This window comes from Suillus subalutaceus (genome assembly GCF_016647625.1).
Source record: "Suillus subalutaceus strain FC151 chromosome Unknown DFJ58scaffold_83, whole genome shotgun sequence".
NCBI classification, from domain to species: domain Eukaryota; kingdom Fungi; phylum Basidiomycota; class Agaricomycetes; order Boletales; family Suillaceae; genus Suillus; species Suillus subalutaceus.
Window position 1 is genome coordinate 1 of NW_024540332.1, and position 128,534 is coordinate 128,534.

A 128,534-nucleotide genomic window follows, 5' to 3' on the forward strand; every position below is an offset into this window, starting at 1 on the left:
ACATTACTTTCACCCATTTACTGATTTTCTGTCGACTAGGATTGGACATGGGGAACCCTGACTACATTGCAAACCCATTAGATTTGATGAAGAAGCTGGGCTAGAACAGGGTACGACATCCAAAAAGGCACTGATTGTAGGTGATAAGTATGACAGCATTGTGCCTTTGACAAACACATTGCAGGAAGGGATGGCTGCCAAACCAGTGATGTGCAGAGATGGAACTTCAGAAACTCTACCCATGGGGCCAGTGCCCAAGATTTCCACACATGTGTGTATGGCATAATAAGAACAACAACACATACTTTGAGCTTCACACAGATGCACATCAGCGTGTGGGCAACAGCTATTGTGAGCTCTCATTGCTCCATCGAAACTGAACATCTAACCCCAATATGTCTAGGCTGCTGGAAGGGCCACCACATTGATGCCTCCAATGTAATTACACTTCGCGGATGACAAGAAATTGAAGATGCCATCATCAGTTACACGACCTGCATCCAAACGCACCTATTTCAGCATTTGGTGCAATTTACCATCAGCGTCAAGAAGAACAGATTGCAGTGGCACTGCAATGCACAGGTTCCGCAGGTGCCGCCTCCAGCTTCCCCAGCCTAACACACGTGGCCTCACGCACATCCTCCAGGTCTCCTGGGTCACGGATTTTCATCCTGGACACTACTACTATCCCTAATTGCCACAAGCCCAATTCCGTGGTGGGGTTTGGCTATGCCTGTACACCTTACTATCCAGCTCCTCCTATGCAAGGACATTGCTCAAGGCTTCGGAGGACCTCCACTTCCTGGACCACCTGGCAAAACCACCTTCAGCCTTCATCATCTCTAGTGTGACCATGTCTCACAACATCGTTTATCAGAATTCTGCATCAAGTATAACCTCTCTGCCAGAAATCAAGCCAAACTTTCAGCACTTGAGTACATGCCTGGAAATGAGCTATCAAGGCATTCAAAGAAAAGGAATGGCGTGATTTTGGAAATTCGCCACAGCTTGGTTGGCAAGCATTCCTCACTACACATAGGAAATTTTGTAAGGCCATCAAATCGGGCACTTGGGTGCCATAATTCCGAACAATAAGTCTGTACTTTGCACAATAGATTTTTCTTGGACAATATTGTGGCTGTTTTTTTTGTTCACAATAGTCTCGAATGTATTACAAGAACCATTCATTCATGTACACTACACCATGACACCACTCTCAATCACGCTACAATATAACCTGCATTCTTGAACCATCCATATGCTTTTTTCTGCTGTGATACAACTCATCGCTTCCATGAGAGCAAAAACAGGGTCGGGATGTTGACGCAACTTATCTGCATGATGGTGAATGAAAGCTTTCACTGTAAACAGTGGATCAAATACGGAATCTAGATCAAATACACTGACCGAGGCATACATGCACTAAACGATTCCTCAATTGGAGTCAGATCTGGTGAATATGGTGGAAGGAAGAGCATCACACAACCTAAGGAGATGTCAGTAAAGTAACGAGAAAGTGATATGAAATCTAACCAGCGCTTTTGACAAGTTCAATGAGAACTTCATTATGATGTATGCAGCAGTTGTCGGGGACCAGTACAGACTGTTCTGCAGGAAATGGGTTCATGTGGGGAAGCTGGAAATCAATGCAGAGATCCCCAAGATCTGATGATGTGTCAAGAGCAGAAACCTACCACTTCTTCTGCAACAAAATCATAAAACTGCTCTGCATCATATGAACCCTCTATGACTCGAGTGGCAATATAACCATCCACAGTCATAGCAGCACATAGTGAGTACCAGTCCCCTTGAACAAAGATGTCAGTCAGCGTGGCTCGTTCTCCTCTTGCTGCCTGTCCATAAAGTTGTGCATAGGTACGTTCATTCTTGCTTGTTTCATCAAGGACAACAAACTCGGAGCCATCACCAATGAAGTGATTTTGAAGGCTGTCCTTGAATTCCTGTCGACAAGCTTCATCATGTTCGATAGCAAGCTTTTGTAGACCTTTTTGTGTCAGACCAGCTTGTTTGAGATTGCGAGAGAGCGCAGAAGGACTGAAAATGATATCATGCTCGAATGCAAGCCATGTGCATACTTCATCAAGGTACAAGTCTGATTCCTCTGCAAAAAGGTCTTGAATAGCTGTCAAGAGTGCCCGTGTAATGGTACAAGTGCGTCCAGTGAGTAGTGAAGGAGGCTTCTCAACAGCGCCATGTTCTTTGAATATCCATCGCCAGCAAAAACAGCTTCTCCATGAGACACTGAGAGCTTCACAGATATCTTCCAACCCCATCCGTGATCCCACAGATGAAGTGCACATTCTTTCAGGTCTTTGCTGATTTTCCGGTTGACCATGGTTGTGAAACTGACAATACTAATGAGATTTCTAGCTCTGTTGGCGTCAAAGGGCACAGTTTCCTTTTTGGTCAGACCCACGTGAAAAATTTGACCAGTGCCATTACTTTTGCAAACTGCTGTAAACAAATAGTTCAACATGGTGAAATTCGAGTGGTCAAATCAGAAAAGGAAATTCCCCGTCTTCATCCTCTGGAATATCGTGCTGGATTTGTAATTCATTTGTGTGTGCAGACTCCTACCCAGCCACCCGTGGGGAGAAGTCCTCTCATCCTAGAGCCACAATACAAATAAAACCATACATTAGTCATCATACTATAGCCAAAATTTTGGAGGACAACTCCCCACAAGCGACTGGCAAAACTTGTTGTGGCGCGAAAGTTGAACACTGTTTGTCTCACCTAAAAAATTCAGACCTAAGTATGAGTCAGCAACGAGCTCCTGCCTCCCGCCCCGCTGCTCCCATATATGGTATCTTAATCTATCTCGACAATCTAACCTTAGGCCATACTCATCTGTGTCCCTCTCGATATCCAGCAACTTACGACTAATGGCTGAATCCTTATGTTTCCTTGGCTCCCTCCCCGGCCACAAGGGATGGGTTACTGCAATTGCCACCTCTTTGGAGAACCCAGACATGGGGAGTAGTGCTGCCGTGGTCCGGTCCTGAACCATGGTTCGAACCGGACTTTTGGTCCGGTTCCCCTGTGGTTTGGTCCATGGTCCAGGTGTCAGCCAGAACCGGACCATAGTACGGTTCTCGGTTCTGGCATTGGGCGAACAGTGTCCTGCATGATTTTGGAATCATGCATGGACATGACTACTAGGTATCCCCCTAAAAGACAAAGTCTGTTAGCTTAGTCCTCAGACTAGTCAACCCATACCTTGGTATCAAACCTTGGTCCAATAGTTTCAGTTTTCCCTCAGTGATTCATGAATCCACCATGTTTTGAAGAAAAGTCATATGTGAGATGGGAATCACATAATGACCTAGTTGATATGAGAAGCAAAAATGAAGGTTAAGGTATTGCCTTTCATTTGGCTTATTCACTTTGGCTAGAGAAACCCATAGAGAAAAGTTCAAAGCCTAACAAAAACCTATCTAAAAAGCCCGCGTATTGTGTACTATTATTTGTTCCATTATTTCTGAGTTGTTTTCTCTAGTGTTTCTTTACTTTACTTTTCTATTAGGATGCTCTGACTAATCAGATGCTTCATAAAATTGTACCTACAGGGTATGATGTCATAATGATGTCATAGGACTTCACCTACACTCCTGCAGGTATTTTGGTTGAAAGATATGATATCATAGTGATGTCATAATGATGTCATGTTCCATGGAATTTGCTAGAACATTCCAATGACTCATAATGACTCATAGTGACTCATAGTGACTCAGAATGATGTCATTATCCCACCATGAATATTCTGGAATGTTCTTTTGCACCTGCTAGAACATTCTGCTCCAGTTTTTGGAATATTCTTCTCACATTCTGAAGTCATTACATCACCTTTTTACTTACATAATATTCCCACACAAAATGTATATAAGGAGAGCCCATTCTCCCCCAAAAAAAATAGATCTCCCACTTGTTGCATTCAAGAACTCCCACTTGAGCAAATTGAACTCTCACCTAAGAAGCTTCAGTCTGAACAAATTGCTGCTTACAAAGCCCATTTCCTTTGTAAGAACTGTCCAGGCAAGTGCAGGGAAAGTGTTTCCCTTGAGATTACGTAAGTTTCTCGCGATAGAAACCCAGTTTTGTGAGACCAGTGTTCTCACCACGTAGTGTTTACTGACCAACATGAGCTTTGGTCACCGTTGTTATTTGTGAGACCAGCGTTCTCACCAGGTATTTGTATACTGACCAACACGAGCTTTGGTCATTGTTGTATTTGTCATTGTTTTTTTTTATTTGTCATTGTTGTTATTTGTGAGACCAGCGTTCTCACCAGGTATTTGTATATTGACCAACACAAGCTTTGGTCCACGTAGTCACATTTGAGACCAGCTTCTCAACAGTTAACCGTATATTCAGGAAACCAGTTCAAGTGTCTAGACGGTATATCCTAGACAATCCCATAGTTTCAATCAGAGATAATAAAGCTCCGGCTAAGTTAATCTGACTGATTGGTTTAGCGAGCCTCCCAAGAACTCACACGTTATCTACCACGAAAGAAGAAAAGTCGTAGACCGTGTTAATCGAGGACTGGCAAGAAGTCTTATCCAGTGTAATTGTGGTGTCATTACATTCTTACACGTTTTCATATAAGACCCTCGGTTATTAAGACAACGGTTCGACTTCGGTTTGGACAGGTCCCGAACCGTTCCGAACCCCAAACCGATGGTATGTGCTGCCACTGCTGTGACTGCTGCGGCAACTGCCACAACCACTGCTGTGCTGCTCCCAAATAGTGAGTGCGCATCAATTACACTTACTGCTAGTCACTGGAACCTTCCAATCCTTGTCCTGCAAACGAACCATGGCCAAGTCGAGCATGCACCTACTCCTTATTATTATAATCACTCACGGTCAGATGGTATCATCACAAGTACTTCAGTCTCTCAATCCAATGACTGAGTTATCCTTTCACTTCTAGTCAGAGCCTCTCTTCATTTGAGCCTTCCTGTTTCTGCCTCCCATGGCAACTTCTTCCAAACCAACAGATGAAAGTTCGCATCCATATCACACACTCCCAAATCACCAGGACTTGGACTGGATGATATCTGATGCGAAGTTCACTGCTGATACTAGAACTGATTTCTACGACTGCAGTCTGACAAGTCACAGATATGCCCTTGTCGGAGTGGCATGCTCAATTATCTTCAGCTGCTCATGCATCGTTGCAGGCATTGGGTATATAAACAGTAGGGCATTTTCTCTGTGTCCTCATCACATCTTGCTCATTATCGCATCATGCAGTCAACTCAGACTAAAAACTCTCCCTTGAAGGAGTTCGCGCATCCCGTCCTATGTGACATTCAGTCCACCACAATTGCGCCCTCTCAGAGCATTGCTTATTATTTACCCGGCTTACCAAGTACTGGTGAACTGTACACCAGCATCCCCGACACTTTTGATTTTCACAAACAGGTACGAGAATTGTTATTTCTACCTGCCATGCAAGCCGAACACACAGGCACTGCAGGTCCCTGGCTTCCACTTCACTGACCCTGGCCCTGCTGTGAAATGCACAACCTGACTAGGCACTTGTCAAGGTACTAAGCCAGTATATGTCTAAGCTCTGCCTATGCTGCTATACCTGCAAACAATAAAGCAAGAATGTTCGACCCGAGGGAAAAGCTACTAAGGACAACTCAAGATCGAAAGACCTGAAAGAGCGCTAAAGTGCGGGAATAGCGCGTCGCAAGATAGAGCGCTAATCCGCAGGAAAGAGCAGAAGTCAAGAAAGCGGACACTGAGTCAAAGGAGGGTAATGGATAGCGAGTGTGATCAAAGGTATTGATTGCAAGGGTAAGGAAAGTCAAATAGGGGCCATAGAGCGCAACTAAAGGGTGACTTCTTCTAAGTAAAACCTAAGGGAAAGGAAATACAGTCGAAGGGAAGTAATGTCGAAGTAGTCACCATAGGCTTCTTATACTAGTAAACTATACCATCTCGGACTCGGAAGGGATAGGATATACATGTAATAAGACTGTAGCACTTTTTACAAACTCGAGGCAAGGCAAATTACATACCAATGAGGTAGGATGGACCATGGGTGGATTCCGACATTTTGGGTGATTCCTAGAGCGCGAGAACAGCGCGCTGGACTAGCGCTAGGCACGGGAACAAGCGCTAGATAGAGCGGACAAGCGCTAGGTAGAGCGGACATGCACTAATGCTCCTATAGACACATTGCTGGTAGTTCTGATAGCGCTATAAGCGCGGGAATACCATTGGATAAGTCGTGGGAGCATGAATAGCGCTGCGGGAATGTGCGCGCATAGTGCGGGAAAGTGCGGAATAGCGTTGGACAAGGGTTATGGCTGAGATAAGTGAAGACTGCTGATAGGGGAGTAGTGAATGATATGAGGGATAACTTTGGTCCACCTATTGAAGGCTTATGCAGGTATACATGCCTAGCGCCAATATGATTGTCACACCGCACAATATGATTTGGAAGACGACACCAACGACATTAATGGCAACATGCACTATGTGCCTCACGATCTGCTATACGCACCACGGCCCATGCCCACTAACTTCAATAGCATACTTGGACACCATGACTGTGCCACTCGGATCCCTTGGCAAGTCCGACCGATTTCCGTTTATACCCTAGCTTTGAAGGAGACAGGCCTGCGAGCCACTCTCCCTGCGCCATTTACCTTCTACAAATCGAGAGAATGTGTCGAGGCGGAAAGTATCATACCGAACACGATCCACCAAAAGCTTGTCGATATTCATGGCATGCCAATGTATCCGCCGCCTTTCTTTAACATGCCTGATACTCGACTGTACGCTCAATTCATCAGCAACTTCTGCCAGCACAAGGACGCTATCACACACAGTTACTACTTAAAGTCCCTCGACATCCATGCTTTCCTGATGACCTGGACCTATTGAGCTCTTGAAACAGCTTCATGAACACCTTGAAAGGTACATGGACATGTTCCCGGAACCATTTCCTATGGTCATAATTCGGAACAGCGAGACACGCAATTGACCCCCTGCTACTTTGCAGTGCATGCATTGTGTGTCTGACCTAGACACGTATGGAGGTCCAGCGAAGCCTTCAGAGAAACAGCCCTCTGCGTGGCATGCTCACCCTAGCATCCAGAAAGTTGTGATTTCTCTTTGGGTGATGGTTGCAGCATGTGCTGGATGGGCCGCACTCGTCATGTATATCTGATGTTGGACTAGTTACTCAATGTCACGTAGATCTACTATGTCATTTTTTGTTGCGCTTGAAAAATTTTCGGTTCAGTTCACATTTGGACCACAAAAAAACCGAACCAGACCGTTGAGAATGGTTCTTGATGGTCCGGTTCAAGGTTCGACGATTTTGCAGAACCGGACCACGGTTCGGTTTATCGGTTCTCGTCCAGGGCCCTCTGAACCGGACCGAACCGGACCACGGCAGCACTAGTGGGGAGTGGTCCTCCAAAATTTTGGCTATAGTATGATGACTAATGTATGGTTTTATTTGTATTGTGGCTCTAGGATGAGAGGACTTCTCCCCACGGGTGGCTGGGTAGGAGTCTGTCGTGTGTGTAGTGGTTGGTTCTGAGTATGAAATTTGAATATCATCCAAACTGGGATTTCGCTTGCGTAGGCTTCGGTGCGCCCTGCCAAAACATTCGAGTGAAACAGGTAAATGGGCGTTTTGCAACCTACAAGCAATGTATTCAGTAAGCGGTTCTTGGATACACGACAGATTTTCACGGTATCATGGTATACGTTATCCTTCGAAATATCTTGCTGGATTTTAATGTGCTATATACAATACTTGCTTGTGCCATGATCATGTTCGAGCGGTGTATCCGTGACTGTACTTGCGTGCCACGAGCAAGGCAAGAAGTGGTGAAGAGCACTACGTATATACGACAAAGCCCGAAAGACCTTGACTAACCTATGGTGTTGTGTAGCTAGTACTCCACTCCTACACCTAGGTCCCTGTCTGCAATGCTATCTGTTGCTCTTGTTGCTCTTCCCACCACAAGGGACCATTCTGATTTTCTATGATATAGTCATAAACCTGCGACCAGTCCCGACAAACATGTGTCACGTCCTCTGTGCCTGTCATGACAAGTGGATCGAGAGTAATATCAGCATAGCAAAGAATGCCTTGCCGCAATATATTCATGCAATGACCACTGTGCCCGTTAGGCCCAAAAATGAGGGCTAGCCGGACCATTTGCAGGCAGTGAATTTGGTGAAACATGGATATCCCAAATAGCCGCCCTGGCACAATTTGTGAATGGTGAATGCCTGACACACGATATAGTGATGATTATAATACCATCTGGTCCCAGACGTACAAATCCGTGACCGTGTGGAAAATGATCAAGCGATTTCCATTCCGACCAGGCCCTCTCGCCTACTATACCATAATGGTCCAAATGGTCCGAATCGTTGAATTTCAATGCAACAGTGTCCAGGCGGAGGGGTAATTCTGTTGGATAATCCTCGCCAATATAAGCTGCGTTGAATATGGGTGAAATTGAACTACTATGGCCGCCAGTGCCAGTGAAAATGACGACATACAGTACTGCCTATCATCAAGCGACGCAGGTTGCAAGCGCAACATAGTAAGAATGTTCAATAAAATGCTGATGATCAAAGCACTAGGCCAAAATATCCGCAGAATTTCTGAGGTTCGACGTGTGAAGCTGTTAAGCATTGCTGGATGCGACCTGCGACCTGAGAAGAAGTTTTGGTCACTTGTTTACTGACAAGAACGAATAATCTCGAGGGAGATATAGCTGACGAGTGCATCAAACTAAGTGGCACCTTGCTTTGCTTTATTGTGTGCGTTTTGAAATTTGACCATACATCGATCAGATCAAGGGAGAGATGTGCTTGCCCAGATCGGAGCCGGACCGTCATCTGCATACACCGTACACACGGTACCACCCTAGTTCGTCCGACACCCGAATAAGTAACTGGATATTCCATGACAAACAGATATGTCAATGACAATTGCATTGTGTCAGGGGACTCGGAAGTAGGGGGTAGCTGGGGCTTGATGGTAACTTTGCAGACTAGGGAAACAGCAATGTTGGCATTGGCGGCGATTTCTCGGGCAAGTACAGCACATCGAGGTTTTATTGTGAACTTAACAAGATATAGGACAGAGGTATGTTGAGAAAACGTTTGCAGGCGCGATAGAGTGACCTACAGATTCTATTCGTGAGACAATATACATGCGTGCCACGTTTTCGAGCCACAATGCAATGGAACGGACCACATCGTTCTGGTGTAAGAGGCATTTCGAGCCATAATTCTGGCGCGAAATTGGAACCGTCCATAGACTGAAAGTCTGTGTCCGGACGAAAAAGAATGGGAACTTCCAGCCTGTAACCTGAGTAGTAAGTATCTGAAGGCTAGTGGTGCCTGGCATTCGATAACGCACATCCCGCTGGTCTCCGACATATCTGAGGGCTCCCACACCGTAGTAACACGATAAGACATTTCAGCCTTCTCCACAACAGACAGGCCTCCTCGCCTGCTATCGCAAGGCATAAAACAGAAGAGGGGAGGTATCTCGTCACCTGGTCGACTACCGTGAGTAATTTCGAAACTGAATTCGCATGATCTAGGCGCAGAGCCATTCAAACTCGAGTCACTGGGAAGTTGTGGTACCCTAAACATGTCGCAAAAACAGAAAGTGGGTCAAGGAGAGGTAAGATAAGAATAACGGCAGAGAACGATAAGAATATATGCTTGTATTTCGAAGTTTTAGATCCCTGAGCAGATTCGTCGTCTAGATCCTCCTCTATAGAGACGTAACACCTTCGATCTACAATAGCAACAGTTATTGAGTTCACGTGTATGACCCCATCGAATTAGACTTACAGATATGTTCAGCCGACCGTTTTGTAAGCAGTTAAGAATAACTTTGCCTTCGACCTTGTCATGATCTCCGAAGACTGGACAAGAGACCATTCCACCAAGCCCGACCTGCTTGACCGTTTTAATAGAGGGGCTATATAGTTGCATATTTAGAAATAATGAGCTGTGCGTACCAGTCAATGACCGATCCCCTGGTTCACACGACTGGACTTGTGACACTCACCGGAAGCTGGATACGTGACAGTGTGAATGAAGACGACTGTCGAGCCCCGTGGCCTGCACGAAGCTCGATGACAGTGGCAATGCACCAGGGTCGAGGCGAAGGCGGGGCTTGACTAGTCTGACTCTGAGTGGCAACGTCATCCAAGCATGTGACGTCCAAGTGATCTGCACAGAAGCTGGAAGATAAGCTATTGTATTACCTATTCTACTTGTCAAATTTGAGTTCGCAAAGAGCATCAGTTGAACGGCGCACCTGAGCGATCATAGCAGGGGAACGAAAGGAGACACTGTTTAGAAATAAATTATTATGACAGGTTGACAATATACCTAAGTTACACTGACAGTTAAAGTGCTGACGCGCACCGAGGTGGGGTTTGACGGCCGGCATAGGAAAGTGTGGAGGATGACATTAGTACAGATGTTGAGGAGATGTTGAGGAGAGCTTGTCATCGTATGAGTGGTGTTTAACCAAGTCTGACTGAGGCCTGACATGACAAGACTGGGGCTTGACTTGAGTACAGAAACTGCATCGGACTTGACAAGGTGAGGTCGAGACTTGAGACAATACTTCACACAGCGTCTAAAAACTGACATTAAATTAATGATTAGAGGCAATACAAGACAAACACAAGATGCACACTACATTACCGAATAGCACGAACGAGGACATGCACTGTAAATATGATTAGAAGCGAATACAACAAGTACTCCAGGGCCTGTACGCAGATGGACATTCATGAGTGTGATCACTAACGAGGATTCAAGTGTTTGGAATTCACTTCGAGCGACATAAGATGGTGTTTGAACATGATCGATGATCTGTAGTAGTACCCCAGAATTTGTGATAGTGCCACGTCGATTTAAATTTTCACCCCGGGTGCAAGTGCAACGAAGTCCCACTGCCTACCATGGATGAGGCTGTGATGCTGACTAACGAGCACGGCTGGTCCTTGCTTCCATACAAATCAGCCCAAGATCCACTTAGAACGAATATACAATGGGTTGAACGACTCTGATCAGGTCCCATAGGTGAATCATTTTGATCTATAGCGATACACAATTTGCTGCCAATCGGGGATCGGTGCTTCCCCGCGCCGCTACGATTTCTTATTCAAGGTTCCGCGGGATCTTGCGACTCGCCGTTTCTAGGCCACAAAACACTGTGCTAAGGGTACATACATTGATCTGCAAAGCAAGCGCAGGTAACAGCGCTATGAGTTAAAGCCTACTTTTTATCAAGCACTGATACACTACCCTATTTCTAGCAAGTCGAAAGCTGCATATTGCATCAATTTAACACGTCAAATCTGTGACACAACTGCTTGCACTCACCCAACGCAGGACTTGAGAACACTTGCTCAAATTCAAGTCTACAACCTTCGCAGGCCACCTCGATGGTAACAGTCATTTTCTCACCACAGGAGAACCGTGTTGGCATCAGTGATTGCCATCCATCTTCGAAGTCCAGCAGCTGTTCCTTCTCTTTCTCAGATAAAAATGCGACAGTGCCCATTAGTGCGATTCGTTGGGGTCGCGAGTTCCAGCTGAGGCTCTTCATGGATTTTGTGGGAGTGGTGACATTCCAAATTTGAATCTGGGTGAGGGAGCCAGATGAGGTGTAGGTCTTGTTGGCCGCAAGGCCATCTTCGGGAGTGGGAACAACACTGTCGATATAGCAAGATTTGAATTTCGACTTGTCTAGGTTCCATTGGAAGAACATTGAATCCTGGAGACGACATAAATGACCGGGTGACTTCAGGTGGAGATCCACTTACGTCGTCGCTCAATATGACGTGTGAGCCCGAAGTATACACTTGGTCAGGCAAAGCCTTGTTTACCCGTACGATTTTGCGTGGAAAGTACATCATAGGTCCTGCTTTCCAATCTGAAAAAGTGCACATGATAGCTGAACATGCGTACCTTTTCTTCCGAGCTCTTCAGAGAATTCCAGACCTGGAAACTGGCTTGGCTGCCGCAAACCATGGGCATTATGCTGGTCCGAAATGCTGGCAGAGGTGACGTACAACGCGCATGCACAAGCTACTGTTAGGACAGAGAGTCCGAGCTTAGCCCAAGTGGACCATTTGGATGCAGGATCTGCTTTGCGGGGCTCAGAGATGAAGTCTTTGCTGGGGAGGAGAATTGCGTCTTCTTCATAGTCTTCAAGTTGATATTCCAGATCATGCATTTGGAGAGGTGAGCGTGGCACTGTGGAGGTCTGTCGCGTATCTAAGAACGGCTTATTGAATATATTGCTTGTCGGTGGCAAAGTGCCCATTTACCTGTTTCACTCGAATGTTTGGTAAGGCGCACCGAAACCCACGCAAGCGAAATTCCAGTTTGGATGGTTCATACGTCAGAGCGTTGTTTTTGTCCAACTATGACTCGTTGGAAACACAAGACGATCAACGAGTACAACACACACGAATGAATTACAAATCCAGCACGATGTTTCAGTGGATGAAGCATACGAAGACAGGAAATTACTCCAGCGAGTCGCATAATGACCGGGATGGACATTGCTACAAGGGAGGATCAGCTATTACTCACCCGGATGAAGTACTGCCAGGTAGTCCAGCGATTGCTGACGGTAAAATCATATGCCCCGGTGTGCGAACAATTAAAGATGTCAGTGACGAGATCATATGATTATGCGGACTCACCAGACAGTTAGATAAAAAGCCATTAACCAAATGATACAATGGTGCAGAGACACTCACATGTAAAACAGGAATTGAGGCAGACACGTCGCTGTTCAGGAGGATACATGCAACTTACGGTATGTCGGAGTTCCTCGCTTCGCTCACCTGGATTTGGAAATTTTGGAGTACTGGGTGACTATCTGCAGGCTGAAATATTGCGGAATAAAATAAGATAGAATCAAAAAACCATTTAAGAAAGTCGTGCCGCGATGCTGCTGTTCATTTGCGTCGAATTTGCAAAACAATATTTTTTACAGCCATTTGCAGAACACTAGGCCAAAAAAATTTCACTACATACACAGCGGTATAACGCGTAAGGCCGCACGCGGCAGAGCCCGCTACGGTCGCTTTTTGCCGAGCCATGACGTGCATCGATTCGATTGTAACTGCTACAGATACAAATATCGTAGAAATCAACGAGACCAACCCAACGTGCCACAAATATAAGTACAAGACGAGTCGTAATCCACACGAGCCGTATGGCGTTATTGTTGGAATCCGAGAGATCCGAGTCGAAGAAGACCGAAGGATCCGAGATAGGAGCAGGGGGAGAATGAGAGGTACGAGCGCACGCCAAAATGTGACAGGACGAGCGACGGAGTGACGTCAGCTCGAGTCCTGCAATTTCTTATGTTTCTCTTTTATATATGTCAGCAAATGACTCACTTAGTATAAAAGTGCCAGTGGTAGCGCACGAGCATCTCAGTTCCTTCCAAGTGACTGAGATGTGAGTTAGAACCGTCACCTATATATATCAAAGCTAATGCTACATAGTGTACTTGTCTTATAGCGTTTAGCGCGTCCCTACTTCACTGCACATTTATTATTTGCGCGTTCCGTGGCTTGCGCGCTGCGCGTTTTCGTCAATCCAGAGTGGGCGCATTTTAATCAAGAGGTTCCGCATTCCCGCACTGCGCGTTTTCGCCAATCCAGAGCTGGCACATTTTCATTGGACTCAAAACTCAACTTGAAGTTGCCGCCATGATAATTATGATCTCTACTTTCCTTCAAGCAATTTGAGACTCGGACCACTGCAGTATCGTATTTGTACTGGTACAAACATGAGTAAAACCTAACATGACTACTAGTAAGACTATGGTGAAGGAGGCTCAGGCTCGAAAACCAGTTTCTCTACTAGGAAGCTGCAAGTCTCAGAAACAAATTGTTCAGGCGTGCTTGCATGCCACTCCCTGATCAAGAATCTTGAACATGAGGTCTTTGCATCCTTCACTGACGCGTCCAAACTGCAGTTCCTTGAAGTGTTTGATGGTGTCATCGTACGGCTGTGGATTCCTACCATCAAGAAGAAAACAGCCCATACCATTCCACCAAATTGTGTGCCAGTCCTCAGTTGCAACCAGTTGGGTCTTGACACTCATTTGAGTGCATCAAGATCTTCGGTTCCTCCGCAGCTATGATCTGGCGGTGACTATCAAGTGCAGCCTGAACATAAACTACATTCAAAAAACTTTGTTGCCCATCAACTCCCGGTGGGCATGAGTGAGCTTGGTAATTGGGGTTTCTGCCAGTTGCTAGAAAGCATATGGCAAGATGGAGTGGATGTGGTATTTGATGGTGAGGTTGATTAACTTAGCTGGGTGGAAATGGTAGTGTGCGGAAGATATGCAGGAAATAACGAATTCGCGTGCATGGGAGCATTGATACATGTCACAGAAACGTAGAAATTTCGAGAGTTCATCAATGCTATGTGATCCGGTACACATTCTACCATGACAAACAGTTCAGTTACTGACTAAAAACATAAAATATCAACATACCTTCCAAACGTGAATTCAAGAAACAACTCAAACGTCTCCCGAGATATTCCGTTATGGTGAATGGGTTTATCATCACACATCCCATCTACTTCTGGTTGCCTAGAATTCTCCATGGTAGAAAACATATCATGAAAGACATTGGAAGACACGGATAAGATTGAACTGCAGAGTTTGTATAGTGTATTCTCTACCTGTCAATGGAAAGTTTCGAAATTAGTACAATAATTTGATAGATGAAACTCACCTGGAAGATGTGGCCAGACACATTAAAGTAATAGATTGGGTGTCGAGTTGGTACAACAAACTCTGTCAACATATTAGCAGGAAGTTGAAATTAGACGAAGGCAGTCAAACTATAGTTTGACTGCCTATGTTTGTGACCTGCTGACCATGTTTCTCATGGGTTTGATACATTGTCATTCAATTCATTGTACACTACTCTATGATTCTATTGAATGATTCATTCTAAATCTCGTTTCCGCAGTGATCGTGATGCCTATACCACCACAGGCGTTTCCGCCATTTCCATCTCGCATGCCAACTCAAGCTCCATGGTCAGCAAATTTTCTTACTGCTCATGATACATTGTCAGATATCTACCGACGTGCCTATCATATTCTGCATCAAGAAGACGCCGACCCCCTTCAACTTACATTTCTCTTAGAGGCTGTATCTGGAGACACTATACCCCTGCTTCAAGCCCTTGCAAATGACCTGCAGGGACATGAGATGCATGATTGGCTGACTTGTGCAGCAACCTCGCTAGGAGATCTCTCTGTTCAACTGTCGTCGTTTCGACACAATACTCGAAATTCATAAGTCATATTATCTCATTTTGAATGATTGTTGACTATGTGTGAATCACAGAATGGACACCAACGTTGCGTTTCCAGAACCAGTATCATTGCTGCATACAGGTCGTCCAGGTTGTCCGAAAAAATTCATCAACATTGCGTTCCTTTCCAAAGTGGTCTCGAATTCACATCAAATTAGACTTACAGAACTTGCCAAAATACTAGGAGTCCACAGAAACACGCTGTGACTCTATATGAAGCACCATGGAGTTGAAAGAAAGTACTCCGATCTTACCAATACTGATCTTGATCTCCTCATCAAGGAGTTCAAGAAAAAGCGACCCAATTCTGGTATACAGTACATTGTTGGGTATCTTCACAGACATGGTCTCCAGGTGCAACATCGACAAGTAGTACAGTCACTTCGCAGGGTTGATGGCTTAGGCCAAGTCTTGCGGGATTGACAGGTCAAACATCAACGGAAATACCATGTGAAGCGCTCCAATGTGTTATGGCATGTAGATGGCCACCATAAGTTAATTCGATGGGGGATCGTGATTCACGGATTTATTGACGGGTTTGGTAGAACGGTGCGATGTGTTTTTTTAACGCATTTGCATTGATTACTGATGCTAATTATATGTCTATTAGATAACGGGACTGAGAGCAAGTAACAACAATCGCTCCAGCACAGTTTTGGAACTGTTCATTCACACAATGCAAAACTTCGGAACACCTTCTCATGTGCGGGGAGATCGTGGAGGAGAGAACCTCGATGTTGCAATGTATATGATAATGTGAAATGGACCATGTTGTGCATCCTTCATGTGGGGATCGTGAGTCATAATGTGTTTGTTCTGCAGCTTTATGTTAGGTACTAATTCTGAACAAGGTCTACACGGAATTCGCGGATTGAGTGTTTATGGGTTGAAGTTGGCACGCAGTTTGCTAGGAGATGGAGAGCGTTTTTCACTCGACTTGAAAACCATCACAGGCTCAACCCTCACAGCCCTAGTCATATCTGGTTGCTCCAGACTCTGTTCCTCGATGAAATTAATTAATCAAGATTGTTCGGATTTCCGGGCAGAATGGAACTGTCATCCAATATGTGGTCCTGATATAAATGATAAGAGCCCTAAGGTAAATGCGTTGTTTTACATTTATGTGACCCTGACAAATTATCTCATTGTGACCCAGGATTTACATTTTTTAGGTCAAATGCAGTTTGGCGTGTATCGAGATGACTGCGAAGGGGTCCACCCTGACGTGATTGAAGAATACTACGGGGTACATGGCCCTACTATGACTCGACGACAACATCAGAGTGGAGCGGGGCATCCAATTGACGAAGAAGAAAGTGATAATGAAGAGGAGCCTCTAAATATGGTACAGGCTATCAATAATCAACAACGACACCAAATCCACCACAAAGCTATCAGCGTTCCATCGCAAATCAATCCTTTCACCAATGACGAAACACGCTGGCAATTCTCTGCCACCCTTATCGAAGTCATAGCCAAGGATATAACACCATGCGACTGCAGGCTAGCAGCAAATGAGTGGGAAGGTGACGAGTATCCGATCTTCGAGGCTATCCCTGTTGGCCAACAAGGGTTGAAAGAATTACATGTGTCTCTCGCTGAACTGAGCTGGTTCAACCAGGGCGAGGCTATGGTGTCAGGCATTACTAGTGTTGTCATACTTTTTAGCAGCTGGGCAAGAGTAACTTAAACTCATGAGAGTTGTAGTAGTTATTACTCTTGAAATACTTACTTGGACAATCCGTCAACCAGAAGGCGGGCAGAATGTCATAAGTTTCAAACTGTAAATATAAACCGCACTATCTAGTACCTTTTGACCATCCTCTTCAGGTCCGAGTCGTTTCTGTCTCTTGTCTCCTCTTCCGTGTGAACTCTTTCTCCACCTTCTCCTACTAGTGCTATTGCTCTGCATGGATTCCAAGAGCAACACTATGAATCAGGAGCACTTCTGTAGAGGTTCAAAATCTGACAGTCAAGTGTGCGACTGCAAGGAATTCTTTGCTTGGTCGCAGGATGAAGGCCACTGTGTGGAGTGTGGTCACAGTCGCAGCAAACACCCTCGCAAGGCATCGACTTGGAGTGGAAAACCACTGGAAGTTCAAGAGGATGAACAGCCTCACCAACTTGGAAATACCTCAGCTGTCATCAAGAATATTTTTGACTGAATCGCTAGCGGTGGCAAAAGCGTCAATGAAAAGTTGTCCACCACCAAGCGACTCACTGAAGCCGGCGTACCACCCACCAATGCCCGAGAGGAAGCCTTATCAACTCTTTTCTTCCACCCGACTTGCTAGTTACAGTAAACTGGCTAAGGGCCCAGTGTTGTTGGCTGGCTTGCGAAAGGTACAGGATCATCGGCTAGTGCATGAAGATTAGTTTACACGAATACTGAAGTTGCTTCTAGGATCGCAAGGATACTATGAGTGGCTCACTGCAACCTAGTAAAATTGGAAGCCAAGCACGCAGGAGCACTACGTCTAACCTTTCCATGACCGGAGCTAACACTTTTCGTGTTGCATCAATTGCTCTATTGACTTGTGGTGTCGATGTTAGTCAAAGACAATCAATAGTCTACTAAACCCACTGATTCATAGCATTTTCCAGAGAAACGGTCTCATCAGAGCACCTAAGGCCCCAAGCAAGAATGGCCGAAATGAAATACAGGCTATGAAGAACTGGGGTTGTTACCTTGACCGGCCTGAGCAATTTATCATTGATAGTGGATGGTCCTATCACAAGATCACCAGCCAGTTACAAAGCTGGTTTCCTAAGGTATTCAATTATCTGGATATCCGAGTTGAGAAGCGACCATCAGCGCCATCACGATCATCAGCACAGCCAACACAAGAAGAGAAGCCTATTTGGCGACTCCTTAACAAGAGTGGACAGACATTAACGGTTGTCAATGTTGCATTTCCGACCGGGACTGACCTAGTGAAACACAAGGGCCGAGATAAAGCAAGTGTCAGTGAGTGTCACCTGTGGTTTGGTGTGTTCCTGTTTCTTTCTCGTACTACTCACTGCATGTTGCCCTAACAATTCCATCAGTCACATGGAACCGGATTCCCGACGACATCTACGAATCTTGGAACACTCAACCTGTCATAGATGGTTCAGATTCCGAACACGATGATTGCAGCGATGTGCTTTTGTCTGACATGGACAGTCTCAATGATTCATTTATCTCCAAGTCAGACAATGAGCTTGCAAGTTCTTTGATGGAAGTGGAGTTGACTGATGCTGAAGTCAAGGATCCCAAAGGCAAAGGCAAAATGAAGGTTGTATTGCCAAAGAGAACTAACAGTGAGTTTGCGGTGTTGGCCTTGATGCATGTACTCATCTGTTCCAACAGTGAAACGAACTCACACAGTTCCTGTCCCCTGCCAGTGATCAATTGCCATCGGAGGTTCAGAGAGCAATTCGAAAGAAAAGTAAAGTTAAACAGGGTAGAGTTTTTCCTTCCGTTATGTTTTTTTATTATTATTCAATCCTTTACTACATACTCAACAGAATCAGCTAATGATGTCCAAGCTGCCATTCCCTTGTTTTGACAGAATCTGGACCATCGACAGGCTCTCAGCCATTTCCGTTGACTCAACCTGCTCAATCCAATAGCCTCAGTGAGTTTTTCATTCGTGCTACTTGTTCAAAATTTAACCTGTGCTGTTGTTGCCAGAAACGGCGTCGTTCCATAGCAGTCGACTCGGAGTGCAAGCTGGTACCACCATCCGATTCCTGAAGTCGAAGAGTGCATTATCGTCTGCACCTGAATTTGTGTCAGTCAGCGAGGCGGATGTCTTGTGGTGCAGTCGACCACACGTTGACAATCCTTTTACACTGGAGCATATCAATCCCTGGGACTCTCACTATTCCATGAAGCCTGCTAACCTCCAGCTCATGTGAGGAGGGTCGGTTACCATTTCCCACACAATGTTTGACAAGTGACTGGGTCTAGTATTTTTTGATGACAGGCATGCTAATTTGGTACTAGTTTTTGTCATTTCTCATGTGTTGCAGTACATACCACTATCTCATCCTCATCCTCATCTCATTCCATACTTATACCTTGCATCCTCGTGATGCCTCACCTAATGATGTCTTGCAGGAGTCATGTACATGATTTACTTCACACTCTTTGAATGCAAACATTGACGACTAAGTATGAAGGACGCGTTGTCTCACTCATTTTGTGGGTGTATCAAAACAGTATGTATTTGAAGAAAAAAAACTATGATACTGCATGAGCCACTAAGTTAGCTCCGCACAACTTGAATGACTCGGTTAGTAGAGACTTGAACAAGCAAATGCGCCAGCTCTGAATTGGCAAAAACGCGCAGTGCGGGAATGCGGAACCTCTTGATTAAAACATGCCCACTCTGGATTGACGAAAATGCACAGCGCACAAGCTGCGGAATGTGCAAATAATAAATGTGCAGATATAATGCCATAGAGCCGTGAGACGGAGGTGAGCGCTACAACAAGATGGAGGCCAATGCTACAAATACAAAAGTTGAGTCGCAGTTAGTCCATTTTCTCTTTCTCTTTTCCCTTCCCTCCCTTATTCTTCTGTCCATTCGTGTGCTTGTTTTTTTTGGCAGAGCTGATGCTGACGTCGAATGTAGAGAACCCTGCAATGGCAGAGTCGTCTTTCGACATGTCAATGGACGTCATGGAAAGGATTGGGATCATGCGTTCTTCGACGGGTTCATCAGAAAGATGCAGGACTTTTATGGCTTGTATGCCGAGCTGGAAAGTCTGAAAGGGTCTGTTAGTGACCGATTTGACCGACACTGTTTGGTACGCATGCCGGTCGGCTGGCCATTCTGCACCATGTTGTATATGTGAGTGTCACAGACGGCGAGAACGAGCATTCTGGACCTTCATTTTGAGTAAGTCTCGTGCATAGGGATGAGTTTGCTGTTCTCTGTTGAGTCATAGATGTGTAGCTGCTTAAGCTTGTTCTGTCACAGCTGAAAATACGACCCACGGTAGTCAGGTAGGATCCTCAGGTCGTATAGTGCTCCTGGAATGACTTTTATAGAGTGAGCGGATTATGTGCAGGAGTGTGAGGCTGACAAATACCTTTATCTGGAGCAGGTGTCGGAATGTTCACGTTGGTGCTCGAGGTTGCTATCGAGTTCGTCGATGCTGCTATGCTCTGCTGCCCTACCATACTGTCTTCGATGTTCTTTCAGTTTCGTTTGTCGAGGAGTGGCATCTTGGTTGGTGTTAACGCCTTCTGGTTTCTGTGGGAGATGTTAAGTGCCAGTGCAAGTGGAATTCATTTTTTTTCCTTACCTCATAGATGCGTTGCGAAGTCAGCATGATAAGGTCCACGTATTGGAGGTCGCTGGCACTTTTAGTGATGCATGCATTTATTTTCGAACCCTGTTGAGTTTATTAGTTGTTGTATGGTGTTCTGTTTGGAACTGACCGTTGCCGCTCTCTTGCTTTCCTCGCTGACCCAGTCCTCAATCGACGTCAACTGATTCTCCCATATATCTGTCAGATTTGGGGAGCATAGTGTCAGTTTGGAAATTGCCCATTTCCATTTGACTGTGTCTGAATTGCTTAGCGGTATGTTCTCATTTTGAAGGTCAGATCGCATTCATAAGTCAACAAGACACAGACTCACTTTCTTGGTGAAGTGCGTGCCTTTCGCGGAATGCTTTGTGCCACATGTCGAAGTCGTGATTTGTCCAATGATGTTCGTCCTGAATGGGCGACCATCCTTGGTGTTGACATAGGACCAGCTGGTCCCGCTGTAATTGTCTTGAATGGTCATGGTCCAATCAATTCCAAAATCTGCTTTGCCCAAGCCATCCTTCCCAAGGCTCGTAATGGTGTCAGCAACATGGTCATATATACCGTTGGCAACACGCTGTGAGAAGCACTTGACCTCGACATCAGGTGAGGACATAGTGGTGGATCGAGTGATGGAATTAGGGGCCCAACGCACATTGAACCTTTCTTTAAATAAGCGGAGTTAAGGTATGACGCACAGTAGGATGCATGGTTGACAAATGCTCATGTTGTCGCTGACAAATGACAATTTTGTCAGCAGTCAGCCAATTTTTGAGCCGTCAGGATGCTCTGTGTCATTTGGTATGCTGTTGTGGGTACAACAACTCTGCTAAGGTGCAATGCAGAGCAAATGAAAGAAATATCAATAATGCTCTAAGCTCTAGGTGGGAGATAGAGCTATACTCTCTCTAAGTGTTGGTCGAAGTGTGATGCAAATTGTTCAACCCGGTGTGAAAAACACAACCTGACTAGGCACTTGTAAAGGTACTTAGCCAGTATATGTCTAAGCTCTGCCTATGCTGCTATACTTGCAAACAATAAAGCAAGAATGTTCGACCCAAGGGAAAAGCTACTAAGGACAACTTAAGATAGAAAGACCCGAAAGTGCGCTATAGTGCGGGAAAGTGCGTCGCAAGATACAGCGCTAGTGCGCAGGAAAGTATGTCGCAACTATAGAGTGCTATGGCATGAGAAAAGCGGAAGTGCGGGTTGGTAGATGGTCGCTATCGCGTCAGTAGTGGAGCACTAATGCGTCACAAGATAGAGCGCTAATGCATGGGAAAGTGCGGAAGTCAAGAAAGCGGACACTGAGTGAAAGGAAGGTGCTGGATAGTGAGTGAGATCAAGGGTATTGATTGCAAGGGTGAGGAAAGTCAAGGTAAACCAATAGGGGCTATAGAGCGCAACTAAAGGGTGACTACTTCTAAGTAAAACCTAAGGGAAGGAAATACAGTTGAAGGGAAGTAATGTACAAAGTAGTCACCATAGGCTTCTTATACTAGTAAACTATACCATCTCGGACTCGGAAGGGATAGGATATACATGTAATAAGACTGTAGCACTTTTTACAAACTCGAGGCAAGGCAAATTACATACCAATGAGGTAGGATGGACAATGGATGGATTCCGACATTTCGGGTGATTCCTAGAGCGCGAGAACAACGCGCTGGACTAGCACTAGGCGCGGGAACAAGCGCTAGGTAGAGCGGACATGCACTAATGCTCCTATAGACACATTGGTGGTAGTTCTGATAGCGCTATAAGCGCGGGAATAGCGTCGGATAAGTCGCGGGAGCATGAATAGTGCTGTGGGAATGTGCGCACATAGTGCGGGAAAGTGCGGAATAGCGTCGGACAAGGGTTATGGCTGAGACAAGTGAAGACTGCTGATAGGGGAGTAGTGAATAATATGAGGGATAACTTTGGTCCACCTATTGAAGGCTTATGCAGGTATACATGCCTAGCGCCAATATGATTGTCACACTGTGGAAGCAGATGGCAGCAGAGAAATGATCCAAGACACGCTGAATGAGCGCCTAAGGGAGCGCCTAAGCACGGGAAAGCGCCGGAGCGCACAAAGTGCTGGGGAAGTGGCTCTCAATGCAAGATAAAGTCTATATGAAGTGGGATATGATTGTTGCTCTAAAGTGCGGCTCTATACTGGTGCTCAGTGGTACTCGATGGGTGGTAGTTGGTGTCTAAAAGGTAGTGTAGTAATGCCTCCTCAGCTCAACACAAAATGAACCACAGTGAGGTAAAGTGCTATGTAATAGCTACTAGGCCATGAGAAATGGTGCCATACAATGTAGGTAATAATGAAAGGTACATGAAATAGCAAAAATAGCGAACTAATGCGTACCTGTGGGCTGGATGGACAGTGGATGGATGCTCCTGGATGATGGGCGACGCAGGGCGCTTAAGCGCAAGAAAGCGTGCAAGGCGCGCGCGCGGGAACACTGTGGCTGGTGCGGGAAAGTAGCGCGTGCCTAGCGGCTAGCGCGGGAAAGTGGGGCGCTCTATAGGGAATGACTAGGGATGATGTTGTGCAGTGATGGGATGAGCCTGGTAATGGCTTGGTGACACAAGGCGTGATATAGGCCATATGTGGCTGTAGGGGCACGAGCCTCTACACCGTGGAGGTGGTTGAGGCACCTCAGTCATCATCTCATTGTCTTCAATACTGACTGAGTTAGTCAGTTTCCTCTTCTTTCGACGAGGTGGTTGTTGGTTTGACCCGGCTTGGGTGCCTGCTAAAGCAAGATTGTCGAGGTCGAGGATGATCTGTTGAACTCTGTTTAGTTCATGCACTCGGTCTTGTTTGGTACATGCCAATGTTTTATCCTGTGTCACTAGCTGATTCAGTGCTGGTAATTGTTGCTGTGCTAGTTCTCGTTGTTCGTGGTTGCATGCGGCCATTCAATTAACATCTTTAGGTTTAATATGTCTAATCGAAGGATTTCATGGTGAATGTCTTGGGATGGGTGAGACAGATTTTGCTGTAGTTGAATGGACATAGGATGAATAGGCTTTGAAGGGAAGTCGCATGTGATACCATCACATATGGTTTCTCAGCTCCTCTGCACCATTTCGAGCCAAGATCAATGATAACTTTCTCCAATGTCTGTCCCTGTGACTTATGTGCAGTGATCACGAAACCTGGAAGAATGGGAACCTGTGTGCGTGTAATCCGGCACATCTTTTCGAATTTGGATGCATAAATCTTAGTTCCATGGAGTCTTCAATGATAGGTATGTCGTGCGGATGCAGATTTGGTAGCGCTTCATCTGACAACTGATTGATTTCTACAATACAGGACCTCAGTACACGTTGTTTTTTGTCGTTAACTGTGTATCTCACTTTCTTCAGTATTCTGGTACTACCATTCACGATTCCACCTTTGACGTCAAAATTTGGGGACACAAGGACTGGCATTCCGATGACTAGCGGGATCTTTCCTAGCTGCATGTTTGTTTTTCCCGAGTTCAAATGCTGTAGTTTGTTAATTAGGTCATCGTTGTGCAGTCGTTTTCCTCCATGCTTATCTGTACAATGGTACCAATGAAGGGTGCATCCTGTTCTTCGTGCAAATGCTGTCGTTATTCTAATGTTCAGTTCATCTTTGCTTTCATTATCACAGACGATGATCGGTGCATCTTTCCAATCGCAATTATCTGTATCTCTTGCGTTGGAGCTAATTACTCTTGTTTGCAGATGTTAAGACCGTACTCAAGTAGTATCGGATCCGAAGGGCTTCGGCCTCAGCTCGTGCGCTGTGCCCCTTTCCCGAGTCTTGCCCCTTATTTCAGAGAGCTAAAGTATCGCGTCTAGTGAGACGGATAAGTATCGTAACTGGATAAGTATTGCAACGGATCCAGTTAAGACTTCCGAATATCGAACATATAGAGTAACGGCTAATCCGGATCGGATCCGGACTAGAAACTAACTGGGTGAGGACTGTCCAAAGACAGAGGCGGATATGTAGACTATAGGAATCTATCCTAAGTCTCGGAATAGATAAGAGTAGCGTACTCAAGTCCGACGGATAACGGAGGGACTTAGAGTCCAGACGGAATGAGTACAATCTAAGATGATATTCGAACTGATCTACTACAGCGCATATACAAAGGTTTATATACTACGGATAGCTAACGGAATGATCAATAAGCAAAGGTGCGAGGCTATGTACAAAAGTATAAGCAAAGTCTAAGTGGAGCGTATTGGTAAGTCAGATGGATCACGAATCATGAACCGGGAATGAAGTACAAGTAAAAGCGGATTCGTAAGTGTAGCGGATCAGTAAGCAAAGCGGAAGTAAAGGATAACCGGTATACCGGTGTACAGGAATACCGAAAGGAGATGAACGATAGTTAGAGTTATATGAACAGGAAATGAAATAAGAATCAAAGCGGATCTGTGGACCGGACGACGGATATGTTCATCGGATCTGGATCGGATCTGAGATCCGGATCATCGGATCTGTAACCGGATATATGGTATATGACAGCAGAAGATGATAATTGTCTAGCATACATTTCCCTTGGCACAGGCGTGCAAGGGATTCGACAAACTGTTCGTTTTCTGCACCTGATTGACGCATTATTTTCATCAGCAGTACTACAGTGTTTGTCGATAGCCAGAGCAGTCTGCTGAAGATGCTTTTCTGTCCCTGTGTTGTTGCACAAAGTCTGAGGTCAAGGTGGGCATACAATCGTTTTCCACTTACAGGCAAGAGCTGAGCGAAATCTCCTGTGAAGATGATATTTATTCCCCCAAACAGTGCAGTATTACCTTTGGCGTCGACTAAAGTGTCGTGAATCTTACTGAGAAAATCGCAGCTTATCATGGATACTTCGTCGATGAATAAGTAGTCAATACCTTCCCACATTGCAGTGAGGTCTCATTTTGTCTTAGTATTTGCTGATGATGTATGTCTTTGATTTAACAGGAGAGATGCGTGTAGAGTCATGCCTGAGATGTTCCGTGCGGCCACTCCCATGTATGAGGCAAGCCTGAATCGTCGTCCTTGGTTCTGTTTGACGAAGAAATCTTTCAGAGTATTGATAACTCTCAATTTTCCGGTTCCAGCAGGGCCTCCAATAAACATTCTCAGAGGTTCAGGCTTGTTCACTCGACTGTGTTCTGCTATTATTCTGAATGCCCTTGATTGTTCATCGTTTAGCGACCATTCTTGGGCGACTTGTTCAATATTTACATCACGGAATTCATCAATTGGATGGGTATGGCTCTGGATATTTGGAGCAAGGCTCTTGCGTGTTTCTGTCAGTCTCATATGTAGTGTCTCAATCGTTGTTGACGGTCCATTGCAATTGATGGGTAAGTGTGATTTTGAGGCATCTTGCGCTGCCTGGTTTTGTTTCCATTTTGTCTGTCTTTTCTCATAGCAATCTCGCCATTCCTTCTCTTGCTCCATATTTTGAATCATTTCTTCGGATATCTGACTGCTGTTTTCACACAGGTCTGTACTAGCATTCACAGGATTTGACACATGCGAGAGACTGTCAAAGAACTGGCACGAGTCCGTATGTTGAAGGCAGCAGATCAGGTCGTTGTTAATTGTGGCTTGGTGTATTGAATGGCAGGAGTCCATTGACTCTAGATGAGTGAGTATATCTTCATCAGTATTGTCTGTGAATATCTCATCTTCATTAAAACCACTGAGTGTAGTTCGATATTTCAGTCAAGATTCCTGCCAGTGTGTGTCAAAGTCGATGGTTCGCGAAATGATCATCCCAGCTGTCTTTACATTCGTGCAATATTTGCATATTGTTCAATATGGAAACAACCTTCTCATCACATGTACATCTGAATGTCTCAAAGCTTTCAGTCCATGATTGCAATGTCTGTTTAAGATCAGTTACAGACCTCCAGGGTTTAAAAAGAATGAGCATCAGACGACAGTACTTGGGATAGATGGACTCTTGGTCTCTGTGAGGCATCTTTGGACCCATTGAAACAGGTACGAGTTGATTCTCCCATCGTCTCACTCACTGAAAATGTGGTGTGCGATTCATAATGTCCACCCTGTAGTTCTGCAAAGGGCTGTGTTTTGGCTGAAGAATGAAGAATTTCCTCTGCTGAAAGAGACAGGTGTGGTTCATTCACTTCCATGTCTTCTAAATCTTCTAATTCATCAGCGTCGTTTTCTAGTATGGTATTGTCAGCGAGCTCGTCTTTGTCATCAACATCATCATCACAGTATGATTCATTGTCATCTGTACTCTCAGTTGTCATTTTCTTATTTTTGTTTTTCCTGCTCTTCTTCACTTTGTCCACCTGAGCTACGAAGTCCCTATACACTTATGTTGTTGAACTTTTCGTCTTGATGCAAGTAGTCCATAAGCTGCACAGCTTTGGGTACATGATTTCCAAACTTGTCACTGCTGATTCTGATTTCGTCGTTTTGAAGCTGTTCGACATAGACACCGTCGTCATCAAGGGTTCCTTCAACTGGCCTATCCTCCAATTCCTCATCATGCCCATCTAAATTTCCTTTGGTATCATCATCATAATTGTGAGTGGTCCTCAATGCAGTGTCATCAGTCATTGACATTCAATTACACTCAGGACTTGGACTACACTTTTCGACAAAGGATTCAAAGTTTGTCCAATATAAGCCACGGTACTCTGGGCTCGTGAAGTGGTCTTCAAAATCCATCAAGTACGAACCTGTCACGAATTCCGAACACAAATCACTATTCTTTCTTGAACATTCGTGAGACCTCTAAAGACAACTCGTAAGACAACCAGTTAAGCGCCCGTCACAAGCGCCTGTCGTTAGCGCTCAGTCAGCGGCTGTACCTATGACATTCACAAACCCTAACCCGAACTTATCCTTTACATTTCCGAACTTCTCTATTCCATTAGCGCCTACTACCGTTATCTCCGACATCCCCTGATTTTGACTTCCTTACTCAAGCGATCAAGTCACGTGACTCTAGAAACCCCGAGAACCCTTGCACAGCTATTACACGTTTCATGACATCATAGGAGTATTTATATTTAGATCATCGTACGATTCCCTTTTCTATTTAATGATTGGTTAGTTAGTTCATTCTCAGATTCAGTCTCCGCTTCAATGTATGTATATAGGTAGCTCGTGTAGTCAGTAGTTCTTTAGTTCAAACCTCTTTTGTATTAGCTCACTGCTAGCAATCCTAAGACGTCCCTGCTCATTATACTCTTTTCTTGTTGTGATAACCTTGTTTGAGTCCTAGTCTCTGCCCCTGCGTTAATTCGTTAAAGGGTTGTGACAACACACTTGCTGTGCAGACAGCTCTTGATGAGAAATCATCGAGTGAGCACATTTTTGCAGCATCTTTTTAGGTCGTAAGGTACAATTATCATCGTTCAGATCATACACTTCTAATTTGTGGACTGCTGTTTCCATTGCAGCCAAGCAACGTGAGTTTTCAACTGCGACTTCGTGATGTAGTCAGTAATATAATACAGTATCGCTTTCGCAGCCGGCCCTGAACCGATGAACTTTATATCCATATTGCAACCTCATAGCTTCCAATATGCTCGCATTAAAATGATTGACTAGACTGTCCAAACACTTTAAGGTAATCTCTCCTGTATCTGGATCAGTCAGGCTTATTGGATGTATGTTTTTCTCGTCTAGATCAAAACAACATTCCTTCAGTTCTGGTGGGCCCCTCCAGTATTTCCAGCACATTTTTGAATGCCTGTGAATTCGGCATTTTTTGGCCAGGAAATGTGCATCTTTCTTTCACATTGTGTCTAACAAATCATCCTCAGGTGTTCTGAAAATTCACTCCTCGAGTCGAACACGGATGAAAGGTTTGATTTCGGTATTGATACATCTTCCTCCAGGGAGTTCAGGGATGCACATTGAGATGGTATCCTCTAGGTATTAAGAAAACATTCTTTAAAGGTCTGTTCCTCACTTTGTAATATTCGAATCCTTGATCTCATTGGGATTGAGACCACCTTTGAGCCATATCAGCATATGACAGTGCAGCGTCCCTCTGCCTTGAGCTTCGACGCATCCATAATATGTGCTGACAGCGCCGAGTATGCCTTCATGAAGGTCTGTGCCTTTACCTTTGAATCGCAAAAGACATTTGATGAACGCTCTCATGTAGGTATTGAAAAACTTCGCTGCAACGGCCGGATTTTGGGCTACAAGAATAGACTGATCAGTGAAATTTTGGTACTTCCTCTGGTAGAAGATTATCGACATCTATTTCAGCACCAGCAAGGAATTTAACAAGTGGATTATATACATCTGCAGGATTGATGGTGACATAGAAACTCGGCAACCCTTGCTTGCACATCAAACCACAGGATTTCATTCCACATATTCCTTCTTGTGTGCACAGATCCTGGTACTTGTGAAGTTATGACTTGTACTTCTTTCATCAAACGCAACACACATCAGCTCATCTTCATTATTTGCAGAAACTGTGTCTCCTTGAGCTACACGTTCCATCACACAGTGAACAGCCCAAGGTGAAACAGCAGCAAGGTTAGTAGCCATGGTTGGAAAGGAGTCCCGTTTCACTTTTAAGGATGTATGTATTAAAATCTTATGCCACTGTAAAATGTTAAATGCCATGAACAGAAATGAATAATGTTCTTGAAAACGATGATCTGTGAGGTTAACAAGATGTTTGATATGTCTCTTGATTAACAAGGGTTCAGTACGCAGGTGGTCCTCAAATCCTCCCAGTCCATATGGAAACAATGTAGGATAAATCATCGGAAAGAGGTCCGGATCAAAAAACTCGTTAATGGGCTCAGGATATGATGCACTGCTGCAGCACGCAATTCATTTGCAGATGCATCTCCATCAACATCGGTAACTACAACATTCTCGAAATTGATTTGCAGTTCAGCAGCGTGCAATGAATCATCATGATCGCTCACGTCAGACGAATCCTCTAATTGCACTGCCTCGCTTCCATCATATTTTGACATCAAGGAATCATGCACATCATTGGGAAGAACATGATCAACATGAAAGGGCATCAACATTTTTTCATCCATAGAATTCAGCACATCAAAATTGATAATGATGTCCTTATACAGGTGGTTGTGTTTTTGTTAACCAAACTAACGCAGCTCGAACTTTCTCTCTGCGAGCTATCAAAGGCTTGGCCTTTTCTTCAAGCCATGCATGAGATGGAGGACATGATCCTACAAAAATGACGCAGATCGGAGTAATAATATCAGCCACTGATGGAGGTAAGACATTCGCGATACCTTGTGGGCGCTGAGGATATACAATTATATGGCCCTTGATCCCACGCTGATTGGTGGAAAGTTGCAGGTCCTGGTTTTTCTTCCTTCAACTGAACGATCCAGCACTTTACATGACAACGAGCAATCATTGCTTCCTCAACGACCGTCAAATCTTTCAATTTGTCAGGTACGTCTCCCAACAAAGTTCAATTCGCGAGACTCAACACCGGACATTTGCTCTTCTTGAGCTTTCTATCGCAGACATTACATAAAGACAGCTGGAAGTCGTCTGCACTGATTTGTTTCACACCGGATGGATCAAGCATCAAATCACAAAGTGGACCATTGGAATTTGCAAATGGCAGTGGAGGAAGAGGACAGTCCCAGTTGAAATAATCATTCGTCATATGCTGATCTTTTTGACGGTCAGGTCTGTGCAAAAGAGAAGAATTGGGAAGGTTCACTACAGACGTTATTGTCCGTTCAGAACACAAAACACTTTCAGCACAAGACGCACAGGTAAATGTGGCCAACCTTTCTGAAGAAGTCTCGTCCCTGAACATCAGCACCAGACAACGCTTCAATTGTGAGGACAGAATCTGAGGCCATTCATGACAAAGCCGACGACGATGATTTTTGCGATCATGTAGTCACGCTTGGGACTGAATTTGTACAGACAATTTTGACTTCGCTTTCCGCAGTGTTTTGATATGATTTTTTAATGTGCAGCGAAGCTGTCCCGTTTTTGAGCCAACTTTAAAACTGACATCATTGGCTTTCAACAGGCGTTCTAAAGGTCATTGTTTCGTTGTTTTCAATATAGAAGTCAAAAAGGCTGTCCTTACCGAAAGCACAGCCTGATTATCATCATAAGACACATCAATACCTTGACACACAGATTCGCTGTAGAGACTCGCGTTTCTGTGGGCTCATATGGGCTCATTTTACGAATTCTGGCAACTGGCCTTTACTGCACGACTCGCACCATCATCCGTATGCGACTTCTATCATGGTTCTGGTCATTCCACACACCACGCGCAGCTTTCCCGCGAAACGCGCCATAGGCGCGCTACTTTCCCACACAACGCGCAGCATTCCCGCGCGCGCTTAGCGCGTTTCTCTCACACTTGTCGCCCTACTCCATACGCAACTTCTGCTATGTCTCCAGTCATTGCGCATACAATGCACAGCTCTCCTGCAAAACGCGCCAGAGGCGCAACACTTTCTCACTGCTTAAGCGCACTCCATTGCGCATCATCCAGGAGCATCCTATCCATCATCCAACCAGTTCCTAGGTGTGTCCCTTTTCGTTGTCAGACCATATTTAGCCTATTACACTTTGTATTTCAGTTATGCACCCTTACTTTACATCACTTTACCTCACTTACATACTTAGAGCACTCCCTATTCAGCTCTGAGCCCTGGGAGAGCGCTTAGGTAGAACTTACATACTTTCATGTTCGTTTTACACCAGAGCTTCCTACCACATCTTTCTACCACCATGTACTTGGCAGTTAGTTCCATGCAATGCATGCGTCCGTCGTCGTCTTAAGGCCCTAGCATCAGTCTAAAGCTAGTGGCAGTATCAGTATCCATCTATATCCGCGCTTTTCACCATATTATCGTCTCTCTACACTTGTGCACTGCTTGCACTACCATCCCAGTTCTCTGCGCATTTTCGCCTTTCGCACTTTTGCCTTCCCACGCTTCGTGCATTTTCGCCTTTCGCACTTTTGCCTTCCTGCGCTTCGCGCATTTTTCGCATTTCACTTTCCCGCGCGCGCCTTGAGCGCGTTTCTCGCGCTTACATCGCCTTTTTGTCGCCTTTGATCAGGGTTGATCAGCATCATTTCAGTGGATCCTTGCTTTCTTTGCTTCCCTTAAGGGTCGAACATATCGCACAGCATATCAAGACCCAACATAGAGAGTGTTTGCTTGTCATCTGACTTGCAGTCACCTTTGTTGTGTTACCCACATCGCATCCATTGAATATTTGCGATGAAGGAGATCCACATAAACTTGTACCTACATATTGAGATATAGCTTGTCATAGATCTTCCATAGATATGTTCAAGGGTACTTGAAGGCCATGAGCGACTGCCAATTCCCTCAAAGGTACTATTGATAATTTTTCATAGCCACCAAAAAAATTATCTACAGTAACATTAGAAGAACCCACTTGGGTAGCTGAAACTTTTGTTCGGTCTCTAACAACAGAAGACAACAGAGAGCAGATATTATCTACAAACAGTCACTCAGACATATGAAGATGATAATTAACACCAATACACGTACCTTCAGGCTGGAAATTCCAACTATGATCACCAGAAAGTCGACCGACATCCGTTTCTGAAGGCCATTGGAACTGAGAACTGTCGTACTTTGCATTGACAGACGCAAGCCAATCACGACCGAGCTCAACATTGCATCCACTCAGATAGATGGGTCGAAAAGTCTGTCAGGAATTGTGCCATCCGTCCACAGTAGGAATACAAACCGGCCCAAGAGCAGACTCTATGGCCACTCCGTGATGATTGGAGACAGTTTGTGGTACATTGCAATCGTGCAGAAAAGACAATGACGCGGTCAAATCGAGACTCACATCATCGACGCGAATAACAGCAGGGATGTCAGTGAAAGATCTGATGACTTTATAAGAAGATATAGACATAAGTATTAAGTAGTCAAAAACTAGGAAATCAGATCAATGTGTGCAGGCAGAATAATTGGGAACGAGCGTTCAGAATCATGCGAAACAAAAACCTCAAACAGACATCAGTCACATGACAAACATGTTTAGGGCCAGATCATTGCATTTTTACACCAAAAGTGAAAAGATGAGGTTTTTTAGAGGATGACACTGGCAAAACTCACTATTGCCATAGTGGGAATTTTAACTTCTACTCTCTGATCAGATATGTAGGGTATGCTAGTCATCGTCGCGAACTGGGCTCATGGGTGCAATAGGAAAAACAGCAAGAAATTCATGTCCATTGAGAAGCTCACCCAAGCACCATTGACCTGTTTTCTTGTACTGTTCCAACACCGCTAAAGGCTCAGTGTGGTCAACATAAAACTTGGTGAACACAGATGATATAGCTCCATTGTCGCAGCTGTCTTGGAAGAGCGAACCCCTCAGTTGAGCGGCCTTTAGATAGCTAATGGGGGAAGATGCCAGAATGCCCTTTGCATGTTGACGGATGAAGTCCAATTCAATGTCCTTGATATTAGCAGCTTCATGATTTTAGTCATAACATTTGAATATAATGAGGGTGATAACTCACCAGCATATTTCACCAAAGCATTGCAAGCAGCAGGGTGAGATGAGATGAGACCAACGATGTTAACGCGGGAGAATAAGGCATGGCACTTCAGAGTTTGCAAGAGGTGGGTTGTGATGTAACACTGACGGACTGCTTCATCGACGACAAGCTGTGTCACCCAGCCAACTTAATGAAATCAAAAGGTGAGCTTTGCAATAAATTGAGATAGCTACCTTTATTTTCACCATAGTCCCAGACCGTGGCAAATGCGTGTCCATAAAGTTGAGGACACTCACTCTCAAGTGGATCAACTTGGATGTAGCAGCTTACCAAAACACTACTCTCCAGGTGAGACAAACATTGGGATCGTAGTCTTGCACCATTCATCTTGACCTGTTTCCCTGTGTAAATGATTCAGCCATGGCCAATGATCAACATCTCGACTACTGACCAGCTACAGTAAATTTGGAAATTGTAGCTGCCTGATTGCCCCAAATACCATAGTTAGAACTGAACATATTGGCGCACAATTTCAGTGTATTGTCGGAGACTTTGCTGCCCAACGTCATCTTATAAGAGAAAGAGGCTTTGGACGGAGAAGTGGGACAGGGGAGGACAAGGCCTCTTGTTGGGGGAGTTACAGGTGTCATCATCGACTGTGACATTATTGGAGAAGATGTGCAATTATATAATTCATACCAACACATATATATTATCAAGCATGGTCTGTGCGCTTGGAACCCAACAGCAAGATTGACTCATAAAAAATAGCAACCATTGTTTGTCCTGATGAACAGTGTGCTGCAGGCGTATGGACATGTAAATATTATGGTGTAATACTGTGAAAAAAACTATAAGAACTGCTTGATACACGAGCTTAAAGCCCATCCTCACAAGCCCATCCTCACTTACTATGTCAAGTACCCCTCTGAGTTGGTCTGGCACAGGCAATATTCACAACCAGCATCAGTATCCTCATCACTATCCACAGCTGCCAGCACATCATCAGCAACCTTTCACACAACATTATCTGCAAATGCTGCACATACCACAGCACTATCTGCCACCTTTGCAGCATTAGTATTATCCCCCACACTTCATTCACACTGGCCAGCCTCCATACCAGCAGTATCTTCCAATGCAACCAGCAAGGAAGTTCCAGCTCCAGAGTATACTCCAATGCAATCGGATCCAACCCCAGAACTGTCCCAGGCATCATCAAAAGCCCCAGCATCATCCCAGGTATCAGTGAGACTGCAACAAAATCCTGAACTGTGCCCTGGAGTTTTTAGTTTCAACATTGACATTATTATGGGTGACATGAAGCATGGATTTCATGGTGAGACTGACATGCCTTGGGATGACTTCAAAAGTCGCATTCTTGCATACCTCAATGCTCCTGAAGAAGTCCAGCTTGTGTATAAGTTTGTAGGTAATAACAGTAATGTTACAGTTACTGTATGCCCCTATTTTCTTTCTCTTTTACTTGCTTGTATTACATCACGTGCCACATGATGCTACCGCTAGACTTATCTCTTTCTTGTCTTATCTTCAATTCATTGTATTACATCATGATCACTATCAAGCCATCGCTAGGTGATCTATTCTTGCTATCTCTGACTCATTTACGTTCTCACACCTACCCTGAAGCAGTTGTTGTTTGCTATATAAACTCGCTCTGTACACTGTAAGTCTTTACTTTAATCTTACTAGGTTTTACCTGGAACTTCCTTCACTTAAGACCACCAATCTTAAGTCATCTGAACTCAATTCAAGTCAAGGACACTCTCCTTGACCTGTCTTACAGAACCGACCCATTGTATACGCAAGGGTCCTGAACCGACCTTAGCCGAATACTCTTATCAAGTAGCTATACGTCAGAACTATCCTAGTTCGTAACAGATTGTGGACAACAACAGGTGTTTCCTGTGAGCCTCACTAATCTCATCATGGAGCTTGTCTAGATACATATCACAGCTGCAGGACAAACAGCCATGCATGTACTTTTGTTATGTCAGAATTTGTGCACAAAGAGATTGAATATGGACGCACCTCAATATCTTCCAAGTCCATCATCCAAGTTCTACCACTATGATTACCACTCTGGCTTTCTTTATTTGGCCTCCCAGTCAATTTGTAGCATTGCGCAATTTTTTCTATTGTCAATTTGCTTGCACTAGTGTATGCCATGATTTTGGACATGTCAAGGAGCGGTAGCATTCAGATGATAATCTCACATAGTTCTTGCAATGATTTGTGACCTTTCATAGTAGGGTAAGAGAGACACTCAATAAATGTTTGACTGGAGAAAAAAGTGTTGTTATAGATGTTGACTCTGAGGGCAGGTGACCACCAACTTCACCGAATCACTTAGTTTGTTTTGCTGGTCATCTGCATTCGATTTTTCTGATCAGTTTTGTTGCTTGGACCATGTCAATAGCTTGCTTCGTTGTTGAGATAAAAATCAATCTTTGTAGGACTACTTTTTGGAAATAAATGCACATTTTTTTTGGGGAATTACCGCCGGCCTCTACCATTATGCAAATTGCTGTAATGGGATCTGGGTGGATTTTGTTTTTAGTGTCCAAAAATCACTCATTTTGGGTACACTTGCACAATGTTTCATTTTGGGAAGGCTCCACAGTGTCAATTTTAAAATTTTGAATTGGTAGGTTTATTGAGAATATGCTAATACTTGTTCTCTGTAAGTAGTTAAGACTGTTGTCCCTTGACAGTTATGCCAAAAGGCAGTGATAATCAAAGCTCAAGCTTGATTATCGTGGACAGTATTTATGTTGATTATGGGAACTCAGGTAAGCAACGAGCTTACATTCTCCAGCTGTTCCGAATGAAATATGTGTTGAGTTGTGAGCTCTGAAGTGCATTGTGCTTTACCCATCGATTGTGCATTATGGATCAGGTGATAGTACACACTACAAACCAGCCCAACTTGAAGATCGATATACAATTTGCTGCCAATCGGGGATTGGTGCTTCCCAGTGCCGCTACGATTTCTTATTCGAATTCAAGGTTCCGTCGAATCTTGCGACTGGCCATTTCCAGGCCACAAAATACTGTGCTAAGGGTACATTGATCTGCAAAGCAAGCGCAGGTAACAGCACTATAAGTTAAAGCCTACTTTTTATCAAGCACTGATACACTACCCTATTTCTAGCAAGTCGAAAGCTGCACATTGCATCAATTTAACACGTCAAATCTGTGACACAACTGCTTGCACTCACCCAACGCAGGACTTGAGAACACTTGCTCAAATTCAAGTCTACAACCTTCGCAGGCCACCTCGATGGTAACAGTCATTTTCTCACCACAGGAGAACCGTGTTGGCATCAGTGATTGCCATCCATCTTCTAAGCCCAGCAGCTCTTCCTTCTCTTTCTCAGGAAAAAATGCGACAGTGCCCATTAGTGCGATTCGTTGGGGTCGCGAGTTCCAGCTGAGGCTCTTCATGGATTTTGTGGGAGTGGTGACATTCCAAATTTGAATCTGGGTGAGGGAGCCAGATGAGGTGTAGGTCTTGTTGGCCGCAAGGCCATCTTCGGGAGTGGGAACAAGACTGTCGATATAGCAAGATTTGAATTTCGACTTGCGTAGGTGCCATTGGAAGAACATTGAATCCTGGAGACGACATAAATGACCGGGTGACTTCAGGTGGAGATCCACTTACGTCGTCGCTCAATATGACGTGTGAGCCCGAAGTATACACTTGGTCAGGTAAAGCCTTGTTTACCCGTATGATTTTCCCCGGAAAGTACGTCACAGGTCCTGCTTTCCAACCTGAAAAAGTGCTCATGATAGCTGAACATGCGTACCTTTTCTTCCGAGCTCTTCAGAGAATTCCAGACCTGGAAACTGGCTTGGCTGCCGCAAACCATGGGCATTATGCTGCCCAGAAATGCTGGTAGAGGTAACATACAACGCGCATGCACAAGCTACTGTTAGGACAGAGAGTCCGAGCTTAGCCCAAGTGAACCATTTGGATGCAGGATCTGCTTTGCGGGGCTCAGAGATGAACTTGAAGTCTCCGCTGGGGAGGAGAATTGCTTCTTCTCCATAGTCTTCAAGTTGATATTCCAGATCGTGCATGTGGAGAGGTGAATGTGATACTACGAAGGTCTGTTGTATATCTAAGACCGGCTTATTGAATATATCAGTGCTTATCGGTGGTAAAGTGCCCATTTACCTGTTTCACTCGAATGTTTGGTAAGGCGCACCGAAACCCACGCAAACGAAATTCCGGTTTGGATGGTATTGAAACTTCATACGTCAGAACTTTGTTTTTGTCCAACCATGACTTATTGGAAACACAAGACGAGCAACGAGTACAACACACACGAATGAATTACAAATCCGGCACGATGTTTCAGAGGATGGAGCATACGAAGACAGGAAATTACTCCAGCGAGTCACATAACGACCGGGATGGACATTGCTACAAAGGACGACCAGCTATTTGCAACGATACAAAAAAATACTCACCCGGATGAAGTACTGCTAGGTAGTCCAGCGATTGCTGACAGTAAAATCACATGCCCTGTGCGAACAATTACAGATATCAGTGACGAGATCATATGCGGACTTACCAGACAGTCAGATAAAAGCCAGACACGTCGCTGTTCAGGATGGGATACATGCAACTTACGGTATGTTGGAGTTCCTCGCTTCGCTCACCTGGATTTGGAGTACTGACGGTAGAGCTATTAGCAACATTACAAAAAAGTACTCACCTGGATGTAGTCTGGCGAATGCTGATAGTAAAATCATTTTCCCTGTGGGAACGATGAAGTTAGTGACGAGATGATCATATGCGGAGTCGCCAGGTGGTCGAGTAAAAAACCATCAACCAGATGCACCACATGGTCCACACCCTGGTAGGAGTATCCATACACCTTGGCCATAGTAACAGTATTGTTGTTGATACTCAGTGGAGATTGCCAAATGCTTCCTTTACTGATACGTAGCTGGGGAGCGCTAGTATGGTTCACCAGTTCCCTTCGGATTGCTTAGGTTCCTTCAGCCCACATATCAGGCAGAGATCTCACTGTTCCCCGTCCTTGGATCATTTCCAGGCCTTCCTTCCATCAAATTGTCCGTCAAGTTTCAACTACTTCTCTCGTGAGAAAAACGGTCCCACAGAGTCCCACAGGCGCCTGTGACGCTTTGGCGAAGGTACGTTGACTTGTAAGCAGGAACCGTCTTCCGCGTGGCTCGTCACGCCGCAAGGGCCCCCCTGGCACCGCGTGCCGTTTTGGAATGACTGCGAGTCTTCCTTTGTGTTTGCACTTCGGACGAGTCGGACCTCCCCATTCGTGTCTCCCCCTCCCTCCCTGTTGATTTGAAGTTCATTCCGTGTTTGTTGTGGTTTCGTTTGGTTAATTATCGTTGAGTTGTGCTGTTGTCATCGACATTGTCAATGTTTTTACCCCCAAGAATGGCGCCGCGGCGAATAGGAACGATTACTTTTCAATCTTCTTAAAATTCGAGTAGGAGGCAGTACTTTCAAGATTGTATCTAATCACCGCATCAAGCACCTGCCAGTATCTCCGATTGCTTCACGTTCCCGATGTCATAACTTTCAACGGGAATGCGTTGAGAACGTCACTTTTTGACTGCACGACAAATGTATACCCACACTGATGAAGCACAGGTTGTTGGCGCACTAACCTGTCGATTTAAAAGGATGAATGGGCACTTCTCCCCAGCCCTTCAGTCTTATCCTCATGGCCACTTCCGTCGTACCGCAGGATGATTTCCTGATGGCAGTATGGAGCATTCAAGTGATGAATGTAAGTGTCTGTCTGAACCAAAGCAGCGTTGATCCCAACTGAGAGATTACTCTCAGTATACCGATGGTCTGTCCTCTCGTTCTATGAAACAGGGAATTTCTGACGAACACATCGTAGTCGCGGTTACTGCTCTTTGGGTGAGTTTCCCCTTGGATTTTCAGCACAACTCCTTTCACTTCTCAGGTGAAAGGTTTATGATTTATTGTTACGATTCCAGCAGGAGGTGATGGCACTGTTTATGCTCGCAGTTATTGATCTCATCCCCCTTTTTCATAGGCAACATTTCTCGCCCAAGCCAACAAGAATGTTGCAAAATTTCTGTACATCGGAGCCCGCTATATGCCGTTGTTGATAGCTGTTCCTGGCCTCATCTGTGAGCATATATCCATCCTCTATGATATTTTTAGTCTCACTCGGGTCCCAGTTGACCAAGTCTCCCACATGGGGAACGTTGTGCGTGCGCGACCCTGACGTCATATACGTGTTTCTCACTGTTTCCATAGGACTGTCAGAGTATAGGTGATCTTGCAACAGGCAGGGCTTCAGCTATAACTGATCTTAAAGTTGTGCTGACAACTATTATATCTAGCCTTCGGTATGATAGCAGCATTCTGCGCAGAATGTTTGTGACTTCTGTCACTAGATTCACTTGCACTTTCTCACCGTTCGTTAGCTATCTTCGTACTCCGAACCTGCGCTATGTGGGAGGTGAAACACCTTCTACGTCAGGTTATGTTCGTCATCGTAGCTGTATGTATCCTTTATCAAATCTCCTGCTAAGTTACTCAGGGAACCGGTGACAATAGGGTATAACAGTTACTGGGCTAATCATGTTTACCTTTGTCCCGGGGCAGTACGTGTTTGTACCTGATGTTCCGACATGCAAAACATTGCAAGTTGCAAAAGAGCAACGGTTATTGGTGGCGTTCCTAGCGCTCCTGACGTTAGAACTTAGTATGAAGAACTTTTTACATAGTTTCCTCCGGAGCTCTGACTTCCATCCTCAGTCCTTGTTATTTTTACTGCTATAAGGGCCGTAAAGAATTACAGATCAACATCAAGACCACTTCTTACACTTCTCCTCACGCACCATATGTTCTACTATGGTTGTGGATTTCGTGCGTGTACTCTACTTCTATGACAGCGCAATAAACTCTTTTCTTCTAGTCTTCAGCATTATCAATGTCCTGTGTGTGGCGCTGTTCGAAGTCAGTTTGATCTCTTTGCCGCCAGGCTTCACACAAGCTGACATCCTGCTTATATGCATAGTACGAATATGCCGCAGTCCTCTTCAAGTACGCGACGACCTCCAAGTGCTCATCGTAAATGCTAATTTCATTGCAATCAACAGCCCCCAAATAATGATGCATGCGATCTTGACAACACGTATGCACTACCGGCTCTGGGAGTCCGAGGATGCTCGAAGGAGTTATCGGTCAGAGCAGTACCCTATGCCGTCGCTATTCTGGCAACCCCCAGAAGAGACTGCGACGTCTTAGTCAGGTTCATGCTACAGGTGACTTTCGCTGGAAAGTGATCTACAGTACTTAACACTAGTGTCGTGCACATATACCGCCTGGAGTATGATTGAGCCTCCTGGTGGCCCTTCATCTGACCATCCGTAATTGATCGAGGATGTCACAAATTTTTGGATGACCGTTTTAGATTCGCTATCACCTACCAGGTTTGGAGCAGCGATGTTAACGTCCGCGTCCGAGTCGCTCCTCATCCATCTGCAGTGCTCATCTGTGATGAGCCTCCGTCAAGACTGCATCTGACACTGTCTCATATTCCTCTCCTGATCCAGATGATTGTCTGCTAACGAACCCCATTCATAATCAGCAACGCTTATATTCATACCCACCATCTTGTCCTCATCAGGAGTTCAGCTAATTTCAAGTACTGACAGTTGATATACAATGTCTGCGACTCTAGATCTGTGTGACAAGTCATGCATAGGAGGTTGTAGACGACAGCCCGAAGCGTGCTGCAAACTAAGACTCGTGCTACTCACAAGGTTACCAAGTCTATGATCTGAAAGGAGGTAGCAAGAATCGTAGAATCGCACACTGAATACTGTCTACAGTACTAACTAGTAGTAGGACTGTAGTCAAGTATGATGATGAATCACGTGCGCATGATTGAAGGTTGAAACACTGTTCACGCGTCACCCAAGTTGATACTAGTATACGCATCTTCAGAATCACTACGGGCTATATGGCGCATATCAATGATAGTGTCGTGAACAGCAATGAACTTTTTCACCACGACGACGATCCTAGAGCTTACCCATTCCCATGCGGACGATTTGCTGGTAAACGGCTCGACACTGTCTCAAATGGCTTGAGGCGGTGGGCAACACAAGCCCACCTTGCAAGAAGATCCTGGGTCAGGACTGTGTACAGTAATTACGGCTGACACTGATAATAAATTCAGTATCCTGCCTACATAAAGGCCAATAAACGATACGAAGAATTACTCCTTCAAACTCCTGAAGCCTACCCCTTCCCCTTTGGAGAGCATAAAGACAAAAGACTCGATGAAGTACCGGAAGACCGCATCTGGTGGGGTATTCATCCTTTACGGTCTGGTAATGTCTGGGTGAGTTGATCGGTGATCGGCACTGGCACGCGCTTCAATCACTCTGAATTGTAGCACCAAAACCTGGCGGAGGCAAATCGTCTTTACTTGGACAAGGTATACGACCAGAAGTCACCAGGTTCAGTCACAATATGGTTTGGAAAGCGGTATAAGGGATATAGGCTCGATGATGCATACAAGCGTCCTGGTTTCATCAAATTCTGTCTGAAACCAGAGCAAAACAAATGCCAGTGGGTGAGTCGGAAGTTCCCCAGCTGCACCTAGCACTTGATGTTCACTTTTCCCAGTATTATCAGTTCAAAGACCTAGTTCAGAGGTACAGGATACATCTCCAGACCCACCGACGGCCACACCACCCCAGAGCACCTGCGCACGTGGAAAACCCCACAGGGCAACTTCTTGGAAAACGGGACGATGGCCGCGGGTCTGTGGAGCCGGATGATGACTATGAGCGCGATGGCTTTGTAGTCGATGATGACGAGGAAATCTACCAAGAGGATGGTAGTGATTTTGAACCAGCCAATAACACCAATGATCCCGCAGTGGATGTCGACAGTGACAGGCATGACGAAGAAGAGCACGCTAACTCTGACTCTGCAAAAACCAGTGACGCAGACCGATCTGTCGCACAGGCAGAAAGGCTCTCACCCTCCCACGCGAGTGCAGACATCTCTCAAGCATCGGGCTCAGATCCAGATGACAATATACCTCTGGATGAATTGCGCAACAAGACTATAATAAAGCGCTTGTCTGATGGAATAAAAACAAAGGACACGTCCTAGAACAACCGTCGAAGAATTTGCCATTCGAGCTCGGGAGAGGAAACTGATACCACTGAGCAGCCCCCACCAAAACGCCTCAGACGCAAGTCCGAACATGAAGGTGCCGATAGTCTTTCTGAATGTTTTAAACACTGATAGGACTTCACTTAGTCCATAGGTCTGCACAAACCGATTCCCACTCTGATGTAGAGTCCGCTGCACTAGATGAGCCTGAGACCTCTCATCACCAACAACTCTCTCAATCTCTCAGTGCTTTGTCGTTGTCTCAAGAATCCGCTGGAAGCCCAGACAATGATGATGAACTCCCACACGCACCTCGTAAGTCTCTGCGACTTCAAGGGACGTCTGTACGACGCGATGACGACTTGGACACACCAGAGTATGATACTCGTATGAATACACCTTCACGCCTGGGAAGACGCTATCGTGCATTGATTCAGTCAGATGTTGAGGAGTGAGGATTTCAGCGATCCTCGATACATATGGACCTTCAGAACAAATGTAGTTGTAGTTGTGGTGAGCCTAAATTGATATGGAAGCAATTTGAAAACTGTGGACCGTACCCTACCGTACCTTTCATCCTGATCTAATCGGTGATCATGATCATGCATATGATCATGATGACTCTCGGTTTCAAAATACGACTTCGATCAAACCATCTAGATCTAAGCATCGAGATGTCGAGAATCTAGATCATCGATGACCTAGCCGATTACTGATCCTTAAAGTGGGTCCACCCAGAGACTGCCACGTCTCGTACACATTCGCTCTGACCGAATACACATTGTGACGACGTGTAGACCCAGAAAAGTGAGCTGTACTCACAGTGATCATCTGATTGTGCGATCTAAATCTAGCGGCGAATGCCAGACTGGAGGTATTCAGCATTCTCAGCAATCAGGCATGAAGAACGTCGAATTATGACGTATGCTTCGGAGACTAGTATGCAACTTACTTGGAAACGACCTGCATTGATATTTCAGGACACCTTGGCTCAAGACTATTAATCAAAGACGCGCAATGCCAGGCTCGGTTTGGTTGTCAACCTGGTTCAGATTACCAGGTCGGGAACATAATCAAACAGGATAAAGGATGTTCAGTCCTAGTGACAGGTGTTCTCATTCCTCCAAAGTGTTGAATTAATTGAAATGGAACTTTGAGAGGGAAGAAGCGCTGGATGCTGATAAATGAAGATAAAGTACATGTCCGGCTAGCTGACCTGCTTATAACAACCGAGGTAATATGGCTGACTCGGGTCGTAAACACTGATTGGCGAAAGGAAATCTCCAAGACTGAAGGTACGAATATAAGTCGGAGCCGTGGGTATCATACGGAGGCGAACTGGGTGGTCACGAGGTGCCTGACAAGGGAGCAGATGAATTTTTGTTTGCTCTCGCGCTAGGAGTATTAATGTACATGTCGTTTAATAATCTGGAGGGCATCATACGCGGGGAATACTATTATTTGTGTTATCGACCGAGGAAATTGGGTGTTATATTAAATCTTGTGCAAATTAATGTCATGAAAGATCAATGTGCGATGTCGAGTGCCGGCTTCGGCAGTCAAGCTCTTGACGACAAAATGCCTGCTGGGGCCAGCCTATCAGTTCATGATGACTTTGGACATCATGAGTGTTGCACGCGGAAGTATGAACTTCATGTGGTCAGCTGCCAGCGACATAACAGAGATCGGAAGTCGTTTTGTCAGACCTGAAACAGAACACAATAAGTTCCGCGGAGAGGAAATTGATTTCATGATAAATTGTATTCGAGGCCAAGGCCGTTAGTTCAAACGTGTATTTGAATGGATTGATACCTGGAAAAATGGCTAGTCACCTAGGCTGTCAAAACAAGAAAATATAGATATATTCACCATGTTATCGGAAAGTGATGTTCGCAAGCTATGGGCCAAGCGATGAAGGACTCGGAAATGTCAGCTAAACGATGGTGCTCATCTTGGACTGATTTATCAAGTTCTTGTTCTTGAGAGATCCGACGTGACACATCTGAGACCTCACATGATCATGTAATTAGTCCTGGATAGTGAAGGAGGCAGCAAGTGACAACTACTGTATACTTACCTGAGGCTGCCATGTATCACTGTATACATATTGGGTGTGCAATGAGCTACATCGTGGGTCCATTGCCAGTGTCTAATCTTTTCATTTCCGTAATTTCTCGGGATCGTCGCCATTATCTTCATATGTCCTCCAAGTTCGAATCATCAATCATGGTACTGTAGAAGGGGTAACTGATACTCACTATACCCTGCTTGATTTGTCGATAAATTCTCCAGGATCATGGAGCAAATCAGCTTGCTCAAAATTTAGAGCAAAGAGTTGGATCCGTTTTCAAACTCCGTGCAGCTCGGGCAGCGGCGTATCAGTTGAATCCCTGACTCTCAACCTCAATTCAACACATACACTGGCAGGCGTCACGGGATCATCATGTCAAGGTCCTACGCCACATTTTTCCTGCTAGCTGACTTTATTTTGTGGGAAGCGTCTCCCTATATAAACCCGACATACATCCAATAGTAAGGATTCCCGAGTTTCCGCCGCCAGCGTTTGCATTGCACCGGTTTGCAAGTACTTCTCTGGCACCGCTAACGGTCGCGTAATACAAGGCCGCACAGGAATCTATAGCATTTATTGTTCACGTTCATTTGTCACTGCAGTGCACACTGCTTCACCTTTATCAAGGTCAGGAGGTCGCTTTATCGATATTATCACCTGTTCACATCGTCCTTGCATCCTCTAAGCACCGGCGGCCAGCATGAGCGACATCTATGATGACATGCCACCCCTAGTTGACTCGAACCCCAACATGCCGCAGCCACGTATACCCCCTCCAGTAGATGCGGCATTCATGGCAGGTCATACACCCGCACAAAATGGATTCATTGGCCAGGGGTGGAATGCGCCCCCGCCGCAAAATGGATTCACAGGCCAGGGGTGGAATGCTCCACCCCCGCAAAATGCATTCCCTGGCCAGGGGTGGAATGCCCCACTCCCGGAAAACGCATTCGCTGGCCAGGGGTGGAATGCGCCCATGCCTCAACCGTACCCTCCATTCCAGCCAGCAGCTCAAGAAGAATGGGCGAGGTGGGCTCAATACTGGCAAGCTCAGGTTGCGCCAGCACCGCCATCTGTGCCAAGTCCTTATGTACCACACCAGCCCATGAATCCTGAGACCGCTCAACATGGTCTCCCTAGGCGAAGTAATAGCTTTTCTGCGCCTGGTCCTTCCAACACACAGCAACAAGCCGCGGCGTGGAATGTGTGGGGACCATTGATGTTCCCTAACCACGCGAGACCTCCCATTCAAACATTCCCAAGCACAAGTTCACACACCCCCGCATCCGCAGTCTCCACGACACGGTCATTACCGGCTGCATATGTGCCTCCAGATTGGCCAGGAGAGCGTCCAAAAAGCTGGAGACGCGGCTTCAAATTCAAGTCGGGTATTTCATCCCTACTATTCCGAAGCAAGACTGTATCAAGAACACCCGATCGTAAGTTGTGCTTTGATTCTCGACTTTACGGAGCGATGCTGATATAGCAGCAGCATCCACCGATAGCGCCCGGCTCAACCTCGCTCCTGTCCTGCAATACGACAGAGCTCTAATCCTCGATCTCCGTCGTAGCCAACACTTGCTTATGATTCCAGCGCTGGGGCGCCCAGTAGTCGCAAATGACTTGATGAAACCGAGTACAAACCCACCGACGTTGTTCATGCGTCTCTATCACACGCGCTTACCGTGGTACATCGATGTCGTGCCGATGGGCAGTGGCTCCTATGTCACGCTGGGAGACTTGTTCATGACTATATGTCAATTCCTCGCTGGACCGATACGCAATGAGGATTACTACAATGACGAGCTAGATATCGAGGACAAGGAACAGCTTAGGCTGGCGTGGGAGTCGCGTTGTAACAACAAGAAAGAACGGATGGAGGGGGTGAAGCGGGTTGATTTTTTGCGAGAGAAGTACATGTTTCTGGGGTTGACTCGCGGCAAGAACGGTATGTGGCAGCTGCGTACAGGAAAGGGGGACCCGTAGAGATGGAGAGTTATACGATGATTGTCTAGTGCGGGTCTGCCGTGGTTCTAAATTCTGGCGGGCCGCGCTGATTCCATTCCACCGTTGGCGATCATATTCTTCCTTAAAGTTATTCTTCCTGCTTTGTACTGTTTTCACAGTCCGCCCAGCGGAGTCTAGAATACCCTATCAGCGTTTCCTACTCTTAGCCTGCTCGCGTTCCTGACACTGTGTGCGTGCCCGTCACCATACACAGTGGAGACATCGCGCTAGTTCAAAGGCCGGACCATCGTGTGCCTCCACTGGGTATTGAGTCAGAACATTGCTGTAACAGCGTTGAAGATGACAAGGTCCAGATATCGGATTACCTCGGCAAAAGTCATGGTCAATTGATGATCAATTGACCGTGACTTTTACCATGACTGTACCATCAAGCTTGTTACCATCATGGTAGTAGATTCTAGGCCCGTGAGTCGCGACTAGCCTGACTTATACTACGGAGGACTTGAGAAACGAGTCTACTAAGTATAGATTCCCCGACTCGTGATCATATCAATTATGCTTAATCGATTTTCCACGCAGGCTCTTGGCACGTTCCATATGCAACGTAGTCATGCGTCTTTTGGCACAACATTTACGTGAAATACGCAATTTGTCTCCAACGGGCCTATTCAAGTTGTGCTGGGGGGATCTCTCATGCCATATATAAACCGAGGAAGCATCATCCATGGAGACCGCAGGCGCCCGTGGTTGGCTCTTACTTTCCTTTCACGATGTCGGTCGAGCAGGGTGAACTGCGCAAAGACAAGGAAAGCGAAAGTTTCGGTGTACAAGCTGAGACTCGGGACATATTCACTGAGGATTCGTTGGACCCTGTATATCAGGCCAAAGCCAGGATCCTCAATGATGCGTTGCAGGAGATCGGAATGGGAAAGTATCAGGTGAGTGACTCGTAGTCGACGCATTCGTTTGTTAATAGGAGAGAAGTGGTACTTGTTCCTGGTAGCTGGATTTGGCTGGCTGTCGTGAGTTAGGAAATGAACATGGTCGTTGATGTTCTGCTAAACTTCGTCGTGTAGCGATAACCTTTGGCCGGTATGTGCGTTCTTCGTGTCTCGGGTACTCATTTGTTTAATATCTTCATAGATTGTCACTGGTTTGATATTGACGCCAGTAGTGAACGAGTTTAACGTACTAGGTCCATGGCTAAAACTCGCTCAAAACATCGGATTGTTAGTGGGAGCTGCGTTTTGGAGCATTTCTTCAGATGTTTGGGGTCGGAGGTATGATTTATCTGAACACTTTCACGTTATCGTGCTGTCTTGACGGGTTGCGCGTAGATGGGCCTTCAACATCACTCTGGGCATGACTGGTGTGTTCGCCATTGCGGCTGGGGGATCTATGAACTACGTTGCGCTCTGTTCCCTGACCGCGGTGTGGTCAGTAGGCGTAGGTGGCAATTTGCCTGTCGACTCTGCTGTCTTCTTAGGTAAGGAAGAGGATTTGCATTCGGTTTTAATGATATTGATGCGTCTTGTAGAATTTGTCCCCGCTTCTCACCAATATCTATTGACGGTACTCTCTGTCTGGTGGGCCTTTGGGCAACTGTTGGGTAGTCTGGTCGGAAATTCACTTGATTGATACTTACGGTGCATACTAACTTGCTTTAGGTTGCATGGCCCCTTATTTCCGATTACTCTTGTCCCACCACCGTCCCCCCTTCTCCCTGTCCAAGATCCTCAAATGAAGGGTGGCGATATTTCTTGTTCACTATGGGTGGGCTCATGATGTTCCTCTGGGTAATCCGCTTTTTCGCTTTCAACCTATACGAGAGTCCAAAATACCTCATGGGACGAGGTCGAGACGAGCAGGCAGTCGAAGTCGTCCACAAAGTTGCAGCCTACAATGGAACAACAAGCAACCTTACCCTCGAAGACCTCAAGAGGGCTGAAAAACTGGCTGACGCTGCCGTCGACGATGGCGTTCATATGGACACATCTGCTTTGGCTGCTGTGCGGAGGAAGATGGGAATATTTAGTAATAACCATGTTAAATCGTTATTTGCCACTCGAAAGATGGCTTGGTCGACCACTATTTTGATCATTATTTGGGGTAAGTCTGCATTACGAGATGGCTCGAGTATCGACTAATGTTTTTTGTGTTCCCTCAGCTTTGATCGGCCTCGCGTTTCCGCTGTAGGTTTGTTCAATTTTTTCGTGGACATCCTTACTCAGACTTGCTCAGGTACAACGGCTTCGTGACATACTTGTGAGTGGTTCAAGATATGACTAGCTCCTCACCAACTCCTTACTAGCTTGGCCACCCGTGGGGCAAATTTTGGCGACAGTTCCACATATATCACGTATCGCAACGTACGCCCGTTTACTTTCTGCCGTTTGCTGGACTCACATCCTATATAGCAAGTCATACTAAGCGTGATAGGCGTTCCCGGAGCATTAATGGCAGGTTACTTTGTCGAGCTTCCGTACCTCGGTAGGCGAGGCACCTTGGCGATTTTCACCGGTAAGACCCTCAGGATAAGTTACGCGCTTCAGCTGATTCAATCTGTCGTCAAGTATTGACAGGTGTATTCATACTGGCATCCACTACCGCACGCACATCCAATGCGCTCCTTGGCTGGAATTGTGCTTATAGCTACACGAGCAACGTCATGTATGGTGTCTTATATGCCATTTCACCCGAATTGTTTCCTACCAAAGATCGTGGAACTGGTAACGCGCTCGTGGCCACTGCAAACAGAATATTTGGCATCATGGTAAGTCCATTTGTCGTTGACCGTACCTGTGTGCGCTTTGCTACCCTCTAATTTACCACACAGGCTCCGGTCATTGCTCTGTACTCTAACCTCACGACAGCTGTGCCAATCTGGATTTCAGGAGCCATATTCATCGTCGCTGGTTTTATTGCTCTTTTGCTACCATTTGAACCCCGTGGTCACGCATCTTTGTAGCTAATCAATTATACACGGCTGGGCGGACGCCTTCATGATATTGCACCATCGTCAATAACCTTGTAAAAAACTGTAAATGGAGCATGGAGCACATAAGTGCGTCGTATTGTTCATTATAGGTAGAACGGAATCCCATATACAACTGGTGCTGCCCCGGTGAGATATTTGAGTTTGCATGCCTCTCGGGCTTTTGCAATTGCGGTAACTGCTGACACACCCTGCCCCCCTCCACGAGTCGGAGTCAATCTCAACGAGTCAAAAACTGCTTGTGAGAACTTGTCGATATCGCGGTCAGTTACATCCCAAAGATTCGCCACTAGTAGAGGGCTGTGCACGATGAATGTTGAGCAGGGAGTGTAGATAAAACAAGCTTGCGACGTACCATCCAGCAATCATGTAATTGAACGGGGTGCCTACTCTGTCAAAATCACCCATCTCCTTCAATGACCCACTGGAACACCCCCACAACATCGTCGCTGCACAGCGCGGCAAATGACGGATTTTGTGTGACCGCACGTATTGTTCTCCTCCACCGTGCCCGAAATACCTAAAAGTCATCAAGGTCTGATGCAGCAATTAGTCAAGAGTCACTCACACAACCAGATCTTTCCGCGCAAGAGCATCTAAGAATTGCTGTTCGCTTGGCGGACGTCCAATGACTCCCTCCCAGCCTACACTCCGCATCTGCTCAAGCCATGGTTTGAATCGCCCCTCAGTCCCTTTCAAGTCTCCGCTAGGGTTAAGCACGAAGAACGTCTTGCGTGGATCTACGAATGTCCTATCAACAACACCCCCTGATCGGTTCTTGGCAGACGCAAGTCGAACCCGATCAAGCAAGAATGAAACGTTCGGGATGCGGCTCACGCTCTGGCCCCTCAAGACTGGTATCGACTCCCAAGGAACGCCCTGTACATTGTGGTCCAGGACGAGGAACATGTGGGGGTCGTCTACCGAAGTTGGATTCACCTTCCCTCGCTTGTTCTTGAAAGTGGTATGCTCCTCCAGCGCACAGCGAAGATCCACTGTTACTTGATCTACGTCTATATCTGCGATGGCGACTGGGATGCCATGGAATGTGTACAGGTCAAGGATGAAGAAGAGTAAGTCTTCAAGCTCTTCTTCACGACATTTCGGACTCAGGGATGAGAAGCAATCGAGGAGCACGTCAGACAAGCGAGGAGGCTGCTTCTGTTTCTTGTCTGGGGGAGGAAGAATGCGCTTGAACACCTTCTCGAGACGGGCGCGGAGGTCGGTGATGAGCTCGGCTGATATAGGTGAGACAGGACTGAGAATGGTCTACGAAAGTTGTTCACTCAAAAAGTATTTGCCAAAAGAGAATGCTCACTTTGAATGCCCCCAACCAGCAAAATTCGATGTTCTCTAGCAGCTCTTGCATCCTTTTATCCAGCGTATTGCGCTCCGCCCACCAGGCAGTTCTTGCTCGCGGATCATCATTTCGTACGTTGACTGCGTTGCGTGTCCCTTGGTCGCTTAAGCGGATTATTTCAGCGAGCTCTTTCACCGCATCGTCAAACGTCAGGTGTTCGTCTTCGTCCGATTCGCGTCGGCCTTTGAGAGGCACACAGAACATCAACGGCTCAGAAGAAACTTTCTGACGGGAAATAAAGAGGGTACTCTTGTCAGGCGTGAGGCTGATATGGACGACTGTCCAATGAGATGGAAACTGTGACATGGCGGTGGTCGATAGTAAGGAAGTGTCTGAAGTCTGCTCTGCATACGTCTCGCGGATAGAATCCCAGTACGCCGTCATGCTTGCATTCGAGTCGTCGTCATCGTCAGATGCTTCCTCAGTGCTGGAGGTCCTCAGTTGCCGAAATTTAGACGGTCTCTTCCGAGGTAGCGGGGAACCGCTGGGCGTCATAAGGGGCCATTTAAGATCGTCAAATTGCACGCTGGGGAATTTATATTGAATAGCCTCTAGCATTTCACGGCGTAGAGTAATTGCGGATGACGCATCTAGTCTGGCGTCAAAAACAGGCCTCATCAGGTAAATCATAATCTTACCAAGAAGGCGCGCAGCAATAATGGGTCCATCCTTTCCCCCTTTTCCAAGGGATGTCTGAAGCGCTTTAATGAGTGCAAGATTTATAGTCGCTTCGCGGACGTGAGGGACATTCCCCCGATCCGCGGTAAGTGCAAGGTCGGCCCAAAATAATTTCTCTGCCTGGTCCAGAGTACTCAAGATATCTTGTGTCGAAGGTGTAAGCGATACCACTCGGTCGCTTGTCATGCCCGTCGGAAGTGCGATTGCTGAACACAAATGTTGAGTTCTCGAGGGTTGGTATGCAAAACGTACGCACTAGATTCAGCCAAGGAGCTCAGGAACATATCTGAACGGAATTGGTCGTAGACGCTATGCAGGGTGAGTTTCCCCATGAGTGCATGCTCTTCTCCCTGTGAAAGATTTAGCTATAAAATCCGACATCAATAAGCAAGTCTCACTTTTGTGTCTTGGGAAGCAGGCAAAGCCATAAGACGGTCTATCAAATCCTTGATTGTAGCATCTCCATCATCGCGCAGTAGCCAGACTGCAGTTGACCAGTTAGCAGGTTTAGGGTTTAGAAACGAAGCTCCTTACTATGGCGGCGGAGAATGTCAGACAACAAGGTAGGGACTATTGCTCCCTGTCCGGCGGTAGCTAAGGCAGCTTGTGGTGAAAGGGTTACACTGGATTTACGACGACTAGAAATTTTGATTAGAGGAAGCGCATTGAACGCTAAGCGCGACTATCACCTGCCGTCGAAGGACGCCAACTTTCCCTCTAGTTCCCCAAGCATTACAGATGCCTCTTCGTAGAGGTCCTTGGCGTCCTGGACTTGTTCATTCAAGCGATTCCAATCTCCATTCAGCCGCTTCATATCAGCTGCATCCACACCTGGCAGATCTTGCAGCAACTCCGCAGCCTTGGCCAAGCTGTCCCTACCTGCATCTAGCTGCCTCTGGTACAACTGGATCTCACCCTTACGCATCAGTGCACGAGCAACCATGGTTGGGGCGTTAACAGACTCGGCGAGGTCTTGTGTTTGCTGAGCAAAATACTCAGCTTCGCGGCAAGAACCACGGGTGAAGTAGGCGTGAGTGAGCGTCACCAGGGTTGAAAGTAGTCCTTCAACCATTCGCCACTCCATCCCGTCCATGAGACGTTTCTGACCTAATGATCTCAGGTGATCATTGGACCGAGTATCGCTGGCGGTTGACGATTCTGGAGGAGTAGCCTCAAATGGATTTGAATCATCGGTTGCCTTTGTGGGTTTGGAGGAAGGCTGGCTTAATCGAGAAAGCGTGTCCACCGCACGATTCCACAGTCGCAACGATTGCAACGTGCACTCTAAAGCACCGACTACATTGTTCTGGGGGAACCGAGTCAGACAACAATACGTGATGGACAACCGAAAGACAGACCCTGGAGTATTGAATAGCTGCGGAGACCCTGCAAGCCATCGCTGCACACTCGAGCCGTCCAACACGCAGTCTTATCCGTTCAGCAGTCGGTAGAGCTTTATCTTCGGGCGGAGAAGATTCCGACAAACCCATGGCTTCACAGTAGAAGGAAGCACTAGAGAGCGAAATGTTGAGTCACAGTAGAAGAGCCTTAGCGTGAAGTAATCTCACCTTTCAAGAATGTTGTTTCCAAGAGCCAGAATCTCTGCATATCTTAGCAAATAACTAATACGTACTTCGTCGAAAACATCACTTGATTTCAGCACCGCTGAACTCCGTGCAAAAATGGAATTGGCTCGCTTCGTTCTGCCCAATTTAACATACTCTGACGCGAGATCAATGCATACAGTGATGTATACTGTTCAGAAAGATGAAAACAGCAACTTCTAGAAGACATGGTACACTCACAATTAGCCGATACGACGAGTTGACGTTCACAGATGCGCTTCAGAGCCTCCAGAAGCTTGATCTTCAGTAAGACTAGACCCAGAAGTCCAAGTAAATGGACGTTCATTTCTGCTTGATCAATCAACGGCGTTCGGCAAAGGATCCTGACAAAGCTTACGAAGTTGACCAACGATTGTCTCGAGGTCGAATACAACTACCACCTTCTGAACGCCAATCGTAGCACCAGCCTGCTTCGGAGGCGTGCTTTGAATCACATTCGACACGTTCTCAAGAGCTGCTCGTGGAACTTTGTCAGGCAATACAGATGGCAAGCAATTCCGAAAACAAACCTTTGCGGGGACGTGGTGTGACAGGATTGTGCGCTCTGGTCTTGTTTGTTGTACGTACGCTCGCAGCTCTTGTCGGCTTCTTCGCAGGCACAGTGTCCTTAGGTGACTTCTTCGCACGAGCAGGCGATCGCTTCGTCTTTGGATCCGTTTCAGTTGAAGAGTTAGGAATAAGCCCGCGCAGGATCTTGCACGCCTCTTCTACATGGTATGACACAGTCGAAGTCATCGGTGATCCTGCGCTACGATACGCGAAGAGGCTCAACCAAAGATGAACCGCTACAGTGTACTGTAAACGGAATGCTACAAAGGCGGAGTCGTGCCCAAGGTCCTGGAATGAAAAAACTATAACATTCAGAAGCAGAAAAGAGGCAAAGACGTACCTCGACAGTGAGCAGGTTTAAAACTTCTTCACCCAGGTGCTCCGCGGTCCAGCAAGTCTCTCCATCATTGGCATTCCCATCCTTCCATAAGAGCTCCATGCACTTCAAGAGGACTCTAGCCCTGCGCAACGGAAGAACGGTAGCCTTGTACACCGATAGAGCATCTCGCAACAGCCCGCGCACAATAGTCTGCACACCATCCTTCCGAAGGCAAGGTTCGAGAATCGAACTCTGACGCTCGAGCAGCAGGCCCAGGACCTCATCCCTAATAACACCCGGCTTCAGTGCAGTATGGAGGCTGACTTCACTTGTAGGGAGAAAAAGTTCGCATGTCGCTGTGTACGTTAGTCTGTCAATTATCCCACCAAGCTGCTTTGTGCTTGCATTCGCGCTGAAAGCATTTGTTGATGTTGCTGACCTAGCTAGGTGCTCTAGACCGGATGAGCCGTACGGAAAGGCCTTTACGCTCTCCAAAAATGCACCACACGCAAGCTGACAGCGCCCAAAAACATTAGCGTTCCATACCGGGTAGGTAAGCAATGCAAAATGATTACCTTCCGGTCCCCCATCTTAGAATAGCACACCGCAAGAAGCTCCCACCTTCGAAACATCTGTTCTTCGAGTTGTTTCCACCCTTCGTCCCGTTCGCCATCCTCTGTGTCGTCCTGCATAACACCCGCTCGTATGTGAAGTGCCCGTGCACCAAGTGAACATCCTTCCTTCAGAAAACGCACCGCGCCCCCGTACTTGGAGCTTTGATATAGCGTGCCAGCCAAATTGTGATATGCCCCGGAGATACAGCGGATGTAGTTGGCACGTGCAGAAGCTGGGATGGCGTTCACATGATCGGGGGTGGAGTCCAGAAGGACTATGGTATGGTTGAGGAGGTCGAGAGTGGGCGTATAGGTGTCAGAATCATTGCATTTAAGCCGTATGCGCGCAAGGGTAAATAGTGAATCGAGGGATGCGGTCAAGATGTCCTTATTTGGATTCTGCGACGACACCCGTCAATTCCTCCGTTCATGGGTTAAGTTGAAGCTTACCTGCTTGAACACGCCTTCCAGGGCAGTGGAGATTGTCATAAGTATGGAAATGATTACATGACTTTGGACCTTCGTCTCTCCATCCAGGACCTTGATGCAAGCTCGTCTGAGTCTCTCTAAGGCACGTTGGAGCTTTCCTTGCGCACGGTGCAGCTCTTCATTCGGTTCGGCCGAAAGGCACAAAAGGCGCCCCAAACCAGGAAGAACCTTCGTCGCTTCGTGAATACGTTCTGTTTCGTCTGCAAATGTATTTGTCAGGTATTGTAAAGATACCAGACATGATAAAAACTGACCGGTATTTGCATCCAAGCATGCAGTGAGTTTAGTTAACACTGCCAAAGCGCGTGCGCACTCGAAAACGGCAGTGTCCCTGTCCTGGGGCGAAGGAGCAGAGATGTCGAGTTTACTCAGATTGTTGGCTAGGCTATTGACCTCGGCCAACGAGCAAGATGAGGATCCTGGACCCATCAGGTCTGTTATGCGATCAAGGGTGCGCAAATCGTTGCTCTGTTCAGCAGGTCAGGACCATGTTAAATCGATATCATAATGTCAGTGACGCACGCGTTTTGCGAATCTCGTCCACGTCTCACAGAGCAGGATAAACGAATTCCCCTCTAAAAACGATAATTTGGACTGTGCGATCTGTACGACCTCACCAAGGGACTCCGACACGAGCGTTGCGACAGAGAGCTCCTCCGCTTCTGACGTGGGAGAAGAGGATCTGACGTACACTGTGCATGACTTCTGGATTTGATCCCAGAATGTATTTGGCTGAACGGTTCCAGGGCTCGTGCATAGAAGGCACTTGAGTGCATATACGCGGACGAGGAAGGTCGAGCGCGCGTTCGCAGACATTGAGGAGCATGATTTTGTCAGCGCAGTATATGCCCGTGTGAGCGTAGTGTCTTTATGCTTGCTAGGCAAGGATACACAATAAGGCATCCATGTCAAGAGCGTGCCGGATTCTACCAAAGCCGTGCAGACCGAGTCCAGGGTAGCAATAGTCGATGACGAGGAAGACATCGCAATATGCGTGAATAAAATTATTGCGTGCATTAGATACGTTGAGATAAGCGTGAGGAGCACAGCGTCTACTGGTGGTGGTATCATTGACAGCGGGAGGTAAAGCAGGCGAACTGGCGACTTTGAAGTAGGGGCAGAGTGGGCTGATGCTTTTGGGTTAGGTACCCCAAGCAAAGCGAGCAGACGAGCGTGCATATCACTAAGGAAAGGAAGGGCAGTATCATGCTACTTCATGGTTGAGTTGAACTCGCAGGAGAATTCATTTACCACGCACCATCTCCAACACAAGCAGCTTGCTCATCATGCTGGATGCGGCGCGCTCTACGTCGAGGTCACCTGGACATAGAACACGAAGGCATGACAAAGCTTCATTTGCACGAGAGATAGCAGCTGACACCTTGCTGAGCGCGCTCGACTTCGTTCTTCCTTCCTTCGAATTTGCTTTCCATCCGGACTGTGCCACTGATGATAACGTTTGCAAGGATGCGTTTACGTGAACCATCGCAGAAATTTTTCGTTGTTCCGGAGACTCGTCTTTCGCCTTCTGCGACGCCATTGGAGGCATAACGTTTAACTTTAAGTTGAGCAGCGACAGCGCGTAGTAATGGAGTGCAACAAAGTTTCTGGATAGGTCGCGTCAAGCACGTGACCGGCGCGTGAGATGAATACTACTAATAGAATTGTGCAAGTTTTGGCCGAGTTGCCGAGCAGCGATTTATGACTCCGAACACAATCTCCTCCTGTCACGTACATGATCAATCAACATCACTCAGTTATCATATCGGAAAAAATTAGAGTGGTATTAGAAGGCAATTGAAAATCACTAGTAAAATTCCTGATTTTTAATTTTTAACGCATGTGCTGGCTTCCCTCCGATGGATTGGCATGGAAAACGCACATTCTGAGCAGTGTTTCGCTGCCGCAAGCACTTTTCGTCCATTTTTCATGGAATAAAAAATACAAACAGTAAGCTATGAATCAATCATCGTCTAGAATCATTGTGCAAAGGAAATGAGTGAAATATGAGTGTGCGGCTACATCACGATTTGCAACTCCGGGCCATTTTGAAACACCAGGCCAGAGATGGTAGTGTCAACTCACTATATGATGCCCTTTCTCGCTCAACAAGTTGAACCCAGTCCTTCAACCATTTTACTCCAGTTATCATGGACTGTGATAACATAACGACAAAAAACGTGATGCAGTTTCTTGAGGTGCGTTGTGATTAGGTTTTGATCTCATTCCAGAAGTCAGCAGTTATTTAAATCCAAGTCGCGGTACTATCATATAATTATTGCAGGTGCCTGGTCGTGCAACATCTTACATCAATGGCGACACCATCCCTCTTCCACCTTCTCGCCGAACATGGTCAAAGAAAGTGTTTGTGTTCTTTTGGTTTGCGACTGGCACGTAATTTTTCTTCGTGAAGATATATTTTGAGCCTAACGCCGACTTCAGCGATTAACATCGCGGAGTGGTCAGGTGCATCCGCATCTCGTGAGTCGAATACAGATTCAATATTTGCTAAAAGTTGACTCCAACGTTTAGTCGCTCTGGGCCTTACGGTTCAGCAAGCGATCATTGGTGAGACCATTGACACGTGTAGCCAAGTAAACAAATTTATGCTTCATCTTGCAGCAAACCTGACCAGTACGATCATGTAAGTGTAATGCATAGCCCTCTGAGATATATCATAGTATGCGTTGTTTTAGCATCACAGCTTCCCTCGTAATTAGTGGCTATGGAGGAGGCCAATGGCATGTTCCTTTTGTAAGTAATACTCTGCCGTTCTCGATATCCTCTTAGACATTGATTAGGCAGTTATAAATCGCGCACCTTGGGGACTGTAAGTTTCAGTCCTGCTTGCTGTTCTCAGCATTGTCTTTAAGTGTGTCTCAGGCGGGGCTCATGGTTCCCGCTTCTTAACCGTGTTCTGTTGTCTTGTTGCTGGTATGGAGTTCAAGGATGGTTCGGTGGTCAGATGACAAAAGTGATGATTGGTGCAATCTGGCGTAAGTCAAGTGCCTCGCCACGACTTGCCAGACGTTAATGAGCATCTTAGCGAGTTTCTATGACATGCCAAACACATTTGCACCCAATGCTGCAATGGAAACCAATGACTTTGGTAACAGTAACAATGTATTTCGCTCAACAACAATGACTGACAAGGTTTGTGCCGTCAGTTGCCTTCATTGTATTTTGGCTTGTATGCCTCCCTTTGTTGCTTCTGAAACCTGAGTCGTGCGTCCTCACCAACTTTTCTGTGATGCCGGCTTTGAACCATGCGTCCACCAATAGATATCGCATACCCGCAATTATATCTGCGGTCCTTGTATTGATAGCCGCTCTGGCTGTATTCCTTTGGGCTTTCGTCAAGCAAGGAAATGGTGGTCCGCTTTTCTCTAATCCTGAGTGCGTTCACATCAGTATTGTTCTTGCAATGTATATTGACATTTTGTCCTTAGAGCTGTGTATGGGATCAGCAACCTTCAAGGTTCTCAGCTAGCTTGGGTGATAGTGAGGTGTATCAATAGCGGCATTGGAGGCTGGGCTGGTGGTGTAAGTACTTCTTAAATCGATTACAATCTATGCGAAGCTAAGTTAAGCATTCTTAGGTTTTATATCAGAGTGGTGCGCGGTCCTTCACAAGACAACGATCGCTACATAACTAAATGAGCATCATTAGACTTCTCGCGCTACGCAGTCCACCCTGGAGACCAAGTATATGGGCAGATATTTAGCATACCTCTATGTCTTCTCGGATCCAACATCCTTGGGATTGTCACAACGTCTTGTGCACGGGGCTTCTACCCAAACGAACCGTTATTGTGGTAAGCTGCTTCTCTGTAATGTACAACGGAATAATACATATGACGCAGGAAACTTTATGACTTGCTCCAGGCAATTCAACGCAACGAAGTTCCTGCCGCACGTGCCGCAGTATTTTTTGCTGCCTTTGCGTTTTTCTTATCGCAACTGAGTGTAACCGTATGTTTCCGAAAAGGCTAGCATATCTTTCCGCCTGGCAACTTTAATCAATGATGTAGGTTGTCGCATGTGGTGTCGTAGGCGGAATGGATCTCGCAGCTTTGTGCCCTCGGTAAGTCTTTCATATGTCTCTCGAGTTTCTATTCAGTGCGGGGCTCGACAGTTACATCAACATCCGTCGCGGCTCGTTAATCATTGCTGTCATTGGAATATGCATCAACCCTTGGAAAATCATGAACGTAGGTCTACTCACTCTGCATCAGTAGCTGTCAATGGTGCAATTTAATCGGCTTGATCAGACCGCCAACTCTTTCATATCTGCCATCTCTGGATATGCAGTCTTCCTGGGACCTCTTACGGGGATCATGTTTGTAAGTTCGTGTCTCTCTGTCTCAGAGCCTTCATGCCTGAACGACGATCTTCACATTCAGGCAGATTATCACATCTTAAGACATCGCCGTATCAAACTTTCGCACCTCTTCCTCCCACAGACTGGAAGCGACTATTGGTCTGCAATTTCTTTCGCATGTCCTAACGAGCTCTCTTTTACGATTACTAGGTTTTGGCACGGTTTGAACTGGAGGGCCCCCATTGCTTGGGTCCTGGTATGACCTCCACAGCTCTACCTACCATTCCATCTCACATCAGATCTTAGGGCGTTTGGGCAAGCTTACCCGGGTTTTGCGTGTCTGTGACACCAGCAAGCGTGATCGTTAGTGACGCATGGGTGTACGTTCTCTATGGCATTCAATCGAAGGCCGTAGCTGAACACTTGAAAATCTAGACATGTCTATTACCTCTCGTGGCCCTTGTCGGTGTGCATAAGCGCAATGGTGTGGATGATACTGAACACCATCTCGCCAGCCCCTGGTATAGGTGAGGTGGATGACAACGACGTTTTCGGAACCTTTGAAGAATTCCGAGACCCCAAGGACGGCGAAGCAGAGAAAGAAGAGCCAGATCATCTCAGCAAATCCCCAACATATATTGCAAGCTTGGAGCACACTTAACAGTACCTATATATGTAGATCTAGAAATCATTACTCATTCTGAATCTGCAAGCCATTTCGTCAAAGTCCTCTTAGCAGTTTCTCTAGTGGAAGGTCGGCACTTCAACCCAGCTTTTGCACACGCAACAACTACAAGATGCGTCAAGCAACCTGGCAAGTGATATGCACCGGCGAAGGCATCTGTCGCAGAGGGAAATCACCACTTCGGAAATAACAGTTGAAGGCAAGAGAATGAAGGTACCAGGGGACGACGTTGCGAAATACACATAGCTATCGTTGAGCAATAAATGAATTTGCTGAAGATTCTGAGAGTAGACAAAAGAAAACTGCGAACGCGAAAATAAGGTAGCACAAGAGTACATAACAGGCGTAACAGTTCAATTCAGTGATTCCTACAACTTGAAGTACAACGCGGATGAAAGAGAATGCAAGAAAAGGAACCCATGAACCCATACCAGACGAAAGCAATACAACAGCAACTACACACCGATATGAATAAAAACCATCCACTGCTCGAGCGGCACTTTCGTCTTCACAGCGTGTGTAGCACAGTCGAGTGCCCAAGCCGCCTTTGTACAGTCCATGACGCCACCATCCTCCAAATCCTTGGACATATATTTGTAGGAAAGCTTCGACGTGTTTTGCGACGGCATCAGTCGACCCCCGCACTGGTGAATGACTTCGTCGGGTGTCTCTTCATCCCCCACGGCGGTATGACACGCAGACAAAAATGCGAATTCGGCGTGCGAAATATCTTTGTCCATGATATCGAGCAGGGTCAGATGTTCGTCTCTCATGACGAAATGCGAATTGTACGTAGATCCTGCTTGCTATTACAAGCAAGGTGTACCCAGGTGTTCTGCTGCAAAGCTTCGAGTGCACCTGCTCGTGTGGCTGCGTCGCCAGAAATAGTGGTATGATTCGCCGTCGCAGAGACGAGCTTATGGACAAGCTCGAGCTCGCTGTCGACAGCCAATAACGCCTTGCCTTTCCCTGCACCTGGTTGACCTTGTCGAAGGACGGAGGCACACACTTCTTCTTCATCCGTCTAGATTTGATCAGAGTGGAAAGTGTTGGTGTGTAAGAGCAGATGTAGAGATCCCCCATGCATGGCTCCTTAGAGCGATCTGCAAAGGGGTTAGCTGCATGGAGAGGAATGGACGTGAAAGCTGCAGTTGGACATAACCAGATTCGAGGGCGACGCTTTAGTTTGAGGACGTGCTCGAGTACGTTGAATGAGTAGCATGGTCTCGTCCCATGATATCCGCGAGAGTACTATCAGATCTGTCCTCAGTTCATTCGAGATGCGTGTCGTATTGCCCTGGTGAAGCGATCCTTGAGAACCTTCAGATCGGCGAGAGCGATAGACGGCAAGGGAACATGATGAGGGTTGGTGAGAGTCGTTGCGTGGGCCGACCGGACACTTGTCCAGAACCGACTGAAAATACTGTACAGCATCGTCGAGGTCAGAGACCGTCTCGCTTGTTGTGTATTCGGCAAATCGTGCGTGGCCCGCATCTGTGTCTCGAGTAATCTCGCAGGCTGCGAGGGACTAAAGTTGATGTCCCGTCAGGAAAAGCTGACAGCAGAGACCAGGCTACTCACATCAGACAGTGCGCCATCCTGACCGTCGCAAGTATGTACAACGGCAGTCTTCAGCGTGAGGGAAGGGTGGACATCACAAACAGGTGGGAAGAATAAAATTATGAGATGTTGGTAGATGTGCATGAATTAGCAGCAAATCACTCACCAAAAGGTTCATCTCCATGATCGAGCAGCTCATCCCACGACATTTGACCGATGATCAGTTCTAGAATTGCGCCAGAAAGTTAGTATGGACTTTACAGGGTCACAGTATCGCCCCACGCTACTGATTCATCAGACGATAAGACACTGATGGTTGATTTCCAGCGTCTCCGAGAGTCGACATTGATGGATGTGTAAATGCCTGCGGGTATGCACTGAGAAGGGACTTCAAGATTCTCTCCGCTGATTACTGTAGATATATTGTGATGATGAAACAGATACGAAAGTGATATGGAGTAACTCACCTTCAAGTCTGACATATCGGTTCTATGAGCTACCAGACACGATGGCGCAAGGATCGACGATGGGTTGAGTGGTGGGCGGAATGGGGAAGACGGGCATAAGGATAAGGGGACTGTGGATGAAGTAGGGCTGAGAGTACATAGTCAGACGTCCGTGCTTTGACGGACAAGTGCCGTCATAAATACAAGGTGGTCAAACTCAATCTAAGCCCCAAGTTCATTGTGTATGCTTCCTAGCATTTGCCGATACTATTAAGTAGAGGATCTCCATCGATTCTCGCCGTAGACCGTCGGAAAGGTGAATATGTACTTCGCATACACGTTACACGACAGGATGTACCTCAATCTGTGAGATGAAATTTCAAGAAAAGCACATATCATATATCAACCCTCGTTAGCATAGTAGACTCGAGCCCGAGGAACTAAAACTCCACATGAAGGGAGGGTTCACAACGTTGATGGTTGATTTTGAGTCGGCTGAAAATGACTTAATAAGTTAAGTCACGTAATCCTCGGATCGGAATAAAGCACCAAGCGGACTTCGAAATCTATTCCTTCATCCAACTAGCTCGAAAGCCACGAATGCTCATCACACACGGGATCGCTCCACGCATCCAAATTCCTGAGCGGGCTAAGGTCTGAGCATTCCAATCCCCCTCGATCGGCTCCAGCAGAGCCCAGCTATAATCAGCTGCACAGCGTACCAGAAAAGCAGCTTCGTTTCTTATCGTCCCGAAGACTCTGTTAATCACAGAAGAGGGTGAGAATGGAAGGCTTTGAAAACGCTGCGGGGATCGGGCGAACTTGTCCCAGTTGTCGCTATCGTGCATGCGTCTGTGAAGAAGGCGCTCATGATGACTTGGTGCGTTGTGTCGATAACATAGTATCGCTCCCGCAAGGTGGACCAAGCCTGTTGCAGGCTAGTTACCCCAACGAGCATAAGTGCTCGTTGCTGCCATGGGTCCTCATGAACTGCCAGAAAAGGCTATCCTCTCGAGGTATGAGGCCAACCACCTCGTTGCATATGAGGCGCGACTCCGATGGGACTTGTTCGTCCTTGAGTTCACTTCGTGGCTCATGTATCTTTTGTGGATCATGAAACTCGATTCAGACTACTCTTGGGCTAGTTATTGTGAATTTTTTCCTTGTTTCTCCTTCATGGAGTTTTTGTTTTTCCAAGAGATATATCGGATCAGCGGTGGACATTGCTCAAAGATGGGTCAGATGTAGGATTACAATTTACAATTGTATGGAGTATGTAACTTGATCAGTATTTTGGAAAAACAAATTGACTCAAAAGCTACGAATGTTCGTCGACATCACGTACGTCCAGGTACGCTGTACTCAGTTGAGTTCTACGTCCTGCAGAAAATCAACGGCGTCGACATCACGAAGTTCAATTGTGCGCAAGTCGAGCAAAAATTCGAACTTCTATGTAATCACGCTGGTACTGAATTTGCACAACTATGGAAAATGAGAAGACATGTACATAGGCAGAACTAGAACACTTACGCAGTAGTACGTGTAGCTATTCGTAAGGATGAACAATATATCCATGAATCCGATAATCAAAAGTTAAAACACGTATATAAGTATATGTGAGCGTGACTCATCGGAGGCAGAGCGAATTACATAATGCGGCAGGCTCAAATTCAAACTCGAAGTTCGATGCCCGAGTGCATGGGCAGGTGACAATCTTATACTTCCTTGCGCCCAGATCAGCTTGGAGAATTTCAACGCGGAGGAGCTCGAGAACTTCAGGAAGCCGTCACCGCTCCAAATTGCGAAAAGTATTATATAGGTGTGTTAACACACTCGTATATGCACTGTAATCATATCCTCTCATCCCATAATGTGGCATGCCCATACCTGCCGCACCGCACCACAAGGAATGTCCCCAGGCAGAGACGTGCCGGAATTTCTACCAAATCCTCACCACTCCCACTCTTCGACTCAGTCTTCGAAGAGAAGTATACGAGTGCTAACGCCACTCAGCGCTCATTAACAAGTACGATATCAAAGACATTTCAAAATCGGCCTACGACCCTGCATTTACGGGGTGCTGATAGGCTAGTCATAACATATCTACAGTTGTACCAGAGAATCGGCTCACAATGGATCTTCCCATCCTGGCTAGCGAACGCAGTAGGTCGGTTCATTACCATTAACGACATTGATGTTTAACTAGTACTCATTCAGTGTTGCGGACGTAACATCAAAATATTATACTGGACATAATTCGGGAGCATCTCTCGAATTCATTTGGGCATCCCCCACAACTTATACAATTAGCCTGCCAAGTTTCATATATTGAAAGGATTTCTCCGCCTCTATTCTCCGAGGTGTACACCAGCTCATAAGTTGACTGAAGCCCTATCTTTTTCGTTTTGATACTATCATGTCCACAGCAAGTATTCGCTTCATCAGCGCCGTTGCTCCTGTCGATATCGAAAGCAAAGATGAAAGCCAGTTATCAATCATTATTCCGTCTTACTCTCCTGTCAAGCCGAAGCTACCTTTGAGATGGCAGGTGGTGATCGTTGGATTAACATGCATGTGCACATGTAAGTGTTCACGTCCATGAATTTCGCTGGTAGCTCATATATGGTGCAAGTCGGACACCACTGGTCCGACGTAGGCGTCATATTTCAATTTTTATGGATTATGCGGATTATTTATTTACAGGCTCTCATTGCGACTCTGAAGACAACGATAGAACACGAACTCAAGATCAATAATTCCGAATTTGCTACGCTGGTAAGAAATGTACGCGATAGAAATGTAACGGGATTGACGTTCTTGTGTACCTGGCCTGCTTAGATATCTGTGACGAATCTGGTATGGCTTATCTTATCTCGCTAGAGCGGAACCGATGTACTTATTGTTTAACAGGTTAACACGTTTCTCTGCATCGCCTTTGGCTTCGCCATCGACAAATTTGGAGGCCCGCTGTTATCTGCCATACTCACCGCATTTTTTCTTGCGGGTGCTGCAGTACAGGCTGGCGCCACAACAAATGGATTCAATAGTTACCATGTCCTCATGGCGGGCAAGATCATTGCTGCCATCGGGGACGGTTCGCTAGACAATGCGCAGCACAAAATATTCACCACGTATTTTGCACCGGGGAATGGTTTCGCGCTGTCTATAGGTGAGTGTAGCGCCTCCTTGAGTTGTAATTGTTAGCGCATGGTCTCACTTTTATTCGATGATTTTCAAGGCCTCATATGGTAGGTTCCATGACTACATTTTCATATCTTATATATACCTCCACTGTTCAGGTCGATGGCAAATATGGCTCAATATGTCGGACAGAGCACCGCGAACGTAATGTCCCAAAACCTTGGCTCATATTCCTGGCCACTGTGGACAGGCGCCATCATGGGCCTCTTCTCGTTTCTATGCGCTATTTGTGTCTTTGTTCTCGACAAATACCTTCGTTCACATTACCAGGTCGTCGATTACTGCAAACGGTTTGACCAACCAAGTGGAATCAAAGTTAGAAGATCTCATTGGTCAGCTGTGCGCCAAATGCCCTTTACGTTTTGGTTTGTAGTTCTTTTCGCAACCTTCCAAACCGGTGGCGTAGACTCATTTGTATCGGTATCTACGTGAGTTATTGCCTTTGCAATGGTGTAATAAGTATTGAATTCTGCGCAGGCAATTTGCACAGCAAAGGCTCAAGAAAGGAGCCGTAGTTGGCGGATGGGTGTCGAGTTTTTACTTGCTCGTTCCTATTGGACTTACCCCTTTCTTGGGCATGTTCATTGATGCATATGGGCGTCGTGTAACGATTTGTGAGCATTTTATAGTTTGAGTAATGCAGCAGCTGACTACAAGGCCAGTGTTTCTCTCCGGGTGTATGTTCCTCATCTCCATGCTACTGTTAAGATTTTCGGAGACAGTGCCGACATTTAGTGAGTCAGAATGACTCAGGTAGATGGCGTACTAAACTCGACCTAGTCTGTGCATACATATTTTATGCGTTTGCTCAGGTGGGTGTATCGAGACGTCCTTGAAATATTTCGAGACTGACGTTATCTTGCAGAGTATCACCTCAGCTCCCCAAGTGGAGGTCGTGCGCAGCATTATACCTGATCCTCGTTACTATGCGACAGCGTGAGTCCCTCGACAAATATCTATTGCGCTTCCCCTTTTGACATGATTTTCAGCTTCGCAATCAAGAGTATGTATAATTCTTAAAAGGGAAGAATACTCACCTTCGTGTATTACAGAATCGATTGTTCAAGCCTCCATCATTATCACCGTGACAGCAACAGGGAAGCTCCAAGACCTATCCTCCACCGGCTCCCTCGAGGGTGCTGTGACGGTCTGGCTTGTGTACGCATTCGCCTCCGTGCTCATCTCAGGTATGCTCCTTGGTGCCTGCTACACGTCGTGGGGACAGCGATATCTACCTGCCGTGCGACTCTCACAGGTGCGCCCGAGACATGTAGAGAGGGAGGTGGAGAGACTTTGGGAGCTACGTCGATATACGGTTGCGGAAGAAGGCAAGAGGGACGAGAGCGTGATGCCGAAGCAGAAGGAATTGACATTGAAAAGCCCTGTGCCAAGTTCTGTGTCGTTGTATGCGCGCTGGGTAGCGCTCGGGGCCGGATTCACCATAGTCCTCACAGCATGGGTGATATTTGGCTTTGGTGTTGAGTGGGGTGCACAGTAGAGAAACGCGAATTGTACTATTAACTTGAATTTGCTTGTAACGTTGCGTATGGCATAGGGTTGAGATATATTTGCTACTTCGAGTCTTTGACTGAGCTGCCGGTGAGAGCTGTGTTAATCTTATATCGTGCGCTCACTATGTATGAATAGTACCCGCAGCTTTTGGACACTCCCGTAGGCGTGATGGAATAGAACATCATGAGCTATCACTCACAATCCTCAAAAAAGCCAATGGGCTTACAGCCTCTCAATATTTCCACTCATCCATCGTGATTAATCGACAAGCCAAGGAAAAAACGACCACTGGGATTCCACACCAACATCTCATGCTCCTCAGCACCTTTGATGATAAAACACAGCCACTTACGCAAATCTTTCGCAATTTCCTGGCGAGGTTTTCCCTGATGCTTCTGAACCTAAGCACTTAGCAGAACAGATTTTGGACCAAAGCTGCCACACCTTCTCTCCCCGATCAAATAAAAATACGAATTCTACAACCTGTGACAACGCCCGAGGAGCTGCAGTCTCCTTTAGGCAGGCCAGATAGAAGGAAGACAGTCGCTCCTTTGGGGAGGTGGTGTTGTGTTTGGTTGGGGAGATGCCTCAGGGCGGGGATTCGGAGCTGCGGCGAGTTGGGGATCCGGAGTAGTACTTGTGAGTCGTCATCTGCATAGCTCGCATTTTCTTTTTGAAATGGGTGACAGGAAGAACATGAATATTCCTGTATTTTAATCTCATCGATGCCGAATCTTAATAGTGTTTTCCTCTTTTGATGGTGTATGCTGGTCAGTTGCCAGTGGTTGCACGGTTTCAAAGCAAAACAGCCAAGGCCGGAAACCTATAGGACAGGGGCTTTTCTAGTTCTAGTTTTATAATTTGACGTTGTTGGGCCCTGACCCGGGTGGACCCCCCCTTTCAAGTTTCACAGTCATGAACCAGAGTATGAAGCCTCAGTTTCTGTCTCTCGCTGGAGATCTCCATGCTTACATTCTGACCTTCCTTTCTTACCAAGATATTCTTCGGTGCGCATCCGTGAGCATCATTTTACTTGTCACCGTCGATACTCCTAAGTGAACTTCTGTACTGACAATTATCTTGTAGGTATGTACAGGCCTTCGCCAGATGTACTTGTCGTCTTCTGAACTTCAGTACATCGTTGAACTCGGTGGTCAACAGCTGCTTCCTGTCAATCTCCAACCCGGAGTTGACGACCACATTCCTATCTCGGAGCGCCTACAGCTCCTGAGGGACAAAGCCCACGCGTGGTTCAAATTTAACACTCGGCCTGTCCAAACAGTCATCGTACCAAAAATATTCTATAGTGATAAAGCATTTGTCTCCAATGGCCACCTCTGCCTCTGCGATACTGAAAATCTATCAGGCTTCGCCAAGATTTTTCCAATAGCACCAGAGCCCTCACAACAAGCAATCGACCGTGAATGGTCTTCAGAATCGCTATCTTCACTTCCCAACACACAGAACATCGATGTGCTCATGGACCCAGAACAAAACCTAATTGCTGCCGCATATGATGTTATTGGTGGGTCATATATCGACCTTTTAGCTTTGGATGGAGATGGGGTCCACCCCCAAGCTGCTGGAAGAAGACTTATAATGTCCCCTGAGCTACTCGGACGCCAGAACATGGACTTTCAAGCCTTAGATTCTGACTCCGATAAGAACTGGAGGCTTGAGAGCCTAGGGAGGCATATTGCTCTCTGGCGCCATGAGTCGCCACGCGGTGAACCAGACAGGCTCTTATGGTGGTTACAGATTTGGGACTGGCAGTACTCCACAATGTCCAATGTGAGTGAGCCATGTCAGAAGTAGCTGGAGGAGTTGACACTCGATTTAGTGCGTCCTCAGCGGCACTGTATTCGACGCCGAACAGTTTGATGGCTTGATTGATTTTTGTTTCCTCGGAAGCAATAGATTGCTAATTGTCATGAATGACAATTTGAAGGTCTATTCAATCGAGGATATGTCCCAGGCGCCGGAATTGCTGGCATGTTTCCTGTTTCCTGCACAAGTGCAGTTCATAAGATGCTTCCCCTCGAAAATCAACTTGAATCTTGCACGCACCCAACGAACAATGTGGACCTCCGACCCCGCACATCGATTGCTATCCCTGCTCACATACTCTTCTGAGGCTCTCTTCCATTTTGTCATTTCCGCCAGTATCTTCTTCCAGCTGGACCTCTTCGAAGGAATGACAACGGCAGTACCATGGAAACATTGGGGCCCTTTAAATTCTCGTGTTTTCCAGGACAATGAGATGTTTGGTTTTGGCCTTGGCGGGAGTCGAGTCTTCAAGGCCATCCCTAGTATAATCGAAAGGTCATACAGTGACCTCGTGGAGTACAGATTACATATGATGGACTTCAGCCCGTTAGCTGTTAAGCACCAGCAAGGTCTAGGACAAGTGGTGAGAGAGCCATCTACCATAGACTTGGAGGGAGAGTTGGTAACAACCTCCCTGCCTTATGTCGAGGTCGTGTCGGACACAAAGTCGTCTCACGAGCCGACTCCGATATGGGTCGATAAAAACAGAATATATGTGCTTCAAAGCGATACGGCAAGTGCAGATTCTTTCCTGTCTCAAGGAAGTCCAAGCTGATTTTTAACCCATAGCTTGAGGTCATCGAGGTTTAGGATGGATTTCTGTAGGAACAGTGAGCGAGGTATCCACACCAGCAGAGGGAGTCATGTGGACCATGTGCAGTACGTGAATACAAGTACACCCATCATGATTCACCGCAGACAAAACGCGAATCAGCAGTCATGTGTGACGAAAATCAATGCAGCAATTACTACACCATTTCGGACCTATACATTCTGATGCAGTTCAAGCCCACAGGTCTTGTTAAACAGTGATTCATTGCAAGCCTACGCACATTCAACTTTACGATTAGTTAAAGACAAAATCAATCTTGGAAGAGACAAAAAGTTCAACAACGATTCACGATATTTTTTAAATCGACCTGAACACGGTCCGAGTTCAAATGTCGACAGAACAGAAGGAAGTGACAAGGGTACAAATAAATCACTCCGCCTGCATGGGCATCACCTGACCGCCCTTGGCTGCAGTAGGTGTAAATGTATGCCATCGGTCGTTGAACCGCACGTCGAGAGGGCGTCCACCATACATGTACTGCTGGAATTTTGCTACGCGGTTGCGTTAGTGTGCGATCTAAAAAAAAAGTAAAACAACGGTCGCTCACCAATAGCCGTCTCTGCCTCTTGAACCTGAGCAAACTGGACAACACCGCATCCCTTGGATCTAGCGCCATCGAAAAGGATTTCAGCGAGTTCAACTTGCCCAGTAGTCTCAAACAACTCGACGAGATCTTCATTTGCGGTAGACCAAGGGAGCTGGAATGCATATAAATAATCCTGTCCACACAGAACAACGACAAAACCACTCACATTGCGAACCATGATTTGCTGGCTAGGCTCGGCATCGTATCCACCACCGGCACCACCACCACCCGGCACGCCATAGCCACTGCTCCCGTAGCCGCTCCCATAGCCATCCATTCTCAGGCCACCGTGAGCAGCGGGCTGGTCAGGACCGGAGTAGTCTGCGTACAAGTCTTGATTCGAGAAATCGCGAGCAGGACCAGAGGGCGCGAACCCGCCACGGTAACTACCACGCAGACTACCTCTGAAGCTACCACGCAGACCACGACCACCATAGCCACCACCACCACCCCGGAAAGGGCTGCCACGGAACGAGCCTGGGCCAGAAAGACCAGCATACCGGTCCTGATAGACTATCAGCATTGCATTGGAGACAGTAACAACCTCCAACTTACTTCCCGAACCTCAAGCGTCCGGCCATACCAATCAAAGCCGTGATACATACCTGCATGACGGGTTAGTCGACGTCTACAAAGATGTGAATAGACGTACCGATGGCTTGCTTAGCATCAGCCGCAGTCTCAAAGACTACAGTTCCGGAGCCCTTGGGACGCCCATCCGCACCAATGTTAATATCAGCCCGAATAATATTACCAGCCGAACGGAACAAATCCTTGAGGTCCTGCCAACCAGCCTGGTATGGCAGCTTTGCAGATGATTCAGCACGGATAACAGATGGCAGAAGGATAAACCTACATTACCGACATACAACTGATTGCCAGGATTGTTGTGAGTTCCAAAATAATTATGATGGGGCGGACGTGGAGGTGGCTGCGCATGCAAACCTTGCCCTGCCATCGCCATTCCAATCTTGCCTGGGACAGGCGTAGCGCCGAAACGCGATTCGTTCTCCCGGTCCTGTTTTGCAGCGTGGGTATAGCACCAACCAGACAAGGAAGTCGTACCTCGCGAATAAAAACAGGGCGACCGAGCATGGCCACTTCGGAGAGTTCGCGGATGGCGCGCTGCGCATCCTCAGGTGAAGCAAATTCGACAATGCTGTGTGACGAGTCAGTTATAATTATGGAAATATTGTAGAAGTCACTCACCCGCAGCCTTTGGACACTCCTGTTGGCGTGACGAGTACTTCGGCGAATAGAACCTCACCAGCTATCAATCCCCAAAAGAAAACTCCCATCAATATCCTCTCAATCCAACCATCCATCAATCGAAAAGCCAAGGAAATAAACCGGCCAGGGCACGACACCACTCTCCCTCATCAGCTCACACTCGCCAGCACCAGCTGCCTTCTGAGCCTCAGCAGAACGGGTTCACAAAGTGGCCACACCCCGCCTCTCTCCCCAATCAAAGAAAAATCTAAATTCCCCAACCCACCTCCCCTCATGAATTCCATTAGGTCACGGTACTTGACGTCGTAACTGAGATTGCCGACATAGACTCGGTTTTCTCTCTTGCTGATCTTGGCAAATTCGACGGCTTCTTCGTGAGTTGCATTCATGGGCCCGCCAAGGGAGCGAGGGAACGGATCAGCGGGCTTACGGTCACCGCGGTCACGGCTGCGGGAACGCGAGGGCGTCCGACTGCGACTGCGAGAGCGCGAACGGCGTGCATGCCTGCGGTCACGAGGCGAAGCTGAACGACGCCTCGGAGACCGGGAACGTGTTCTACTGCGCGAGCGCTTCCGGCGCTACAGGAAGCTTATGTCAGGATTGTAAGTACAAGGGGTGACAAGGGACTCGCATCTCCATTCCGTCTGTCGTCTGGTTCCCAGTGGTCAGTCCGGCTCCTACCGCCGCGACCTGACGACAGGTGGAAATAATGAGTTTTTGTATACCAGGCCGAGGAATGCTACGCACCTGTGTCCCTCCTGTCACGATCACGGTCCCTGTCGCGGTCTCTCCTATCGCGATCCCTGTCGCGCTCTCGGTCGCGCTCTCTGTCTCTTTCACGGTCCTTGTCGCGGTCGAACTCACGGTCTCTCTCCCTGTCGCGCTTGTCGTCAATCTCGTCCTTGTTTTTCATGTCCACGTCCATCTCTGCAGCGTCAGACAAAGCAAATATGAAGTAGGAAAGGAGGAAAAAACAAAAGAGGAAGGAAAAAGACGGAACAGTAAGTGAAAAGGAGACGAAGAGGTTATAATTTTGTGTTACCGATCAGCTGACTCACAGCGGTTCATGAATCGGAGATTGAATAAATAAGACTTTTAGCCACAACTTGGCTTGGTATAAGATAACAGTTGATAACTATACTGTATAATCTACTAATCCAGAGTCCTTCCAAGCTTAGGAACGGTTTTTACGAATGTTGATGTGTAGGAATTTAAACGAGTGACTATCTACGGGTCTATGTATACACCAGACGCTGGAAACTTGGATCAGTCAATGACACGCAGGTCAAATAGACGAACGCTGACCATACGTCTCACTCTGGTCTCAAGCTGGCCTCGGGGGACACATGGTCATCTGCCCTCACGACGACCACAAACGCAGTCACAAGAGCAGAGAACGCAAGCATCAACGAACTTGCGCTCAACACGGCGCTTCTAGCACTCGACACCCCGGTCATCAGGGAGACGACAACAAACACGTTCAGGGGGACTCGGAACAGGGAACTTAGCTACATCATTTGGGTCAGCACCTTCTTTTTATAAGAAGGAAAGGCGACGTACTGTTGCTCGGTGCTCGTTTGATATTAAAGTTCCCCTCAACATCCCTTGCACAGGATAATACATCCCCACACACGCTTCGAATGCACAGAATGCCCAGAACCTGATGCGCTCACTCTCGCTTCTTACGCTTGTTGCCAGTGCGAGGGCCGCAAATGCACAAACCAAGCTACTGAGCTTTGCATGGACCGTCAGACCACCAGATTGAGTGGTGACAACAGTGTAGAGGAGGGATCCGAGCATCATGGATATCATGAATGAGGAGAAGATGTAGCCCAACGGCAGTGCAATAGTGGGAAACGTCGGCGAAGCTTCCTGGAGAGATGGTACCCAGAGGAAGACAAAGAGGTACATAGAGCCCTCGAAACAAGTCTGGGTTAGGCCAATGGCGAGTAGCATAGGATCTAAAATCACATTCACGACCTGAATGACATAAAAACAGGAAGTAAGCCAGACTCACCATCTCTGACAATGCGCCATGCCTGCCCCAGTCTTTTCAACTGAAATAGATCCTTGCCGGGTGTTGTTCCGCCGCCGCCAAAGTTCTCCCCCCAGCTTGCACGGATCACCAGGTACGCTAACAACAACAAGACTCCACTGGCGACGAAAGGAGATGTGAATGAGTTTGTCAAAGTGACTAGCTGATTACTTGCAACGCCGGCGCCTGTTGCAACAAAACCATTCACGAGCGTGGCGCGTCCGAATATTGTGGAAAGATCCGTTGAGGGGAGGGCTAGCGCTCCAGCAGAGCTCACAAGCCAGGACTCAAACGCGGAGTAGAGGATTGATGTTGATATACCTCCGCATACACGTCCAAGGAGAAGGATGGGCAGGTACGGGATGGATACGCAACAGCAGCTGAATGTATACGTTAGGCAGAAGGCAAGACATAGTTTTCTGCGTCCGCTACAGTACCAGAGTCAAACGTCTTTATAGTGGTAAAGAGGGCATATGTGACGTACTGTTGATCCGCCCAGACGCCCACCAGTGGTGCAGTGAGCCCCGCGGACATAAAACCTGTGACAAAAAGGATTGCAACCATCCTTTCCGGGAGACCATACTGTTCCCGGTACAATGAGTACACATATGGTCCCTGGAGCCAATCAGCACCTGCATAGGTTCATGACCACGCGATTTCCATGAGCTGAGGAAGGTGCATACCCATTACAATTGCATAGACGATGAGATACTGCCTTGTTAGTGTGGCTAGGGAGTTGTGTGATACTGTCGGTTCCCCCGTTTTCCAGGCGCTCGGCGGTATGTAGGTCTTTCTCCTTCGACTCTTTCCGTCGTGAGACATGGCGCTCAAGGAAGAGGAAGACGAGACACGAGGAGACAAGGAGAATAAGTTGGAGTTCATAGAATCCGACCATGCCAGGCAGGCCCTCAAACGACGAAATTGATCTTTGCGGTCCACTGGAGCCTGGAATGGACCTGGAGCGATGTAAATGTGACTATGACTTGTGTTGAAAAGGAAAGTTGTGTGTGAAATATTTAATACTCACTCTCCTAGTGTACTAGTTTCAGAATTCACAGATGGCCTGACCACGTCGGCCCCTCGAAAACTGTAACGGCATCCTCCAACTTGCAAGGCCGCACAACAAGCACACTTAGCACAGCCAAAGCAGACTCAAGTTACTTAACGCATTTGAACATGGTGCAGCTCAAGGAATGACAGTCTGGTCTAGGCTAAGAGACTAAAAGTTTTATTGGCATTCGATTCAACTGAGCCGCTCTTAGCGAAGTAATTTGCTGATACAGGACTGCCTCGAGCGATCCCCTCAGACTCGGTGAGATTTCTCCATTTCTAGCTTAACGGAGGGTAGGTGATGTCCTTAGAGCCAGTATCTGAATCTAGAGCATAGACTCGGCTTAGATGATGGCAAGCTGTTGCTAATCCAATGCCACCTAGGCCTATGTACCTGGCCGAGCCGCATCGGACGAGTCACCGTCACCCACTGCGCCCAAGTACTGGCAGTCCCGGGGCTGCAACTTCGAGGGCCCAGGCCTTTCAATCGCAACCTCCTGCACCTTGCGAGTACTCTCCATACTTCAAGTTCCACTCTTCCTATGCTCTCTTCTGTCCTGCACTGGCCCCATCGTCGTCCTGTGCCATCAATAGCAACTCGTGCTCACATACTCTCAACACCCGCTTGCTCCCCCGCCCTGTTTCCTACGCTCACACGCATCCCTCCCGTACAGTCGCTCCTCCCACCCCTACCAACAACCTCCAACATTTTGCTCCCACACCCTCGAAGGATTATCCAATTCGAACCTGCTTACTTGGGGGCCGGTCCTGGCAATAATCACCATATTTTACGGTGGTTCATTGTGCGTGACTACTAGCATAGTCTGTACTCGACGCATACTTGGCGTTAGCACCCTCAGACGTGATCCTCACTTAAAGTCTACGAAAAAGGGTTCTATTTAATTCCTCCTTTCCAGGCTAGCTTACCAGGTTGAATTTTAATCCTCCTAGTAGGCACAAAAACACCGTGTGGGATACCATGACACCGTCCTTGTCGACAGATTCGGGACAGTAATATGTCAATAATGTGGATGTAGATTTTATGATTCATATCCCACGCAGGCGAGAATGCCTTCATTCCGGGTCTTCGCCTTGTAAAGGCCGTCTATGAAGAACCACGAATATCGGCCTACAGCATCGGTACCAGCTACATGCCACCCGATCGTCGTCGCTAACGAATCGAATAGCATGTTTCGACTTCATCTAGTACGAAGAACGCGTGTTGACTTTCAAGTTGAGAGGCGGGCGCTTTATTGGGGCCCCTGGACCATAGTACTTACCTGGAGATAGGAGTGGATATCCTGTGCAAACTCTGGATTCTACTGTCCCGAGCATCACCCGTACCCTCTGAATCGCGTAAGTGATTCAACGCTAGCATTGAAACATACTAAGCCTATTGCAACATAATGATGGCTAAATTGTTGGTGCTCCGAGTTTATCCTAGCACTTCCACTGCAAAATAAGCGACAATTACTCCTCGGTTTTGATTTCGCTTCCGAACAATATTTGCATAAGTACTTATCAAGACTGGACGGCAATTAGCTCGCCTGCGGAAGTCGGGCAAAGTGCAATGTATGACGGTGAAGATGAACGATCGAGTAGTATTCGGGCGAAACTCGCATTCAATCTCATGCTCATCGATACCTGAGAGGATGGTATACCAAAAAGTCCCAGAAGACCAATACAAAGTATATGAAATCGGCAATAGATCAGTGCGCACATATGCAAACTCGTCCGCCCTGTCAACAAAAATACGCCAAAGAGCACCCATGGTCCCCCAGTAAATAAGATGAAAAGATATTAAAAAATCTGACATCCGTCATTCGGCTATCAAGGAATCATGATGAGCAGAAAAGTGTAACAACCATCTAAATTACAGCTTCGCAATCAGCAAACCCAGAAGGACGACCAAAATCGTGCTTGGTGGGGTGACGACGCAGTACGACCAGAAAACCGTCCGTGATATTAGCCTCTCAAATGAGTCGTTCGAGGCAGCTTGCGTTATCTGATTAACACGCAAGCATTAAATTAATCACGAGTCTAGTACGGGGTACACGGCGCACCTGCGCGAGCGTCAGAGCTGGTGGACTTGCTATCAAGAGCACATTTGACACCACGAACACGGGGCTATCGAAAAATTGTATATCAGCAACTATCCATGAAATGATTCAAGGCACTTACTCCTCAAAGATATCATGAACATCAAACCTCGCAAGAATCGCCAACACGGGAAGCATCACAGCCGGGACGACTACCATCCTTGCAAGGATCGCCACGAACACCGTCTTGCCTTCCCCTCGCGTCTGAGGTTGCGGCTGCGGTGCACGTTTGAGTGCTAGCATCTCCTGGAGGGTGCTGAGCAGTGAAGTGCGGGACTTGTTCTGTCCAAAGTCCCGCCTTGTCCCGTCTGTCTCGTAGTCCGCCAGATCTCCATCTTTCATGTCATCATTGGGAGGTTCCGAGTAGAAGTATGCCCCAAGCACCACGAGTGTTAGTGGTATACTGCAGTTGCCTGCAGCACCAAGCGCGCCTTTCACAGGTTCCATGCGTTCGAGCGCAGATTGGAGCGGCGGTGTACACGCAACGATGAGACTAAGGAGGGAAGCCCATAGTGGCATCGTCATAAACGCATTAACATGGCGCCATCCATTTTTGGTGCACTTCCAGACGTGACGGAGACCAGTGTGCGGTCTCTTATGGTGTCGACGACCGAGAGCCTCACTTGTAACTTCTGTCCCATCTTCTATCTCGTCCTCCGAGTCTGCGGGCGTGACACTGTCTGAGACAAAAGGCGCATGTTCCCGCACAGGAGAATTTGGGAAGGAGTGATATATAGCTGTGTTCCGTGATGGATGCGGTGAGTGTGGAGAGCGTGGATGCGAAAGTGACGACTGTTCGAGTGCGTGAGTTGGTGAGAGGTGAAGGTGTGATGGCGAGTGGTGCGGACGCAGCTGTCCGTAGATATGGCCCGCAGGCTCTGAGATGGGAATCTCACACGCTGTATCTTGATCATTGTCATCTGTGTCATCGGGAGACGAAGTCACAAGTACAGCTTGGGTGCGGGCTTGGGATTGCCAGTGATGTGAAGGGCTTGTAGGGTGCACCTGAGTTTGCCAGTGATGAGAGGGATTCGTGGGTTGGAACATGGATGAACCATGGTGCTCGCTTAGCGTCGACCCATCTGATAGTGATGTATTATCAGCGTATTGGGCTCCTTCAGCATCGCATGGTACATCTGCAAGTAGGGGCGAATGGGGAGAGGTTGGCGTAGGTGGAGTATCTGCAGAGGAGAGCAAACGCACGCCGTAGCTCCAGCGAAGCTGTGAGCAATATAAGTAAACAATTTGCAAATAACGGGATACGGAGCGAGTCCAGAAGCTCAAAGAACTGGCTTGGGAGCTTCGTTGGAAAGGCGAAGCAGGCCAAGCCCAACAAAGGGACAACTACTGTTGCCAAAAATGAAATAACCATAGAGACCAAGAAATCCAATTCAGATCATCAAATCCAAATCCAAATATGGCTGAAACATCATTCGAGTTAACGCAACGCACCATCATCCCGAGAGTACTATACAGTACAAGGTACGTGAGCGCACGACCCAGCATTGCGTCCGTGTTGTCGTCTGGAGTCCATTTAAGGCCTTGCACACTGATCACAAGGCTCTGCATCAGAGCGATGGGTAGCGAGTTCGAATTCATGAACATCGAAGCAGCCACAGCGAAGTTGCTAGAAATAGTGATGGGATGTTAGCCCTGGTGATTGTAAAGATGGGAGAGAAGGGAACGGAAGGACAGGTCAAGGAGTATGAATGAAGAAACACACTGATGAGATTTCTTCAGTCTAAATATCTTCGAAAGGACACTCGCCACGATGGCAGAGAAAACGGTGACGGCAATAAAGAAAATCGGAATAATCCATAGTTCCTTGAGTTTTGCTGTGGGACAAACCAGGTTAGTTAGGATCATGCTGATGGACAAAATGTGATGCACACCTGGACTTAGGAAGAATGCGACTTTAGAAAACAGGAGCGCAGGGGTAAACAAGGAGATGTTGATATGGTTTATCACCTGCATTTGTATAAGCAAGTTGAAAAGCCAAAGTACAGGGCCAAACGAACGCGTTGAGTGGGCTTGTCAATAATACGGCACCATGCGAGTATGTAGCCTGCGAGACATAGCAGAAACACCTCTAGAATTGACTAAAAGGCAAGAAAATCAATGGACAGCAGTGTGTTAGTCGTTCCGAATACATACCTGGAATACAGTAGACAGAAGTGGCCAGATGGGTGTGTTGTCCATGGTCCCGGGATGCCGGGAGGGGTTAAAAAAGATGACTGAAAATGATAAGCGAAGGATGGAGACTAAATAGCAACCGTGAAGAATGGGAAAAAGAGGCAGAGAAAGGTGTACTGCCACCAGACTAGTAGTCAAATCCTTGGCTGCTGCTTGGCTGCGTCATGTTACGCACGTGTGGACGCCGGCCGTCTGTCTTCCTTTCTTGGCAGTTTAATAATGAGGTGACCAAGCTAGCTTCCTTATCATCAATCATTCAACTTGAAGTCGTTCTTCGGATATTAATCCGGCTGCTACAATGGCTTGGCGCTGTTCTGGTCGCACAAACGCAGACCTAATTACAAACATGCACACAGCACAAATTATCACAACAGATAGAGTGGACGAGGTCAGTTCACAACTACCAGTACTTACTATATCCTTGGTCCAACTTGCAACAGGCCATGACGAAAGTTGACCGTGCAAATTATGTCATCCACAAATCGGAAGCATATGACGACTCCCCTCAGTGCGTATCGCCTCTCTTTTCCCGAGCCTAACTACATACTACGTTCCACAGATCCATCGGGCATGGCGCAACCATATCTGCACCACACATGGCAAGTCCCTAAAATTTTAATTCCATTAGTGCTCACGTACCTTTCTACAGCACGCACATGCGATCGAGCACCTTCTCGACTACCTTGGCCCGGGCAAGCGCGTCCTCGATGTCGGCAGTGGATCCGGCTACCTTTGTGCCGTACTCCACCACCTTGTCCCAGGCGGCGTTGTCGTGGGCATCGATCACATCCCCGAACTGGTTGATTGGTCAAAGGCTAATCTCAGACAAGATGGACTGGGCTTCGCTCTCGATAACGGCGAGATCGTCACTGTCACTGGCGATGGTCGTCAGGGATATAGCGACCTTGCCCAATACGATGCAATTCATGTCGGCGCCGCTGCCCCGACCATCCCACAGCAGCTGGTAGATCAGCTCAAGAGCCCTGGGCGCATGTTCATACCAGTTGGGACATTTGCTCAGCAGATCACCCAAGTCGACAAGGACGAGAATGGTAAAGTCACAAAGAAGAATTTGATGGGGGTCATGGTAGGCTTTTTCAATTTATCTAATCCGTCGCTAATTCGTGGGCAGTATGTCCCCCTTACCGATGCAGAGAGGCAGCGGAGAGGCTACTGAGGAGGTCCAGGATTCAGCGTTTCAGATCGGAAGGAGACTCACTCAAACGAACCAAGTGCTATTGTTGTTTTCATGTTCGCTTTCAACTAATCATCAACTTGTATCAGTATCAGTCACCATTGATTACGTTAACCGTGCGTTTTTGTTCACCTTATCTGATCGGGAAAAACGGGTGTACCTCAGCTTTCAATCCACCGATGTGACGTCGGAACTCGCAGGTGAAAAAAATTGCGACAGATATCACCCTGTGGTTGCGTGACTACATGCAAAGCTCGGAGTTACTGTGGTTTCAGTCGTAACGGACACGGTGTTTTGGGAAGCTTGCCATCAGTCTCTGGTATTTAATATTTATACATCCTACTGCTAAAGCCATCACACTATTCCCAGAGCAGCGCTAGCACTTCCTCGATGGATCCACCTACACGCTGAGCTTCTACATGATAGTAGATACATCGACAAAGGACCCTCTATATGTGAGTGCAAGGTTTCTTCCATCTCAAGATATGACTATCGACGTCACTCTCGTACGTACTCATCCCTTTCTTCTACATACGCAATCACTTCTCGTTACATGCGCCAGACACGTTCTCCTTTGATTCTCCGTCTCAATCAGCGTATTAATACCTCTCCCCGTCGAATATCGTTCTCTAGTCTTTGGACCCAATCTCAAGTCTTCGTTCTCGTTCCTAGTCCGAGCCTCTCCGATTCTTGAGATCCCACGTAGCCAGTGCGAGTAGCTCCAGGTGTACGTCTCGAGTGCGTTGAGGGTGAAGACATACCAGCTGGTTTTCTAGGTTTCGAACGAGATAAGTCACTTAGAGAATTTTCCAAAGGGCACGCTCAATTTGACCAGATACTGGCATGATGAAACAGGAAATACAACTACCTGTCATTTCGGGGTAGGCTCAAACAAAATCAGCGGCGATTACACTTATTAGTCTGAGTTGACCCGCAACATACATACATATTGCCTTGTGGGTCGTGCACTTCCACAGCTGCCACTATATATATAACACTCGGGCCACAATTCACCGTATCGTTGGTCTACATCACTCGTGAGACCAATGATTTGAGCTTCTTGCGAACTAGGTGGTTCGGTCGGTTGCGTATCGCGGTAAGTAGGTGTTCCGTAACCTGAATAATACTTGATTTCATTTGGTCATTGATAGCGGCAAGTCTATTCTGCAAACGGGCAGCACAGCATGTCAACGTGTGCTTATTTTTTCTTTTGGCTAGACCGGTGTTCGTACGCCTCCCTAATCCTGCGGGACCCATTAGACCTGCTACATCAATTTATAGCTGATAAGAGACTCCACTTTCTGTAAATAAAATAAGTATGACTGATTTCCTGGGAAAATAAGAGGGACCTACAGGCACATAAAGTTTGTGCTTATCAACCCATATCTTCACTAAATCATGTGCACTAGCACCGTGTGTATGTTCCGTCCGATAACTCTTCGACATAAGGCAGGGACGTTGTTACTAACCCACCCCCTCAATGCTATCGTAGATGGCTCTTTCACATGACTCGTCCTTGACCCGGGCCCCGGCGCTTAACAACCAAAGCGTGATCCAACTACAGCAACGGCCTCGATTCCCGTTAACGCCGAAGCTGTGTTGAAATGGAACACACGGGCGTTTGAAGGGCCCCGATCATTGTTCCCAAGGTATTGCCGCTACTATTCAAATTAAAGAAAAACCCTAGTGGAAATGACGAAGGCTACACTCGGTAGGTCCACGACAAAGGACAGCAATCGACTCGGATATTCAGGATCTGAGATCCATACTGTTTGTTGGGCTTGCATCTGCGGTTGTGGGCCATACGCAATATCGTCCGCGGCCGTAGGAGCAACATCATGCGCATCACGAGTCGTCACTGAAATGCTGATACGGGTATCAAGAAGCATGCCAACAATTGCGGTGCCCGAGACTCGGATATACTATCCTCAAGATTCAAATTTTTGTCGCTTATATTATTTCCGAGGAAACAAAGGTCTTCGTCATCTGAGTTTGATAGTGTAACACTGTAACTGATAACATTTCACATATGTGAGTCATTTGTAAAGTCGATCATCACTCAAGTTTTTTTTAGCAAGGCGAACGCGCACGCTGGATGTTGAAACGTTGACGGTCGAGTGTTACCAGTCCTAGATCTGCAACCATCGCATGCTCTGCAGGACGACGGTTGGAGAGCAATCATTGCCTCCCAAACTCCTGGAGCTTCAAAGTGTGGCCTTGGCATTCCCTTATAAGCTCAGATCGATGGAAGCAGCGTCTGTCCGGCTGCTTGGGGGCGGACATAATCTCGATCCAGGTGAATATAGAACAGGCTCTCGGACCAGTCCAGAGAATCGTGATGATAATCAGTGGTGTGATACCCGATAACGATCAGGTTTTGCACTGGGTCTATCCATCCATGATCGATAATAGATATACGCGTTGAGAACTGGACGCAGCGATCCTGGAGATCGATCACACTGGTTTGTTTGTTGACACTATTGTATCGAGTGACTAAACTCGCTACCAAAAGGTATATATTATCATCCAATCTGGCGAAATCACCCAAAACTGTGAAAGCAGCAGTCCTGCCAGTAAAAGTACAGCGGTACGGGGTACAAATATAAATCATAATAGATACTGTACTCATAGATGATGAAAATTCTACTCCGAACCCAATATATCGTTAGCCACTTCCTCTTCCTCCTCTTCGTCTTCTTCGCTATCCATGATGGAATCGAGGGTACTATTCCCTGCAGAAGCAGGCTGAATGTCACCCCTCGCTTTGGTTGCACTGCACACGACCAAATGAGTATGTGCTGTCCTACTTATGCAAGCGACTTACGGCCTGGGCCTTCGCCCCTTCTGAGAGGCAGGAGGGGGTGAAGCTTCCTCCTCTTCCTCCTCCTGCTCCTCAGCGTCATCGTCATCCTCTATTAACTGCACTACCTGAGGTTTCTTTACCGACCTGCGAGCAAAAGTTAAGATCACATTAAACGGGAAAATCATGACGTGTTGACGCACGCGGCTCGCTTTGGCAGGGTTCGCGTGGGTGCTGGGGTAACATGGTCATACGATTGGATATCATCCGAGTCATCGGAATCAGAAACACGTCTCCGCCTGAGTAACAATTGATCGACTGGAAGTTAATGATGAACAAATGACTACTTACTTGGTTTGTTTCCCCCTGCCCTTGGCCTTTGGGTGTGATGAAGAAGTAGCAGAAGCCACACTTTCATCTGGTGCAATGCTGTCCGTGGTATCAGTAGCAATGCTTCCCGAGCGCCTATGCCACTCAATCAGTTTCAACGCGTATAAACAGTAGCTTAACGCAAATCACACCTCTTCCGGGCACGAGTGCGAGGTATGTCAACCTCCTCACCGTCGTCCAAGGGAATGATATCATCAAGAAACTCGAACAAATCTTTCAGGTACTCCAGTTGCCTGTAGTCTTCCTCGTTGAAGCTCTCTAGTTGCTCAGCATATCTTTTCGAGATCGCAGCATCAAATTTCGCAAGGGCATTCTTGGCTGCTGTGTCACGGATCGGTCGACGCTGTATGCGGATGATTTTTTGATCGACACAAAAATCTCAGATGAACTCACAGAATTGAGGTTGTGAAGTAGTAATTTAAGTGTGCGGATTTTATCGTCATCAACCTTGTCCGGTAAGTATAGCCGCCCAAGAACTTGATATAAAACTTTCTTGTCCTCCTCTGTAATTTCAGCGTGGGTTAATGGTTCCCTCCGGAAATTTATTGACATACTTATCATTTTGTCGTCGAACAATGCTCTTGCGATATCGCTTGCCAGGTCGATATGAATTGTCTCGTCGGTTGGCTGATCTTGCACCTCGCTGCATCATCTTAACTAACACTTTCAAGATAAATAACGTTGCCTCACATAGCTTTCTGCGGATCGGTCCAATCCACGAACATAGCTGCTATTTGAGCAGGACTAACCATCTCCTGGGTTTCGTCAACATTTCGGGTTTCTGGGGCAAGTTTCTCGAACAATCCAACGAACAGCCGTTGCATTCTCCGCTGGTTGACTGGGGAGGAGTAGCAGTACACGGGGAAGAAATAGGCAAGGCACTGGCGGACTTCTTGGTTGTCGATCGTGTCCGGGGCAAGATATGCAGCAACCAGGCTCTGCAGTACCTGAAGAGGCGTTACCTCGTGACATTGTGCAACAATCTATCGGCACCAACCTTGTCATCACAGATCATTCCGGCAAGAACAAGCTTTGCAAGGCCAATACACAGAAGGGCTTGCACCTTGTCGGATTCCTCATGTTCCAGGACATGCAAGAAAAATTCGACGATACGCTCGCTCTATAAAAGCGTGAGCATAGCAATAAGGTTGTAGCTGTTGTTACCCACTGCACCACCCTCTTTGTTCAAGAAGTCATTTTCGTGTACCATGAGAATGTTCGAAGACGATCTGCAGCACACGGATCTTCAGGACCTCTGGGGCAGTCTGAATTTGACCCAAAAAAAGCTGGAAAGAGTTGAGAGCCATGCGCTGTGAAATTAATTAGTTTCTAAACCACATGATGGGTAACCTGAGCATACTCGAGCAATAAGACAACAAAGACCTAAACAAATGAGACCCTTTTCACGAAGTACTAATTCCTTACGCTTGACGGCAGGAATGATTAGCTCGCCAAGGATGCCTTCGAGTGTCGAATTTTCCTCGAATGTCTGAGCAACAGTGAGTGATTAGGAAACTGAACATAAGCTATGACGCACTCCGTTAACACGCTCCAGCATGCCTATACAAAGCGAGAGACAACGCAAATCAATCGCGTCCATACGGGCTCGTTCTTCGGAAGACATATCTTCTGATGACTTTGGTTCTTTGGGTGCCATACGAGTTGGCATGGGTGTTTCGCCAAAATTGGTCTCTCCGTCATCTGCAGGCTCCTTCTAGCAAAGATAAGGTTGTCATTGGAATGAAATATGAACAGAGAGGTGTCCGACTTACTAGAGATTCTTCTTCGTCACTGACATCCCTAAGCTCGTGAACTACTTCTACAACCACTCGAATAAGATCCCTCTCGTTTGGTGATAGCATTCGCAATACGTCCAAACATCTAGCGACAAGCGATTCGGGTAGTGCTTCCTGAGAGATCATGTCTCTCACGAGCTGGAACATTTTTCGGCGCCCAATCTCATCAGCGTAGTCTAGATTCACAGAAACCTTGAGCATCTCGCCTATGACAAATTCCTTGTCAATGCGAGCCTCTTCTTCTTCTTCAGTTGGTTCACTACGAATTACTCTTTCTTGCTCGGCAACCTCCAAGTCTTCTTGGTATGCATTGTAGGCAGCTTGAATGTGGTAGGCAAGGGCAGTGACAACCGGGAGAGAAGCGTCTAGTTTTTCCGCATCTTTAATGGCAATGCAGTGGTCAACGAAAACGCGAGCGAAAAAAGCTCGCTCTGGGGTCAGGTTGGCCCAGTAGGCATCTATGATGTACCAATTAGTTCCTCAGACCAAGATTCTGCAATGAAACATACCCTTAAACTCGACGTGGTCGGAAATATCACGGCGTCTGTCCAAAACGCTCAGCAGTGCGTCCTCTGCAACTGTGCTCTCTGTAAGATCAAAGAGGCTTAGAAGTGCGAGAACATCATCTTCAACGGTCTTGCTTTCTTCGTTCTTGACATCTCCACGAGCAACGTCCACCCATTTGCTGAGTAACAAAGCTGCAGCCTGGCGAACCGCTGGCTCTCGATCACCTAAACCATTGCGAATAATGAACTCTCTCTGTGCGATGGTAAGCACGCGAGGATGAACGAGCCCCATTGCAGATCCATCAGAAACGAAGCAATGTTGGACTAGGATAGCGGAATAAACCAGCTTGCGCATGATCGTGTCAGTGTCGCGTGTCCGAGCAAGGACAGCATCTAGGGTCGCTGAAGACAGAGGAATGTTGAGCAATGCGGCTCTACGGACGTCTCTACAAGACAAGTGATAAGCACACTGTTGGGCGATTTATGACAAATGAACCAACGCGGCAGGATCACAACTAAGAGTCTCCAGCAACACCTCAAGAGCAGTGGGTTCTCCTTCTTCCACGTCAGATGGATCTTCCGAGCCACATAGTTTCGAAAGTGCGATGACAGCCTGAACTCGAACAAATGTTTCTTTGTCATGCACGCGCTCGAACAGAGCTGTGCGGAGCTCAGTGTACAACTTTTCGCTGTGCCTAGTCAGCCCGGATCATTGCACAAAAAAACTGCCAACCTAATTTCACCCAAGTGCGCGACCATCTCCGCCAAAAAGTGGACGCAGCGGTAGCGTGCAACCTTGTCCTTGGCTTCAAAGCCAATTAGGAGGAAGGCAAGCACTTTCTCAACAAACCGAGAGGCTGTGGTCTCATCGTCATCATCGTCGTCGTCATCCTCCTTCTTTACCTCAGTGGCTACGATAAAATAAGATTTGGAATCAGTGAAACGAGCAGATATCATACCTCTCTCATTAATGTATTTTGTGTACGCTCCAACAAACTTGACTATCCGGTCACCCTGCGACGTTCCTTTCTTCACAGCGGCAGCCCTGCATAGTATGTCTTTGAATTTCTCCTCGAACATACGCTCACCGGTGAGTTTGATGCTTCTGCCATCATGTACGGGTTCGGTGAAATTGGCAGCATCTAGGTGGAGTTTGTAGAGTGCAACGATATTTTTCTGGTGATTTGCAGTGGAATTCTGAACTTGGTCAAAAATCTTAGGGGACGCTGGCGGTGAGGGTCTCCTCGACAGAAGATACACGCCCTGGCATGGTGTACAAAGTTTCAAGATCTAGATTCCACAACCTTCACAGACGCGTTAGGGGTCACGTGCGTCGTGATTATGCTTATGTCATGCATTGGTCCCGTCGGCAAATGCCAGGTGTGATGCTTATGTCAGCCACTAAATATGGTATGTGTGGTTTCTGCACTGAAACGTTTCCTTGCAACGTTGCAAGGGCATTCTGTCGTATTCTCTCAGCAGGCGATATGAATGGCTCGTGTTCGTCCCTGTTCCGCGTAAGGATCATGGCACGAGTGCCGCAAGGATAGGGCGCTGTGCCTCTTTGGTAAACCGCCAAAGAAATATAAACACCTACTATACCAGAGCGAGTCAGGTCGCCTGCAGGTGAAGGCGTGTTGCCCATCTTCGCCCTTGTCTGCCATCTCAGGCTGTTCTATCCTCCCTCAGTGCTTCACAATGACCTCAAGCAAACGGGCCACAAAGCCCGCTCAGGTCGACCCGTGTCAGGCTCTGGATACCGCTCAGCCCAGTCGACAAGCTACGACTGGTAAGATTCGTGGCAAAGCAAAAGAGCCCAAGAAAGCAGACAGAGACGAACGCCAACGCGAAGAAATTCGCTTTAACCTTGGCTACTCTTTCAGAGATACCCGGAGTGGCGCCAGCGCCCGTCGCAGACAAGCAAGAGTGCGGGAAGATGGGGGTGAGATTAAATCAAATCTCTCGAGGTGGCAGAATTGAATTTCTCAACTGATCGGTTAGATACTTCGGATTATCCACCGCCTCCAACCTATGAGGTAGCGACCAGTCCTACCTTGTCCAGTCTTGCTTCATCTGTACTTGCTTCATCTACATTCGTGGCTGGGGTTCATATGCATCCAGAACATTTACCTGTCACAAATCGCACCTCCTCTTCGGGCTCTACACAGCCCTCAGCTACGCATGATAACATCATTATGCACACAGATCCAGTGATATCCGCAGTTACAGCAACTCCTTTATCGATATCCCCACCTGCGTTATCGCCTTTGATGATGCCCTTGCATACGCCGAGTCCCACGCTTGCGCATGCGCCGAATCTTTCATCAGGGTCTTGCGCCTTCCCAGTGCCGGTACAACAGAAGGCACTACTTGATGACGACGAGTCAAGTATAGAGCTTGTGGACGTAGATCTACCGCAGAGATGGGAAATGGATCGACAACGTGGAGTTCCCCTCGAGGAAAGGGTGACAAGGCACCATCAGCGGTCCGTGGAATCACATGTTCCAGCCGTGCCGCAGCGGACCCGATTGTTTAGTCAGGCTCCAAAACGAAGCCCTACTTCTCAGTCTCGTTTCGCGAACTCTCGATTGTCACTCAGGATTCCTGAGGATCAAGATCCATATCCTGACGACCGCAGCGTGCAGGCAGCATCTGATGCATCTTCTCCAGTTACGCCTAAACACAGGCTACCTCTTCCGAGCCTTCCCCTTTCTCCATCGAGGATATTCCATAGGTCTCAATCACCACAACCCTCATCATCTGTCATCTCGCTGTTGCGTAACCCCAGTCCATTCTTCAAGAGCACACCTTCACTCCTCAATCTATCTTCACCTTCCGCACTTCATGGTCACGGAGATCACCACTTTTCTCGAAAGCTCTTCCATCGGAAGCAGAAAGAACGCGCAGGTGCTGAACCCTTGGAGGACTGGGAAGTCTTGGATCGCACCGACTCCTCTCACTCCTCTTTGGAAGACTCCTCCGGTCACCCTAGCCCCCCAAGCCCAGCTCCTGCACTAAGCTCAGGCTTTGCAGAGACATGGCCTTATCCCGAGGTCTGTACAGAAGATACTCGCAGCTCAAATACAAATCGACACCCATACCGTCCTAGCATTCGGACTGTACTTCCGGCTGAAGATCGTCCTCAACGTCCGGCTTCTCCTCCATTTGTAAATCGGCATGTTCGGAGGCGCACGAATTCCAGCTTGCGTAGCGATCACACATGCGCATCGAGCGCCCCAGTATCCCCGATTTCTTCGTCTTCTGCTTCCCTCTTTAGCTCCTCGAGCTTGTCGTTGGCCACAGTCGGAAGGACGCTCCCATCCTTCTCTCAACAGGATCTTGGCGTTTGCGAGGAATTGGAGAGATCTCGTCTCCCTACCCGTGGGATAACGTTGAGGGACTCGCCAACTCTATCATCCCTATCCTTATCCCAACCTTCAGTGGGAAGGGCACTTACTTCCTTCTCGCAGATGAACTTGGGAACTCATCAAGTTCAGCATGAGCATGTCCGTTCACATTCGACGCCTCGTGCTGTTGCTCAGCCAGAGCTTCCGAAGATTACCCGCACACATGCCAGAGCTTCTCCGACATCGGCTTCAGAAGTGACTTACATTGACTACAATGTGACGCCTGCTACACCCGTTCCAGCGCCCAATAACTCGTTGCCTACCAGGTCTGCAACAGAGCGGGTCTCACGTCGTCGGACTCCAGCCTGCCGCGAAGAGATCCTCGTTCATCGTGGACGGTCCTTGTCGCGCGAGTTGGAGATGCGAAGTGCGCCTGCGTATAGTGCGATCTTCCCCTCGGGACCGCCTACCCCCGCCCCCAGAGTCACATACCCCTCCGTATAGCCCCGCTCCTGCATCTCCTCGGCGTCACTATGCAGGCCGTCCTCTACCCCAGACCCCATCTACGTCGCCCTCTCTTACATGGCTTGTAGGCCGGACACCGGATCCGAAGACTCCCACCACTATTACAGTCTTACACCACCCCAGGGCTATTCCCAAAAACCTGCATGTGCCCGAGGGCCTGTTGATCAATTTGGACGACGACAGCTTGGATCAAGCTAGCCCCTCCAGCGCCAGTCACACCCCTCCCCTCCCCATTCGCACACCCCCGTTGCCAAACCGCACCCCCCCTCTCCCGGACAGCACGCCCATGATACCCGATCGTACTCCACCTGCGCGTACTCCACCGCCTCTCCATATCGACTACCTCGAGGACGATACTGACAGTGACAGCGTCACTGTGGGCAGCTCTAGTCCTCGTGGGCCACTCACGCCAACATCAACCACGCTGCCATCTTCGTGCACAGTCACATCACCTGCACCCGAATACATCACTGGTCTCGTTGGCAGCCTAGGAGATGATCACCCCCGCGATGACGGCTCAAATTATGACGTGAGTATTCGGGATGCACAGTTCTCAAGCCCGTACTTGAAGTCACCCACATGCGCAGGCCCTCCTCCTCATCTCCGATTTCATCGGTCCTGCCGCATTACATCGCAATCCTGACAGTTTAGATAACTGCCTTGTTGGACTGGTAGAACTAGAGAGGCGAAGGGTGACAAGTGATGGACGTGTGAAGCTGAAATTGTCGCTGCTGGGTGTGAACGTACAGAAGTGCACTATCTGTTTGTCCCGGTTCAAAAATGGGGATCATGGCGTGTTGGGAGCGAAGTGTCGCCATGCGTATGTTGCTCTTGTTCTTGTAGTGGCTGCCGGCTTATATTGTTCTGCAAGGTTCCACAAGAGATGTCTGATTCCATGGCTGGCGAGGAACCAGACCTGTCCGTTGTGCAGGGAACATTTAGACGTTCAGAACTGAATCTTTCCATTTTCGAAGACCGATCATGTCGAACTTTTTCTCTCAGAGTTTTGCTGGCCAAATCTCTTCTAACCTTCCTTTGAATTCATACTCATGTCCCACGCCGCACTTCAATTGACGTTACCCATGTACTGTAGTCAACACCCGATTATGTTCCATGATGCAGTCAGGCTATGTACTGCTTGTTACCGATATGTAGCCTTAATCCTCAGCAATTGATTGCCGTGCTTTTTCATCGGACAGTGACGATTGCCGGCGCGAGACCACTGGTATTAAAACGTCGTACTTTCCGGGCTCTTCCCCCACCTCCATAATCATTGGTACATGCGGTTCATAACTTGAACTAGGCATTCACATCCTATCTCGAAGCAAGACTGTCGTGCGGACTACTTTTCTTGAGGCTCGTGTCGACGTTCATCTGAGGTATATGATAGCTAAACGTATGAATGTATGTAGTAAATACTAGATAAACTCCAGCGAGGGTTACGGACGACGTCCTTGCGCAACTCTGAAATGCGGCTGCCGCAAATATGAAACCACACAACTTCAGATCCTCGTCCCGGGTGTCTATACAACACGCGGTGGTCTCAGCGCAAGTACATGTCTCAAAGTTGGACTACTTGTAGCCAAGCGAACACGCTGCATGACATCGTCGTTGGTGGGAGAATGTCTCGAAGCTGGACTGCTTGTAGCCAAGCGAGCACGCCGCATGATATCCAGCTTGTCTGTACGTACCTGCACACTGCCGTTGGTGGGATGATGAGCCCGAAGGTGACGACCCGCGCTCCCGTATCCAGTAGCCCGACGCAGGGCCGGCGGTCTCTTTTTGTCTGGTATTGGATTTGCCGGTGGTGGTGGGGGTTGCACAAAGTCTCTCATTTGCTCGACGCAACCTTTGAATCGGGTCTGTTTCAAGGGTCTCTCCTTGTTGCGAAGTTCGCCAGAGGCGTTATAGTGAGAGTCTTCATCTCGCAACCGACGTCGTGAAGATGTGGGGACGGTGGTGTGACGCTGGGCACTTTGAGCTGGAGTGGACTCTAGTTCATGCACTTTGGATGAATTGCGGATAGAGAGATTGAACGGGGAACACGACAGGAAGCTGTCGCCTGACTCAACTGCTGATGTCTGAGAGGTCTCACCGGACGGTACGCTGGCCTGGAAGTGAAGGCCGCTCGAAGGATACCATCTCTCATGTCCCTTTGCATGACCTTTGCGCCGCCACGGCACCGATCCATAAGGTGACGGTCTCGATAAATGATTAGACCGCATCCGATGTGCACGAATCCCACCATTGCCGTCTTCCTCGCTCTCTTCAATGTTCATCTGCCTTCTCTTTGCACGCATGCGGGTGATGCCTTCACGGCAACACGAGTTCCTCCGTTTCCGTTGACCGAGGAGCTGAACGCTTGCGACTATCGCTGGTGGAAGCGGAATGTCGAGTATAGCGTGGGCAAGTACTTCAGCGTTCACATCCTTCTCATTGATCTCATCATCTGGCTCGGACTTAGCGTCCTCATCTGGCTCAGTCTTCGTATCGTCGCCTGCCTGGGTTTCTTTTCCATCAGAGCCTCTCCCGGTGATGCGAGGTGCTGACGAGGTGATGGACTGAGGTTGGCGACGGACTGGGGTAATGGTGTCGTTAACGTGACCGACTGGCTGCACCACAATCTCCTCGTGGATCACTGTGTTTAGGGAAGGAATGGACTGAGATGCAGCGTGTTCGTGCATGTCGAACTTGAGGTCTGCAGAACTTGCATGTTCTTCAGAATACGATGTTCGTTAGTCCACAGTCTTGGGAACAAATGGTCCACTTACGAGCGTACTCGTTCTCAAGGATGGCGTGAAGACGATTGGCCTGCCCAGAGGTCCCTTGTATCTCTTGTTCCCGAGCGGTGATCTCGTGAATATCTTGCTCTGCTAATGATATCTCGGAAGGATCAGAACAGGAGTGTGTGGATCTAGAACCAGATAAGACGGTAGATCGTTCTAATATGGGCGTCGAAAATACAGCCGAGTGTGCTTCAAGAATGCTAGAAGACCATCGCGAACTATGGCCGAGCCCTGATTGAACAGCTGAAGGTCCGACATCGGTAGGAAAATGACGTGCAGTAGAATCAAATGCAGGCTGAGAATAGCTAGCTTCGACATTCATAGAGAATTCCTCGGAGCTAGGCCCAACTGCAGACACAGCTGTTGAAACTCCGCCACATACGGTAATTGAAGCTGGAGATTCATAGGTACAAGCATAGTGTATCGCAGTGGTGACATCAAGAGGAGGAGGGTCAAGGAAGGGCCTAAACGTATTTAGTTCCGCAGAAGGCTTCGCAAGGCATTGCTGCAGTATCAACGTCGTAGGTTTAATGACAGCATCCACCATTTCTACGTCAATACAGTCGGAATGGCCAATCCATTCTGGCTGCGACAGGGGACCTTTAGCACGGACATCACCGTTTGTGACAAAAGATGCGTAGTCAGAAGATATGTCAAGCGAGTCGGAAGTGAAAGGTCCAGAGCAGAATGGCCCCGCGGTAAACCTGTCGTACGTAGTAGCACTGAGGGAGGGTCCTGAAAACGTGGAGACTGGCTGCTCGGCAAGCACTTGTTCAGGTAGGCTGGGAAATGCCAGAGCATGGGAATTGAAGGCTGCCCCGTACGATGGAGGATTCATAAAAGGAACAGGAAATATCGATGTAAGGGACGAGATGCCATTGTTTGCAAGTAACTTGGGTCCATCTGTCGGTGAGTAAAGATCATGCAGCGCGGTTGAGGGTAGGATGGGAAGCGATGGAATGAGACCAGACGACGATGCCACGTGTCTCACGTCAACTTGGCATGTGGCAAAGGGGCTGTTGAATGCAACGCTTTCTGTTGATGATCCCAGATGCTCGATCGGCACGGCAGGCAGCCTAGCGGACTCGACTACAGGAAGGAGTAGAAATGGGGCTGCGTTTGGCGACACTTTGGCATCAGTGGAAGTGGCGCCTACTGGGGTCTGAGTGGGACAGTAGGCCTTGCGAATACAAGTGCCTTCCTCAGCATCATTCGTCAGTCGTGCATCTACGCGTTTGGATTCTCTTTTCGAAGCTGAGGGTGTCTTGGTATTGCTAGAAGGGGCGGATGTAGAGCCGCGAGGAAAGCGACAGATTGTGTGAGAACGAAATTCTTCCTCTCCCGCAGAATCCACAATTCGATCATTCTCAGTCTTGCGTGTTCCTCGAGCAGTTGTGCTCAGGTTCAGTGTACTGTCGGGCACAGAATGGTTACTAGTGCAATACCGCGGACACCGGGAAGTCTTGCATAGGACGAAATCGTCGTCATCGTCATCCGGTACGTGTACATTGCATTCCGTGGGGTGACCAGATGGTTCTGATACTGCGGCCGGAATATCATCCTCGGCGATGTGGAGATAAGTCTTGATCTTCGTCGATAGATCATGATCAATAGAAGGTCCTGCATAACACACCGGTCCTGTAGAATCATCTGGTATCGTCGAAGTAGATGAGAGCTGTGTGGAGGCCTTGGTTTGGCTATAAGCCTGGGAGAAGTGGTACTGCATCTTCCGGGAGTGCATTCTTTGTGGATTTCGAGGAATAGCTTTGAGTGTTCGCCTGATAATGGCGTAGCCTTTCGAAATCATCATAAAACCAGTGAAGGAGTGACTAGGTAACGATTTGCCATCTAAAACTGTGTCAATGACTGAGTCAGATGTAGCCGGTTGGGTGTTCGTAGATGTATCATCCGATTCCGTGGAGTGCTTATCGCCATCCAACTCATTGACTCCAGGATCCGCGGAATCGATTTCCTGCGTCGGATCTCGATTTTCTTTCCTGTAGGAAGATCTTCTGTGAAGTGAAGGCCACAACTATGAAGTAGCGGCGTACCTAGCCTTAGTCAAACTCGTGACTTTCAGCATTCCCTTGCCTACGAAAGGCAGGTTTTTAGGGTTAAATGAGGAGAACATGATTCCCTAGAGGTATGGGTCCTGTGGACGTTTTCAGTGCCAAGGTAATCAATGGGTAGTAGATGATAAAACCCCACAATTCAGGTCCACAGCAAAAGAAAGTCAGTACTGTGGCGGGTCTGGGATATTGCGACCGTTATCCGGTTGGGGGATGAGGAAGGTTATCGACGCCGCCACCACAGACTCTTTTATTCGCAGCATACCCTAATCGCTTCCGCTTTTCCAAACAATAAAGTGGCTCAGACTGGATGTGTTTTGACCGTCGCTTGGACCATCATGCGGCGTGGCAGCTAGTGGATCATGGAACCCCAGACTAAGGTTAGGGTTTTTTGAGCGGTCACGAGCATGTTGACTTTACACGTGATGGATTACATAATACACACGCGAAACACGCGGTAGCCACGCCTTGAATTGTTGTCAGCCAAAGAGCAGTTAAAGTTGGTCTTGTTTTGGCTCTGTTCATTTTCTGAGCACTTCTTCTCTTCTCTTCTCAAGACAACCATCAGACTTTCAAGGTGTTAGGCCATTGAAATGTCTGCTTACACTCATGCCCGTATGCCCGCTCCCTCCGATCAGCAGCCCGTTCATCGTCGTCATCCCTTCACAAATGCAAACGTTCTCAATCAGCCTCACCTGGCATCCCCTGTAAAGCCACAAGAGAAACCCAAGGCAACTCCAGCCGACCCACCTTTGCCCAGGCAGAATAGCAAGACTACCCCTCCCTCACCCCCAAGAGTCATCGTCGACCAGAATCGACAAGTGCAGTACTACCGTGTAGGGTTTCTCGGAGAAGTAGGATTTCCCTCGATTGCCGCCTTGTACACACTAACCTTTCATGTTTCAAACAGGGAGGATTCGCGCGTGTCTATGAGGTGGCAGACGGTCGCCACAGTGCCGCACAACACCTTGCTTGCAAGGTCGTTACTAAATCGTCTCTGAAGACGAAGAAGGCCAAGACCAAAGCAAGTCTACACCACGTCTGATTATTCACTTGCATCTTGACATTTATTTGCTCAGCTCTACGCAGAAATCAAGATACACCGTTCGCTCGCTCATCCCAACATTGTGCGCTTCCAGGAATGTTTCGAAGATGACGAGAACGTCTACATGACACTTGAGCTTTGCACTAGCGGATCATTGATGGACATGCTCCGTCGTCGTCGCCGCTTCAGCGAGTGCGAGGCCCGATTCTTTCTTGTACAGCTCATCGGTGCATGCCACTACATGCATATCCACCAGGTCATCCACCGTGACCTTAAGCTCGGGAATTTGTTCCTTGACTCGAACATGAACATCAAGGTCGGCGACTTTGGTCTTGCTGCCTTGATCGAGAACCCTGGTGAACGAAAGAAAACTATCTGTGGCACACCAAACTACATTGCCCCTGAGGTGTTGTTTGACACTGCGAACGGGCACAGCTTCGAGGTTGACACTTGGTCGATCGGTGTCATCTTGTACACACTTGTTATCGGACGTCCACCCTTCCAAACCAAGGACGTCAAGGAGATTTATACGTGAGGCATACCATTCTTGCATCCTGATTTCTAATTAACCATTCGTGCAGACGGATCCGCGACAATGTTTACGAGTTCCCGCCTGAACGCCGCATTGCACCCGATACTAAGGACTGCATCACGTCTATTTTAACACCTGACCCATCAAAACGTCCCACTCTCCTTGAAATCCTTAAGTCGCCCTTCATCGAGCTCGGCATTGTCCCACCATTTATTCCCGTCTCTGCACATGACGCGCCCCCCGACTTCCGATACCTTACGCGCCCAATGTCCGTAGTTAACCTCATGAAGCTCAAGAAAGCTGTGTGGCTGGATGACGACCATATTTCGACCATAGCAGTTCCGTCGGCTCCAGAAGACAAGGCGAAGAATCCGATTACGTCAACCATCGCTCAGCAAGAGAAGGAGTTCCAGAAGGCTGTTCAGCCTGGCAGTCCTATCTCTGCGTTGCTTAGTTCTGCCAGGCAGCCGTTGGTCATGTCGACAAACGGAATCAAGGAGTCGCCTCTGTTCAAGAAATTGCAAGCAGCGAAGGACACGAAATCACCTCTACGGAACGTGCGCACTGCACGCGGATTGCAAGACATAGAAGAAGAGAATGATGCGCCTCGAGGAACTCGGGAGAAAAACCACGATCAGCAGAGGCAGAAGGAGCTCGAATCGCAGAAAGCGAGAATCGTAGCCCAGATGGCTCCGGTCACTGGTCTTGGCGCTCACCGCCTCGATGAAGACCAGGAGAATCTACCTCCTACCCGCAAGGATCTGAAGGGTAAGGAGCCAATGCGCGGGGAACGCAAGGAAAATCTGGTGCAGGACGTGCACTTGGAATCTCCGCAAGCAAAACTCAATGGATTTGATGCCGCTGCACAGACTTTGACGCAGGCATTTGACGCGAAGGCTGCCGGCAAGCTGTTCCGTAATCCCCGTGATGATACTACCATCCCCGATGAGCGCGTTTTCATCGTGTCTTGGGTGGATTACTGCAATAAGTATGGAATGGGTTATGCCCTGACTGATGGGTCTGTCGGTGTGCACTTCAATGACAGTACAACCCTCATTCTCTCAGCAGATAAGCAGTGAGTTCTTGTCTACCTCTGATTTTTACACGACTTGACACATGTCCCAGTCACTTTGATTATATTTCCTCTCGACGCCACGGAACTGTCTACGTTAGGAAGAACTATTCTGTGACCGAGTTTCCTGAGGACCTCAAGAATAAGGTCTACCTTCTCAAGCATTTCGAGCGCTACATCATGGACCGCCTGTACGGCGACTACGAGTACACTTTCGAGGACCATGATCGCACTAAGGGAATGGATTTCGTACAGAAGTATTTGCGTATGAAACACGTTATCGTGTTCAAGATGAGTCATGACGTCCTTCAGGTCATTCATTTTACCCCTTCTTCGTGTACTTGACAATTGACGCTGGGTTTTATACAGTTTAACTTCTACGATCACTCAAAAGTCATCCTTTCGTCTCATGGTTTACTAGTGACGCATATCGACAAGAACTACAAGATCTCGCGATTCACGCTCAGCGAGATTATGGCATTATCTTTACAACCTCCTGTTGCAGATCCCGAACAGGCCAAGTTCAACCAGCGACTCGTAGACAAGCTCAAATACTGCAAGGAGGTGCTTACGTCTATCCGTAACGCAAGCGCCAACCAAGTTGCGACTGATGATGATGCGGGGATGGGGGAAGGGCTGGTCAGCGCGAAGACGTCCAAGGCATCGCTGCGGTGATGCGTGTGATGGATGAAGCACGCGTATACTGTTGCATAGGCTGTCGGTGGTGTTAGGCCTCCGTAGTTTTTTTTGTTTCCTTTTTCGCATTCTGTTGTCTGCTCATTATAACATATCAAGCAAGTTTTCGCTCTCGTAGGTATCAGTACCATGTTGAGTTTTCTTTTAGCTCTCATAAAGCACTACAGACATACGCGCATTTTGATTATTTTTCTGCTCTGGCAACTTGTCGTTCTCAATATTTATCAAGGATTTTTCCACATTCTCATTTATATGCAGCTTGTATCATGTCATCAGCATCGCGTGAAAGTCGTTCCCAGATCCGACTATGATAGACTGACATGCTAGACTATCAATTTGGGTCGGTTGAGGTTGCGAAAGCAATCGAGGGGCTGTATATCCATATTTAGACAAAGCTGCGTTGAAGAACCGTAGTCCTGGCGGCCCTTTTACGAAGATACTACTTATATTCTGCGTTGTACTGTGACATCCGTGAGGAGTGTTGATTGATTGCTGCAGCGCTGGCCTGCAGGCATGCAAGGCGCTTCGTCAAACGTACATATTGTTCAAGGTCTAACGAAGACTCAGCGGATGTTAATAGAACAACGCTAAATTAATAAGTACCTAACGAAGACTAGGTACACTGTGGGTAGTACACTCACGGAAATCCAGTGAATGGAATCACTGGATTCCCATTGGGATGCCTACCAGAATTCAGCGTGTCGCTCACTAGAATCCAGCGATTTTTATATCACTGAAAGGACCAATTTGACATACAGAATTTTCAGCAGCGTCTTCATTGAAATTTGAGCAAACATATCATTAAAAATATAGTGAGGGTCACTTGAAAGAACTGAGGCTATCGCTGGAAAAGATTGATACCATCACTGGAAAAGATTGATACCGTCAGCACTGCCCTAATGCTGCATTACGATTGGACAATTCTAGTGATGGCCTCAGTCTTTTCCAGCGATGACCTCAGTCTTTTACTGGAAAAGACTGAAGTCATCGCTGGAAAAGATTGAGACCATCACTGGAAAAGACTGAGGTCATCGCTGGAAAAGACTGAGGCCATCACTAGAATTGTCCAATCGTAATGCAGCATTAGGGCAGTGCTAATACGGTACAGGCAAATACAAATAGACATCTAATGCATAAACAGAAAGACACGAAGCAAAGTACAGCAGTTGCAATTGATCAGTGAGCTCGAAATGGCGAGCAGAGACAAAGGGCCGAAGACGAAGAGCCAAAGACGAAGAGCCGAAGACGAAGGACCCAATAGCAGAGACAAAGGGCCGAAGACGAAGAGCCGGAGACGCAGGACCCAAGAGCAGAGACAAAGGACCACTTTGAAGAACAGAGACGAAGAGCAGAGATGAAGGGCCGAAGATGAAGGACCGAAGAGCAGATGAAGACCCGGTGGGGGTGGATAGCTCATCTGCGTGACTGAAACAGACAACTCATCAGTGAGACAGCATGCATAGAAAAAACTTACCCTTCGCCTTGCTGGTCGTGCACGTGAAGGTTTAGGCCGTGGTACCAGAGTAACCTGGATGCTCTCGGGCTAAGCGAGGAAGGAATTCAAGGGGAAAGTTGGTGTGAATGAAAGTTCAAGGGCGCACCAATTCAGAGAGCTCTGATTCGTCGTCATCTTCATATGCTGCATCATCATATGATCCAGGAAATTTTGAAGGACCCGCTGTTGATTGCGATTTGGAAGCAACAGGCTAATGCGTAATGACACGAATATGAGCTAAAGTGAACAAGATGATGTCAGTGTAAGCATCGAGAAAGGACATACCACTTTGCGTGCGCGCTGCTAGACGATCATTTGAGCCCATGACCGAATGCAAAACATGATACTACTCACCTTGGCAGCAATCTTTGCAGCTAAATTGTCATGCATCCTCTGTTCCTCCTTTCCCTTCTCGATTTCATCATTCATCTCCTTGCGGAAGTGCTTGACCTTCTCAACCCATTTCTCGGCAGCCATTACACAGTGTTGGCGTGTAATTCTTTCAATGCGTGAGTCTTCTTCGGTCTCTGGATGCAAAGAAACACCTGAATCAGCGCTAGCAATCATCTCTTCGTATGCCTCTTCTAGACTGCATTCAAGGTCCTTCGATATTAAGTGGATAGCGACTCAAGGTATGAGGTAGTATTCGATATAGACCTTGAAGTCAAGGGGAGCGAAGGCCTCATTGGAAATCTGTTCATGGTCGAACATGGAAAATATCGCGGACTGGATTATCGCTTTTCCTTTCTCCCCGTAGCTAACAAGATGTCATTAATGCAGGGTCATGTCACAACGCAAGGAGTAACTCACTATCCAGGACGAGCGTGATTTGTAACCATTGCCGGTATGCGCTGTCTGCTAGTGATGGCCAGCTTGGAAAATTCTCGTTTGGCGGAGTCACTTTGCAGACCTGTGGAAGAAAGATCTTCAAGAAACATGTCGTTGAAAAAACTGTAGCGCCTCGTGTTCTTATCGTGAATCATGAGATTCAACTCAGCCTCCATTTGGAGGACTCGATCTGAGACGGTCTCCCAGGTGATGATAGTTGGCCATCCTCGTGCTTTGGCGCGTTGAATATTGAGCTTTTCTTTGCGCAGTTGTCGAAGTGCTGCACATATCTCGAGCTCCAGCCGTAGACCCTCTGATGTCAAACAGCGGTTAGTGTTCTTGAAAGAATTCCACTGTCAAAGCTGTTTGACCAGCTCAATATTGGGGTCTGCCGGCACAAGATCCCTGCAGTTGTCGTTCGGACAGACCAAGGGGAGGTCAGCAAACTCGTAAGTGTCATCATCATCATTGACGGCAGTGTCAATCTACGATTCAATGAGTTCAAATGTCAGCCAGTGGCGATGATAAATCACTAAACCTTGAGATGTGCCGCAGAGGCTTCAGTTGGTTTAGGCTTGGTCTTGGCACGAGTGCTGTGAGGAATAGGCACCGTGACAGGTTTTGCTTTCGGCTTGGTAGTTGATGGAGCTTCTGTTGCAACCTTCGTGGTGCGTGTGTCTGATGAGGATATTGGCTTCAACTTGGTGGCAGGTGGTGGGTCTGGACGGGTTGGAGTGGGCAGCAGCAGGTCTAGATGGCGAGAAGGAGCCTGGGTCATCCTTGACTTCAGAGCTGGCTTTGTGCGAGGTACTGGAGCTGGCTGTGTGCGAGGTGCTGGAGCTGGCTTTGCACGAGCAGGAATAGACACCTGCAAGTCACAGTAGCTTTGAGTATTAGTAGTGTAATTGAAAGGTCTTGAATACTCACATGTGCGAACTTGAGTTTTTTTTGAGGTCATGAGTTGCACCCCTCGTCAGTCTCTGAATCATCCGAATCATGTATGCGCCGGTGTCGTTTTTGTCGGGAAGTTGGAGTTGAAGTATTCTCATCATCATTAAGCATGTCGTCAAGTGCCCCGTCACTGAGATCTGAGTCATCTGTCTGTGTGCATACACTCAATTAAGCATGGTTAGAGTAAGCATGGTTAGAGTAGCATATATGCACAGAAAAGGACACAATACTTACATATGATAAAAGGAGTGTGACGGTGAGTTTGTCCTGCTCTTTGAGAGTTTTTCTCCGTATCGAGGTATCGATTCGTATATCGCTGTGCAATCATCTAATTAAAGTATGAATCATCTCAAAGTGCTCAGTCCACACAACTCACTCTAAACGTGTTATATTTCCGGTTGTCACCAGCCAATCCCATTGCTTGTTGAAGATTATACCCTCCTTTTAGCTCTGACCTCCCTGCCTGACCCTTGGGTTTGTCAATCAGCTTCTTCGCATGCCCAGTGGGGCCGAGCCTTCCACGATTATCGTTTCCTACTCACACAAATGTTACTCCTATTCCTTCTAGAACTTCAACATTTGACTCACGTTGTACATGACGAAGCTCAGTCTCAAGGCGACTGAGATTCTTTGCAACCCTGTCCATCTTTCTGACCATTTTTCCTTTGTTGTGGGGCATCGTTGATCGCAGTACATAAAGAATCTGGTGAGTTCATCTGATATTGTCCTTTGTTGACGTGTTATTTGGTGTGCACGTGACAATTTTTCTGAATTCATCCAAGTCTTTCATGGTTTACCGAGTCTGCACCTCCAATGCCAATGTCCTGGACAATCCCTCCCTATCCCCGATTCCAACCCTACCTCCCACTGCTCCTTCATCTTCTACACCTGACCAATAGGCTATGACTACCTCACCCAACTCCCCACAGGGGAACATGAGCTCATGCTAGGCAGTGGATTTGCACAAGATGGCAATGAGGGATATGAGGTGATGGGAAATAAGGATGCGTGCATTACTAGAGAACATTTGTTTGATTGCTGTATCTACATCTCGTCATCCGAAATATAATCTTCATTATACTCCTCATCCACATCCGCAAATGATGCACAAGCAGCATTGATGGTACGATCTATGATACCCCACCTTCTGCGAGTATTAACTCGGCCTACAGCAGCTTTTATATTCCGCAGATCGGTAACAATAATTGGCAGGAATTTCTTATACTCCACAAGGATCTGCGAAGCATCACGCCCACCTGTATCGCAGGGGGCAACGACCACGAGGATGTGGAAGGAATTTCGGTGAGTCCCCATATGGCCCTGCCATCCAAGGTGCAAAGTAAGATCTTCTCAAGGCGACCATAACCTATGACATTGGTGGCGCATTTTCCTGAGTCATTATATTGAATCTCGTACTGCAGATGGTAAGTTCTATGATTGAATGACAATAATAAACTTACCCGCACAAAGGTGTTATCTCTGTATGATTCCGTCAGTCGGCGAATTGCGAAGACAGTCTGAATGGTGTCCCCTCGATGGCAAATCTGTGCTTTTCCACACAGCGACATCACCATGGGCAGTTGGGCTTGAATTTGATCTTGCCGTCCACCAAGGATCTGGTGGAAGTATGTAGCAATGGCACCTGATAAGTTATCATCTCTAGGCCTATACTTGTAGTTGATAGGCGTGCAAATGATAAATTCAGGATCTGACACCCAATATCATTAATATGCATGCCAAGTCATCATTTGATAGATCGATGAGCACGTACATGTATCAAAAACCCTTTCACCCCGTTGCAGTTCCCCAACTTGTAGATGTCGAGATGTCACACGAAAATCTTCGCCAAGATCATATTTTATTGTCACCTGGGTCAGATAGGCCATATATAACACCCGACGACTGATATTACTCCAAGGAAACCGGCGTGAATGCAGGTGAGCCTGGAGAAATCCACAGTAGCGCTCCATGTAAAATGTCCAACTTGTCCATACCGGTCCACAAAATCGTATCCCACTCGCGACATGAAGCAGACCATGTATGGGGAGGGTGCATGCCAACAATCGATCCTCTGCATATTGGTAGTAGTACCTGATTGGAAGGTTAGAGTCAACAATAGCGCTGCATTGAGAGGAATGACACTTACTCTTCATATGTTTTGACCCATTGAATTAGTCCTTCGTCGAGTGCATTGATCTCGCCATGAGTAAGTTGGAATTGAAGCATTTTCTTCATCATCCCTGCAAGTTCACACATGTGGTCATAGTACTTCACGTCTTTGAATCGATCCTTGAGTATGATTGGGGCCAGGTACATGAACCAAAATCCCCATGCTTCAGCTGTAAAATTTGAGCGATCGTGAGCAATATTCCCAAGGGCCCGTACAAAGGCTGCAGGGATGTCCTTGACAGCATCCGCTGTTTCAGCTCCGATTTCTTCCCAAACATCATCTGGGATCTCGTAGCTCTCGAGACCAGAATCAAGGCCTTTAAAACGACCGGTCCACAGATTTACAAGGGTAGGTACGACATTCTCAAGAAACAAATGCATCCATTCATATGGAAATGATTTTGAGTAGTCCAATGATCCGACACATCGTAGTGCAGGAGGGCTGTGAATACCAGTCTTCTTGGCGATGGCAGCTGTCGCTGTTCTTGTCGTGACTGACTTCAATGCTTCATATGTATTGAGGTAGCTCTGGTGCGAGCGAAGCGGTAGATGACAAGGGTCAAGAGATGGTCGAGGCTGGTGGTCGAGATCTGGGGTGCCAAGAGGTGTGTAGTACACTTTGCCGCAGGCCGGTGATATTTTGTACTCCTTGTATCTCGCACGAACGACATGGATAGACTGCATTGTGTCCCTTTATGTTCAATAGCTTCTCAATAGCAACAATATCGCCATCCTCAAAGATGATGTACGCATGGAGATCAAAATGATTTCGAGTGGATGCGTCAAGTGTTCGCACTCCATCAGCAAGAATAGCACATTCATCATCCAAAGGGACGAGGAAAGACTCGATGTCTTTCAGTTGATGAGGACCCGGAATAACTCCCACACAGATGAGGTTCTCCAGATGAGTTCGGATCTGTGGAGGCAGGTTGAAATTTTGCAGAAGGATGGGAGTAGCAGATGGTCCCCCACAGCGTCTCTTGAAGACAAGATAGCCATCAGCAGATAGGGCGAGCGCTATGTCATGTCGCTTGTGAAAGTATTTGTGCCTTCGCTCAACACCGTCTATGATAACACGACGGGAGAAAAGTTGGCAATACCACTCGCCATCAAACACATCCCTGATAATCCTTTCACTCAGGCACAAAGTTGTGGCGGTAAGTCATTTGTTCGATTATTGCAGGATTATGGAAAAGAGCCTGAAGTCGAGGGATAAGAGGAATGTACATGAATGTCCGTCGAGGGCGTCCGTGTTTGGTATATCGGGCTTCATTGCAAAAAGGACATCTTTCGTCATGAACATATTGTCCCGTGTAAGCGATGCAAGATTTTATGCAGCAGTGTATATTCTGGGGTTCAATTCCAGACAGCAGCGCTAAGCGGTGAACTACGACCCATTCAGAATCCAATGACATTTTGTGTTGGAAAGCATAACGCATTCTATCATAGGCATGGTGAGGTATGTTCGCGAGCATCTTCAGCTGAAAAGCTCAGATATTGTCTCGGTCCTCTTCTGTAATGATGTCATTACCTGTGTTGAAACGTTGAGCATGGGGTCGATTGAACAGGAAAACACTCACGGATGTCATAGAAATCACCATAAACATTCGGTCCTGCCCAAGCATCGAGCTGCTCTGCAATATCCTGGAGCAAAAAGTGCAGATACTCATCATCATCTGCTTCGTCAAAAATGAAGTTGTCGGGGATATCAATTGGCGTTTCAGATTCGTAGGAGAGATCGGATGCCTCGTCACAGTCAATATCACTACAGGCACCCTGACTATTGCCATCATCGACACTCATGCCATCATCTGATGACTCAGTGCGGAAGGACCCAGGTCTGCCAGTCGAACTATCACAATTCACGATTAGTATAATCAGAATAGTACTCTCTGTTGATATTACAGCAGCGCAACCTTACTCATCATTGGAGCTACCACTCTCTTGCTCCATATATCTGTCTTCATCATCTCGCTGGTCTGAATCCGAGTCCTCCATACATTCGAGCTCGTCATTGATAAATTTGCGGTAGTGCTTATTGCATGCAGACTTTGATAGCCATTTGCCACACGATGGTTTGCACCTGCAAGTTCCATAGTCATCAGTAGGTAAAGAATTTCTCAGTCGTGACATGGCTGGTCAACGTTGAAGGCACAATGTCGATGGTGGTGAACGAATCAGAACGATGATTGATGTATATAGTCTTTAAATTATTATGGTCAATGCACTGGGTAGAGATATGCCGTCAAGTACGATAACATTGAGCTCAGTCAGCAACTGTGCACATGATGGTGATGCGGTGATGGCTTGCCTGGTCCTGGTCTTTCAGCTTGGATTCAGTGTGTTCGTCATTTGTTTTTTTCGTGCTCAATGATTAAGTCACTGGTTTAAAGTGATCAATGCTAAAGTCAATAAGATTTTCAAACATTATATTCTCACTTAAAAAGACCTGAGTGCCATTTCAGTGACAGACCTACCGAAAACTTATGCGATCAGTGACGAACGCATGTAAATCAATTGATTTTACTACCCACAGTGGGTAACGTTACATCAGTGGGAGTGTCAAGTACACGAAGCAAGATACTCACCTCAGCGGATGTTAATAGAACAACGCTGAGGTGGGAGAAAAACGCGAGGCGAGTACATAAAGACAATGGAGGATCTGTGGCTGGTACGAAGAAGGTGCTGTACAGTACATAGCAAGAGGCAAGAACAGTAACATATAGGGAAACGAGAGCTTATGTCAACACATATCCTCCTCCGAGCCTCAGTACATCACTAAGCTTGGTGGTCAGCAACTGCTCCCCGACACTGATCTCAAGAACCACACTCCTATTTTCAAGTGTCTGCAGAGGTGAATCCTACTCGGCATGGTTCAATTTGACATACATACACTTATTCGAGACTGTCACCATACCAGACCGATTCCGATGTTATGGGCACACATTCCTCGTCCATGGACATCTTTGCCTCTTCAACTAAGAGGAGTACTCGACTAAGATCTTTCCAATACTGTCAAACCCCCACAACAAACAATTGAGCATGATTGGTCTCCAGGATCACTGTTTAATTCCTGATGCGGATAGCATCGATGCGTTCATGGACCCAGCGCAAAACCTGATCGCCATCGCATAGATCATCCTCAGCTGGCCTGAAGGCAACTACAGGATCTTACGATAATTGAATATAGACCTTGGAGTCCCGGATGGAGATGGAGTACACCCCAAAGCTGCTGGACGGACCCTGTTTCTGTTGGATTCTTGGATGATATCCTTGCATCGGATAGTTTGATGCTTGATATCTTAAATCTTTGGAATTCATATCGCTTTCTGACATGATGGTTTCAACGAGAAGAATCAGGAGATATTGTGGTTTGCAGATTTGGGACTGGCAACATTTGACCACATACAGTGTGAGCATTGGCCAGAGCTTGACGCTTTCTGAAGGGCTCGAGATGGCGTCCTCAACATCAACAACTTATCCTAACCTCGACGTGTATTCCTAATATTGTCGTCATCAGCATCTGCAGTGCAATGGCCTAAAATGAAGATGATGGAGGGCCACTGCTCTCAGGTATATTCTCCATGACGTCATCCGACTCATCAGTGAGCAATATGTCAGTGTCAGCGTCCGTCTTTTTGATTTTGTGTTGCCCATTGGGGAAAACAGGATGCCGCCGGAGTTTGGGATATAAGTTGCACAAACCCCTGACAGATACGGAGAGGGACACAGGAACCAGGTCCTGGGAGACTTGCACAGAGAATTGGAGAGATCAATGATAATCGATAACGGTTAATCTTGCCATGAGGCATAAAGTAACACCGTGAAAACAGGATACCGGAGTAGTGGCCAAATTGCTCAAATCTTGTTGTCATGCCCTGAGCACCATAAAATAGGTCATCTTTTGTTACAAAGAAACATAGCATTTGGAGCAGCAGTGGTTGTTGAGAAACAATTGTTTGCTTAATGTCCTAGGGCTGAGAAAAGTGGCGTTTTGGTGGCTGTGCCAAAATGAAGGGACCTTGGCACATGAACTTAATTAGTCCATACTCACCAGGACGAGTCAGACATACTTCAGTCACTAAATTGCGTCATGGACTACATATTTTCCCAGCGGTTGCAGTCCATGCAAGATACCACCTTGCAATAATGCATGTCCGTTCGACGGCCAAGTCCCGACTAGGTGCGCCAATATCAAACCATAGTGGTATTCAAAGTTAAAACCGATACGGAACAGACAACGCTTGGAAACTTGGACGACACCATTAAAACTCCGAATTATAACTCCGTCTTGCTTACACATCACTGTACTACGCTGATAAGATCAGCCCACTACTTATGCCTCGCATATCGCTTCGAAAACAACAACTACGAGCCCTAAAAAATGCACACGATGACCTTGTATTAGCCCGCTATGTAGAGCTTGTGCAGCACGCACTTGATGAGCTCCTTGAAGAACCAGACTCCAAAGATGACAGTTACAGTACTTCCTCTAATGACAGCAGTGGATCCAAATCCATTGGCATGTCAGTTTGTTCAGAGTCATCGGATGAATCTTTGGACTCCCTGATGACTGGTATCACCATAACAAGCGCCTACTCACTCGCATCCTCCCAGTTCTCATTGGATGTGCCACAGATGGCCAGTCGAGCATTTACGGAGTTTATAGACGCTGTTCGTGCTTTGCACGACGAAGTAGAGATCAGCCGTGTCCTTAATGCAAGACCCAAACTTAGCCACGCCCCACAACTGCACCTGCTGCCGGAATGGGGGATGCATGCCCCCGACAAATTCTGCCGAAAGCTTCGTGTGTGCCCTGCTGTTTTCGACAAGCTCATCGAACATATCCAACCACACGCAATTTTCTACAACAACTCTAACAACCCACAGCTTCCTATCCCCATTCAACTCGCGGTTTTTCTCAATGGCATAGGCCACTATGGAAATGCTGCTACGACGCAGGATTTGGCCAAATGGGCAGGGGTATCCGTCAGAACTGTGTATAACTGCTTCAAAAGAGTTATGATCACACTTTTGAAGCACCATGACGACGCGATCCACTTCGATCCGCTTGATCGAGAAGATCAAGAGGAACGGAAAAGAGTGCAGCAGTGGGTTGAGGGGAAGACATGCCGGGAATGGCGTGGCGGCTTCCTCTGCATCGATGGCACCCCCGTTCAACTTATTTCAGAAGCCTGGGTGGCACGGTGAGGGGTTTTTTGACAAAAATTCAAACTACTCTCTCACTGCTCAGGTACGTTAATTTTTCCCTTTCATCGGATGAGCTCATGCTTTCAAAAGGTTGTCATTCTTCCGCACAATCTCCGTATTGTCGACTATGTAATTGGCGTACCTGGTAGTCTTCATGACTCTAATGTTTTTGGGTGAACCAGGGTCGCACGCACCCCAAACAATTTTTTTCGGCGCGAACCAGTGGCTATGGGCCGACTCCGCATATGCTTCGCAAGTATGGTGTGTCACACCATTCAAACGACCACCTGGAGGGGCGTTGACAAGGGATCAGAGAACATTCAACTATCACCTTTCCAAAGTAAGTGTGGATGGATGGCTTCGGAATGTCGCTTACATACTTGTAGGTCCGTGTTCGGTCTGAGCACTTTTTCGGTTCGATCAAGGGCAGATTCCAGAGCCTACAAGAGCTTCGGTTTCCGATCCAAGGCAAGAAAGAGCTGGATTATTCCAACATGTGGATCCGCTGCTGTCTAATCTTGCATAACTTGATTGTTGAGATTGAGGAGACTCTTGGCATCGCAAGTACCGGTGACAATTTTTACGAGGAACTGACTGGGCAGAGGATGGATCTGAATGTCAAGGAGGAGGAGGAGGAGGAGGGAGAGGAGGGGCAGGGCGACGAGACTTATATCGGGACAGCGGGACAAGAATTTCGGAATGCTTTAATGGCGTGTTTGCTTCTCAAGCTTCAGTAGATGTAGCAGCGGAATTTGTGTATTCAAATGCTTATATCAAAACACTGGCGGTACTCAAACGACAGCAAATTTATCAACAAAAAAACAACAAAGATAGCACGAAGTAACAAACCAAGAGGCAACACGCGAAGATGACAACCCAAGACTCAATTTTGACCCAGGTTCCGCTCCATTGCAATACGCCAAATCCTTGCCTCCTCTTCTTCTCGACGTGCACGGGCGAGCTCAAGCTCTAGCTTTGCATGCTCCAGTTGGTGACCCATGAGCTCGTGTTTGTGCAGGTGGTCTTGCTCAGCGAGACGCATAGCATGTTCTCATTCATCGTGAGCATTGCGTACTTTAAGTTCCCTAGCCCACATGTCACTCTCAAGCTTCAATTGCTTGTAGCGATCGTGCTCGACACGACCATCGCGCTTTTCGCCAACTTGCTGGATCAGCGCCTGCGCTGTTTCAGAGAGCTGCTCGGCGGCAGCAGCAGTGGAAGCTTGATCGTTGTTGGCACGTTTGCGTGATGGAGGACGAGACGAGGTGACTTGAGATGATTGAGGTGATGCGCTACGAGTAGATCCTCCAGATAGCTTCATGATTTGTGATGCCGGACGTCCTCGAGCAGGACTTCCTTTACGCGAATCAACCCACAAACCCCTCATTGCATTGCTGGTGCTGACATTAGAATCGGAGTCATGTGGAGTGGCATTGTGGCTGGAGGTTGGTTTTTTGAAGCTGGAAAAAAAAGGATATTGGCCGTCGGACTGGTCTTCATTTAGAGGCTCTGGAGAGTTGAGCGACACCGCATTTTGGTCAGAATAACGTGTTGATATAGGTGTGATTGGTGGGCGAAGATGTGGTAAGGAAGTGTATGAGCCTGTAGAGGTAGATCCACAAAAAAAACTGGGGGTTGATGATGAACGGGAGGACGCCGGTGTGTGTTGCAGGTGGAAAAACTGATCTTGTTCCATCAGGATATCGTCATCTGCTTGTCCTGCAGCATCTTCATCAGTGGCATCTATGGGGTCTCGACAGATGTCGACATTTGCGCTGACAACATCCATGTCAACAATTTCCCCGTCCTCAATATCGGCATCCTCTTGTGGCTCATTTTCATCGGCAGGGAGTTGTGCGTCCTCATGGTCAGGCACATGGAAGTGTTGTAGCGCAGCAGATTCATAGTTTTGTCCAGGATCAGCGGTTGAGAATACAGTATTATAGGCAGGATTTGTCCTCCACCAACCGTGAAGGTCTGGCCACCATGGGAATTTGTCCAGTTGCGAATCTGCAAGAAATAGATAAATAAAATTGACAGATGCGCATGAGAACAACCCACCAATGAGTGTCTTGGTCTGCGGGTTCTTCTGTAGCTCATCATATGTTAATCTGGCGCCTGTCTGCTTAAGGGACTTGTTGAACTTGTTGTATTTTTTTTTGAGCCTGGAGCATCTGATCAGCAACAAAACGGTATAAATTTGTAATTCATATCAGATGCAAGAAGATCGGAGGTTACTTACATTCCGAATCGAGTCTGAACAGGCTTGATCAAAGCGCCAGGCTTTGTCTGGAAGAGGAGCTGTACTTCAGGATCTTCATCATTTGAAAATATAGCATTTGCGAGCTGCGAGTAGTATGTTTCTTTTGGAGCAGCACTCTGCTTTTTCTTCCTCCCTTGCTCTTTTGCATCCTTCACAGAATCGGAGAAGAGTTTGATGCATGCATCATCATTAGCTTTGCACCAGGCAATGAGGCAAGAGGTGCGAGCACTGTAGGCCCCCTCCCAATGGATAGCCAGCTTCTTTTTGGTGTTGGGAGCAGGACTGATCACAGGTTGTAGGCTGTCATCTTCATTTGCTGGTGCATTTGTGCTTGCAGGAGCTTTCTCTTTTGCTTGTCTGGATTGTGTTTGACCACGATTTCCTCTGGCTCCACCTCTAGTAGTATGTGCCATCTTCTAGATGGTTCCCCAAGAACAGAGCAAGTGACAAATAAAGGGTGATTGGAAATTGGATAACACCAGCAAGGTCGACAACGTCGACGGCTGGTTGATCGGCAGGACAGCGGTCAGAGGGCAGGACGGACTTTGAAAAGTATGCCATGCTGCCGGCGTTTGCCTCTCATTTTCTCAGCACAGGTGCGAACTTTGAATACCACTATGACATCATTCATCATAACCTGGATATTGATAGCCTTAAATACCACCATCGCATTAAGTCACTGTCACTTTATCGTTCTTACCATTCCTTAAGACATGTCGTTACCTGACAATTCTACTGTGCTTATTGTTGGCGCAGGCCCCGCTGGTCTCACCGCTGCTCTTTCTCTCATCCACCACTAGGGTACCGCACGGGTAACACCGAGGGTCGGAAAGTTGACACCGCACCCGCACCCGCCAACACCGTACCCTTCACGGGTACAGGTACACACCGACCCGTCAATGTCGCGGTTTATGGAAAATACCGCGGTGTCTCTGAACACCGCGGGTACATTACCAAGAAGAGTGTATTAAGTATTAACAACAATGAAATAAAATAGTACTACTTTTCCTTGTCATTCTCCTCTGCTTCGACTTCATTTCGCTTCCGTTTTTGAAGCATGCAAAAATATCCAGATTCAGATCATTTACCGAACTTCTGGGTTCATGTGTGTCCGATGGGAGTAATGGACGGGCTGTTGGCCTTGGCGTGCAAATGCTGCGTAGACAGAGCCACTATTAGCACCAGCATCCTTGCCCTTCATGGCGTTGTTGACGGCATCCTCGCCAAAGCATCCAATGGCATGGTGCTTCAGATTAGTCGTCGAGGACTTATCCTTTGTATCCTGATAGCGGCGCACACCACCTAAAGCTGTCTTACACTTACGCGCACCACACGGGAAAAAATGACACAAGCGGCCATTGTGGTGTTGGACCACAACTTCGGATGAAAAGAAACTATAGATAGGTGACCGCCAAGTCTTCTTGAGAGCCTCTGTATCATTGTATAATCAGATATTTGCAAAAATCAATGGAAAGAAACATACCAAGATCTGCAGAAGGATCGGGATCAGGCTCGAATGCACCTGCCGTTGATTTGTTATCGTCAGTGGCAAGTGAATCAGTACTTGATCGCGTAAGATCAACGGTGTCTGTGGGGCTCGATCGAGAAGACCGAGACACAAATGACTGCTTGACCTTCTTCAAGGGGCGGGCCAGAGCCTTAGCACCCTTTGCAACAGCCTTTTTGAGTGACCTGGCCTTCTCGGAGATGGACGACGAGATAGACTTAGATGATGAGTGTGACTGGGTAGACGAAGCATCAGATGCCTTCTTTGTGAGCTTAGTTTTCATGGGGAGACGACTCAGTGGACTTACTGGTCTCGAGTTTTTGCCTTGGCTTTATGGTAGTGACTCGAGCTTCTCTGCAACGAAGTGTCAGCTCAATAAATTGCTAGAATGATTCACGGGGGTACAAAAGACATGACAGAAATCAGTATAGCATTCACTTGTGATCCTCAAGCTCTCAGAGGAAGGAAAAACAGAGAATCAAACACGGTGTTCAATGGCTGTCGCGCGCCTGGTTCCCGATTTGGTATATTATACCCGCCCAAACACCGTCAACCCGCGGTGAATGGCCACGGTATGCTCAAGGGTACGACTATCCTACTCCGTACCCGTACCCTCCAAACCCGTCAGCATAGAACCGCGGTGTTACCCGTACCCGTGCGTTTCCCTATCCACCACGGGTGTCGTGACTTCGTCATCGTCGATGCCATAGTCGAAGGACAGAACATATCACGGGCTATTGCTATACACTCTGCAACCGTTGAGGTACGCTGCCACCTGGGCGTTCATGAGAAGGCCCCCTAATGACTTTATAATCATAGGCTTTAGCCAGCATCAATGCAGCAGATGTCTTACTATCTAGAGCTATCAAGGGGAAGAGCATCAGAATGACATCCCGTGATTCGCAGATTTTTGAGGTCAAATTCGACCATCTCAAGATACATTCTGCTCACCCTTACGCACTCTTCGTCCCTCGAAATGTGACCGAGCTTGTGCTTGTGCAGAAGCTGCAGCTTTGGTGTTCAAGTGCAGCGTCCACACAGGGTGATTGGAATGAAACAGAACGAGAAGGATCCTTACATCACCGACGTCTCCTTTGAGGATGGTCAAGTCATCAGAGCTAGATATATCATCGGCGCAGATGGCGCCCGCTCGATTGTGAGTTCCTGGTGCCTGCTAGCTTAGCTTTTTGGAATGTCTAACGAGCACCTCTAGATTCGTACCATTTCTGGAATAGGGTTCTCTGACCCAGAAGGCCCAAACCTAAGCAACGACGTATTGGCTCAAATGGTCGTCGCGGATGTCACATTTGAGCCCGAACCTGTTGGTCCGCTAACCATCGAAGGTCACCTCAATAACACAGTTTTCTCAGGCAGTGTCCTTATGCTCACACCAATCGGAAACCACTTCAATGACGAGCTGACGCGAGATGGAAAGCCCATCACAAAATACATATTTCGTGTAGCTTGTGCCGTACCAGTGGAGAACGGAGAGCCGCCCCATTCACCGCCGAAGGAGTACATCCAGGACTTGGTTGACACATATGGTCCGACGTGCATAACATCGGATATATCCCTTAATCCGACACCTGTCAAGATCGACCAGCTGATCTGGTCGACACGTTTCAGACCCCATTCAGCCATCGCTGACCGCACCTTCACGCGTCTTGGCACTGCAATTTTCCTAGTGGGTGACGCGGCCCATATTCATTCACCCATGGCCGGCCAGGGCGTGAACCTGGCCGTCAGGGATGCAATATTTCTCTCAGAGGCTGTCACAAAGCATATTCAAGCATCTGCAGAAAATCCCGATGTGGATGATACTATTTTGCAGGAAATCGCGGAAGCGCGTCACGCTCGAGCATTGGAAATTATCCGCTTCATAAAGAATTTTTTGAAACTCGCAAGCCTGACGTACAACCCATATGCTTGGTGGATGCCGTTTAGTCTGGCCTCTCTGCGCGATCTGATGCTAAGGATACTGGGCAGATTTGATTTCGTGCAGTCGAGGGTTGCATGGGGCCTGAGTGGGCTTGGAAGACGGTAATCGCGCATTCTTGGAACCGCACTTTGTTTCTGTCTATTTTGTACGAGCATCGGCGAGTATAAGACGTAGAGAGCCAGTACTGAAAGCTGTTTGCGTATGCTAGCCAGTACCACTATTCCACGACCTATAGCTGAGTAGTACTCAGGGGCTGTCTATATGTAGACGCTGTTATTCAAACAACTGAGCCCTGGCTCATACCATCTCATATCACGACAGTGAACCAAGCTTAAAATTAGATGAAGCCCAGATCTACAGGGCTCTTAGCTCTCGCTGAAGAACTCCAATCCTATATCCTGAGCTTCCTTCCTTACCAAGATATTCTGCGCTGTACATCCGTGAGTCACCGAGTGTTGATCGATCCTTTAATAGTGATCATCATCTTGCAGGTATGCAAGGCGCTTCGCCAGACGTACACGTCCTCGTCCGAGCTTCAGTATATCACTGAACTTGGTGGTCAACAATTACTCCCTGTCCCCGACACAGATCTCGACAACCACACTTCTATTTCCAAGCGCCTACAGCTTCTGCGGGACAAAGCCCACGCATGGTTCAAATTTGATATCCATTCTTTCAAAACAATTTCTATACCAGAACAATTCCACGACGCTAAAACATCTCTCGCCGACGGGCATCTCTGCTTATTCAACGAAGATGAACAGTCGGCTAAGATCTTTCCAATACTGCCAAAACCCTCACAATACAAGATCGAGCGTGATTGGCCTTCAGGATCACTGTGTTCAATCCCAAATGCAGATAGTATAGAGGTATTTATGGACCCAGCGCAAAACTTGATTGCCATTGCGTGCATGATTGCCGATGAAACCCTCGGGATGGATGATGAGAGGTTGTATATCGACCTTGGAGCCCTGGATGGAGATAGTGGTGTCCACCCCGAAGCCGCTGGAAAGACGTTGTTTCTGTCGGCGCTTCCAAGATGCGAGGACGGCCTTTATACGATAGAAAATTGGAAGCTCGAGGGTTTGGGGAAGCTTATCGCTTTCCGGCGTTCTCTGCTGGTTCATGAAGGCAGCTATAAATTCGGCGAGGAGATATGGTTTTTGCAGATTTGGGACTGGCAAAAATCAACGACGTCCAGTGTGAGCTTTGGTTAGGATCAGCTAACAGTTGGCGGTTGACACTCGTTTTATTAGTGCGTGCTCAGTGACACAATAATAAACCCGGAGGTCGGGGAGTCGCTTGATTTTTGTTTCCTCGGAAACGACAGACTGCTGATTGTCAGCAAGGACTTGAAGCTCTATTCAATTGAGGATCTGTCACAGGCACCTCGACTACTGGCCTGCTTCCTGATGCCTGTATCAGTGACGGGCATACAGTGTCTTCTTCCGATGGACGACATTGCACATAGCTCACAACTGCAGATGCAAGCCCAACGAACAATGTGGACCTCAGACCCTAAAAATCGGATATTATCCCTCATCACACGCACTCGGGATGCCACAAACTCATTCACATTCGTCATTTCCACTAGGATTTTCTTCGATCCCCAAGCCGGGGCCTTTGATGGAATGGCAGAAATCCCATGGGAATGTTGGGGTCCTCTGAATGCTCGTGTTTTCGTGCACAACTGGCGGTGCAGAGTTGGCGTTAGCGGGAATCGAGTGTTGCAAGCATTTCCTGCAACGGACGCGACAGCGGAAGATCACCCGGATGACATGGATTATAAGTTACATATGATGGACTTCAGCCCGTTAGCTGTTGAGCGCCGGGAGGGTTTAGGAATAGTAGTGACAGAGCCATCTACGATAGAAATCTCCGAATCGGTAGAGACGTTGACGACGTCCCTGCCTTACGTGGAGGTCGTGTCGGATAGAGTATTTGGTTCCGACCAGGTGATAGACATATGGGTTGATAAGGACAGGATTTATTTGCCCAAGTTGACTTCAGAGGGAATTAGAAGATAGCGTAAGTTCTTGCGTTTCCAAAGAAGTCCGACATGCTAATTTTTATCTAGGATGGTATAGACAAGCTCGAGGTCATTGAGATTTAGAGCGGGACCTGTGCATCCTGATGCCTGAGGAGCTAGTTATGAAGATTGGCAGCCAGGATCATAGAGATACACGATCATTTATCGCAGGAGTCCATCTTTTTGAGGCGCCCACGTCCATCCGTAACGCGAACTGAGTGACGACTGATGATAACAGGGAGATGTGCGGAGAGCCTGCACGAAAGCATCTAAGACGTTGATCTATGTGGTAAGGGCTTTGTATGTTGCTGTATAAATTTTTTCGTAGTGTCAGGCTTCCGTAGATGATATTTCTTGATGTATGTAACATCATTCCATGCCAAGCAAGTTTTTGCTAGTAGGAATCAATGCCATATTATGAAATCCCTTTTAGCTCTCCTCGTCCTAGATGGAAGGGCCACATACATAAGGATAAGGAACCATCCCGAGTTTGTGGATGGCGGGTCAAGAAATTTCTGTGAGTTCGAAGCCGATACGTAACGAGAACCGGTGGAAAGCAGCAGGAGTGAACTTGAAGAATGCCGATGGCACGACTTTATGGTCGAGGATTGTGTGGTTCCCTGACGGGTAGGAACAAAGAACAGAACATGTGGGAGACAAGGTGATAACAGTGATCCTGATCACTCGTAATCGCCATGTTTTCCACCTATTCTTACTGCTAAACGACACAGACTCGTAACTCATATGTAGTTATGAAAGTCAAGCACAAGAGTGGATACATGCATAATACACTCTGTACAGAAGGCCTCAATAGTTCTTGTCCTTCGAGCGCTCCATAGCTGAAAGCCATGATGAGCCATGATTTGTCATATGCAGCAACCCACTTACGATTATAATGCAGAAGCTTTTCGATAAGGTCAACATGCGTAAGCACCATTCGCCGACAGCAATATCGCTTCAGCTGCAACTCATCGAGAGCGTCACTGGAATCTCGTCAGGGGATGTCACAGCATTCAAGCTCGCAGAGAATTACCCTTCGCTCATATCATTGGCTAGCAACTCGAGATATGCGTTCCATTTGTCCCCGATGACTTTTCCGCATGAAAAACATCTCACTGGGATGATCTGCAAACATGAAGTTAGCTTATTCGCAACCCAGAGAGTGAGTGCGACTCGCCATAGTGGTGGTTTGAGAAACCAAGGAATTTCGAAAATGGAGCTGGCAATGCTTACGTGATAAACACGAAGCACGTGCTCACAAGAGGAACCGTGTTGGCGCGCTTTACCTTTGACCATCAACTTGACAGATATCAGCCGTGTTAGAGGAGTGTCCGCCATGAGTGTATCCTTTGAGCTTCAAGATGAGCTACAGGCACTTCAGGACATCGCAAACTACGATATCCCAAACGAACAGGATCCCAACAGTAACGATCCCGGCCCCTTATTGCAACGTACGCTGGCTTTTGGTGCTGGCGTTTGATACTCACTGACCACGAACTTAGAGGCTGTTGGAGCAATTGCTCATTCATCCGAAGAAATAACTGATCCAGAGATATTTGATATATTCCGAAGTCTTCTCAAGCATTCCGATGCAGTCGCTGGTGCTTATATGAGCAAGATGCTCGATGCTCTACTTTCTGCATTTGGGGCTCAAATTGATGCTGCAATACGCGACTCGAAAGAAGAAGACCAACAGATCGTTATGGCTCACAAGCTGCCTTTGGAAATGTATGCTTTCTTAGTTAATTGGTTTGTAGGTGCTGCAGAGAAGGTGAAGGCAATGGGCGAGGAGGACGCTCCGCCAGCACCTGTGAAGGCGCGTCGTGGGAGGGGCGGAAAGACTGGTACCTCGAGGGCGGCGGTAAAGAAGGCGGAACAATGGACATGGATCGACCAGATCCCTGGCACTCTGGAACTCATTTGCAAGGCGTTGAAACTGAAGACGCACCGCATTTGGGTGACCAGCCCGGAGAGAGATGCGTTCATAACGTGCGTACAGCTTGCTCTATATCACATGATTTGGCGGGGGATGCACGCCAATTCAGTTGCCTAGACATCTGTTGACCCTACTTCAGATGCCTCACCCGCCCCGCGTACCATGTGGCCGAGTCCGACCAATACATGAAGATTCAAAACATCCGCATGCATGTCTACAAAGTCATTTGTCTTGCTGTAAAGCATCACGGTCACACGCTCGCTGCGCAAATCAACATCATGCAATCCTTGCAGTACTATGAGCACCTCTCCGAACCCATGGCAGAATGCCTTTCTATCCTGGCAAAGGAGTTCGATCACGCCCAACTTGGCGACGAGATACTGCGCGAAATTGCTGGAAAATCGTTCAGTGCGCAGGACACCAAAGGTCCAAGGGCGTTCTCTCGATTCTTGGTTAGATTCAGCGAGGAGTCGCCGCGATCCGTACTCAAGCAAATCAGTCTCCTGATTGGCCATCTCGACTCAGAGGTGCGCTCCCCAGAAATACTTCTTCTCCCCCATCTGACAAGCATGTAGTCTTATCCTATGCGCATGGCAATCGTTGAAGTTATCGGCTCACTCATTCGCGAACTCGCTACGTCGGAGGACATGACGAATCGGACGAATGGCTCCAACCAGGCGGGCAAGGAGCTTGATGGGCTGTTCGAACTCCTCCTTTCACGAACGCTTGATCTATCCTCTTACGTACGCTCCAAGGTCTTCGCAACACTCTCGAAGATGCTTGATTTGCCCTTGCGTCTTCCAGAACAACGGCTCCGGATCACACGCGCTGCCGTTGACACGCTGGAGGATAAGGCGAGCACAGTACGCAAGGCTGCTGTTTCGATACTCGTTAAACTGATTCTAACCCATCCATACGGGGATATGTATGGAGGTGACTTAAACTTGGGAAAGTGGGAGGAACGGTATAATACTTGGAAGGACAAGTTGGAGGAGATGGAAGGTGGCATTGGGAAAGCGGTTGAGAGGGATCAAGATGACAAGGAAGAGGTAGAGTCAAATGTCAACGAAGATGATGCTGATGAGGACGAAGACGTGGAAATGGAAACGGAGGACGCAGATGCAAATGATGACGGCGATGCGCCGTCAGACAACCCGAAGCCCAAAAAGAAAAAGGCAGCCCGGAAATCCATCGTCGATGTCACAGCCATTGTCTCTGAACAAGAAGCACTTGCTGCCCTGGAGACTAATGAAATTCTTGCCATGAGTTTGCGCAAGAAGTACTGCACGGAGGCACTGGACTTCGTCCGTACCCTGGAAGGTGGGATGGTGTCGCTCACGCAGCTTTTGGGGAGCACCAACAAGGCAGAAGTATTGGAGAGTATGGAGTTTTTCAGAGTCGCATTTGAGTACCAGCTTGCCAGTGCCGAGGTGATACATATGATTCTTCCATATTACGGCCATCTAACCTTACTACCAGAAGGGCATCAAACGGATGCTACATCTTATATGGCACAAGGATAACAGCTCAACGTCGGAGGACGGGAAGGAGCTGAAGGGGGTGCGGTCGAGGCTCCTCGAATGCTACCGTATGCTGTACTTTGACCCTCTACCCGACATGGAACCCAAGCAGCAAGTGAACCGTATTGCCAAAAACATGATTGAGTAGGTCCAGCTTGCTTTCTCAGATTTAAAGCCGCTTGAACATTTGTAAAAGATTGACATACGAAGCAACGCTTGCAGAGCTTACTAGCTTAGAAGAGATGATGCGTATCATGATGGAAGATGGCCAGATTCATTATGATGTGATCAATAAGTTGTGGCAGGTTTACAGTGGGAGATGTTCCATTGCAGTCACAAGCACATTGGTTCATGTTCATTTTTAGGCGCTCCTCAAGCTTTGCCCCGCTCTCAGCGTCGTGGTGCAATCATTATCCTTGGAATGTTGGCACTTTCGAAACGCACCATCATTTCTGAAAAGGTCGATACATTGTTGAAGATCGGTCTTGGACCATTCGGCAAGGTGAGTGCGAGTAAATACCCTATCAACACCAAGCGCTCAGCCTACGGCAGGCCGATCTTACCCTTGCAAGATACACGAGTCTTGCCCTGCAGCGCTTGAACGGCAGTGCAAAGAAGGTCAAAGGTACGATCAGAGTCATACCCCATCAACAATTTTCTCATACAAGCAACAGGATCTCTTCTCGATAAATCTCTTCGCATGGAAATGGAGAACCCCATTTTTCGTAAGTTGCAAAGCACCATAGAGCACCCCTGTCGATCGAAAGACTGGTTCGGCATGGCCGAACAAGCGATCAACACTATCTACGCCCTAGGAGAGCACCCCGACGAGCTTTGTAATAACCTTATAAAGAACCTTACCCGGAGGGCATTTACCAAGCGGCAAAATCCGGAGGAGCCTCCATCCGAGCCAGACACAGAGACGATGGAGGTGGATCGAGAGATGGAACCCCCGGAAGCAGCCTCGCACGCGCCCTCTAGTACACATATCTCGACCCAACAGTCGAGCATGTGCGAGGAAAAAGATCTTGGAGATGTCTTCCATCTCAGTCAGCTGCTTTTCGTCGTAGGCCATGTGGCCATCAAGCACATCGTGTTTTTGGAGCTAGTGGAAAGGGAGTGGAAGCGGCAAAAGGATGAGAAACAGCTCGGTATGTTCACTTGCAGACACCTTCAAACTATCGATTGACATTTTACGTAGCGGAAAAGCTTGCAACTGGGGGCTCACCCAACAGAGCCAATAAAGAGACCGAAGAGCTTGACCAAGTTGCCGGCAATGCAGAGGACGAGATTGGTGAACGGATAGCTGCCGTTCGCGAAACCGAGTTGCTCTATGGAGAGCAGTCGTTGCTGAAGTTGTACGGACCGTTGCTGGTCCACGTGTGCGGTAGTCCACATAAATTTAAGGCAAGTGACGAGTTGTTTTTTTCTATCTTACTACTGACAGATACATTAGAATCGCACACTCCGTGCCGCTGCAACCCTCTCGTTTAGCAAGTTCCTTTGCGTCAGCTCACAATTTTGTGATCAGCACCATCATCTCCTCTTCAAGATCCTTGAGACCTCGAGAGACCCAAATATCCGTAGTAACATTGTCATTGCTCTCGGCGATGTAGCAGTCTCGTTCAGCAACATCATCGACGAGAACAGCAATGAGTTATATAAAGGCCTTTCTGATGGAGATCTTGTCGTAAAGAAGAACACGCTGATGGTGCTCACGCACTTGATCCTCAACGGGATGATCAAAGTGAAAGGTCAGCTAGGCGAGATGGCCAAGTGTCTAGAGGACGAGGAGCCACGGATATCCGACCTTGCGAAGCTGTTTTTCACGGAGCTGTCGACGAAGGACAATGCGATCTACAACAATCTACCTGATGGTATGCCTCGGTTCACTCTTAATATCATTAACGTCCTTCATATCATTATTCTAGTCATCAGTCACCTGTCCACAGGTGACCACGCAGTCGAAGAGGAAATTTTCAAAAGCACCATGCGCTACATCTTTTCTTTCATTGAGAAGGCCGGTCCTCATCTCTTTCCAATGTCATGGTCCCAATTCATTAAACTTCTAACAGGAAAAGCAAGCCGAAAATATTGTTGAGAAGCTCTGCCAACGTTTCCGACTCTCTGAGGATCCTCGTCAATCGCGCGACATTGCATTCTGCTTGTCTCTCCTCCCATTCAAGTCGGAGCGATCGGTCAAAAAACTCATTGAAGGCTTGCAGTTCTACCGCGATAAGCTGCACGAGGAGGGCGTGTTCGACAGGTTTAGTGAGATACTTTCAAAGGCACGCTCCAATAAATCGGCAAACAAGCCAGACACGGAGCTCAACGAGTTTGAATCGGTACGGCCATTCTGACCAGGATTACCGTGACATGAGTCTCAAAGCCTTCCAGATACTCGATGAACACCGACGCCAAGGCGAAGAGGACCAAGCCCTTGAAAAGCGAGTTGAAGGCAAGAAAGCAGCTGCGAAACGGAAAGCTACACGACGATGTGAGTTTTATGTGTACCCCTTGATGTCTTACTCACTTATTTTGTAGCAGCGCGTAAGAAAGTTGTTGAAGCTGAGCCTGAGCCAATATCACAAGCCCCGGTCACACGGGATGATGACGATATGTATGTGTAAACCAAACTTTGCATATTCGGAGTCTCTTCTATACAGCCAGCACGTAAACTAGTATTTCCACAGGTATGCCACGTTATAATTTGGTTAAAAATGAATATTTGAATGCCTTGCAATTCACGAGTCGTGACAGATATGTATACCGTACTCATTCTCTGAAATGACTTAAGCTTTGGTGAGGTGACTGGTCCACCGTGCGGCGCACCTCTGATGTGGCTGCAGCCATATTACTGGCTGACGGCTTGTGATACCTTTCAGGCGTACTTATGACAGAAGGTGTAAAGTTCACTGGTGACCTGGCGACTTGCCTTACTAGTAAGACCACTGGTCGGCGTCGAGCACCATCATGCAAACGCCGAGCATTCGCAAAAGCGTTCAAAGCCGTCACAATATTACTAGTGTGGGACGTGTGCGTATCTTTATGCTTCGATAGCGAATCATTGCTCACGATAGCTTACAGGAAATTCAAGTTGGAAGTTGCCCATGAGTAAGTCTAGCAGCTACCAGGTAGTCGGTGAACGTTTGAACCCTTGTATTGAATTACATCAATTCTTCAGAATCTGGCTATTACTACATGCTGGTCCCCGGAGTCGGTGTTCGGCATTTAAGTTTGCCCCGCGCCCGAGGACCCATGGCACAAAGGTTTTGCAGGAACAGCTCAAACTTTCAACGTAAGTCACATTTGGCCCTGGTTGATCGACCGATCACCTTACGTCAGACAATGTCGCCATCTCGGTTCAAGTTGAGTACCATCATGATCCTGGATGTTACTTACGTGGTCGCTGGGTCAGTGATACTGTGCTTCTGGGATCAATCGCAACTTCATCGGCGAGCAGATGCCAGTTGACCGAGTCATGGCTAGAAATACGACATCATAGTCCTTGTGTTTCAACCCCGAAATGTGCTCGCAACACGGTGACACTGTTCAACACTGAGTGCCACTGCGGGCAACGCTTGAGTGAATCGATCAGATGTGATCCCCGTCAGGCTTCCATTCAGCATGTTCGGATCTGACTCACAACTGCCAGACTTTACGCCGGGAACCCTTGATGGGCCGCATGATGATTTACTCCAAAGGTATGTCACATACATAAATCACAATGGCAGCAAGAATGATGACGAGTCGCGTGTCAGTGCTACTCGCTTCACATCCGAACCCCTCTTTTGCCAAGGTCAGCTGCTTGGTCGGATTCTGATCATTTTGAACCATAACGGTAAGCTCGTGCAAAACCCGCCAGACAATAGCTTGGAGAATATGTGAGCTTTGAATGTGAGCTCCGAAAGAATTCATTCAGGTTCATGCATATAAATACGCGAGGAGTCGAAGGTAGCTCCCCATCGCTCCTTCGATTACTCTGAGTGAGTACAAGGCTTGGTTTCATTCGTCCTCCTTTCTGATCCATTCCCCAGGGATCTTTATCGCTGCATTAAACACTTGTTTCAAATCTCTTTACTACTACACACAATGTCTGTCAAGGTGCGTTCAGAGGTTTACAACTAGTTCCTAATAATCATTATGGACACATCACCAGCCACGGAGACCCAGATTGGCATTTTCAACAACACCCAATACACGATCTCTGCCCGCATCACCGCCGACAACGGTGACACGGGAAGTACTGAATTCTTTGATATTGAGCCAGGAAAGTATGAACTGTGGAAGCGCAGCCACTGGCAAGTGGCCTTCGTGTTGAGGAGGTCTCAGGAGCCATCTGATAGCAAGGCGGAGACTTTGGTTGTGAAGCCTAGTACTACATCAACGATGATTATTAGAAGCAGTTGGGTCATGGTGTGCGCTGTGCATACTGCTAGTAGTGTAGTGTGGCATACGTCTTGTTGTACAACAAAGTTGCAAATTGGAATGAATAGGTGTACTTGTCAATTGATGATCGTCCGTGTTTTGTATATCGTATGAAAAGTCAGGGGACCCGTACATGGGCATGCGCGCCGAAACGAACTTGCACAATTGAGCAAACTCCATCGATGCCATACCCCCTTACAATGAACACATTTGAATGGACCTTCATATACCTCACTCAAGACGGCCCAGAGCCAAAGAACGCGCCATATGCATGCCATAATAAATTATACCTAAATAATGCTATCTATCCCGAGCAAGCATAGTCCAAGAGGCAAGAAAAAAATGAAACGAGCGAGTGTGAGTATGTACGAGGATGAGACAGAGCGTGTATGAACGAGTGGATGCGTGTCCGAACGAGAGTACTTGTATACGAAAGATTCACTGGCAGTGGTGGTCACCGGGCAGCACCCGTCAACAAAGTGTACATTCCCACGGGCATTAAACGCCCAAATGCTCAATAAGAGGCGGCACAGACGTCTGGGTACCGCATTCTCCACTTTTTGAACAATCCGAGTAGACCAAAATACTATGATAGCCTAGGAATATTTTAAATGGCTCAAAACTTGTCGAGATCAATGCGTCACTTCATGATCACGCATATCACCCCAATAATGGATGATTTTCGAAAATCGAGCCTCAATATTTTGTTTATTGCATTAAAATACACGCGATAATCGCGACAGAACAGTGATTGTGGAAATACGGTACCCACACTGCAATGTACACCGGGGCCCCTGAAAACACGAAATCTCAGCCACAGACGCGACCAAAGTACCGTGACACGCGTTTTCACCCTCGTGCTCATTTCAATCGACTGACTAATCCAATTCCGGCTATTACATGCCGAAGTCGGTGTTCGGCATTTAGTAAGTTTGCCCTCTTCGCTCCCCATAGCACAAAGGCTTTACAGGAACAGCTGGGTAAACTTTCAACGTAAGTCATAGTAGCCATCCTGGCAGTACTTTACTTACTTATGTGGTCGTTTGATCAGCGATACTGTGCATTCGGGGTCAATCACAACTTCATCGACATCAACGAACAGATGTTGACTCATGGCTGATACGATGTCATCCTTGTATTTCAACACCAAAATGTGCTCGTAACACTGTCCAGCACCCTCGAACCTGTGCGAGTGCCACTGCGAGCAACGCTTGAGACGTAATCCCTATCAGGCTTCATTGAATGGTTGTACATGCAGTTTGAGCGGTGATTGCTCGTACCTTGAAGTGATGCAATCCCAGGTAAGCGAAAATTTTCGGACGAGTAACAGGGGACGGTAGACTCTGTTCGGATCTGACTCGCAACTGCCAGACTTCGCGCCGCCAACCATTAACATCGGCCCACAGGATGGTTTACTCCAAAGGTACTAGTATGTTACATACATAAAATATAATGCCGGCAAGAATGATGACGAGTCGCCTGTGCTACTCGTTTCACATCCGAACTTTGGCAAAGCCAGCCGCTTCGCCGGGCTCCAATCATCTGAACCAGACAATAACTTGGGGAATATGTGAGCTTTGAATCTGAGCTCCGAAATGATTCATTCAGGTTCATGCGTATAAATACGCGACGAGTCTCGAAGGTAGCTCTCACTCGCTCTTTCGATTACTCTGACTGCCAGTGAGTCCATGGCCTCGTTTCATTCATCTTCCTTTCTGATTCATTCCCCAGGAATCTTTATCGCTGCGTTGAACACTCGTTTTGAATCCCGTTACTACTTCAGACAATGTCTAGTGCGTTCAAAGGTTTACAGCCAGTTCCTACTAATCATTCTGGACTCACCGGCAGCCTCAGAGTCCGATATTACCATTATAAACAATACCTCATCCACGATTTATGTCCGCATCACTGCTGACAGTGACACAGGGACTACTACATTCGACAGCGTTGAGTCAGGCGACTCTGGAACGTGGGACCGAACCGTATGGCAAGTGGCCTTCGTGTTGAAGGGATCAGGCGCGGAGCAGACTATGGTTGTGAAGCCTGGACAGAATTACACCGTCAATGAGTAGAAGCAGTTGGGTCATGGTGTGCACTGTTCATACTGCTAGTACTGCAGCATGTCATACGTCTTGTTGTACCACAAAGTTGCAAAGTGGAATCAATAGGTAGTACTTGTCGATTGATGATCGTCTGCGTTTTGTATATCGTATGAAAAGTCAGGGGGCCGTACACGGGCACGCGCGCCGAAACGAAGTTCTTGCCGAGTTGGCCAGACCTCATACATACAGTCTATTGGACCGCAGACCGCCTCGATGCCATACCCCCTTGCAATAAACATATCTGAATAGATCCTGACACTACTCCCTACTCAAGACGGCCCAGAGTCAAAGAATGCCATATGCATACCATGATAAATTATACCTAAATAATGCTATCTATCCCAAGCAAGTATAGTCCAAGAGGCAAGAAAAAAAAGAAACCAGCGAGTGTGAGTATGTACGAGGATGAGACAAAGCATATATGAACGAGTGGGTGCGTGTCCGAACGAGAGTGTAGGTGTATACGAAAGAAATCGCTGAGGATGAGAAATAAGCGCAAACGCTGAGATGCGCAAAGGTGCGTGGCTCGAAAATCGTACGCGTGCAGTGATAGAAAAAGTACGACGTGCCTTCTCTCATCCTCCAAGCGAAAGCAAATCATACGCAGCCGAGGCAGGATGGAGACCGAGCACTAGGTTAAGCATGTCGCGATATTAAAGTTAAAGTCGCATCAACGACGAAAGGGAAATAATGCACGAACAAGCAGGAAAAGAATGAAGGAATAAGGAAAATGGAGAAGAAATTAACATGCAAAATTAAAATTAAAAATAGAATATGTAGTGGATGGGAGATGCAACGGTCGTGGGATGAGGGAAAGCATGTAGAAAATAAAAAGGGCACGAGCAAAGGAGCACGAGGATTGTGGATGGTGTCAAAAAATAGTAAGGCGTGCTGAGCAAAAGGGGAGAGAAAGAAACAGAAAGAAACAGTACATTTTCCAATGCATCTCAAATGTCCGCGGATTCCCCAGATGAAGCAACAGCAGAAGCAGGAAAACGAGTTTGAAGGATGATGCGTGATGCGATGATAAATTGGCGTATCGCGGCATCGTCAATCTCGCCGAGTCCATACCACGAGGGGGCAGTATATTAATTACTAATGCATGGTTCAGCTGTTGCCTACGGAAGTGAGCTCGCTGTGGGTGTTGTTGAGTAGCACGATGACGACTAGGGAAACGCACGGGTACGGGTAACACCGCGGTTCTATGCTGACGGGTTTGGAGGGTACGGGTACGGAGTAGGATAGTCGTACCCTTGAGCATACCGTGGCCATTCACCGCGGGTTGACGGTGTTTGGGCGGGTATAATATACCAAATCGGGAACCAGGCGCGCGACAGCCATTGAACACCGTGTTTGATTCTCTGTTTTTCCTTCCTCTGAGAGCTTGAGGATCACAAGTGAATGCTATACTGATTTCTGTCATGTCTTTTGTACCCCCGTGAATCATTCTAGCAATTTATTGAGCTGACACTTCGTTGCAGAGAAGCTCGAGTCACTACCATAAAGCCAAGGCAAAAACTCGAGACCAGTAAGTCCACTGAGTCGTCTCCCCATGAAAACTAAGCTCACAAAGAAGGCATCTGATGCTTCGTCTACCCAGTCACACTCATCATCTAAGTCTATCTCGTCGTCCATCTCCGAGAAGGCCAGGTCACTCAAAAAGGCTGTTGCAAAGGGTGCTAAGGCTCTGGCCCGCCCCTTGAAGAAGGTCAAGCAGTCATTTGTGTCTCGGTCTTCTCGATCGAGCCCCACAGACACCGTTGATCTTACGCGATCAAGTACTGATTCACTTGCCACTGACGATAACAAATCAACGGCAGGTGCATTCGAGCCTGATCCCGATCCTTCTGCAGATCTTGGTATGTTTCTTTCCATTGATTTTTGCAAATATCTGATTATACAATGATACAGAGGCTCTCAAGAAGACTTGGCGGTCACCTATCTATAGTTTCTTTTCATCCGAAGTTGTGGTCCAACACCACAATGGCCGCTTGTGTCATTTTTTCCCGTGTGGTGCGCGTAAGTGTAAGACAGCTTTAGGTGGTGTGCGCCGCTATCAGGATACAAAGGATAAGTCCTCGACGACTAATCTGAAGCACCATGCCATTGGATGCTTTGGCGAGGATGCCGTCAACAACGCCATGAAGGGCAAGGATGCTGGTGCTAATAGTGGCTCTGTCTACGCAGCATTTGCACGCCAAGGCCAACAGCCCGTCCATTACTCCCATCGGACACACACGAACCCAGAAGTTCGGTAAATGATCTGAATCTGGATATTTTTGCATGCTAACATTAGTTTCAGTGCTCGTCTCGTGAAATGGATCACTGAAAGTAATCGCCCAGTTAATATAATCAATGATCGTGAACTCCGCGAGCTTCTTTGTGCAGGTCGCCCGAACATTGAACTTCCATCACCTGATGTATTGTCCCGCAATATCAAAGTAGCATTCGAGAAGTGTAGCGAACGCATTGGACAGCTTCTCCGTGTAAGCTTTTCGCTAACATCAGAAAATTGGCTAACACAATGGTTAGGATCACCCTGGACGCTTACACTTTGCCACGGATGCTTGGACTTCACCCAACCACCGTGCTTTGTAGCGTGGACAGTCCACCTCGAGTATGAGGGTAAAATGTTTTCATTTCTGCTTGACATCATTGAAGTTGCCGAGGGTACGTCACAGGCCATTTCGAATGCTCCACCAATCTTCACAATCTTATCTTATAGTCACATACTGGTGCTGCAATGGCGAAAGCCTT

At 47.3% G+C, this 128,534-nt stretch overlaps 40 protein-coding genes across 40 annotated transcripts; 17 read left to right on the top strand and 23 right to left on the bottom strand.

Annotated features, from left to right (window-relative positions):
- Positions 1-7,802: 7,802 nt before the first annotated feature.
- On the bottom strand, positions 7,803-8,704 carry DFJ58DRAFT_891355 (uncharacterized protein; the record flags this gene model as incomplete). Its single annotated transcript, XM_041394753.1, has 3 exons — positions 7,803-8,265; positions 8,324-8,503; positions 8,569-8,704. 3 exons carry the CDS (start codon positions 8,702-8,704, stop codon positions 7,970-7,972), a joined length of 612 nt encoding a protein of 203 aa, XP_041241838.1. The 3' UTR covers positions 7,803-7,969.
- A 274-nt stretch (positions 8,705-8,978) lies between these two features.
- DFJ58DRAFT_478901 (uncharacterized protein) lies at positions 8,979-9,717 on the bottom strand. Its single transcript, XM_041380581.1, has 2 exons — positions 9,437-9,717; positions 8,979-9,385 (listed from the first exon to the last, which is right to left on the bottom strand). Exons 1-2 carry the CDS (start codon positions 9,633-9,635, stop codon positions 9,129-9,131), a joined length of 456 nt encoding a protein of 151 aa, XP_041241839.1. The 5' UTR covers positions 9,636-9,717; the 3' UTR covers positions 8,979-9,128.
- On the bottom strand, positions 9,718-10,631 carry DFJ58DRAFT_478905 (uncharacterized protein). Its single transcript, XM_041380582.1, has 4 exons — positions 10,441-10,631; positions 10,100-10,385; positions 9,880-10,039; positions 9,718-9,823 (listed from the first exon to the last, which is right to left on the bottom strand). The coding sequence occupies exons 2-4, from the start codon at positions 10,333-10,335 to the stop codon at positions 9,800-9,802; spliced, it is 420 nt and encodes a 139-aa protein (XP_041241840.1). The 5' UTR covers positions 10,336-10,385; positions 10,441-10,631; the 3' UTR covers positions 9,718-9,799.
- A 755-nt stretch (positions 10,632-11,386) lies between these two features.
- DFJ58DRAFT_663207 (uncharacterized protein) lies at positions 11,387-12,376 on the bottom strand (the record flags this gene model as incomplete). The annotated part of the gene is made up of 3 exons (XM_041382345.1): positions 11,387-11,824; positions 11,874-11,974; positions 12,019-12,376. The coding sequence occupies 3 exons, from the start codon at positions 12,374-12,376 to the stop codon at positions 11,387-11,389; spliced, it is 897 nt and encodes a 298-aa protein (XP_041241841.1).
- Positions 12,377-13,688: 1,312 nt separating this feature from the next.
- On the bottom strand, positions 13,689-15,758 carry DFJ58DRAFT_843092 (uncharacterized protein; the record flags this gene model as incomplete). Its single annotated transcript, XM_041392913.1, has 9 exons — positions 13,689-13,850; positions 14,036-14,093; positions 14,466-14,525; positions 14,579-14,769; positions 14,823-14,884; positions 15,293-15,383; positions 15,455-15,485; positions 15,578-15,593; positions 15,668-15,758. 9 exons carry the CDS (start codon positions 15,756-15,758, stop codon positions 13,689-13,691), a joined length of 762 nt encoding a protein of 253 aa, XP_041241842.1.
- Positions 15,759-16,188: 430 nt separating this feature from the next.
- On the top strand, positions 16,189-17,103 carry DFJ58DRAFT_663184 (uncharacterized protein; the record flags this gene model as incomplete). The annotated part of the gene is made up of 4 exons (XM_041382342.1): positions 16,189-16,208; positions 16,265-16,336; positions 16,407-16,512; positions 16,570-17,103. Coding segments are annotated over 4 exons (732 nt in total), but the record flags the coding sequence as incomplete, so codon positions are not given.
- A 554-nt stretch (positions 17,104-17,657) lies between these two features.
- Positions 17,658-19,570, top strand: DFJ58DRAFT_746949 (uncharacterized protein; the record flags this gene model as incomplete). The annotated part of the gene is made up of 6 exons (XM_041387496.1): positions 17,658-17,756; positions 17,818-17,961; positions 18,018-18,402; positions 18,462-18,716; positions 18,986-19,033; positions 19,090-19,570. 6 exons carry the CDS (start codon positions 17,658-17,660, stop codon positions 19,314-19,316), a joined length of 1,158 nt encoding a protein of 385 aa, XP_041241844.1. The 3' UTR covers positions 19,317-19,570.
- Positions 19,571-19,934: 364 nt separating this feature from the next.
- On the bottom strand, positions 19,935-21,333 carry DFJ58DRAFT_843094 (uncharacterized protein; the record flags this gene model as incomplete). Its single annotated transcript, XM_041392914.1, has 6 exons — positions 19,935-20,236; positions 20,401-20,436; positions 20,527-20,659; positions 20,712-20,801; positions 20,848-20,997; positions 21,049-21,333. The coding sequence occupies 6 exons, from the start codon at positions 21,331-21,333 to the stop codon at positions 19,935-19,937; spliced, it is 996 nt and encodes a 331-aa protein (XP_041241845.1).
- Positions 21,334-23,864: 2,531 nt separating this feature from the next.
- On the bottom strand, positions 23,865-24,182 carry DFJ58DRAFT_663158 (uncharacterized protein; the record flags this gene model as incomplete). The annotated part of the gene is made up of 1 exon (XM_041382340.1): positions 23,865-24,182. The coding sequence occupies one exon, from the start codon at positions 24,180-24,182 to the stop codon at positions 23,865-23,867; it is 318 nt and encodes a 105-aa protein (XP_041241846.1).
- A 1,465-nt stretch (positions 24,183-25,647) lies between these two features.
- DFJ58DRAFT_891388 (uncharacterized protein) lies at positions 25,648-25,896 on the bottom strand (the record flags this gene model as incomplete). Its single annotated transcript, XM_041394754.1, has 1 exon — positions 25,648-25,896. A coding segment is annotated over one exon (249 nt), but the record flags the coding sequence as incomplete, so codon positions are not given.
- Positions 25,897-26,437: 541 nt separating this feature from the next.
- On the bottom strand, positions 26,438-26,686 carry DFJ58DRAFT_663185 (uncharacterized protein; the record flags this gene model as incomplete). The annotated part of the gene is made up of 1 exon (XM_041382343.1): positions 26,438-26,686. The coding sequence occupies one exon, from the start codon at positions 26,684-26,686 to the stop codon at positions 26,438-26,440; it is 249 nt and encodes an 82-aa protein (XP_041241848.1).
- Positions 26,687-27,027: 341 nt separating this feature from the next.
- On the bottom strand, positions 27,028-28,839 carry DFJ58DRAFT_717148 (uncharacterized protein; the record flags this gene model as incomplete). Its single annotated transcript, XM_041384331.1, has 6 exons — positions 27,028-27,259; positions 27,317-27,404; positions 27,993-28,053; positions 28,186-28,464; positions 28,514-28,565; positions 28,646-28,839. 6 exons carry the CDS (start codon positions 28,837-28,839, stop codon positions 27,028-27,030), a joined length of 906 nt encoding a protein of 301 aa, XP_041241849.1.
- A 4,032-nt stretch (positions 28,840-32,871) lies between these two features.
- Positions 32,872-33,855, bottom strand: DFJ58DRAFT_663154 (uncharacterized protein; the record flags this gene model as incomplete). The annotated part of the gene is made up of 4 exons (XM_041382338.1): positions 32,872-33,176; positions 33,227-33,391; positions 33,439-33,606; positions 33,657-33,855. The coding sequence occupies 4 exons, from the start codon at positions 33,853-33,855 to the stop codon at positions 32,872-32,874; spliced, it is 837 nt and encodes a 278-aa protein (XP_041241850.1).
- Positions 33,856-36,365: 2,510 nt separating this feature from the next.
- DFJ58DRAFT_717150 (uncharacterized protein) lies at positions 36,366-37,309 on the bottom strand (the record flags this gene model as incomplete). The annotated part of the gene is made up of 4 exons (XM_041384332.1): positions 36,366-36,391; positions 36,448-36,841; positions 36,891-37,000; positions 37,036-37,309. 4 exons carry the CDS (start codon positions 37,307-37,309, stop codon positions 36,366-36,368), a joined length of 804 nt encoding a protein of 267 aa, XP_041241851.1.
- Positions 37,310-38,495: 1,186 nt separating this feature from the next.
- DFJ58DRAFT_797256 (uncharacterized protein) lies at positions 38,496-40,668 on the top strand. The gene is made up of 12 exons (XM_041390627.1): positions 38,496-39,009; positions 39,102-39,146; positions 39,227-39,232; positions 39,286-39,426; positions 39,513-39,543; positions 39,599-39,631; positions 39,683-39,759; positions 39,816-39,963; positions 40,017-40,127; positions 40,177-40,217; positions 40,279-40,304; positions 40,361-40,668. The coding sequence occupies exons 1-12, from the start codon at positions 38,908-38,910 to the stop codon at positions 40,506-40,508; spliced, it is 909 nt and encodes a 302-aa protein (XP_041241852.1). The 5' UTR covers positions 38,496-38,907; the 3' UTR covers positions 40,509-40,668.
- Positions 40,669-41,166: 498 nt separating this feature from the next.
- Positions 41,167-42,969, top strand: DFJ58DRAFT_797259 (uncharacterized protein). The gene is made up of 6 exons (XM_041390628.1): positions 41,167-41,397; positions 41,446-41,610; positions 41,665-41,844; positions 41,898-42,385; positions 42,407-42,492; positions 42,543-42,969. Exons 1-6 carry the CDS (start codon positions 41,227-41,229, stop codon positions 42,848-42,850), a joined length of 1,398 nt encoding a protein of 465 aa, XP_041241853.1. The 5' UTR covers positions 41,167-41,226; the 3' UTR covers positions 42,851-42,969.
- Positions 42,970-45,166: 2,197 nt separating this feature from the next.
- DFJ58DRAFT_730063 (uncharacterized protein) lies at positions 45,167-46,452 on the top strand (the record flags this gene model as incomplete). Its single annotated transcript, XM_041385827.1, has 2 exons — positions 45,167-45,905; positions 45,959-46,452. 2 exons carry the CDS (start codon positions 45,167-45,169, stop codon positions 46,450-46,452), a joined length of 1,233 nt encoding a protein of 410 aa, XP_041241854.1.
- A 295-nt stretch (positions 46,453-46,747) lies between these two features.
- DFJ58DRAFT_479076 (MFS general substrate transporter) lies at positions 46,748-49,730 on the top strand. The gene is made up of 13 exons (XM_041380583.1): positions 46,748-47,372; positions 47,419-47,456; positions 47,511-47,526; positions 47,578-47,714; positions 47,772-47,920; positions 47,972-48,051; positions 48,102-48,543; positions 48,602-48,626; positions 48,676-48,699; positions 48,746-48,803; positions 48,852-48,954; positions 49,008-49,207; positions 49,271-49,730. Exons 1-13 carry the CDS (start codon positions 47,205-47,207, stop codon positions 49,400-49,402), a joined length of 1,572 nt encoding a protein of 523 aa, XP_041241855.1. The 5' UTR covers positions 46,748-47,204; the 3' UTR covers positions 49,403-49,730.
- DFJ58DRAFT_730065 (peptidase family C50-domain-containing protein) lies at positions 49,516-56,612 on the bottom strand (the record flags this gene model as incomplete). The annotated part of the gene is made up of 20 exons (XM_041385828.1): positions 49,516-49,729; positions 49,785-49,949; positions 49,998-50,698; positions 50,748-51,379; positions 51,428-51,673; positions 51,724-51,817; positions 51,866-51,951; positions 52,002-52,105; positions 52,157-52,773; positions 52,826-52,979; positions 53,036-53,222; positions 53,273-53,380; positions 53,430-53,546; positions 53,602-53,929; positions 53,982-54,473; positions 54,536-54,973; positions 55,025-55,263; positions 55,318-55,531; positions 55,586-56,272; positions 56,322-56,612. 20 exons carry the CDS (start codon positions 56,610-56,612, stop codon positions 49,516-49,518), a joined length of 6,114 nt encoding a protein of 2,037 aa, XP_041241856.1.
- A 468-nt stretch (positions 56,613-57,080) lies between these two features.
- DFJ58DRAFT_797292 (NCS1 nucleoside transporter family) lies at positions 57,081-60,094 on the top strand. Its single transcript, XM_041390629.1, has 22 exons — positions 57,081-57,261; positions 57,348-57,453; positions 57,506-57,544; positions 57,596-57,631; positions 57,686-57,707; positions 57,760-57,817; positions 57,865-57,893; positions 57,947-58,059; positions 58,110-58,172; positions 58,231-58,288; positions 58,346-58,459; positions 58,513-58,606; positions 58,663-58,678; positions 58,734-58,878; positions 58,927-59,035; positions 59,095-59,147; positions 59,199-59,274; positions 59,335-59,406; positions 59,467-59,543; positions 59,595-59,640; positions 59,691-59,764; positions 59,820-60,094. Exons 1-22 carry the CDS (start codon positions 57,214-57,216, stop codon positions 60,043-60,045), a joined length of 1,674 nt encoding a protein of 557 aa, XP_041241857.1. The 5' UTR covers positions 57,081-57,213; the 3' UTR covers positions 60,046-60,094.
- A 430-nt stretch (positions 60,095-60,524) lies between these two features.
- On the bottom strand, positions 60,525-61,773 carry DFJ58DRAFT_730067 (uncharacterized protein; the record flags this gene model as incomplete). The annotated part of the gene is made up of 4 exons (XM_041385829.1): positions 60,525-60,875; positions 60,928-61,266; positions 61,322-61,597; positions 61,651-61,773. The coding sequence occupies 4 exons, from the start codon at positions 61,771-61,773 to the stop codon at positions 60,525-60,527; spliced, it is 1,089 nt and encodes a 362-aa protein (XP_041241858.1).
- A 2,583-nt stretch (positions 61,774-64,356) lies between these two features.
- DFJ58DRAFT_479288 (MFS general substrate transporter) lies at positions 64,357-66,979 on the top strand. Its single transcript, XM_041380584.1, has 14 exons — positions 64,357-64,657; positions 64,708-64,727; positions 64,779-64,850; positions 64,914-64,931; positions 64,986-65,244; positions 65,314-65,323; positions 65,375-65,704; positions 65,754-65,890; positions 65,939-66,010; positions 66,057-66,088; positions 66,142-66,212; positions 66,266-66,279; positions 66,329-66,875; positions 66,924-66,979. Exons 1-13 carry the CDS (start codon positions 64,492-64,494, stop codon positions 66,772-66,774), a joined length of 1,647 nt encoding a protein of 548 aa, XP_041241859.1. The 5' UTR covers positions 64,357-64,491; the 3' UTR covers positions 66,775-66,875; positions 66,924-66,979.
- Positions 66,980-67,703: 724 nt separating this feature from the next.
- DFJ58DRAFT_746957 (uncharacterized protein) lies at positions 67,704-69,390 on the top strand (the record flags this gene model as incomplete). Its single annotated transcript, XM_041387497.1, has 3 exons — positions 67,704-67,805; positions 67,875-68,579; positions 68,629-69,390. 3 exons carry the CDS (start codon positions 67,704-67,706, stop codon positions 69,388-69,390), a joined length of 1,569 nt encoding a protein of 522 aa, XP_041241860.1.
- A 241-nt stretch (positions 69,391-69,631) lies between these two features.
- Positions 69,632-72,287, bottom strand: DFJ58DRAFT_797316 (RNA-binding domain-containing protein). Its single transcript, XM_041390630.1, has 11 exons — positions 72,011-72,287; positions 71,895-71,953; positions 71,529-71,841; positions 71,243-71,303; positions 71,099-71,192; positions 70,890-71,051; positions 70,686-70,839; positions 70,589-70,638; positions 70,200-70,538; positions 69,995-70,145; positions 69,632-69,938 (listed from the first exon to the last, which is right to left on the bottom strand). The coding sequence occupies exons 1-11, from the start codon at positions 72,186-72,188 to the stop codon at positions 69,817-69,819; spliced, it is 1,683 nt and encodes a 560-aa protein (XP_041241861.1). The 5' UTR covers positions 72,189-72,287; the 3' UTR covers positions 69,632-69,816.
- A 43-nt stretch (positions 72,288-72,330) lies between these two features.
- DFJ58DRAFT_797321 (uncharacterized protein) lies at positions 72,331-74,324 on the bottom strand. Its single transcript, XM_041390631.1, has 7 exons — positions 74,102-74,324; positions 73,982-74,070; positions 73,783-73,930; positions 73,281-73,726; positions 72,824-73,224; positions 72,569-72,771; positions 72,331-72,516 (listed from the first exon to the last, which is right to left on the bottom strand). The coding sequence occupies exons 1-6, from the start codon at positions 74,191-74,193 to the stop codon at positions 72,577-72,579; spliced, it is 1,371 nt and encodes a 456-aa protein (XP_041241862.1). The 5' UTR covers positions 74,194-74,324; the 3' UTR covers positions 72,331-72,516; positions 72,569-72,576.
- A 1,606-nt stretch (positions 74,325-75,930) lies between these two features.
- On the bottom strand, positions 75,931-78,921 carry DFJ58DRAFT_906845 (membrane transport protein-domain-containing protein). The gene is made up of 8 exons (XM_041395032.1): positions 78,602-78,921; positions 78,466-78,546; positions 78,340-78,415; positions 78,171-78,282; positions 77,900-78,074; positions 76,530-77,668; positions 76,412-76,475; positions 75,931-76,353 (listed from the first exon to the last, which is right to left on the bottom strand). The coding sequence occupies exons 1-8, from the start codon at positions 78,644-78,646 to the stop codon at positions 76,222-76,224; spliced, it is 1,824 nt and encodes a 607-aa protein (XP_041241863.1). The 5' UTR covers positions 78,647-78,921; the 3' UTR covers positions 75,931-76,221.
- On the top strand, positions 78,878-80,302 carry DFJ58DRAFT_797329 (protein-L-isoaspartate O-methyltransferase). Its single transcript, XM_041390632.1, has 5 exons — positions 78,878-79,028; positions 79,081-79,148; positions 79,200-79,239; positions 79,290-79,727; positions 79,773-80,302. The coding sequence occupies exons 1-5, from the start codon at positions 78,939-78,941 to the stop codon at positions 79,815-79,817; spliced, it is 681 nt and encodes a 226-aa protein (XP_041241864.1). The 5' UTR covers positions 78,878-78,938; the 3' UTR covers positions 79,818-80,302.
- A 2,176-nt stretch (positions 80,303-82,478) lies between these two features.
- Positions 82,479-86,972, bottom strand: DFJ58DRAFT_730074 (nuclear condensing complex subunit; the record flags this gene model as incomplete). The annotated part of the gene is made up of 19 exons (XM_041385830.1): positions 82,479-82,608; positions 82,660-82,782; positions 82,839-82,934; positions 82,987-83,100; positions 83,157-83,368; positions 83,419-83,528; positions 83,580-83,668; positions 83,716-83,972; positions 84,023-84,145; positions 84,194-84,204; positions 84,266-84,335; positions 84,386-84,514; positions 84,563-84,739; positions 84,798-85,279; positions 85,331-85,773; positions 85,828-86,016; positions 86,061-86,238; positions 86,287-86,590; positions 86,925-86,972. 19 exons carry the CDS (start codon positions 86,970-86,972, stop codon positions 82,479-82,481), a joined length of 3,285 nt encoding a protein of 1,094 aa, XP_041241865.1.
- On the top strand, positions 86,783-89,332 carry DFJ58DRAFT_479475 (uncharacterized protein). Its single transcript, XM_041380585.1, has 2 exons — positions 86,783-87,269; positions 87,329-89,332. The coding sequence occupies exons 1-2, from the start codon at positions 87,026-87,028 to the stop codon at positions 89,176-89,178; spliced, it is 2,094 nt and encodes a 697-aa protein (XP_041241866.1). The 5' UTR covers positions 86,783-87,025; the 3' UTR covers positions 89,179-89,332.
- A 526-nt stretch (positions 89,333-89,858) lies between these two features.
- On the top strand, positions 89,859-90,155 carry DFJ58DRAFT_663155 (uncharacterized protein; the record flags this gene model as incomplete). Its single annotated transcript, XM_041382339.1, has 2 exons — positions 89,859-90,019; positions 90,071-90,155. Coding segments are annotated over 2 exons (246 nt in total), but the record flags the coding sequence as incomplete, so codon positions are not given.
- A 289-nt stretch (positions 90,156-90,444) lies between these two features.
- On the bottom strand, positions 90,445-94,420 carry DFJ58DRAFT_915162 (uncharacterized protein). Its single transcript, XM_041395426.1, has 4 exons — positions 94,194-94,420; positions 94,037-94,137; positions 91,971-93,982; positions 90,445-91,915 (listed from the first exon to the last, which is right to left on the bottom strand). Exons 2-4 carry the CDS (start codon positions 94,114-94,116, stop codon positions 90,723-90,725), a joined length of 3,285 nt encoding a protein of 1,094 aa, XP_041241868.1. The 5' UTR covers positions 94,117-94,137; positions 94,194-94,420; the 3' UTR covers positions 90,445-90,722.
- A 79-nt stretch (positions 94,421-94,499) lies between these two features.
- DFJ58DRAFT_797339 (kinase-like domain-containing protein) lies at positions 94,500-97,820 on the top strand. Its single transcript, XM_041390633.1, has 6 exons — positions 94,500-94,908; positions 94,965-95,078; positions 95,134-95,630; positions 95,681-96,706; positions 96,757-97,015; positions 97,073-97,820. Exons 1-6 carry the CDS (start codon positions 94,648-94,650, stop codon positions 97,376-97,378), a joined length of 2,463 nt encoding a protein of 820 aa, XP_041241869.1. The 5' UTR covers positions 94,500-94,647; the 3' UTR covers positions 97,379-97,820.
- A 673-nt stretch (positions 97,821-98,493) lies between these two features.
- On the bottom strand, positions 98,494-101,352 carry DFJ58DRAFT_891437 (uncharacterized protein; the record flags this gene model as incomplete). The annotated part of the gene is made up of 14 exons (XM_041394755.1): positions 98,494-98,824; positions 98,874-98,884; positions 98,928-98,942; positions 99,001-99,105; positions 99,180-99,197; positions 99,249-99,497; positions 99,552-99,651; positions 99,705-100,033; positions 100,094-100,207; positions 100,261-100,636; positions 100,690-100,819; positions 100,908-101,001; positions 101,050-101,207; positions 101,262-101,352. The coding sequence occupies 14 exons, from the start codon at positions 101,350-101,352 to the stop codon at positions 98,494-98,496; spliced, it is 2,121 nt and encodes a 706-aa protein (XP_041241870.1).
- An 8,589-nt stretch (positions 101,353-109,941) lies between these two features.
- Positions 109,942-110,573, bottom strand: DFJ58DRAFT_891441 (uncharacterized protein; the record flags this gene model as incomplete). Its single annotated transcript, XM_041394756.1, has 3 exons — positions 109,942-110,063; positions 110,115-110,178; positions 110,316-110,573. Coding segments are annotated over 3 exons (444 nt in total), but the record flags the coding sequence as incomplete, so codon positions are not given.
- Positions 110,574-112,397: 1,824 nt separating this feature from the next.
- Positions 112,398-113,867, top strand: DFJ58DRAFT_730084 (uncharacterized protein; the record flags this gene model as incomplete). Its single annotated transcript, XM_041385831.1, has 4 exons — positions 112,398-112,586; positions 112,643-112,801; positions 112,854-112,979; positions 113,037-113,867. The coding sequence occupies 4 exons, from the start codon at positions 112,398-112,400 to the stop codon at positions 113,865-113,867; spliced, it is 1,305 nt and encodes a 434-aa protein (XP_041241872.1).
- A 90-nt stretch (positions 113,868-113,957) lies between these two features.
- DFJ58DRAFT_479521 (uncharacterized protein) lies at positions 113,958-115,886 on the top strand. The gene is made up of 4 exons (XM_041380586.1): positions 113,958-114,202; positions 114,254-114,964; positions 115,019-115,790; positions 115,840-115,886. The coding sequence occupies exons 1-3, from the start codon at positions 114,104-114,106 to the stop codon at positions 115,787-115,789; spliced, it is 1,581 nt and encodes a 526-aa protein (XP_041241873.1). The 5' UTR covers positions 113,958-114,103; the 3' UTR covers position 115,790; positions 115,840-115,886.
- A 601-nt stretch (positions 115,887-116,487) lies between these two features.
- DFJ58DRAFT_797353 (DNA-directed RNA polymerase, subunit N/Rpb10) lies at positions 116,488-116,986 on the bottom strand. The gene is made up of 4 exons (XM_041390634.1): positions 116,969-116,986; positions 116,825-116,916; positions 116,680-116,774; positions 116,488-116,630 (listed from the first exon to the last, which is right to left on the bottom strand). Exons 1-4 carry the CDS (start codon positions 116,969-116,971, stop codon positions 116,599-116,601), a joined length of 222 nt encoding a protein of 73 aa, XP_041241874.1. The 5' UTR covers positions 116,972-116,986; the 3' UTR covers positions 116,488-116,598.
- An 87-nt stretch (positions 116,987-117,073) lies between these two features.
- Positions 117,074-122,008, top strand: DFJ58DRAFT_797355 (non-SMC mitotic condensation complex subunit 1-domain-containing protein). Its single transcript, XM_041390635.1, has 15 exons — positions 117,074-117,242; positions 117,294-117,780; positions 117,867-118,254; positions 118,303-119,157; positions 119,207-119,391; positions 119,444-119,559; positions 119,613-119,749; positions 119,800-119,872; positions 119,922-120,398; positions 120,449-120,654; positions 120,704-121,124; positions 121,179-121,267; positions 121,323-121,592; positions 121,645-121,744; positions 121,792-122,008. Exons 1-15 carry the CDS (start codon positions 117,128-117,130, stop codon positions 121,875-121,877), a joined length of 4,005 nt encoding a protein of 1,334 aa, XP_041241875.1. The 5' UTR covers positions 117,074-117,127; the 3' UTR covers positions 121,878-122,008.
- Positions 122,009-124,575: 2,567 nt separating this feature from the next.
- DFJ58DRAFT_843117 (uncharacterized protein) lies at positions 124,576-125,747 on the top strand (the record flags this gene model as incomplete). The annotated part of the gene is made up of 6 exons (XM_041392915.1): positions 124,576-124,601; positions 124,630-124,668; positions 124,934-124,976; positions 125,139-125,245; positions 125,284-125,355; positions 125,459-125,747. The coding sequence occupies 6 exons, from the start codon at positions 124,576-124,578 to the stop codon at positions 125,745-125,747; spliced, it is 576 nt and encodes a 191-aa protein (XP_041241876.1).
- A 733-nt stretch (positions 125,748-126,480) lies between these two features.
- DFJ58DRAFT_797365 (uncharacterized protein) lies at positions 126,481-127,021 on the bottom strand. The gene has a single exon (XM_041390636.1). It carries the CDS (start codon positions 126,844-126,846, stop codon positions 126,649-126,651), a length of 198 nt encoding a protein of 65 aa, XP_041241877.1. The 5' UTR covers positions 126,847-127,021; the 3' UTR covers positions 126,481-126,648.
- Positions 127,022-128,534: the final 1,513 nt, after the last annotated feature.

Excerpts from the sequence above, each read along its gene's own strand:
- DFJ58DRAFT_478901 (XM_041380581.1), bottom strand. The coding sequence starts at position 9,635 with ATGGCTCTGCGCCTAGATCATGCGAATTCAGTTTCGAAATTACTCACG. Across the intron at positions 9,386-9,436 it reads ATGTCGGAGACCAGCGGGAT|GTTACAGGCTGGAAGTTCCC; the intron begins GTGCGTTATCGA and ends CTTACTACTCAG.
- DFJ58DRAFT_478905 (XM_041380582.1), bottom strand. The coding sequence starts at position 10,335 with ATGCTCTTTGCGAACTCAAATTTGACAAGTAGAATAGGTAATACAATA. Across the intron at positions 10,040-10,099 it reads TGTCACGTATCCAGCTTCCG|CTCATTATTTCTAAATATGC; the intron begins GTGAGTGTCACA and ends TGGTACGCACAG. Across the intron at positions 9,824-9,879 it reads ACGGTCGGCTGAACATATCT|ATCGAAGGTGTTACGTCTCT; the intron begins GTAAGTCTAATT and ends TTGCTATTGTAG.
- DFJ58DRAFT_797256 (XM_041390627.1), top strand. The coding sequence starts at position 38,908 with ATGGGCACTTCTCCCCAGCCCTTCAGTCTTATCCTCATGGCCACTTCC. Across the intron at positions 40,128-40,176 it reads CTACTATGGTTGTGGATTTC|TCTTCAGCATTATCAATGTC; the intron begins GTGCGTGTACTC and ends CTTTTCTTCTAG. Across the intron at positions 40,218-40,278 it reads TGTGTGTGGCGCTGTTCGAA|TACGAATATGCCGCAGTCCT; the intron begins GTCAGTTTGATC and ends TTATATGCATAG.
- DFJ58DRAFT_797259 (XM_041390628.1), top strand. The coding sequence starts at position 41,227 with ATGGCGCATATCAATGATAGTGTCGTGAACAGCAATGAACTTTTTCAC. Across the intron at positions 41,611-41,664 it reads TACGGTCTGGTAATGTCTGG|CACCAAAACCTGGCGGAGGC; the intron begins GTGAGTTGATCG and ends TCTGAATTGTAG. Across the intron at positions 41,845-41,897 it reads AGCAAAACAAATGCCAGTGG|TATTATCAGTTCAAAGACCT; the intron begins GTGAGTCGGAAG and ends CACTTTTCCCAG.
- DFJ58DRAFT_479076 (XM_041380583.1), top strand. The coding sequence starts at position 47,205 with ATGTCGGTCGAGCAGGGTGAACTGCGCAAAGACAAGGAAAGCGAAAGT. Across the intron at positions 47,715-47,771 it reads TCAGATGTTTGGGGTCGGAG|ATGGGCCTTCAACATCACTC; the intron begins GTATGATTTATC and ends GGTTGCGCGTAG. Across the intron at positions 49,208-49,270 it reads ACAGAATATTTGGCATCATG|GCTCCGGTCATTGCTCTGTA; the intron begins GTAAGTCCATTT and ends TTTACCACACAG.
- DFJ58DRAFT_797292 (XM_041390629.1), top strand. The coding sequence starts at position 57,214 with ATGGACTGTGATAACATAACGACAAAAAACGTGATGCAGTTTCTTGAG. Across the intron at positions 57,454-57,505 it reads GTTCTTTTGGTTTGCGACTG|CGATTAACATCGCGGAGTGG; the intron begins GCACGTAATTTT and ends CGCCGACTTCAG. Across the intron at positions 59,544-59,594 it reads CAGACTGGAAGCGACTATTG|GTTTTGGCACGGTTTGAACT; the intron begins GTCTGCAATTTC and ends TACGATTACTAG.
- DFJ58DRAFT_479288 (XM_041380584.1), top strand. The coding sequence starts at position 64,492 with ATGTCCACAGCAAGTATTCGCTTCATCAGCGCCGTTGCTCCTGTCGAT. Across the intron at positions 64,728-64,778 it reads TCGGACACCACTGGTCCGAC|GCTCTCATTGCGACTCTGAA; the intron begins GTAGGCGTCATA and ends ATTTATTTACAG. Across the intron at positions 66,089-66,141 it reads TATTTTATGCGTTTGCTCAG|AGTATCACCTCAGCTCCCCA; the intron begins GTGGGTGTATCG and ends GTTATCTTGCAG.
- DFJ58DRAFT_797316 (XM_041390630.1), bottom strand. The coding sequence starts at position 72,188 with ATGGACGTGGACATGAAAAACAAGGACGAGATTGACGACAAGCGCGAC. Across the intron at positions 71,842-71,894 it reads ACGACAGACGGAATGGAGAT|CGCCGGAAGCGCTCGCGCAG; the intron begins GCGAGTCCCTTG and ends AGCTTCCTGTAG. Across the intron at positions 71,304-71,528 it reads AATGGAATTCATGAGGGGAG|CTGGTGAGGTTCTATTCGCC; the intron begins GTGGGTTGGGGA and ends GGGGATTGATAG.
- DFJ58DRAFT_797321 (XM_041390631.1), bottom strand. The coding sequence starts at position 74,193 with ATGGTCGGATTCTATGAACTCCAACTTATTCTCCTTGTCTCCTCGTGT. Across the intron at positions 73,931-73,981 it reads CGTCTATGCAATTGTAATGG|GTGCTGATTGGCTCCAGGGA; the intron begins GTATGCACCTTC and ends GAACCTATGCAG. Across the intron at positions 72,772-72,823 it reads CAAACGAGCACCGAGCAACA|CTAAGTTCCCTGTTCCGAGT; the intron begins GTACGTCGCCTT and ends CAAATGATGTAG.
- DFJ58DRAFT_906845 (XM_041395032.1), bottom strand. The coding sequence starts at position 78,646 with ATGGACAACACACCCATCTGGCCACTTCTGTCTACTGTATTCCAG. Across the intron at positions 78,547-78,601 it reads TTCTGTCTACTGTATTCCAG|TCAATTCTAGAGGTGTTTCT; the intron begins GTATGTATTCGG and ends CTTGCCTTTTAG. Across the intron at positions 76,476-76,529 it reads GTTCATGATATCTTTGAGGA|CCCCGTGTTCGTGGTGTCAA; the intron begins GTAAGTGCCTTG and ends ATTTTTCGATAG.
- DFJ58DRAFT_797329 (XM_041390632.1), top strand. The coding sequence starts at position 78,939 with ATGGCTTGGCGCTGTTCTGGTCGCACAAACGCAGACCTAATTACAAAC. Across the intron at positions 79,149-79,199 it reads GCATATGACGACTCCCCTCA|ATCCATCGGGCATGGCGCAA; the intron begins GTGCGTATCGCC and ends TACGTTCCACAG. Across the intron at positions 79,240-79,289 it reads CCATATCTGCACCACACATG|CACGCACATGCGATCGAGCA; the intron begins GCAAGTCCCTAA and ends ACCTTTCTACAG.
- DFJ58DRAFT_479475 (XM_041380585.1), top strand. The coding sequence starts at position 87,026 with ATGACCTCAAGCAAACGGGCCACAAAGCCCGCTCAGGTCGACCCGTGT. Across the intron at positions 87,270-87,328 it reads AAGAGTGCGGGAAGATGGGG|ATACTTCGGATTATCCACCG; the intron begins GTGAGATTAAAT and ends CTGATCGGTTAG.
- DFJ58DRAFT_915162 (XM_041395426.1), bottom strand. The coding sequence starts at position 94,116 with ATGTTCTCCTCATTTAACCCTAAAAACCTGCCTTTCGTAGGCAAGGGA. Across the intron at positions 93,983-94,036 it reads ACGAGTTTGACTAAGGCTAG|GAAAGAAAATCGAGATCCGA; the intron begins GTACGCCGCTAC and ends ATCTTCCTACAG. Across the intron at positions 91,916-91,970 it reads CCTTGAGAACGAGTACGCTC|AACATGCAAGTTCTGCAGAC; the intron begins GTAAGTGGACCA and ends CGTATTCTGAAG.
- DFJ58DRAFT_797339 (XM_041390633.1), top strand. The coding sequence starts at position 94,648 with ATGTCTGCTTACACTCATGCCCGTATGCCCGCTCCCTCCGATCAGCAG. Across the intron at positions 94,909-94,964 it reads GTGTAGGGTTTCTCGGAGAA|GGAGGATTCGCGCGTGTCTA; the intron begins GTAGGATTTCCC and ends TGTTTCAAACAG. Across the intron at positions 97,016-97,072 it reads TGAGTCATGACGTCCTTCAG|TTTAACTTCTACGATCACTC; the intron begins GTCATTCATTTT and ends GGTTTTATACAG.
- DFJ58DRAFT_479521 (XM_041380586.1), top strand. The coding sequence starts at position 114,104 with ATGAAGCCCAGATCTACAGGGCTCTTAGCTCTCGCTGAAGAACTCCAA. Across the intron at positions 114,203-114,253 it reads ATATTCTGCGCTGTACATCC|GTATGCAAGGCGCTTCGCCA; the intron begins GTGAGTCACCGA and ends ATCATCTTGCAG. Across the intron at positions 114,965-115,018 it reads AAAAATCAACGACGTCCAGT|TGCGTGCTCAGTGACACAAT; the intron begins GTGAGCTTTGGT and ends TCGTTTTATTAG.
- DFJ58DRAFT_797353 (XM_041390634.1), bottom strand. Across the intron at positions 116,775-116,824 it reads GCCAATGATATGAGCGAAGG|TGACGCTCTCGATGAGTTGC; the intron begins GTAATTCTCTGC and ends ACGAGATTCCAG. Across the intron at positions 116,631-116,679 it reads AAAGCTTCTGCATTATAATC|CTATGGAGCGCTCGAAGGAC; the intron begins GTAAGTGGGTTG and ends CATGGCTTTCAG.
- DFJ58DRAFT_797355 (XM_041390635.1), top strand. The coding sequence starts at position 117,128 with ATGAGTGTATCCTTTGAGCTTCAAGATGAGCTACAGGCACTTCAGGAC. Across the intron at positions 117,781-117,866 it reads GAGAGAGATGCGTTCATAAC|ATGCCTCACCCGCCCCGCGT; the intron begins GTGCGTACAGCT and ends ACCCTACTTCAG. Across the intron at positions 121,268-121,322 it reads TCTTTTCTTTCATTGAGAAG|GAAAAGCAAGCCGAAAATAT; the intron begins GCCGGTCCTCAT and ends AACTTCTAACAG.
- DFJ58DRAFT_797365 (XM_041390636.1), bottom strand. The coding sequence starts at position 126,846 with ATGGACTCGGCGAGATTGACGATGCCGCGATACGCCAATTTATCATCG.